The following is a 144,179-nucleotide window of genomic DNA, read 5'->3' as shown; positions in this document are numbered from 1 at the left end:
GATCAACGCGGAACCGTAGGACCGGGGACAGGTGGTGGCCCGCCGGTACTGAACCGGGGAGCTAAGTGAAGCCAGCACAAACTGGCAGGGCCTGCGGACCCCGACCAGGCTTGGAGTCGCTGTTAATAAGGTCAAATCCATCAGTGACCGGAACCCCAGGGATTTCCTAACAGCCAAGACCCGATTGAAGGCAACCGTCCAACCAACAAAAGGAAATACAGCTACCGCCACAGCTAGAGTTCCAAGGGCCAGAGCCTACGGGCAAAAGGGCTCCTCCGGCACATACACACGCTGGGGAGCGGGTTACCAGTGGGAAGCCATCGGGACCGAACATCCACAAAAGGTGCAGGGAAAGGCAGCCACCACCAACCGTCCGGGAGAAGCCACAGCAGCCGGCTGCGGGACCCGTCCATCCAGCTGTTTGGTTTACCAAAGACTTTGCGTACATTTGTGGCTGAGTGAGTACAACCGTGCCTTCCGACACCGCGCTGCGCAGTCCCCGTGACCCTGCACCTTGCCAGCCCTGCCTCCCCGTCACCTCACTGGGCCCCGGGACCACCAACCCCTACCCACGGAGGGGGGAAACATCTCAGCTGCTAACTACCATCGCTCCCCGGATCCCCGTCAATAGCAGCGGTGGTGCCCAACCTCACCACAACCCGTGGGTAGCGTCACGGACCAAATCCCCAAACCAAACTACCCCCTTTCACTCACGGGCGAAGAGCGCTGCTCGAGTCCCCGGATCCGGCCCACCGCTCGAGCCACCGAGCAGCAGCAGCAGTGCCGGACCCGAGCGTGGTGAGCGCAGTGCCCCGCCGCCCGCGACATATATATCTGCCAACCCCTACTGTGATGTATATATGCCCCCAACCGCTCCTGTGATGTATATATGCCCGAGTCCCCCCCTGTGATGTATATATCCCCAACCCCTCCTGTGATGTATATATGCCCCCACCCCTGTTGTGATGTATATATGCCCCAGCCCCTCCTGTGATGTAAATATGCCCCCAACCCCTCCTGTGATGAATATATGCCCCCAACCCCTCCTGTGATGTATACATGCCCCCAGCCCCTCTTGTGATTTATATATACCCCAGCCCCTCCTGTGATGTATATATTTCCCAAGACCCTCCTGTGATGTATATATGCCCCCAGCCCCTCCTGTGATGAATGTGCCTCCAGTGTCTCCTATGTGATGTATATGATTTACCAATCTGTTGACTGCACTCCAGACTGAGACAAACCTGGAAAAGCAGTTGTGAGAAGTAACATTATCAGTATCGCTGAACATCACAGCCGCACCAAAGAGAAGCAGCTCCAGCCACCACAATAGGGGTGTAGGGATGAGTTAATTCATTGTTTGACAAACTATATTAGGGTAATTTTCAAGCTAATAATTTGGTGCGGCCTCCGAAGGTTGGTAGAAATTTCCAAATGGCCCACGGCAGAAAAAAGGTTCCCCGCCCCTGTGCTAAGGTGAAGGGGGTTTGCTTGGTTAATCATTTCACCTGGAAATTAATACTACTTCCAATAGGTGTTAATACATTTCAAGCCCTCTTCCTTTCTGAAGAGGCAATTTGCATATTTAATTTCCCAGGAGAGCATTGCATGGCTCATAAGTCTTCTCACACTGCATGTTAGATATGTCACTCTCCACAAGTAAAAACATTACCCCTTAGATTTCTGCAAATACAAAATACTCGCCATTGTAATGAATATGTCGCAGCTCTCTCTATGATTCATAAAGGAGAGTTCCAGTGAAGGACCCTCTCGCTAATCATTTGGTCTAGTAGGGCAATGAGTTATCTTTATCACATTTGTTTTAACATACACTTGAGACATATAAATTATGCCTGTAATATGTGTTGATGTACAGTATTTCCAAATTTATAGAAGAAATTGTAAGCAATTGCTGTAAGTATATAGACCAGCTAAAAAAATCAGAATATATACTGTACCAATTGTAGTACTCGGCGCTGCCCGGGATAGTAACTGTCTGTGTCTTCCTCTCTGTCTCCCTGTCTGTCTCTCTGTTTCTCTCTCAGTCTCTCTCTCTTTCTCTGTCTCTGTCTGTCTCTCTATTTATCTGTCTCTGTCTGTCTCTCTATCTCTCTGTCTGCATGTCTGTCTGTCTCCCTCTGTGTGTGTCTCTGTCTGTCTCTATATGTTGCTCTTCCTCTGTATCTCTCTGTCTCTCTGTCTGTCTCTTTCTGTCTGTCTCTTTCTGTCTGTGTTTCTATCTCTGTCTCTTTCTCTCTCTCTCTGTTTTTTTCTCTCTCTCTCTGTCTGTATCTGTCTCCTTCTGTGTCTCTGTTTATCTTTCTCTCCACAGAAATCATATTACCTCACATATAAGCTTCTTATACTAAGAATGTCATTTGTTGCCTATAGCAACCAGAGCTTTTTGACCTATAACTCCCAGTTCCTTTGACTTTATTGTAAGCAGGTTTTTCGGCAAATAACTGTAAAGCGCGGGGTTAAATTCTCCCCTCAACACATAGTCTATGACATTTCCTGAGTCAAGTGAGGTGTCTGTGCAAAATTTTGTGATTGTAAATGCGATGGTGTGGATTCTTTTAGCGGACATAAATACATACACTGAGCTTTATATACAGTTAGGTCCAGAAATATTTGGACAGTGACACAATTTTCGCGAGTTGGGCTCTGCATGCCACCACATTGGATTTGAAATGAAACCTCTACAACAGAATTCAAGTGCAGATTGTAACGTTTAATTTGAAGGTTTGAACAAAAATATCTGATAGAAATTGTAGGAATTGTACACATTTCTTTACAAACACTCCACATTTTAGGAGGTCAAAAGTAATTGGACAAATAAACCAAACCCAAACAAAATATTTTTATTTTCAATATTTTGTTGCAAATCCTTTGGAGGCAATCACTGCCTTAAGTCTGGAACCCATGGACATCACCAAACGCTGGGTTTCCTCCTTCTTAATGCTTTGCCAGGCCTTTACAGCCGCAGCCTTCAGGTCTTGCTTGTTTGTGGGTCTTTCCGTCTTAAGTCTGGATTTGAGCAAGTGAAATGCATGCTCAATTGGGTTAAGATCTGGTGATTGACTTGGCCATTGCAGAATGTTCCACTTTTTTGCACTCATGAACTCCTGGGTAGCTTTAGCTGTATGTTTGGGGTCATTGTCCATCTGTACTATGAAGCGCCGTCCGATCAACTTTGCGGCGTTTGGCTGAATCTGGGCTGAAAGTATATCCTGGTACACTTCAGAATTCATCCGGCTACTCTTGTCTGCTGTTATGTCATCAATAAACACAAGTGACCCAGTGCCATTGAAAGCCATGCATGCCCATGCCATCACGTTGCCTCCACCATGTTTTACAGAGGATGTGGTGTGCCTTGGATCATGTGCCGTTCCCTTTCTTCTTCAAACTTTTTTCTTCCCATCATTCTGGTACAGGTTGATCTTGGTCTCATCTGTCCATAGAATACTTTTCCAGAACTGAGCTGGCTTCATGAGGTGTTTTTCAGCAAATTTAACTCTGGCCTGTCTATTTTTGGAATTGATGAATGGTTTGCATCTAGATGTGAACCCTTTGTATTTACTTTCATGGAGTCTTCTCTTTACTGTTGACTTAGAGACAGATACACCTACTTCACTGAGAGTGTTCTGGACTTCAGTTGATGTTGTGAACGGGTTCTTCTTCACCAAAGAAAGTATGCGGCGATCATCCACCACTGTTGTCATCCGTGGACGCCCAGGCCTTTTTGAGTTCCCAAGCTCACCAGTCAATTCCTTTTTTCTCAGAATGTACCCGACTGTTGATTTTGCTACTCCAAGCATGTCTGCTATCTCTCTAATGGATTTTTTCTTTTTTTTTAAGCCTCAGGATGTTCTGCTTCACCTCAATTGAGAGTTCCTTAGACCGCATGTTGTCTGGTCACAGCAACAGCTTCCAAATGCAAAACCACACACCTGTAATCAACCCCAGACCTTTTAACTACTTCATTGATTACAGGTTAACGAGGGAGACGCCTTCAGAGTTAATTGCAGCCCTTAGAGTCCCTTGTCCAATTACTTTTGGTCCCTTGAAAAAAAGGAGGCTATGCATTACAGAGCTATGATTCCTAAACCCTTTCTCCGATTTGGATGTGAAAACTCTCATATTGCAGCTGGGAGTGTGCACTTTCAGCCCATATTATATATATAATTGTATTTCTGAACATGTTTTTGTAAACAGCTAAAATAACAAAACTTGTGTCACTGTCCAAATATTTCTGGACCTAACTGTATTAGACTAGCTGTAGTACCCGGGCGTTACCTGGGGTAGTCTCTGTGAGTCTGTCTCTTTCCCCGTCTGTCTCTTTCCTCCATCTGTCTCTTTCCTCCGCCTGTCTCTTTCCCCGTCTGTCTCTTTCCCCATCTGTCATTGTCTCTTTCCTTGTCTCTGTCTCTTTCACTGTCTTTTTCCTCGTCTCTGTCTCTTTCCCTTGTTTTGTCTCTTTCCCTGTCTGTCTCTTTCCCTGTCTATCTCTTTCCTTTTCTCTGTCTCTTTCCCTGTCTCTTTCCCTGTCTGTCTCTTTCTCTGTCTGCCTCTCTGTCTGTCTCTTTCCCTGTCTGTCTGTCTCTGTCTGCCTCTGTCTCTTTGACTGTCTACTATACAGGTGCTAGAGGTGGGGAGACAGAAGGCGCAAATAGGGTCTTACCCGGTATGACTTGGGATGACAGAAATAAGAGTACACTCACCTGATCTGGTTGTGCCAGTCACAACTCCTGAAATCGCATGTGAGTGTCAGCTTGGTTTAAAAGCAGCGGCCCCGTGACTTGCAAAATGTCAAATATATGGGAATAGGAAAACGGGTTTTAGCCGCGCTGAAAAACCACTGGAGCAGGAATAATGAAGAAGTTTCTTTTTATTACAGCATTTCCTACGCGTTTCAGAGACAAGGACCGTCTCCTTCCTCAGGGAAAAAAGAAATCAACAATGATGATTTCTTTTTTCCCTGAGGAAGGAGACGGTCCTTGTCTCTGAAACGCGTAGGAAATGCTGTAATAAAAAGAAACTTCTTCATTATTCCTGCTCCAGTGGTTTTTCAGCGCGGCTAAAACCCGTTTTCCTATTCCCATATCTTTGACTGTCTGTCTCTCTCTGTATCTTTCCCTGTCTGTCTGTCTCTGTCTGTCTGTCTCTTTCCCTGTCTGCCTCTGTCTGTCTCTTTGACTGTCTGTCTGTCTCTGTCTGTCTATTTCCCTGTCTGTCTGTGTCTTTCTGCCTCTGTCTGTCCCTTTGATTGTCTTTCTCTGTCTCTTTCTGTCTGTCTCTGTCTGTCTCTTGTCCTGTCTGCCTCTTACTCTCAACACAACAAGGAAAAAAGAAGTGATCAAACATCCAATGCACTTAAAACGATATTTATTGATTATCAGGTGCAGGGTATGAAGGAAAAGCAGTGGGGGGTATCCAGTGTAAGCGGTGAGGCGGTCTGAGTAAGCAGCACATACTGAGCCACTGGCATGATGATTTCATCTGCTGCCCTGATCGCGGAGGGTCTCTGTGGATTCCTATCAGACAATGATATGGTAACTACACCTAATGGTGAGTGATATTACTCTAATGATTGCAAATACCGTCTGACTGGGGATCTATAAACACTCTCCACTACCATCACTGTTGCATTGGTGGATATCACCAGTTATATATATACCCCCCTTTTTTGTGTATGCTTTTCCTTCATACCCTGCAACTGATAATCAATAAATATCCTTTTAAGTGCATTGGATGTTTGATCGCTTCTTTTTCCTTGTTGTGTTGCATGTTGTTAGGGCCAGATGGACGGGTAGACCCTGGAGGTGGATCCACTGGGCCGAACTCCCGGATGAGGGAAAGGAGTCCGGTAGCCGGAGCACTGTAGGTAGCAGGACAGTCCGTGCACTGAGAGCAAATGGAGAAGTCCCTGGGACCACGAGGTCACGGATGGTGGTCCGGGTGACGGAGCTCAGGTTCGGAAGCCGTGATGGTGTCAGGCAGGGTCCGGAACCGTTGGAGCGAGATGACCGGTCACCGCAGGGATCCGAGATGGTACGGACTGTCAGGATGGCAGATGGGCAGCGTTCGGGGTTCGAGGTACCGCAGGACCGGATGGCGATGCAGGATCGGCTCTAGAAGACAGAGAGGTAAGTATCTCATAGAACACAAGGAGACCTGACTCCTAGCTTGGGAAAACACGAAGAACAGGCCCCGCTCCCTTGGACATTAACCCCCTATATACCCTGTACCTGAGTGCATGATTTCCTGTTAATTGACACTGGCCCTTTAAGAAAGGTTCAGTGACCGCGCGCGCGCCCTAATGCGCGTGCGCACAGCCCGGGTGCCAGAAGCCAGGGCAGGAAGCTGAAGGGAGGACGCAGGGGAGCCGGCCAGGAACTGGGAAGCCGTCGGGCGCCGGGAGCGGAGACCAGGGGGCCTGGGAAGTGCGGGCACCGGAGGCTGGAGAGCGGGGAGCGTGGCAGGTGAGCCGGGGAGCGGAGCTGAGGACCCGGGGATCGGAGCAGGGGACCCGGGGAGGGGATCCGAGGACCCGGGGAGCGTGACAGTACCCCCCCCCACGCCCCCCTCCCCGCAACCGGGACAGGAAGGCACGGATCAGAGGAGTGCCCACGTTCTCCCTGGGCTCCCAGGATCTATCCTCAGGACCATACCCTTCCCAGTCCACCAGGAAAAACTGTCGACCACGTACGGTCTTCATGGCCACGATATCTCTTACCGCATAGATGTCGTCCTCAGCAATAGGAGGAGGGGCCGGACTGGCGGCAGCGGAGAAGGGACCAAGGACAACCGGCTTGAGCAGAGAGACGTGAAAGGAGTTGGGTATTCTCATCGTGGCCGGGAGCTGCAGTTTGTAGGAGACCTCATTGATCTTGCCGAGGACTTTAAATGGTCCGATGTAGCGAGGTCCCAGCTTGTAGGATGGTATCTTCAGTCGGATGTATTTGGAAGCAAGCCAGACGAGATCTCCCGGAGAGAAACACGGAGGATCCAGACGTCTCTTGTCCGCATGTCCCTTCATCCGCAGGGAGGCACGTGCAAGGGAGGCCTTAACTGAGTCCCAAATGGATGTAAAGTCACGGAGTACTGCATCAGCAGCAGGGATGTCCGAGGAAGAGGATACAGGCAATGGGACAGACGGCTGAAGTCCGTAGACGACATGGAAGGGAGAACTGGAGGAGGACTCACTGACGTGGTGATTATGGGAGAATTCAGCCCAAGGAAGAAGCGTGGACCAATCGTCATGATGGGCGTTCACGTAGTGACGCAAGAAAGAGGTCAATATCTGATTGATCCTTTCCACTTGGCCATTCGACTGAGGATGGTAGGCTGAGGAGAAGTCCAGAGTCACTCCCAGATGTTTGCAGAGAGCCCTCCAGAAGCGGGAGGTGAACTGGGTTCCTCTGTCGGACACTATGTGTGATGGAAAGCCTTGCAAGCGGAAGATGTGCTGTATATAGGCGTCCGCGAGTTCCTGAGCAGAGGGCAGTCCAGCCATAGGAACGAAATGGGCCATTTTAGAGAACCGATCCACCACGACCCATATGACTGTGTGTCCGGAGGATAATGGCAAGTCCGTAATAAAGTCCATCGCTATGTGTTGCCAGGGAACTGAGGGTATGGGCAGAGGCAGAAGACGGCCGTATGGCAGGTGTTTGGGTGTCTTGTTCCTGGCACAGGAGGAGCAGGCAGAGACAAAAGAGGCGACGTCCGTGCGCAGGGATGGCCACCAGTAATGACGTGCAATAGCGCTCCATGTTTTCTTCTGACCTGCATGACCGGCTGTTTTCGAGGCATGGCCCCAGTGTAACACTTTTTGCCTGTCAGCCTCAGAGACATAAGTCTTCCCAGGTGGTATCTGGGCCAGGGTGACAGGAGCCACCGGAATAATCTTACTTGGACAGATGATGGGTTGAGATGTCTCTTCCTCCTGTTCCAGGGGCACGAAAGACCTAGACAAGGCATCAGCGCGTACATTCTTGTTCGCGGGTCGGAAATGAAGCTGGAAGTCGAACCGGGCAAAGAACAAGGACCACCTGGCTTGCCGTGGGTTCAGTCGCTGAGCAGTCCGCAGGTATTCCAGGTTTTTGTGGTCCGTGTAAACAATGACAGGGTACACTGCTCCTTCCAGAAGATAGCGCCATTCCTCCAGAGCCAGTTTGACCGCTAATAGCTCTCGGTCACCGATGGTGTAATTGCGTTCAGGCGCGGAGAAGCTCTTGGAGAAGAAACCGCACGTCACCATCTTCCCGGAGGAGGACTTCTGCATGAGCACTGCTCCGGCTCCCGAGGAGGAGGCATCCACCTCCAAGGTGAACTGGCGGTTTAACTCTGGACGGTGGAGTACAGGAGAGGAGGCAAAGGCTCGCTTTAGAGCGCCAAACGCGGCGTCGGCCGCAGGTGACCAGTCCTTTGGATTAGCCCCCTTCTTGGTCAAGGCGGAGAGAGGAGCAGTCAGAGCCGAGAAGTGAGGAATGAACTGGCGGTAATAGTTAGCGAATCCCAGAAAACGTTGGATTGCCTTCAGTCCAGAAGGAGGAGGCCAGTTGAGAATGGAGGAGACCTTCTTGGGATCCATCTGCAGTCCGGTATCGGTGATGAGGTACCCCAGGAAGGGGAGAGAAGACTGTTCGAAGACACACTTCTCGTACTTGGCGTACAGACGATTCTCTCTCAGTCGTTGTAGAACCAGTTGCACGTTCTCTCGGTGGGTCTGGAGGTCCGGAGAGAAGACAAGGATGTCATCCAGATATACCACCACACAGACGTAGAGAAGGTCCCGAAACACATCGTTCACTAATTCTTGGAAGACTGCTGATGCGTTGCACAGGCCGAAGGGCATCACGTAGTATTCATAGTGCCCATCGCGAGTGTTGAACGCGGTCTTCCATTCATCCCCTGAACGGATACGGACCAGGTTGTAGGCACCCCGAAGATCCAACTTGGTGAACACACGAGCTCCTCTGAGCCGATCAAACAATTCGGGGATGAGCGGCAGGGGGTACTTGTTTTTCACGGTGATTAGGTTCAATCCCCGGTAGTCTATACATGGGCGTAGGTCGCCCTCTTTCTTCTTTACGAAGAAGAAGCCTGCTCCAGCAGGAGAGGAGGATCTCCGGATGAATCCCTTAGCCAGGCTCTCTGTGATGTACGTAGACATAGCCCTTGTTTCGGCTGGAGATAGTGGATATATCCGTCCTCGAGGTGGTGTAGTTCCCGGGAGCAGGTCAATGGCACAATCGTAAGGACGATGTGGCGGGAGTACTTCGGACTCCTTCTTATCAAAGACGTCCACGAAGGACCAATAGGCTGAGGGCAGTCCCGGTAGGGACTCGGGAACCGGAGGTCGCCGGATGGGTTGTATGGTCTTCAGACATCTCTCATGGCAAGAAGACCCCCATCGAGTGATATCGCCAGTGCCCCAGCTGACTGAAGGCTCGTGTGTCCGCAACCAGGGAAGTCCTAGCAGGATTTGATGTGACATGTGTGGGAGGACGTAGAGAGCGATGTTCTCGGTGTGCAGAGCACCGATACGCAGTTCAAGCGGCTTGGTGATCCAGGAGATGGTGTCAGAGAGGGGTCTCCCATCCACAGAGGCAATCACTAGGGGCTTGTCGAGTGGAGTAACAGGCACCTGGTACTTGTCCACCGTGGCCTGCTGGATCAAATTGCCTGCTGCCCCAGAATCGAGGTACGCCTCAGCCGTAAACCGCGTCTCTCCCGTTGTCACTTGCACAGTCCATGTAACTGGGTCTGAGAGAGTTCCAGCACCTAGGGTGGCCTCTCCTACCAACCCTAGGCTTTGGAGTTTCCCGGCCTCTCTGGACAGGCGCGTAGCAGGTGTGTGCCCTCTCCGCAGTAAAAGCAGAGACCCTTGGCGAGCCGCTCTGCTCGACGTTGTTCCGACTGTCGCACACGGTCGATCTGCATGGGCTCATGGACGGAGACACCAGATGCCGTTGACTGGAGTACGGTGGGCTTCGGTGGAGGAGAGGAATGCCTTACCGGACGTCTCTCACGGGACAGTTCTTTGGACCGCTCCTGAAAGCGTATGTCCACTCGAGTCGCTAGGGTAATCAGGGCGTCCAGAGTGGACGGTACATCACGTCCAGCCAGCTCATCTTTGATTCGACCCGATAGTCCTTCCCAGAAGGCGGCGGTTAGGGCCTCGTTATTCCACCCGAGTTCTGAAGCCAAGGTGCGGAAACGGATGGCGTATTGACCCACCGTCAGTGTTCCCTGACGTAACCGGAGAAGTGAAGACGCAGACGCGGAGGCGCGTCCGGGTTCGTCAAAAGTGCTGCGAAAGGCCTGCAGGAACTCCTGGAGGTTCTTGGTCATAGGGTCCTCCTTCTCCCACAAGGGGTTCATCCACGCCAGTGCCTCGTCCTCTAGGTGAGACATGATGAAGGCGACCTTGGCTTGGTCGGAGGCAAACAGATGTGGCAGCTGCGTGAAATGGAGGGAGCATTGGTTTATAAACCCCCTGCAGGTCTTGGGATCTCCAGCGTACCGGGGTGGTGAGGCCAAACGCAGTCTGGAAGCATCCGAAGAGGCGGCCACGGGAGCGGGGGTCGTGGCTTGACTAGTGGAGGCTCGGGATGTCGAAGACGTGACTGCCGCTTGTAGCGTGGTCAGGCGGGTGTCCACGGAAGTCATAAAGTTCAGCATGCGGGTCTGGACTTCACGCTGGCGTTGGAGTTCCTCATGCAAGGCCGCTAGTGCTTCGGCGGGATCCATGGCCTGTTCTTACTGTTAGGGCCAGATGGACGGGTAGACCCTGGAGGTGGATCCACTGGGCCGAACTCCCGGATGAGGGAAAGGAGTCCGGTAGCCGGAGCACTGTAGGTAGCAGGACAGTCCGTGCACTGAGAGCAAATGGAGAAGTCCCTGGGACCACGAGGTCACGGATGGTGGTCCGGGTGACGGAGCTCAGGTTCGGAAGCCGTGATGGTGTCAGGCAGGGTCCGGAACCGTTGGAGCGAGATGACGGGTCACCGCAGGGATCCGAGATGGTACGGACTGTCAGGATGGCAGATGGGCAGCGTTCGGGGTTCGAGGTACCGCAGGACCGGATGGCGATGCAGGATCGGCTCTAGAAGACAGAGAGGTAAGTATCTCATAGAACACAAGGAGACCTGACTCCTAGCTTGGGAAAACACGAAGAACAGGCCCCGCTCCCTTGGACATTAACCCCCTATATACCCTGTACCTGAGTGCATGATTTCCTGTTAATTGACACTGGCCCTTTAAGAAAGGTTCAGTGACCGCGCGCGCGCCCTAATGCGCGTGCGCGCAGCCCGGGTGCCAGAAGCCAGGGCAGGAAGCTGAAGGGAGGACGCAGGGGAGCCGGCCAGGAACTGGGAAGCCGTCGGGCGCCGGGAGCGGAGACCAGGGGGCCTGGGAAGTGCGGGCACCGGAGGCTGGAGAGCGGGGAGCGTGGCAGGTGAGCCGGGGAGCGGAGCTGAGGACCCGGGGATCGGAGCAGGGGACCCGGGGAGGGGATCCGAGGACCCGGGGAGCGTGACACATGTATGTGCGATTTATCCATGGTCCTTATGTACCACACACCAGTTATATTATGAAATTGAGCTAAACAGGTTATTGTTACCATGGTGGAGTGGGTGTTAAAAAGTATATTCATTTCTGCCTCTTACTCTGTCTATGTCTGTATGTCTCTTTCTGTCTCTTTCTGTCTCTCTCTCTATCCGTCGCCCCACCGACATCTTATTACCTCACACATAAGCTTCTTATACTAACAATTTATTTTGTTCCTATAACAACCAATCACAGCTGCTATTAATAACCTGTGGCTCGCACTTCCATTGACTTTAATGGAGGCAGGTTTTTTGGAGAGTAATTGTAAAGCGTGGGGTAAAATTTTCCCATCAAAACATAGTCTATGACGTTCCCTGAGTCACATGAGGCGGCTGTGCAAAATTTCGTGATTGTAAATACGATGATGCGTATTCCTTTAGCGGACAAACACATACACACACACACACACACAAATACATACATATACATACAATCAGCTTTATATATTAGAATATAAATCAAATAGGCTTTATTGGTAGGACCAAAATAGAATTAGTGTTGCCAAAGCAAGAAAAAGAAGTGTGACAGGGGAGTGGGTTAGGGTTGTGGGAATGGTGTGTCGGGGGCACAATTTGGGGAATGATGGTCCATTTGGAGGGCTTTAGTTCCTCTCAGCTTATGACATGTGGTGACATATTGGGCGGTGATCTCCACAATTGATTCTTCTTCCCCCAGTAGGTTTCAGAGTTTCCGCTCCTCGTCCATGGATGGAAAGTCCGTGGTATGAGTGATACGTTTCTGGAAGTGGGAGGCCCTCACTGTTGAGTATTTGTTACAGTTCAGCAAGAAATGCGCCTCATCCTCCAAAGTCCCCTGTTGGCAGTGCTGGTACAGTCTGTTCTCCTGTGGCTTGTATGTCTGTCGGTGCCGCCCTGTTTCCACTTCTAGGCTGTGGGCACTCAGTCTGTACAGACACAGGGTCTGCCTGTCTTTTGGGTGGTGTAGCCTTTCCAGATATGGGTCCAGAAGTGTAGTCCCTCCGCAGTGATCAGTAGATCATGAGTTTCTGGGTGTTCTCCAATTCATTTTTCCAACTGTCTATGTATTGCATCTTGCAGCTCTCAGAGAAGTCTTTTATTTGGACTTTTGTCAGGGTGTGTGGCTGACTTTGGCTGTACTGGCTGCCGGGGTTCCTGGCTTGCTCTGGGCTCTGGCTCAGCAGGGATTTATAATGGTAGGAGCTGGGGTTGCTGTGCTGAATGTGCGCCTGGTGCGATAGCTCCCTCTTGTCTATACTGAGCCATAAGGGGAATCGGCTCAGTTCTGACCGACAATCTATGTTTGAGGTGCTTCGATGGACTTGGAGGAGATATTTGCAGAACTCCAGATGGAAGACTTTGGTTGGGCTGGAATCCAACTTTGTCTGGTCTGGATAGGTCACTGGGCCCTATACCTTGCTGCCATACAGCAGTATAGGTGTGATGACGCTGTCACATATCTTGAGCCAGACTCTGAGTGGTGGTTTGAGGTGGTACAGTTGTCTTCTGATGGCATAGAAGGTTCTGCATGCTTTCCTTTTCAGGGTCTCTGCTGCTTACTTAAGGCTCCTGGTTTGGCTTAGCTCCAGACCGAGGTAGGTATAGCTGCTGGTCTTCTCCAGCGTGGTGCCATTTAGTGTGAGGGAGGGAGTGGAGGTTTCATTATAATTCCTCTCCTGAAACACCATGACTTTAGTCTTCTTTTGGTTCATGGGGAACGCCCATGTGGTGCTCAATGTTTCTAGCACAGCCAGGCTATCTTGGAGGCCTCTCTCGGTTGGGGAAAGCAGCAGGAGGTCATCTGCATACAGGTGGATCTTCACCTCTCAGTCGTGCAGGCTAAGACCTGGGACAGGGGAGGATTCTAGGGCTGAGGCCAGTCCATTTATGTAGATATAGAATAGAGTTGGGCTCAGGCTGCAGCCCTGTCTTACACCGCGGCCCTGCTGGAAGAAGGGAATCCTCTTTCCGTTAACCTTCAAGCTACACCGGTTCTCAGTGTATGAGCTCTTGATTACGTTGTAGGTTCTGTCACCTATTCCACTCTCCGGGAGTTTAAGGAACAGGCCTGGGTGCCACACTGAGTCAAAGGCTTTCTTAAAGCCCACAAAACATGCAAATATTTTTCCCTGTTTTTTGCTGTGGACGTGGGTCTTGATGAGGCTTTGCAGGGTGTAAATGTGGTCCTTGGTGCGATGGTTTGGCATGAACCCAGCTTGGCTTCTGCTGAGAGTGTCACGCTGGGTGAGGAAGGTGATGATTATTTTATTGATAATGCTGTTAAACAGTTTTCCCAGAATGCTGTTAACACAGATCCCTCTGTAGTTTGCTGGATCTTATTGGTCTCCATTCTTGTAGATGGGTGTTATGGGAGCTTGATTCCAGCTTTTTGGGAAGTAACCGGCACTCAGGACGTGGGTGAATAGTGTAGCCAGTGCTGCATGTATATCTGGGGATCTGTATTTGATCATCTGTGGCAGGATGCCATCATATACTGTATAGTGTGAATATAGCATGGAGTCGGTGCCAGTGATGTAGTGGAAATAAAGAATAGTAGATTTATTTCTAGGGTAGACATAGCTTATTGCATTAATGGTTTGCGGGTTTGATTACATTTTTGATTCCTCCTTTGGTACATCACTATAATAACAGTCTAGTTAGAGTATTTTCTTTCATAGCAGGAGACCCTCTAACCACATGGTGCTTCTTATTACATTAGATTTTCTCTTTGAACCATACTACCTCAGCTGCAATGAGCTGTGTACATTTCACGTAGCAGCTCTACATACATCTCATGAATTCATGAATAAGCAGCAGGCAGCAAGTAAATCCTCTACCTTTGATCTATCTTGTGATGGCCTCTGAGAAATCCTTTATGTTAACCTAATACACACAATAAACACAGCTAGAAGTATATATGAAGTGTATACGATATAAATTTTATATATATATATATATATATATATATATACACACACACAGTATATATATATATATATATATGTTTGTGTATATGTATATATATATATACTGTACATTATGTATAGTAAAATATAATAACATTCTGTCTGCAGAGGTGAGAACAGAACTGAATGTGTAAAGCACTGAACTATGCAGATACACAATTTATGGTACAATAATTGCACTTTTATAGATGGCAGGAAGAGTCCCAGTGCAGAAGATGCATCAGCTCCGCTTGCCAAGTGTATTATATCGCTCATAAAACAGGACGGAGAGGAGCTCTGCTGGAACAATTATCACTTAACAATGTGTGTGATCTCAAGGCAGCCTTCATTATCAACCTGTAATTCTCAACCAGTAAGCGCCTACCTGCAAGGTACTTATGGAGGGAGAGAAAATAGGTCTGTGAAGACAGACGCCTGGGATCAGGTAGTTAACTTTTTTGATTTAAAAATATATTGCATAATTTTTGTAATGGAATTTATTTGTAGAGGGTTTATCTGTGTCTCATGATGCTTGGATAACAGAGTGAAAAAAATATATATATTTATATACAAATGTGGCGCCCTGGACAAACCAGGGGCCACAGAGAACAACACCCACACACCCCACACTCCCGGTCAGGCACACCGAAGTCAGACACAAAACCCTTGTTGCCTTCCTCCAGGGGCTGATGTCCACACCAGGGGGTGGGCCAGGCGGTTGGCCCCGCCCACCGAGGAGTTCACAGTCCTGGAGGCGGGAAAAGTAAACAGATTAGTTTTGGAGGTGAAAGTGGAAGGAGGTGAAGTGGTAGTGGAGCAACTAACTGACAGCGTCCGGGTGTGTGGCCCGGGCGGTACAGCAAGGTTGGCAGACGGTTGTGACCGTCTGCAGGAGTGACCGATCGGAGTTTACCGTAAGGACCGTGGACGGGCGGTGGCCTGGCGGTACCGGACCGGTACACAAGGTGAAGTCAGCACCATCTGGCAGGGGTTTACGGACGCTGACAAGGCTAGGAGTCGCCGTGAATTTGTCGAATCCGTCAGTGAAGGGAACCTCCTGGGTTCCCCAGCAGCCAAGTCCCGACAAAAGGCAACCGCCCAACCGTGAGAGGGAGACACCGCCACCGCCAAGGCAACCGTTTTCCAGGGTCAGAGCCTGCGGGCAAAAAGGGGCTCTTCCAGCCCATCTCCAAGCTGGGGAGTGGGTTACCGGTGGGAACCCATCGTAACCATCTACCGTACATAGGTGCAGGAAAAGGCAGTCACCATCAACCTGCCGGGAGCAGAAACCACCGCAGCCGTCTGTGGGACCCGTCCATCCAGCCGTGTGTTTTACCGAGAACTGTGTCCTCATCATTGGCTGAGTGAGTACCACCGTGCCATGCGGCACAGCGCTGCCCCTGTGACCCTGCACCTCACCAGGCCCCATAACCCGCCTGCCATCCATCCCTTTCCCCATCACCGGGCCCCGGGACAACCAACCCCCTACCCACGGAGGGGAGAACTAACAACAAAGCTGCTCCCTGTCACCGCTCCCGGGATCTCCGTCCAGAGCAGCGGAGGTGTCACCAATATCACCACAACCGTGGGTGGCGTCACGGACAATACTCAAACCCACCATCCAATCAATCCCTACCCCTTTTCACTCACGGGCGAGGAACGCCGCTCGAGTCCCCGGGATCCAGCCCACCGCTCGAGCCACCGCCGAGCAGCAGCAGCAGCAGCAGCCGGACCCGAGCAGTGGGAGAGCGCAGCGTCCCCTCCTCCGTCCGCGACACAAACAGTCATTATGGTGATCAGGGCCGGCGTCAGCACCCGGAAAATCCGGTCAAATGCCGGGGCCCTGAGCTGCTGGGGGGGCCCACTTGCAGTGGCAGGAGTGGCGCACAGCTACTCAGGGGAGCCCGGTGCCCGCGCTGTCACCGGCCCCCTCCCACCGCCGAGGATCGCGCTTTCAATTGTATCGGCATCGCATGTGCCGATACAATTGAGAGCAATGATGAGAGATGGAGCGGGGCGCTGCCTCTCTTATCATTCTCACTGCTGTGACTGTCGGCACTCTGACAGCTCTGCAGCGGTGCGTGGTGACGTCATCACTGCACGCCTGCAGTGAGGTCAGAGCGAGTGAAAGCAGTGGACGCGCCGAGGAGTCTGGAGCAGCGGGGGAACGAGGAGAAATGAGCATGTACAATCACTGTATACTACATGAGGGTGCCTACTGCTATCTGGCTCTGCACTGTGCTGTATACATTGCTGTGCTATATACAAGGTGTATAATACATGAGGGAGGGTGCATACTGCTATCTTGCTCTGCACTGTGCTGTATACATTGCTGTGCTATATACAAGCTGTATACTACATGAGGGAGGGTGCCTACTGCTATCTGGCTCTGCACTGTGCTGTATACATTGCTGTGCTATATACAAGGTGTATACTAGATAAAGGAGAGTGCCTACTGCTATCTGGCTCTGCACTGTGCTGTATACATTGCTGTGCTAAATACAAGCTGTATACTACATCAGGGAGGGTGCCTACTGCTTTCTGGCTCTGCACTGTGCTCTATACAGGCTGTGCTATATACATGCTATATACTATATGAGGGAGGGTGCCTACTGCTATCTGGCTGTGCACTCTGCTGTATACATTGCTGTGCTAAATACAATCTGTATACTACATGATGGAGGGTGCCTACTGCTATCTGGCTCTGCACTGTGCTGTATACATTGCTGTGCTATATACAAGCTGTATACTACATGAGGGAGGGTGCCTACTGCTATCTGGCTCTGCACTGTGCTGTATACAGGCTCTCCTATATACAGGCTATCTACTATATGAGGGTGCCTTCTGCTAGCTGGCTCTGCACTGTGCTATATACAGGCTGTGCTATATACAAGCTGTATACTACATGAGGGTGCCTACTGCTATCTAGCTCTGCACTGTGCTATATACACTGTGCTATATACAGGCTGTCCTATATACAGGCTGTATACTACATGACGGTGCCTAATGCTACCTGGGTGTGCATTGTGCTATATTTGGGCTGTATACTACTTGAAGGTGCCTAATGCTATATGTGTCTGCATTGTGCTATATAGGGGCTGTGTATTACATGAGGGTGCCTAATGCTATCTGGGTCTGCATTGTGCTAAATGAGGGCTGCTTAATGTTATTTGGGGGCTGCATAGTGCCATATGGGGGCTGCATAGTGCATATGGGGGCTACATAATACTATATGGAGGACTATGGGGGCTTCATAACACTATATGGAGGAATATGGGTGCTGCATACTACTTTACCCCCAGAGTTGTATGTCCCCTCCATCCAGGTGCTGTATACCCCCTCAGAGCTGTATATCCCCTCCCCACCCCAGAGCTGTATACCCCCAGAGCTGTATGTCCGCCCCACCCCAGAGCTGTATACCCCCAGAGCTGCATGTCACCCCCCCACCTCAGAGATGTTTATCCCCCCACCTCAGAGTCACTGCACTCCTCTAGAGCTGTATGCCCCCCATTGCTGTATACCCCTTTCCTCAGTAATATGTATTTCCGCCAGTAATGTGTTTGTCCCCAGCCTCTCTTGTGATATATATACAGCAGTGTTAGTGTGCTCTATGTGCGGCCATGTCTGTTAGACAAGCGGGAGGTGAATGAGGCTGTTGCCGGCTTCCCTATATTAGAAATATATATATACAGTATAAATATATAAAAATAATGTGTGTGTGTGTGTCGCCCTGGGCAAGCCAGGGGACACAGGTCACACACCACACACCTTACATCCCAGGTAGGAACACCAAAGCTAAACAAAAATCCTTGTTGCCTTCCTCCAGGGGCTAGTGTCCACACCAGGGGGTGGAGCCAGGCGGTTGGTGTCCACCCACCAAGGAGTTCATAGCCCTGGAGGCAGGAAGGAGCAGGCAGTTCAGCCAGGGAGGAGGAAGTGGAAGGAAGTGAAGTGTAGTGGAGCTGAAGAAGAAAGCTGAAGTGACAGAGAAGTGAAAGTAGAGAAAGTGCAAAGTGGCAGTTTAGTACAGCCTGAAGTGGTCTGAGGCTGTGTGCCTGGACAGAGACAGCAAGGTCAGCAGACGGCGGAGATTGTCTGGAGTGGGACTGTTTGGAGGTTCCTGGAAGGACCGCGGACGGGTGGTGGCCCGGCGGTCTGGAGCAGCGTGCAAAGGACAGTCAGTACCAGGGCAGGGGCCTCTCGGACCCCGGCAAGGCTAGGAGTCGCCATAATTTGCCGAATCCATCAGTGAAGGGGACGTAGATCCCCCAACAACCAAGTCCCGATTGAAGGCAACAGCTCAACCATTACAGGGGAGACACCGCCACCGCCAGGGCACCAGTTTCCCCAGGGCCAGCGCCTGCGGGCAAAGTGTGGAGCTCCTCCGGCCCAGATTGTAGTCGGGGAGCGGGTAACCGGTGGGAACCCATCGCTACCAATAGATGTAACATAGGTGCAGGGAAGAGTGACCATCACCGCCAACTGCAGGGAACCGCAGCACCGTGAACCGTCCGAGGGACCCGTCCAACCAGCCGCTTGTTTACCAAAAACTGTGTCAACGTCTCAGGCTGAGTGAGTACCACAGTGCCGCAAGGCACAGCGCTGCCCCCGCGTCCCTGCGCCCACCAGGCCCTGCATCTCCCATCACATCACCGGGCCCCGGGATCACCAACCCCTACCCACGGAGAGGCAACACAACAACTAGCTGCTCCCCCACCATCACTCCCGGGATCCCCACATCGAGCAGTGGTGGTGAAATCACCACAACCGTGGGTGGCGTCACGGACAATAAACAATCCCCACACCCAACAAACCCCCTTTCACTCACGGGCGAGGAGTGCCGCTCGAGAACCCCCGGGATCCGGCCTACAGCTCGAGCCACCACTGAGCAGCAACCGCCGGACCCGAGCAGAAGGGGTGAGCGTAGTGTGCTGACACCCTCCTCCCCGCCCGCGACAACTTGGCGCTGTGAACAGGATCTTACCGCTCTGCCGTTGGGTAGAGATGCGCCTTGTGACCGCCGGAGGTATCCGGCTGAAAAATTTCAGGAGCCGCCATCTTTGGCGCGAAAAGTTCCCGCTCGAGCGTCTTCTCGAGTAGCAGAGGCGCGAAGGCCAAAACCCCGCCCCGAAAGAGGAGTGGCCGGAAAGAGCTAAGGGGGACGCGATGGCGGCTAGCTGCATGTAGCTGCAGCTATAAAAGCAGGGACGCCAGGACTCTGCAGACATACTGAGTTCCTGGAAAACACGACTGCCGAGATGTCCGCCCCACCTAGTTCTGCAGAGACTACTGAGCGGGTGTCTGGAACAGCGGCATGGTTGAGGGCCCGGGCGGCGGGGATCTGCCGTCACTACCAGAGTCAGATCGGCGGGCTGATGGAGCAGTGGGCCGCGGAGGTGGAGGCCCTAGTTGCTGTGGCGCGAGTGTATGGAGTGGAGGCCGTGATGGAGGAGCTGGAGAATGACCCACGCCCCTGTGTGCCCGAGGGACCGGTCGCTGCGGCTGAGGGACCCGGTCTGCCCCTGGCTCCTGTGTTACCTCCGTCCTACTCGCTCGCGCGCTGCACCGCACCTGGCCCGTCAGATGTGCACCCCTCTGTGACTGCGGCAGGGGCAGAAGATAGCGACTCCGGTCCTGACACTGAGCCTGTGTCGGAGGAAGAGGAGGGGGTCGTTGCCCTGCCTGGCATGGAGGCCGCATATGTCCCCCGAACCGGGAACAACGGGTATCGGGCGGCCCTTCCACGCCGTGCTTGCTATGCACTGGAGGGGCTGGTGCCCGTGTCCTTCCACCCCGAGCCGGGTGAGGAGGACGAAAATGCCCAGTAGTGCCAGCGGATGCCCGCTGCAGCCGTCCCCGTTGGGACCGTCAGTAAGTCTGAGTTTGCAAGTTTGTGTTTGGAAGTTTGAAAAAAAAATGATAAGTGAAATGATACCGAGTACTTCACCAGATTATCTTTGTGATTGAACCGGCCGGAGCCGGCACCGTTGTCCCTGTGGGGACCGTTTAAAAAGTTTTGCATGGGAACTATCCATGGACAAGCCCGTGAACTTGCAGGGCAACCACAAACGTTAAGTGGCTTGTAAATATGTTGTTTGCCGTTACCGTTTCCGCAATGCCGCCTCCGGAGAGGCAGGTTGGAGGGAGGGCCCTCAGCAGAGCAGGCTGGAGCCCAGCCACCAAAGGAACCGGTGGCTACCCTCTGGAGGGGAAGGACAGATCCCGCTCGGGTACCATGTGCTGGACTGTGGGTCAAGGGGTGCTGCCTGGGCTTTAGGGGCAGCATCAGGGCCAGGTTGCTTGGGTGGGAGAGAGCGGAAACCGTAACCGTAAACCGTTTGCAATGTTAAAGTAAATGTGCCTCCCGTTAAGGGAAGAGTTATTAAAAATGTACATATGTTATTATTTTACCATGTTATCTTTTACAGAAAAATAAAACCGGTGTTGGACGGCAGCCCGCGGACGGTCTGCATTTTGCTAAGGGGGAATGTGTCGCCCTGGGCAAGCCAGGGGACACAGGTCACACACCACACACCTTACATCCCAGGTAGGAACACCAAAGCTAAACAAAAATCCTTGTTGCCTTCCTCCAGGGGCTAGTGTCCACACCAGGGGGTGGAGCCAGGCGGTTGGTGTCCACCCACCAAGGAGTTCATAGCCCTGGAGGCAGGAAGGAGCAGGCAGTTCAGCCAGGGAGGAGGAAGTGGAAGGAAGTGAAGTGTAGTGGAAATAGAGATAAGACCTAGCATCACCTTGGGCAGGTGCTCTGGAAAAATAAAATATAATACTCAAAAGAAGAGAGTTCCGGCACACTGTGTTGTTTCCCAAAAAAAGGAGAATACAATAATTCAAGTAATTTAATCTGTTTTTTCTTTATTGGAAAGTATTGTCGTGCTGTACATGAATAGAAAATCCGCCAGGACGTTTCGGCCCTAGGCCTTCATCAGGTCGGACAATCTGACCATGTCGAGCAAAGATCCGTGCTAAAGGGAAAATAGTGAGTCGCCAGTCGTCATAAATAAATATGATCCAGCATGGAATCTAGTCCTGTGGGGAGGTAGAGACTTTGGAAAGGTCCTGTGGAGTGATTCAGTGGACTGGGTGGACTAGAATGTCCTGCATGGATGTAATAAGGCTAAAGGACTATTGGTTATTCAGGCTCTGGGTCCGTGACTTCCGGAATGGATAATTAATAAATTAATAAATATACCACATACTACGTACTGCTATTGCCCGTGGCAATGGATATGTCAGTAAGCAGCTGCTGGTCCGCAAAGTGCTAGTTAGGATAGGGTGCTAATGCTGGTGGTTCACGGATTTGGATCCATAACTACAATTAGGCTCCTAGCCTCAATACATCCACAAAGTCATATTTGCAGATATACTACTGCCACCAGCATTAGCACCCTATCCTAACTAGCACTTTGCGTACCAGCAGCTGCTTACTGACATATCCATTGCCACGGGCAATAGCAGTACGTAGTATGTGGTATATTTATTAATTATCCATTCCGGAAGTCACGGACCCAGAGCCTGAATAACCAATAGTCCTTTAGCCTTATTACATCCATGCAGGACATTCTAGTCCACCCAGTCCACTGAATCACTCCACAGGACCTTTCCAAAGTCTCTACCTCCCCACAGGACTAGATTCCATGCTGGATCATATTTATTTATGACGACTGGCGACTCACTATTTTCCCTTTAGCACGGATCTTTGCTCGACATGGTCAGATTGTCCGACCTGATGAAGGCCTAGGGCCGAAAAGTCCTGGCGGATTTTCTATTCATGTACAGCACGACAATACTTTCCAATAAAGAAAAAACAGATTAAATTACTTGAATTATTGTATTCTCCTTTTTTTGGGAAACAACACAGTGTGCCGGAACTCTCTTCTTTTGAGTGAAGTGTAGTGGAGCTGAAGAAGAAAGCTGAAGTGACAGAGAAGTGAAAGTAGAGAAAGTGAAAGTAGAGAAAGTGCAAAGTGGCAGTTTAGTACAGCCTGAAGTGGTCTGAGGCTGTGTGCCTGGACAGAGACAGCAAGGTCAGCAGACGGCGGAGATTGTCTGGAGTGGGACTGTTTGGAGGTTCCTGGAAGGACCGCGGACGGGTGGTGACCCGGCGGTCTGGAGCAGCGTGCAAAGGACAGTCAGTACCAGGGCAGGGGCCTCTCGGACCCCGGCAAGGCTAGGAGTCGCCATAATTTGCCGAATCCGTCAGTGAAGGGGACGTAGATCCCCCAACAACCAAGTCCCGATTGAAGGCAACAGCTCAACCATTACAGGGGAGACACCGCCACCGCCAGGGCACCAGTTTCCCCAGGGCCAGCGCCTGCGGGCAAAGTGTGGAGCTCCTCCGGCCCAGATTGTAGTCGGGGAGCGGGTAACCGGTGGGAACCCATCGCTACCAATAGATGTAACATAGGTGCAGGGAAGAGTGACCATCACCGCCAACTGCAGGGAACCGCAGCACCGTGAACCGTCCGAGGGACCCGTCCAACCAGCCGCTTGTTTACCAAAAACTGTGTCAACGTCTCAGGCTGAGTGAGTACCACAGTGCCGCAAGGCACAGCGCTGCCCCCGCGTCCCTGCGCCCACCAGGCCCTGCATCTCCCATCACATCACCGGGCCCCGGGATCACCAACCCCTACCCACGGAGGGGCAACACAACAACTAGCTGCTCCCCCACCATCACTCCCGGGATCCCCACATCGAGCAGCGGTGGTGAAATCACCACAACCGTGGGTGGCGTCACGGACAATAAACAATCCCCACACCCAACAAACCCCCTTTCACTCACGGGCGAGGAGTGCCGCTCGAGAACCCCCGGGATCCGGCCTACAGCTCGAGCCACCACTGAGCAGCAACCGCCGGACCCGAGCAGAAGGGGTGAGCGTAGTGTGCTGACACCCTCCTCCCCGCCCGCGACATGTGCATGTATGATGTGTAACTATGTATGTCAGTGTATATGACTGTGTATAGATTTGTCTATTTATATGTGTTTTTGTGAATTTCTCTTTAAATAACTATGTGTACGTAATCCTGTATGTGTATGTATCTGTGCATGTCTAAGGGCTCATGCGCATGTTGCCGAATTTCATGCATTTACGCTGCGTATTGCACTGCAACGTAAATGCATGTGTCCTGTGTCCCCTGCATAATCCATGCACACGTTGCATTTGAGAGCGCAGGGATTTGGATGCCAAAGTTTTGTTCTAAATCGCTGCTTTGGATGCAGTTCCCGCTCTGTCTATGGGAGAGGCACCATCCAGAGCGCATGAAATCTGTTTTTTTTCTGCAGAAACACTGCATCCATTATGCAGTATTTCTGCAGCGATTTGAAGAGCACATGTGCTGTCAAATCCCTGCAGAAATTTCTGCAGGGACGCGACGTGACGTAACGTGCACACACAGCCTATGTGTGGATGGGACCCACTGAGACTCTTTCGCCCAGGACCCACAAAAACCTGGAGCCGGCCCTGATGGTGATCACGGAGTTATTATACCCAAATTACACAAGTTTCCCTATTACAGTGAATCTACCTATCAGGTTCAATATGCGCCCAGAAGCTCAAGCAGTTCTGTGTGCAGATTTCTAATACCTGCCTTACCGTCCTTTTCTAACAGCATATATAGAGATCTAAAGATCCTTTATGATATGCTAATGAGCGCTGGGACTAGTCGAAAGGGAGTTGGTTCCTGCACTCATTCCGCCCCTTAGCATGTTAGCACACCCACAGGGGGTGCTAATGTGCCGCCCCCATGCCAGCAGCCTGCCACTGCTCGGATCCAGACCTTCCGGTGGGTGGCTCGAGGGTCTCTGGACCCGGAGGGTCCTGCGGACACTCCGAATGAAAAGGGTGCGGGATGGTGGATGTAGGACGTATATGTACGGGCTGAGCTGTATTAAGTTGGTGATGCCACCCACGGTGTGTGGTGAAGTTGGACACCACCGCTGCAGTTACGGGGCACCCAGGAGGAGATGTTATGCAGCGAGTTGTTAAACCCTCCGTGGGCAGGGATGGTGGCCCCGGGACCCGTTGGGGTTTAGTGCAAGGAGATGGGCGACCGCAGGGTGCTGGTGTACTCACTATTAAGGAAACACACGAGTCTCTGATAAACCAAGGTGATGGTGGTCGGTGCCCACAGCCGGCTGTGTTCTGGTTGCCCCACAGGCTGGTGGTCTCTGTTTTTCTCCTGCACCTTTTTAGAATGGTGGACTGCCTGTGCTTGCAACTTCAGGAGTCCGCTCCCGGCTGGATGTGGCCTAAGGAGCCCTTGCCCACAGACGCTGGCCCGTGGGATCTCTGAGCCTTGGCGGTGGCCTTTTATCCCCCTCGGTGGGCTGTTGTCTTCTAATAGGGACTTTGGGTGGGACAGGACCTCTAGTCCTGGCCTCAATCGGTTAATTAACCAGTTCCAGTCGCTTCTGGCCCCGGCTTCAGGGTCCGAGTACCCCCCTGTGTGCTCCGGTTTCCGAGTCGGTTCCCCGGGTCAGTACCGTCAGGCTACAACCCTGTCCCGGTCCACCTCGGTTCCACCGAGCCGTCTTTCCGGCTCCTGCAGATGGAGACCGCCGTCTGCCTCCTCGCCAATGGCACCAGGGCTCCTACCCTGGGGCCGTTCAATTTGGGGGTATTCGCCTCTACTGGAGCTGAACACAGCTCCAGCCCACACTCCTCTCCAACTAGAACTCTCACACTAGACTAGACTAACTGTTTTCCCGCCCCGGGCTGTCTAGACTCCTCGGTGGGCATCTTCCAACTGCCTGGTTCCGCCCCCTGGTGTGTCCATCTAGCCCTGAGGGGGTGTGACTAGGGTTTTCTGGTTGGCTGCTGTTACCTGATGTGGGAAGGTGTTGTGCAGGGGTCTATTTGTGACTACCTGGCCCGGCCAGGGCGTCACACTCCCCCTTGGTTAAACACAGACCGTCCGCGGGCTGTCCGACCACCACTTGTTTATTTTGTAACTGCAAAAAGGGGATAAAAGGGGTAAAACATTACAAATATAATACCATATTTACATTTTACGCATATTTACTGTTCTTCCCTTAACGGGAGGCATTTTTACTTGAACGTTGCAGATAAACATTTTTATTAACCAGGATGGGACGGGACCATGTCCTTTTCACTTCACCCCACCCAAACAAACCTAGCCCTGGTGCCACTGCTAAGCAATGGTGCGCACCCCTTTTCCCCAGTCCAGGAAACGGATTCGGGTCCGGGTGGTGCCCACACGGGCCGGGTAATAAGTTCCTTACCCGGCAGTCTCTCTCAGAGGCCCCACGTCCAGGGGACCCCTGACCCGGAGGGTAGTCACCGGTTTCCATGGTGACGGGACCTCGGTCTACTCTGCCGCAGGCCCTTCCTCAAACCAGCCTCCCTGGAGACTGCGGCATGGTGAAAAGGGTGGTCAGTTTAAAACACTTAACTTCACTCACTACCGGTACAGCCTCCTCTGGCAACTGTCCCACAGACCACCACAGGGCAGCACGGGTCCCCAATGCCAACATTATTCACAGGTGACACTGTCCATAAAGACCTCGTCTTCCACTGCCTGCAGTGCATGTACGATTGCTCTTCCAAACCGGACTCTGTAAACGGGAACTGCCCTCACTCCAACTCAACTTCTTGTCATCGTCCACCAGGGGCTCCGACCCCTGATGGCACCCTCTGGGGCTCCAACCGCAGTGGCGTTCAACAAGTCGGACAAGATCCTCCTTTCCTTCCACCCGGTGTGCTGGATGGCATCTCCAGGGGAACTTGGAGACGTTCAACAAAGGTCAGGAAGTCAGTATAACAGGAGCGGGTCATTTGTTTAAAAACTTTCAACTATAAACTTTTAACTTGGGGTGAGCTCCATTATAACCGGCCATTCTCAGGGTATGCACCGGCAAAGTGCCCAGGCTGTCTGCAGTATCTACAGATCAGTATTATCATACCCCCAGCGGCAGTCAGGGATTCGTCCTCCGAGATGGACTCCGTATCACCCTCGGAGCCGCTGTCATCCATCTCTGAGCTGGGCGCCATTCCCGTTGCGGCCGGGCGGACTGCCGGAGCCGACATCCTTCCTGTGGCAGGCGGGTCACCGCTAGCTGCTACACGGGGAGTCACTACCGGAGTCCAGGGGTCCACCGCTTCTGCGACCGGAGCGAGAGCCGCCACATTCCCGTCGTCGTGGATGTGTATCTACAGTATCCTGTTTGTGACTCCCGGTTTCGGGGTGTGCCGCCCCCGTGCCAGCGGCCTGCCGCTGCTCGGATCTGGACCTTCCGGTGGGTGGCTCGAGGGTCTCCGGACCCGGGGGGGTCCCGCGGACACTCCGAATGAAAATGGTGGGGGATGGTGGATGTAGGATGTATATGTACGGGCTGAGCCGTATTAAGTTTGTGACGCCACCCACGGTGTGTGGTGAAGTTGGACACCACCGCTGCAGTTATGGGGTACCCAGGGGGAGATGTTATGCAACAAGTTGTTAACCCTCCGTGGGCAGGGATGGTGGCCCCGGGACCCATTGGGGTTTGGTGCAGGGAGATGTGTGACCGCAGGGTGCTGGTGTACTCACTATTAAGGAAACACACAAGTCTCTGATAAACTAAGGTGATGGTGGTCGGTGCCCGCAGCCGGCTGCATTCTGGTTCCCCCACCCGGCTGGTGATCTCTGTCATTCTCCTGCACCTTTTTAGAATGGTGGACTGCCTGTGCTTGCAACTTCAGGAGTCCGCTCCCAGCTGGATGTGGCCTAAGGAGCCCTTGCCCGCAGACGCTGGCCCGTGGGATCTCTGAGCCTTGGCGGTGGCCTTTTATCCCCCTCGGTGGGCTGTTGTCTTCTAATAGGGACTGTGGGTGGGACAGAACCTCTAGTCCTGGCCTCAATCGGTTAATTAACCAGTTCCAGTCGCTTCTGGTCCCGGAATCAGGGTCCGAATACCCCCCTGTGTGCTCCGGTTTCCGAGTCGGTTCCCCGGGTCAGTACCGTCAGGCTACAACCCTGTCCCGGTCCACCTCGGTTCCACCGAGCCGTCTTTCCGGCTCCTGCAGATGGAGACCGCCGTCTGCCTCCTCGCCAATGGCACCAGGGCTCCTACCCTGGGGCCGTTCAATTTGGGGGTATTCGCCTCTACTGGAGCTGAACACAGCTCCAGCCCACACTCCTCTCCAACTAGAACTCTCACACTAGACTAGACTAACTGTTTTCCCGCCCCGGGCTGTCTAGACTCCTCGGTGGGCATCTTCCAACTGCCTGGTTCCGCCCCCTGGTGTGTCCATCTAGCCCTGAGGGGGTGTGACTAGGGTTTTCTGGTTGGCTGCTGTTACCTGATGTGGGAAGGTGTTGTGCAGGGGTCTATTTGTGACTACCTGGCCCGGCCAGGGCGTCACACTCCCCCTTGGTTAAACACAGACCGTCCGCGGGCTGTCCGACCACCACTTGTTTATTTTGTAACTGCAAAAAGGGGATAAAAGGGGTAAAACATTACAAATATAATACCATATTTACATTTTACGCATATTTACTGTTCTTCCCTTAACGGGAGGCATTTTTACTTGAACGTTGCAGATAAACATTTTTATTAACCAGGATGGGACGGGACCATGTCCTTTTCACTTCACCCCACCCAAACAAACCTAGCCCTGGTGCCACTGCTAAGCAATGGTGCGCACCCCTTTTCCCCAGTCCAGGAAACGGATTCGGGTCCGGGTGGTGCCCACACGGGCCGGGTAATAAGTTCCTTACCCGGCAGTCTCTCTCAGAGGCCCCACGTCCAGGGGACCCCTGACCCGGAGGGTAGTCACCGGTTTCCATGGTGACGGGACCTCGGTCTACTCTGCCGCAGGCCCTTCCTCAAACCAGCCTCCCTGGAGACTGCGGCATGGTGAAAAGGGTGGTCAGTTTAAAACACTTAACTTCACTCACTACCGGTACAGCCTCCTCTGGCAACTGTCCCACAGACCACCACAGGGCAGCACGGGTCCCCAATGCCAACATTATTCACAGGTGACACTGTCCATAAAGACCTCGTCTTCCACTGCCTGCAGTGCATGTACGATTGCTCTTCCAAACCGGACTCTGTAAACGGGAACTGCCCTCACTCCAACTCAACTTCTTGTCATCGTCCACCAGGGGCTCCGACCCCTGATGGCACCCTCTGGGGCTCCAACCGCAGTGGCGTTCAACAAGTCGGACAAGATCCTCCTTTCCTTCCACCCGGTGTGCTGGATGGCATCTCCAGGGGAACTTGGAGACGTTCAACAAAGGTCAGGAAGTCAGTATAACAGGAGCGGGTCATTTGTTTAAAAACTTTCAACTATAAACTTTTAACTTGGGGTGAGCTCCATTATAACCGGCCATTCTCAGGGTATGCACCGGCAAAGTGCCCAGGCTGTCTGCAGTATCTACAGATCAGTATTATCATACCCCCAGCGGCAGTCAGGGATTCGTCCTCCGAGATGGACTCCGTATCACCCTCGGAGCCGCTGTCATCCATCTCTGAGCTGGGCGCCATTCCCGTTGCGGCCGGGCGGACTGCCGGAGCCGACATCCTTCCTGTGGCAGGCGGGTCACCGCTAGCTGCTACACGGGGAGTCACTACCGGAGTCCAGGGGTCCACCGCTTCTGCGACCGGAGCGAGAGCCGCCACATTCCCGTCGTCGTGGATGTGTATCTACAGTATCCTGTTTGTGACTCCCGGTTTCGGGGTGTGCCGCCCCCGTGCCAGCGGCCTGCCGCTGCTCGGATCTGGACCTTCCGGTGGGTGGCTCGAGGGTCTCCGGACCCGGGGGGGTCCCGCGGACACTCCGAATGAAAATGGTGGGGGATGGTGGATGTAGGATGTATATGTACGGGCTGAGCCGTATTAAGTTTGTGACGCCACCCACGGTGTGTGGTGAAGTTGGACACCACCGCTGCAGTTATGGGGTACCCAGGGGGAGATGTTATGCAACAAGTTGTTAACCCTCCGTGGGCAGGGATGGTGGCCCCGGGACCCATTGGGGTTTGGTGCAGGGAGATGTGTGACCGCAGGGTGCTGGTGTACTCACTATTAAGGAAACACACAAGTCTCTGATAAACTAAGGTGATGGTGGTCGGTGCCCGCAGCCGGCTGCATTCTGGTTCCCCCACCCGGCTGGTGATCTCTGTCATTCTCCTGCACCTTTTTAGAATGGTGGACTGCCTGTGCTTGCAACTTCAGGAGTCCGCTCCCAGCTGGATGTGGCCTAAGGAGCCCTTGCCCGCAGACGCTGGCCCGTGGGATCTCTGAGCCTTGGCGGTGGCCTTTTATCCCCCTCGGTGGGCTGTTGTCTTCTAATAGGGACTGTGGGTGGGACAGAACCTCTAGTCCTGGCCTCAATCGGTTAATTAACCAGTTCCAGTCGCTTCTGGTCCCGGAATCAGGGTCCGAATACCCCCCTGTGTGCTCCGGTTTCCGAGTCGGTTCCCCAGGTCAGTACCGCCAGGCTACAACCCTGTCTTGGTCCACCTCGGTTCCACCGAGCCGTCTTCCCGGCTCCTTCAGACGGAGACCGCCGTCTGCCTCCTAGCCAATGGCACCAGGTCTCCTACCCTGGCGCCGTTAAATTTGGGGGTATTCACCTCTGCTGGAGCTGCACACAGCTCCAGCCCACACTCCTCTCCAACTTGAACTCTCACACTAGAGTAGACTAACTGTTTTCCCGCCCCCGGCTGTCTAGACTCCTCGGTGAGCATCTTCCAACCACCTGGTTTCGCCCCCTGGTGTGTCCATCTAGCTCTGAGGGGGGGTGACTAGGGTTTTCTGGTTGGCTGCTGTTACCTGATGTGGGAAGGTGTTGTGCAGGGGCCTATTTGTGACTACCTGGCCGGCCAGGGCGCCACACTAACATGCTATTCAATGCTCATTGCCCAGCATTATCATCAGCAGTGATGCGCAAACCTGTGTCCATTTCTCCATCTCAGAATGCTGGACATAAGGTCAGTGCGCATGATCAGAAGTCCCTGGCACTTCCGGTCATGCGCAGTACACCAGTTTGAAGCCAGGATGCGTACACCCGGCTTCATGGTGCGCCTGACCAAAAGGCCGGGGATCGTGCGCACTATGCCGAAGTCCAGCGTTGGGCACGATAGCAGCAGAAGTGAGCACGACCATGCCTCTGACGCCGCATATTCATTAGCATGTTAGTATGCCCACAGGGGTGTGCTTATATGCTAAGGAGGCCAAGTAGCCAAAGGAAGTAATGCCCCTGTGACTAGTCACTGACCTCATTAGTATATGATAAAAGATCTTTAGAAATACTTTTTCTAAAGATCTCTTTATCCATGCTACTATAGCCTGGGACAGTTAGGCAGGGATTAGCAATATACACCAAGAACTGCTTGTAGTTCTCGGTGCATATTGCCCCTGACAAGTTCCCTTTAAACCTACACAGAGACTGACAAAGTGACAGAAACGGGCTAATTACTCTCCATTCAAGGATCTGAACAAATTCTCCACTAGAAGATGACCTGTTCAAGGTCCAGAAAAGACCAACCGCATCGTGTAATAGACTGGAGGCTGCAACAAGACCACAGCTTTGCCTGGATCAACTTACAGATTTTCTATGTGCCACCCTGAGGAAGAAGATAAGAGATCTTCACTATTCCAGAGCTCGGTAAGTGTCCGGAACATTACAGATCTGTTAGCCTGCTACAGTTTATTAAGAAGTAACTCATAAAGGAAAGGCCTATCTTCACCTAATGACAATTACCATCTCTCAGTGGGAAGCCGCAGGCTATGATAATTATCAATAGAGAATAATTTTGAACATGATTTATGTTGAGGTATGCTGATTTCAAAACTACATTAGCTTTCTTCTATCACGTCAGGTTTTTTCATTACAGCATATCTTAATGCAATTACTCTAAGCTGAATCGAGGGTAGCACTAGTGCTCTCCTATTGGCCAAGAACAAGAAACCCTCAACTGGGGAGGGGCTGAGGATGACTGGCGACCGGCAACAGGTTGTTTTTTGTGTAGGTTATTTAGCTACAAGTGAAACAGTGTCGCAAAAGGTTGTGTGTATATGTGCCGCCCCTGCAGCAGTCAAACTGCTCAGATCCGGGGTTGCTGTGGCTCGAGGGTCTCTGGATCCGGGGACTTGCGGCCACTTCAAATTGTAAAGGGGGTATTTACAGGGGATAAATGTTCGTGACGCCACCTTCAGGTTGCGGTAAAGGGGAGTACCGCCGCTGCCAATGGGAGTACCGGGGCAGATGGTATGGGGCAGCCAGATGTCAGTCTCACCGCAGGTAGGGAAGGTCCTGGATGGTGGGGATTTGGGGTGCGGGTAGCTTGCTTGGCCTTGGGAAGCAGGGTTCAGGGGATAGAATACTCACTGTGGTAGTCGTGGTGTTGGATCAGGTGGATTAAGCAGACACTCACACAGATGGTAAATGAGAGTCTCTGGGCACCGCAGTCTCTATGGGTGAAGTCCGTCCAGGTCCCGATCCCACCAGTGTCACTTGGTAAGTCCGGAGCCCTGCCTCCATGCACAAATTGTTTTACAGTTGTGGCCCCTTGGCTTGAAGCTTTTGGGGCCCCGCTACCCGTGTGTATGGCAGCTGTGCTCTTGGTGGCTGGCACTTGGGATTTTAGTGGGTTGTGTGTTTTGGAGAACCCTATCCCCCGCGTTGTGCTGATGCCTCCAATCTCTGAGCTCTTGGGGAAAGTTCATAAAGAGACTATCCTCCACAGGTTAATTATCAGGTTGCTTGAAGCTACTCCCCGATCTAGGGTCCTGTACCCTGCCATGCTCGGTACTGATAAGATTGCTGGGCTTTCCAGTGCCAACAGTCCTCCTAGACTGCGTCTGCTACACTTCTGTCCAGTGTTCCTAATACCAGTCCTAGACTCCTGTGGTCCCGGACCACCGTTTGCGACCCAACCTGTCGCCTCCCTGGGAGCTCCAACTCCCACACTCCTCTCTCTCTGAGGGCTACCACTGTTCTCTTTGTCTCCCCTCCCACCACTCTGCCTGACCCCTAGGTGGGCGGCCATTCTCCAACTTGACCAATCCACTGATGTGTCTGTCCAGCCCTGGTGTGAGGTGTGATTGGGATTTGTAATGCGGATGTCAGTGACACTGTTGATGGGAACCTGGAACCATGGGTGGTGGACCCTGCACCCTGGTGACAGGATACAGTTTCCTGCAGCACCCTGACCTAGTCAGGGGTGCTACATACACAAGGGGATAGTAGAATTTATTTTATTTACATACTTATTTCCTTTCTTTCAGATCATGTTTGTCTACTATTTCTTGTCAAAAGTGCCTAAGCAGTCTTGATTTATTTTATTACATCTGTGGACATTTCACCTTTCTCAGTCAAAGGACGACCATCAGAACATTTGTCAATCAAGCCCATTTTGCATGTTTTAAAGTAAATACATTTTGGGCCCCTCACTAGGTGTGTAAAGTGTGCATAGAGTTTATGGATGTGGACGAAGGGAACATGTGATAAGATGCCATGAGGTATACAGTGAAGGAAATAATTATTTCATCCCTTGCTGATTTTATAAGTTTGCCCACTGACAAAGACATGAACAGTCTATAATTTTAAGGATAGCTGTATATTGCTCAGGCCAAAACACTACTACTACTCCAGCAGGATACAGCTAAACCCCCACTAGGTGGAGGCAACACAGGTGCAGGTGAAGCCATTCACACTCACTTCAAAAATATGGAGGAGGTGATGGCTGGATGGTAAAACTGCACACTAGTGACTTGCATAGAGCACCCTTCACTGTTTTTGGCCTGAGCAATATACAGCTGCAATTTCATCTTGCTGTAAGTAATGATATTCTTTTTTGTTTTTTTATATTATATATAGTGTAGGGACCTACAAGCATGAGGTTCCTGTGATGAGGGTTGTAGGCTTACGTCTTATGGCCATAACGCTAACAAAAAACCTCATATATTTTTTTTTGTACAGGATACAGCCAGGCCCCTTTTTGTTAGGCCTTGCTATTAGAGTTTCTGTCCCTACGTAGCGCGCAGTGGGGGTATGGCTTGGCAGCCCGCCTGATCTAATAGTATGGGCGTCACCTAATAGGCTGCGGGTTTGTGACTGTGCGTCTGGTAGTGTGAACAGTGCTCTATGCAAGCCACTAGTGTGCAGTTTTACCATCCAGCCATCACCTCCTCCATATTTGGAAGTGAGTGTGAATGGCTCCACCTGCACCTGTGTTGCCTCCACCTAGTGGGGGTTTAGCTCAGGGCCGTATTTACCATTAGGCACCCGTGGTCCCATGCCTGGGGCGGCAGGATGCGGGTGGGCGGCACCTTCTAGCAGTAAAAAAAAAATATATATATTTTTTTTTTACATATCCATTAAATCCGCTGTATTTTCGGAGGGGGAGGGGGGAGAGGCACACCTCCATTTATTTGTATCCGCATCAATTAAGACGCAAATGCAGACAAACTGCGGTGGCCGGGCACAGAGAGCTGATTGACCCCGGAACTGCCGGTGCCTGCACTTCCGGGGTCACAGGCGTGCCAATCAGCTCCTTCCTCTGTGCTGCGTCCAATGCTGTGTGGATTTCACATGCAGAGCTCACAGCAGGACGCCGAGAGGACGCCGCGATGGAAGCCGGTGTCAGAAGAGGATACTCACAAGAGCCAGGAAGATAACAGCCGGCCCTGGAGCAGGTAAGTGCTCGCAGAGCTGAAGATTCATAAGGAGCGTGGGGGTGTCTCTAATGCAGACTGGAGATCTGCGCATGTGGTGGGGGGAGAGAGGCTTATATTGGGGGAGACTTGGGGGAAGAGAAGCTGATACTGGGGGAGGCTGGGAGGGGGAGGCTGATGCTGGGGGAGGCTAGGAGGGGGGAGGCTGATGCTGGGGGAGGCTGACGCTGGGGGAGGCTGGGAGGAGGGAGGCTGATGCTGGGGGAGGCTGGGAGGAGGGAGGCTGATGCTGGGGGAGGCTGGGAGGAGGGAGGCTGAGGCTGATGCTGGGGGAGGCTGGGAGGAGAGAGGCTGATACTGGGGGAGGCTGATGCTGGGGGAGGCTGGGAGGAGGGAGGCTGATGCTGGGGGAGGCTGGGAGGAGGGAGGCTGATGCTGGGGGAGGTTGATGCTGGGGGAGGCTGGGAGGGGGGAGGCTGATGCTGGGGGAGGCTGGGAGGAGGGAGGCTGATGCTGGGGGAGGCTGATGCTGGGGGAGGCTGGGAGGGGGGAGGCTGATGCTGGGGGAGGCTGGGAGGAGGGAGGCTGATGCTGAGGGAGGCTGATGCTGGGGGAGGCTGGGATGAGGGAGGCTGATGCTGGGGGAGGCTGGGAGGAGGGAGGCTGATGATGGGGCAGGCTGGGAGGAGAGAGGCTGATGCTGGGAGGAGAGAGGCTGATGCTGGGGGAGGCTGGGAGGAGAGAGGCTGATGCTGGGTGAGGCTGGGAGGAGAGAGGCTGGGAGGAGAGAGGCTGATGCTGGGGGAGGCTGGGAGGAGAGAGGCTGATGCTGGGGGAGGCTGGGAGGAAAGAGGCTGATGCTGGGGGAGGCTGGGAGGAGAGAGGCTGATGCTGGGGGAGGCTTTGAGGGGGGAGGCTGATGCTGGCGGAGGCTGATGCTGGGAGAGGCTGGGATGAGGGAGGCTGATGCTGGGGGAGGCTGGGAGGAGGGAGGCTGATGCTGGGGCAGGCTGGGAGGAGAGAGGCTGATGCTGGGGGAGGCTGGGAGGAGAGAGGCTGATGCTGGGAGGAGAGAGGCTGATGCTGGGGGAGGCTGGGAGGAGAGAGGCTGATGCTGGGGGAGGCTGGGAGGAGAGAGGCTCGGAGGAGAGAGGCTGATGCTGGGGGAGGCTGGGAGGAGAGAGGCTGATGCTGGGGGAGGCTGGGAGGAAAGAGGCTGATGCTGGGGGAGGCTGGGAGGAGAGAGGCTGATGCTGGGGGAGGCTGGGAGGGGGGAGGCTGATGATGGCGGAGGCTGATGCTGGGAGAGGCTAGGAGGAGAGAGGCTGATACTGGGGGAGGGTGGGAAGAGAGAGGCTGATACTAGGGGAGGCTGGGAGGAGAGAGGCTGATGCTAGGGGAGGCTGGGAGGAGAAAGGCTGATGCTGGGGGAGGCTGGGAGGAGAGAGGCTGATGCTGGGGAGGCTGGGAGGAGGGAGGCTGATGCTGAGGGAGGCTGGGAGGAGAGAGGCTGATGCTGGGGGAGGCTGGGATGAGGGAGGCTGATGCTGAGGGAGGCTGATGCTGGGGGAGGCTGGGAGGAGAGAGTCTGATGCTGGGGGAGGCTGGGAGGAGAGAGGCTGATGCTGGGGGAGGCTGGGAGGAAAGAGGCTGATGCTGGGGGAGGCTGGGAGGAGAGAGGCTGATGCTGGGGGAGGCTGGGAGGAGGGAGGCTGATGCTAAGGGAGGCTGATGCTGGGGGAGGCTGGGAGGAGAGAGGCTGATGCTGGGGGAGGCTGATGCTGGGAGAGGCTGGGAGGAGAGAGGCTGATACTGGGGGAGGCTGGGAGGAGAGAGGCTGATTCTGGGGGAGGCTGGGAGGAAAGAGGCTGATGCTGGGGGAGGCTGGGAGGAGAGAGGCTGATGCTGGGGGAGGCTGGGAAGAGGGAGGCTGATGCTGGGGGAGGCTGATGCTGGGGGAAGCTGGGAGGAAAGAGGCTGATGCTGGGAGAGGCTGGGAGGAGAGAGGCTGATGCTGGGAGAGGCTGGGAGAAGAGAGGCTGATGCTGGGGGAAGTTGGGGGAGAGAGGCTGATGCTGGGGAAAGCTGGGGGAGAGAGGCTGAAACTGGGGGAGGCTGGGGGGAGAGAGGCTGATGCTGGGGGGAGAGAGGTTGATGCTGGGGGGGCTGGGGAAGAGAGGCTGATGCTGGGGGAGAGGCTGCTGCTGAAGGCGGGGGAGAGAGGCTGCTGCTGGGGGAATGGGAGAGAGGGGCCAATGCTAGAGACAGAGGACAAGGGTTGAGGGATAGTGCAATGACAAAATCGATGGGGGGTGTAAGGACTCAGAATGAGAGGGGGGCAGCATTGGGAGCTCATTATGGAGAAGGGGCAGTATGTGTGGGCTCAGTATGGAGTGGAGCAATGTAGGGGAGTCAATATCAAGAGTGGGGTAGTGTGTGTGTGTGGGTGGGTGTCTCAGCATAAGCGTTAGTGTGGTGGTCTTAGTATGATGAATGGGGCAGCATGGAGGTGTCATTATGGAAAAGAGGAAGGCAGCATTAGGAGCTCATGGAGAGGGGCAGTATGCATGGGACACTGTGAGGAGGGGGCAGCATGCATGGGATATTGTGAGGAGGGGGCAGCATGCATGGGACATTGTGAGGAGGGGCAGCATGCATGGGACACTGTGAGGAGGGGGCAGCATGCATGGGATATTGTGAGGAGGGGGCAGCATGCATGGGACATTGTGAGGAGGGGCAGCATGCATGGGACATTGTGAGGAGGGGGCAGCATGCATGGGACATTGTGAGGAGGGGGCAGCATGCATGGGACACTGTGAGGAGGGGGCAGCATGCATGGGACATTGTGAGGGGAAGGCAGTATGCATGGGACATTGTGAGGAGGGGGCAGCATGCATGGGACACTGTGAGGAGGGGGCAGCATGCATGGGACATTGTGAGGAGGGGGCAGCATGCATGGGACATTGTGAGGAGGGGGCAGTATGCATGGGACATTGTGAGGAGGGGGCAGCATGCATGGGACATTGTGAGGAGGGAGCAGCATGCATGGGACATTGTGAGGAGGGAGCAGCATGCATGGGACATTGTGAGGAGGGGGCAGTATGCATGGAACATTGTGACGAGGGGGAAGCATACATGGGACACTGAGGATGGAGCAGCATGCATAGGACATTGTGAGGCAGGGGCAGCATGCATGGGACATTGTGAGGAGGGAGCAGCATGCATGGGACATTGTGAGGAGGGGGCAGCATACATGGGACATTGTGAGGAGGGAGCAGCATGCATGGGACATTGTGAGGAGGGGGCAGCATGCATGGGACATTGTGAGGAGGGAGCAGCATCCATGGGACACTGTGTGGAGGGGGCAGCATGCATGGGACATTGGAGGAGGGGGCAGCATGCATGGGACATTGTGAGGAGGGAGCAGCATGCATGGGACATTGTGAGGAGGGGGCAGCATGCATGGGACATTGTGAGGAGGGAGCAGCATGCATGGGACACTGTGAGGAGGGGGAAGCATGCATGGGACATTGTGAGGAGGGGGCAGCATGCATGGGACATTGTGAGGAGGGGGCAGCATGCATGGGACACTGTGAGGAGGGGGCAGCATGCATGGGACATTGTGAGGAGGGGGCAACATGATGTGAGGTCAATGTGCAGATCATATTTCATAATTGAGGAAGGTGTGGTGGGTATAATTTATAAGGGAGGGCAGTGTGTAGTTTATTAGGGGCAGTGTGACAGTCACAGTATATAAGTGGCGACGGTGTGGTGGGAATATTTTATACTCATGCTATGTTTTGATGTGCCTGTGGTGATCCCCATTGGGGGGGTTAGTGCCCTTCGTTTCTCATTGATACTTTTTCAAGTGTTTTACAGAGTAGATCTGCCTTAAACAGATGTCGTGTGCGAAAACTCATAGTGTTACATTGTCACTAAGGGGCGCGACCACTTAAAGTGCCTAGGGAAGCACGAAGGCAAAATTCAGCCCTGGTTTAACTGTATCCTGCTGGAGTAGTAGTAGTCTTTTGGCCTGAGCAATATACAGCTGCAATTTCATCTTGCTATAAGTAATGATATTCTTTTTTATAATTTTAAGGGTAGGTTAATTTTAATAGTGAGAGATAGAATATCAAAAATAAAATCCAGAAAATCACATTGTATAAATTATATAAATGTATTAAAATTTTGTAGAGAGAAATATACATTTTATCCCTCTGGCAAACAAGATTTAATACTTGGTGGTAAAACCCTTATTGGTAAGCACAGCGGTCAGATGTTTTTTGTAGTTGATGATGAGGTTTGCGCACATGGCAGGAGGAATTTTAGTCCACGTCTATTGTATCTCTCACTGTTAAAATTAACCTACCCTAAAAATTATAGACTGTTCCTGTCTTTGTCAGTGGGCAAACTTACAAAATCAGCAAGGGATCAAATACTTATTTCCTCCACTGTAGATATGGTTTGGGGATAGCCAAGACATTATTCCAGGGATTTTTATTCAAATTTAAAAGAATGCTTATCATTTAAACTTTATGTCAAGGACTTTCTTGGAAATACATAAGCAAATATTCTCACCAAAATTGTTCAGAAACTCTTCTAGAGCGACAAAATGCTTGGTTAAAACATGAGCATCAAGGGGCATTTGCAGAGTCATCTTGCTAAGTTACCTGAAAACCTTCGGGCAAAAATTGTTTGGATAGGGAAAAATTGGGGTTATTTTTGGATTAACAAAGCAAACATTAGTCAAAAACAAGTGTCAGCTCTAACAAAATTAAAATTCTGTTCCTCAGTATATATCTCATCAAATGTCTCATCAATTATGGTGCTCAACACATCGTCATCTTGGAGTCCAGAATTCCAATAGTCTAGACTAGAACAAACAGCTTCTAAAATTCAAGGAAAGTCACCCCACACTACTAAATACAGACATGCTTATGAATCTTTGCTCCTTTAGTCAAGGGTAGAGTTGAGCGAGGTTCGAGGTTCGCCAATTTCATGTTCGAGTGATTTTGGGGGTGCTCGAGATCGAACTTGAACTCGAGCCTTTTGTTAAAAGCTCGACAGTTCGAGTTACGTTAGAGAATGGTTCGATCAGCAAAAGCAGGGTTTTTTACAGCTACAGTGTGCAGGGAGCCATCGTTGACAGCCTGCGGTAAGCTGGTAACCAAGATAAATATCGGGTATCCAAGCAAAGCGCTTTGCTTGGTAACCCGATAATTACCCTAGTTACGTGTGCAGGGAGCCGACACTTCCCCGCTGGGCTCCGCCCCATCCTGCACTCGGCATGTACACACACACACACTCACACTCACCTGTTCCCAGCCATGCAGTCCCCGACACTGAAAGCCTCAGCGCCACATGGCCCCGCTAGGCTCCACCCACTTTGCACTCCGGCGCCCACACACATGGCCCTGCTAGGCTCCACCCACTTGCACTCCACCGCCTGCACACATAGCCCCGCTAGGCTCCACCCACCTCGTACTCTGCACACATTACCCCGCTTGGCTCCACCCACCTGGCACTCTGCACACATTACCCCGCTTGGCTCCACCCACCTGGCACTCTGCACACATTACCCTGCTTGGCTCCACCAACCTCGCACTCCGCACACATTAACCCGCTTAGCTCCACCCACCTCGCACTCCGTACACATTACCCTGCTTGGCTCCACCCACCTGGCACTCTGCACACATTTACCCGCTTATTTCCACCCATCTCGCACTCCGCACACATTACCCCGCTAGGCTCCACCCACCTCGCACTCCGCACACATTACCCCGCTTAACTCCACCCACCTCACACTCCACACACATTACCCCGCTTGGCTCCACTCACCTAGCACTCTGCACACATTACCACGCTTCGCTCCACCCATCTCGCACTTGGCACACATTACCCCGCTAGGCTCCACCCACCTCGTACTCCACACACATTACCCTGCTTGGCTCCACCCACCTCGCACTCCGCACACATTACCCTGCTTGGCTCCACCCATCTCGCACTCCGCACGCATTACCCCACTAGGCTCCACCCATATCGTACTCCGCACACATTACCCCGCTTGGCTCCACCCACCTCGCCCCGCTCGGCTTACCTGCAGTGATAAAGTCCCGCCCTCCCGACCTCAGCGCTGTAACTGTCCTCCATGGCCGCCGCTTCACATTTCCTCCCGCTGTCGACCCGAGACTGTGACTAGCGGTGACGTTACAGGCTCCCGCGATACTTGGCTGTGAAGGCGGTGGTCATTGAAGTCAGTGACAGCTCTGCTATCAGCAGTGCAGGAGATCATCACCACAGTTAATGTACCTCGCTCCTGACAGCAGCACTTGTCATGCCCTGCAGTGACCTGGGCTGATCTATTGATGTTAGCTCAGGTCACTGCATTGCTCTCCCAGCCAATGGGGAACATTCTGTTCATCATTGACTGGGACAGTGACTATGGTATGGATCGTCATGGGAACCCCTTGGATTACAGCAGACCTGGATTTGTTTTTCTTTCTAATAAATTGGTGAAAGAGGGAATGTGTTGGGGAGTGTTTTTTTCAAATAAAAATGTGTTTGTCGTCTATTTCTTTTTATTACTGACTGGGTTGGTGATGTCGGGTATCTTTGAGACGCCTGACCTCACGAACCCCAGGGCTTGATGCCTGGTGACATTACACATCTGGTATTAACCCCATATATTACCCCGTTTGCCACCGCACCAGGGCACGAGATGAACTTCTGGGGCGGCTGCGGCCTGCTATTTTTAGGCTGGGGAGAGTCCAATAACCATGGACTTCCCTAGTCTGAGAATATCAGATCCCAGCTGTCCGCTTTACATTGGCTGGTGATCCAATTTTGGGGGGACCCCCACGTGTTTTTTTTTTTTAAATATTTATTTAATTTAAAATAAAAGCGTGGGGTGCCCTCAGTTTTGGATTACCAGCCAAGATGAAGCTGCCAGCTGTGGTTTGCAGGCTGCAGCCGTCTGCTTTACCCTAGCTGGCTACAAAAATAGGCGGAACCCCACGTCATTTTTTTTTTTACATTTATTTTTTTTTTTTTGGTACATACAAGGCTAAGCACCCCTTAGTGCCACATGAAAGGCACTAAAGGGTGCAAAATTACAAAATGCAGCAGAGTGGGACATTATGTGTCTTTCTGCCATTATAATGACAAAAAAGACTGATATGAAGTGTACAAGCACAAGAAAATCACCAGAACGCTCTACGCTGTGAAAAGCAGTAGAAAATGGCACTGGAGTGAACATGTGACCGCCTCATGTAGGTTGAAGCTATGGATTTATCCTAATTCCAGCCTTAACCCATCTCTTCAACCTATCTTTAACAACTGGTACCTTCCCTTCCGCCTTTAAACATGCAACAGTCACACCCATCCTAAAGAAACCTTCCCTCGACCCAACCTCTGCTGCCAGCTATCGCCCCATATTACTACTCCCATTCGCCTCAAAACTCCTGGAACAGCACGTCCATGCTGAAATTTCCTCCCACCTCTCCTCTAACTCTCACATTGACAACATACACTCCGGCTTCCGTCCACATCATTCCACTGAAACTGCCCTGACTAAAATCACAAATGACTTACTGCCAAAGCTAACAACCACTTCTCTATACTTCTAGTTTTAGACCTATCCTCAGCTTTTGACACTGTTGACCACTCCCTCATACTACAGATCCTCTCTTCCCTTGGTGTCAGAGACCTCGCCCTCTCTTGGATTTCTTCATACCTCTCCACCCGCACTTTTAGTGTCTCCCACTCCCACACAACCTCTTCATCCCGTCCTCTCTCTGTTGGTGTCCCTCAAGGCTCTGTCCTGGGACCCTTACTTTTTTCTATCTATACATTTGGCCTGAGACAACTCATAAAGTCCTATGGCTTCCAGTACCACCTCTATGCCGATGACACTCAGATCTACCTCTCTGGTCCAGATGTTACTTCTCTGCTGTCCAGAATCCCAGAGTGCTTATCTGCTATATCTTCCTTCTTTTCCTCTCGCTTCCTAAAGCTCAATGTGGCCCAAACTGAACTGATCATCTTTCCTCCATATCCCCTACACTCTCTACCTGATCTATCTATTATAATAAATAACATCACGCTCTCCCCAGCACCAAAAGTTCGATGCCTCGGAGTGACCTTTGACTCTGCCTTGTCCTTCATACCACACATTCAATCCCTCACCACCTCCTGCCGTCTTCAACTCAAAAATATTTCCAGAATCCGTCCCTTCCTCAATTCTCAATCTACAAAAATGCTAGTGCATGCTCTCATAATCTCCCGCCTCGACTACTGCAACATCCTCCTCTGTGGTCTCCCTGCTAACACGCTCGCCCCTCTCCAGTCCATCCTTAATTCTGCTGCCCGACTGATCCACCTCTCGCCTCAATACCACCCTGCTTCTCCTCTCTAGAAGTCCCTTCACTGGCTACCAATCTTCAATCATATCCACTTCAAACTACTAACACTGACTTACAAAGCCATCCACAAATTGTCTCCTCCATATATCTCTGAACTAATCTCTCACAACACTCCAAAACGTAATCTCCGGTCCTCCCAAGATCTCTTTCTCTCCTCCTCTCTCATTCGCTCCTCATGCAACCGCCTCCAAGACTTCTCCCGAACATCCCCAGTCTTCTGGAACTCGCTGTCTCAACACGTCAGATTATCTACTACACTTGCAAGCTTCAAACGGAACCTGAAAACTCATCTGTTCAGAAATGCCTAAAATGACCAATAACCTTGCTGCCGCCCGACCATCGTGCGGAGCTGCCGCCCGACCACCGTGAGGAGCTGCCGCCCGACCACCGTGCGGAGCTGCCTCCCGACCACCGTACGGAGCTGCCGCCCGACCCCCACCCCACCTACTGTCTACTCCCCAAAATCCTTTAGAATGTAAGCCTGCAAGGGCAGGGCCCTCTTCCCTCTGTACTAGTCTGTCTATTGTAACTTGTATATGTGTTCTGTATGTAACCCCCTTCTCATGTACAGCACCATGGAATCAATGGTGCTCTATAAATAAATAATAATAATAATAATAATAATAATAATAATAATAATAATGAACAATACAGTTACAATAAATTGGTGAAAGAGGGAATGTTTTGGGGAGTGTTTTTCAAATTCATTTTTTTGGTCTATTTTTTTGTTAGTACTGACAGTTTGTGATGTCGGGTATCTGATAGACGCCATGACATCACAAACTGCTGGGCATGATGTCAGGTGACCTTACAGCTAGTAACAACCCCATTTATTACCTTGTTTGCCACTACACCAGGGCACAGGATGAGCTTGGCTGAAGCGCCAGGATTGGCGTATTTAGTGGATGCGCCACTTCTGGGGCACCTGCGGCCTGCTATTTTTAGGCTGTGAAGTGCCAATAACTATGGACCTTCCCACCCTGAGAATACCAGACCACAGCTGTCCGCTTTACCTTGGCTGGTGATCCAATTTGGGGGGGACCCTACTTTTTTTTGTAATTATTATTATTTATAAAATAATTATAAAAAAGAGCCTGGAGTGACCTCCACCTTGGATCCCCAACCACGGTAAAGCAGCCAGCTGTGGTTTTCAGACTACAGCCATCTGCTTTACCCTAGCTCGCTATCAAAAATGGGGGGTCCCCACATCATTTTTTTTTAACTATTTTTTTAAATAAAAAAAATTATTGGGCTTCCCTGTATTTTGATTGCCAGCCAAGGTAACGCCAGGCAGATGGGGGTGGCAACCCGTAGCTGTCTGCTTTAACTGCGCTGAGAAATAAAAATACCGCGGGGCGCTATGTCATTTTTTTTAATGATTTATTTTTACAGCACTGTCATGTCAGGCAATCAAAATACAGGGAAGCCCATTTTTTTTTAGTTATTTAAATAAATAATAAAAAAAAAATATATGGGCTCCCGCTGCATTTTTTGTATTAATAGATAAGGGTAATTCAAGCAGCTACTGGCTGCTAACCCCCACTACTTGGTGTTACCATCACTGTCAATGGAAAATATAGGGAAGCATTTTTTATTTTTTTTCCCCAAAAAACAAAAAAAAAAAAAATGACGTGAGCTTCGCCATATTTTTGTATTCTAGCCAGGTACAGCAGGCTGGTACGGGCTGCCCCCAACCCCCAGTTGCCTATTTGTACCCGGCTGGGAACTAAAAATATAGGGAAGCCCTTTTTTTAATTATTTCATGAAATGATTAAAAAAGAAAAAAAAAACACGTGAGCTTCGCCCCGTTTTTGTGTCCAGCCGGGTACAACTAGGCAGCTGGGGATTGGAATCCGCAGCACAGGTTAGCCCGAGGTTTCTGGGCCCCTCTGCTGCGAATTGCAGTCCGCAGCCACCCCAGAAAATGGCGCTCTCATAGAAGCGCCATCATCTGGCGCTGTATCCAACTCTTCCAGCTGCCCTGGTGACGGTGGCTTGCTGGGTAATAATGGGTTAATACTAGCTTTGTTTTACTAGCTAGTATTAAGCCAGAGATTCTTAATGTCAGGCAAGTTTGACCCAGCCATTAAGAATCTCCAATAAAGGGTTAAAAAAAGACACCACACAGAGAAAAAATACTTTAATAGAAATAAATACACAGACACACTTAGAGACTCCATGTTTATTACTTCTTCTTATCCCTCCACGATCCATGGTCTTCGGTCTTCTTTCGCCTTCAACACATGCAGCTCTGCTCCATCAGCAGCACTGCGTGGGAGAAAGACGCTGCTCCCCGTGCAGGCTTTTCACTCCGTGAGTGATCAGTGCTGCTGGCTGTTAGCGGTACCGTCACCGCTGACAGACGGGTTGCCGAAGCAACATTGCTCCGATCACGTGATTCCTGGTGCCGCTGCTAGCTGTGTCAGCCGGTCAATAATGGAACGGGGAAGCAGAACGGGGAGTCGACCATGTGCCAGATCATGTTGCTGGTACACGGCGATACACACATGTGCACCGTGTACCGGAGAGTGCAATGACAGGACCTAGCATGACGTCAAAGCCATGTGACCAGTCTGTAGCCAATGAGATAATAGACACGTGACTGGTCACATGGCTATTTTGACGTCACGATAGGTCCTGCATCACTGCTGGTTACCGGGAGGACGCAGCGATTACAGATGGAAAAGCGGCGGGAGACAGAGTGCAGGACGCATCGCGGGGACAGGTAAGTGTTATGGCAATGTTTATTAACTGTATGTGTACATTTATAATGTGTTTATATGTGTTTGTGATTGCCTCCCATTGTTTTCAATGGGGTTCGAGAGGTTCGTCGAACGTCTCGTCGAACGTCTCATCGAACCGGGCACCGTTCGATGAACCGAACCGAACTCGAACTCCAGGGGGGTGGCTTATCTCTAGTCAAGAGGCCTAAGTATCTTACATCACAGATCTTATTATATTTGCACTAAGGGAAGTCATATAATTTCAGATACTCTGCTATTGAAAAATTAAGAAATAGAGTGGACCACTTTGAAAACAAAATTTGTGAAGTTACCCAAATGCAGAATGAAGTGTTAGATACCCTCCTCTCATTAAAACTGGATTTTAATGTTCTTAAAATAAAGACATGTAGGATAGAAGTATAAGACATACTGTAACACCAAATTCCAATGTGCTTGAATTCCATGAAAATAGCCCTCTGTCACAACTCCATTCAAACATACAAAAACAAATTTTGGCATCTCTGCCAGACACATAGCCTGGTGACTTAAAGGAAATCTGTGACCCTGAAATGCAAATTAAACTAATTAGTTTTATATGTTTACAAAATCATGAAAGAGTCAGTAATATGAACATAGCATAGGGGCAGGTACCACTTTCCTCTTTTCCCTCTACCATTATCATCACTTACATCTTCATTGCATCACAGAATAGATGAGTGTATGTGATGCTCTCCTCCTTCTCCTCCTCTCTGAAGATGCTTATAAAAATGGGTATCTGCCCGTCCGGACGCCATTATCTCTTCTGCGTCTGGGTGTCAGTCCCCGCTGGCGTAGCTCCTGTCTCCGATACTGCTGTGTACGCTCTACACACAGCGCTATACAGAATAGGGATAGAAGTTTCTATTAGCCCTTGTAAGAGCTAATAACAGCAGGCTCAGAGCCATAGGGGACAATCAGGTCCGTGGAAACAGATTTTAACAGCTACAGATAACAGCGTCTGTGTAGCTAAGGTCAGGGACTTCCTTGCTGCATTTCCCCATTAGGAGGGATAAAAAGTGAGGCTTCCTTTCCTGTACACTGACCCACAACCCTGCCACTGTACCCTCCTGCCCTTTGCACACTCAAACTCATTGTTACTAAGCCATTATACTAGCAAACACTGAGTAAACTTAGTGGCATCCTAAAAGTGGCTGTTGGACTTCTATTAGTTTCCCACTAGTGCAAATCTATTTGCAGCACCTCTGCATTGCACACTCAAACTCATTGTTACTAAGCCATTATACTAGCAAACACTGAGTAAACTTAGTGGCATCCTAAAAGTGGCTGTTGGACTTCCATTAGTGTCCCACTACTGCAAAGCTATTTGCAGCACCTCTGCATTGCACACTCAAACTCATTGTTACTAAACCATTATACTAGCAAACTATGCTGCCAGTTTAAGGGCCGTAGTTGCTTTGTCAGGGATAGTTATTGTTGTTTATTCTGCTGTTAATAAAGATAGACCACCACTGCAATCTACACCACCTCTCAATTTTTACTACCACATTTTAAGTGCACAATCTTGTCGCAATCAAAATGAGTGGCAAAATGACAGATGCTGGTGGAAAGGATAAGAGGCGTGTTGGAAAAGGAAAAAAAGGGTTTGTTCGTGGGGAAGGTGGCAAAGCTCCATTATCATCTGCTGAAGATAGACCATCTTCCACCAAAAGTAAGATGTCTACTACTTACCATGGACAATACTATGTGCTCCCTTTTTTACGGACACGAACAACAGGAACAAAGGTAGATGATGGCCAAAAAAAGAAAATGCTTGAATGGATCTCAAGTTGTCCAAAAAGTGCCCTCTCTGCCACCTCAACTACCGCATCCAAAAAACACCAGTCCTCTGAGTTGTCATCCCAATCACACTTGCTTTCTCCCAGCTCTGAAGTCTCCTTCCGCCCTGCACAGTATGGTGGAACTGAGATGGCTGAGTCTGCAGAGCTGTTCAGTCACACTATAGCCTAGGAATAAGAGGTCTGCTCCCAAGCTACAGTGAGTACAGACCAGGAAATGGTCTGCAGTGATGCCCAGAACCTTTGTGACTCTGATTCAGGCCGTGAGGACCAAGTTTCTGAGCATAATATTGACCCTTATTCACAAACTGTAACACTTGTTGTTATAGACAATGAGGAACATACTCATGACGATGAGACGCAGATACTAGATTGGGATGACAATTTAAATATTGGTTCACGTCAGTAAGAGGCTCGGTCTGAGGGTGAGAGGAGTGCAAACACAACGCTTGATGAGGAAGTTCTAGATCCCACCTACTGTCAAACCACAGTCAGGCACTCGAGGAGGTCAACAGAGGCGGTGGAGGAGGATGCTACTGACGACGAAGTTACCTTGCGCCTTCCTGGACAGAGGAGTAGTACTGGTAGCACGTCTACAACTGCATCCTCAGCCACCACTCTGCCTCTGAGCACTAGTCGGGGGGGCTCAGCAGGTCGCATGCCCTCTAAGCCTTGCCTAGCCTGGTCCTTTTTTGACATAGAAAAAGCTCGCCCAAATCATGTGATATGTAAAATTTGTCGGGATTCTGTCAGTAGAGGGCAAAACCTCAGGAGTTTGACAACTTCTTCCATGAATCGTCACATGAATAAATATCATATGTCCCAGTGGGAAGCTCACCGTACTGCAATGCGGTCTAGCGGAGCGAACCATCCACCGCCTGCCCCTTCAAGTGCATCTGCGCGCTCTTCATCTTCTAGGACTGTGGGGACAGCTGTCACACCTGGTTTTCCACGCACAACTTCCACCACTGTAACCGCAACAGGCAGTTTGCTTGGTAGGTCATCAATTGGTTTGGAAGGGGAAACAAGTGTGTGTGTACAGCTCTCTCAGACATCGATAGCATCAACGTTGTATGAAGGCAACATCATGTCTACACCAGCACTTTCCTCACAAACCTGCATTTTTTCACGGACACCCTACTCACCACCGTCTACACACAGCAGCCAGATCTCTGTCCCTCAGATGTGGACAAATAAAAGGCCATTTCCTGCGACCCATGACAAAGCTAAGAGGTTGACTTTATCCCTCTGTAAGCTCTTGGCTACCGAAATGGTGCCTTTCCGCCTGGTGGACACACAGGATTTTAGAGACCTTATGTCTGTCGCTGTGCCCCAGTACCAGATGCCCAGTCACCACTACGTCTCTAAGAAAGGTGTGCCTGCGCTACACCAGCATGTCGCACACAACATCACCTCTTCCTTGAGAAACTCTGTGTGTGAAGGGGTGCATTTCACCACCGATACTTGGACCAGTAAGCATGGACAGGGACGTTACATGTCGCTGACTGGGCACTGGGTAACTATGGTGATAGATGGTGAAGGGTCTGCTGCACAAGTCTTGCTGTCCCCACGACTTGTGTGTCAATCCTCTCTCTGTCCAAGTTCCACCACTGCTTCTGCATCCTCCACCTCGTCTGGGTCCTCCACCTCCGCCCCAAGCCTGCCTGGTCAGGCAACCAGCGTTCGCACTGCGCAGAAGGAATCACGCACCCCTCATTACTATGCTGGCAGCAGAGCGCAACGGCATCAGGCGGTCTTTAGCTTGAAATGTCTTGGAAATAAGAGTCACACAGTGGCTGAGTTGTGGGCAGCTCTGGAGACTGAGTTTAATAAATGGTTGTCTCCACTCAACCTGCAGCCTGGTAAGGCCGTGTGCGACAATGCTGCAAACCTGGATGCGGCCCTTCGCCTGGGCAAGGAGACACACGTGCCTTGAATGGCTCACGTGTTGAACCTTGTTGTCCAGCAATTTTTAACACACTATCCCGGCCTAGATGGCCTTCTGAACAGGGCACGAAAACTGTCTGCTCACTTCCGCCGTTCAACCACTGCTGCTGAGCGACTTGCATTGCTCCAGAAGTCTTTCGGCCTGCCGGTTCATCGCCTGAAATGCGATGTACCGACACGTTGGAATTCGACTCTCCACATGTTACAGCGACTGTGGCAGCACCGTCGAGCCCTGGTGCAATACATCATGACGTATAGCCTGGGCCAACGAGATGCAGAGGTGGGGCAGATCACCCTGATGGAGTGGTCTCAGATCAAGGACCTATGCACCCTTCTGCACAGTTTCGACATGGCGACGAATATGTTTAGCGCTGACAATGCCATTATCAGCATGACAATTCTAGTCATTTACATGCTGGAGCACACGCTAAACACTATTCGGAGTCAGGGGGTGGGACAACAGGAAGGAGAGGAACTACAGGAGGATTCATATGCGCAAGACACAACAGCATCACCAAGGTCCAGACGTTCATCATCAAAAACGCGGCAGGAATGGGACCATGGGGGACAGGGATTAACAAGGGCGCATAGTAGCAGGCGAAATGTTGAGGAAGGTGCAGGAGACAAATTAGCGATATACCACTAACTGAACAAAATACGCCTAAAATATACCTTTTAATAAGAAATGTTTAAAAACATGATAGTGCATAGTAAAATCCAAACAACTAGCACATGCCACCGTATGGTAAGACGGGAGGATGGTACAAGGAAAAAATCCAAGGTTCTCCCTCACTCAATGTCCCATACACACAGCTGTTTTTTAGATATACCATCCGTGTGCAATGCACAACATCTCACTCCAGGGAAACTGATGAATCAGGATACATAAACACACCCCTAAATCACAGTTTTACCCTTTCTATGTATATCCACAGCCTACTAGTGATGAGCGAGTACTAAAAAGCTCGGGTGCTCGAAGCTCGGGCCGAGCCTCCCAAGATACTCGTGTACTCGGCCCGAGCACCGAGCCCAATGTTATCCTATGGGAGACCCGAGTATTTTTGTGAAATGACCCCCCGGCAGCATGGAGAAACCCTAAAAATGTCACAAAAGTCTCAGAAGAGTGCTCAAATGACATGGCATCAGCATGGGGAAGACCCCTTGAAGCATTTATCACTCAAAAGTCACAGATGTGAACAATTTTGTCCGAGTTTTACGCCATTTTTACGGACTCACCAGAAAACCTTCCAAAATGACACCAAAATGAATTTTCATGGCGGAAATGTTAAGGGCACATACCCAATAGTGAGATAGAGCTGGTGTATGTTACTTTTTGAGATTAATACATGAAAGATTTTACATGAAAACCTTGTGTGGCACTCCGATGTCCAAAACGCACGTTTTGTGCTTTTTACTAGCGATGTCGGTCATTTTTTTTTTTTTATTCTATCTCCCTCAGTCCGTCGGTCTGTCTCTCTCTGTCTTGTCTGTCCCCCTCTCACAGTCTGTCGGTCAGTTCCCCCCCCTCTCTCTTACTTACCGTTCCCCGATCACTGCCGCGGCGCTGCACAGCTGTTCAAACTCCGGTGGCTTTTCCTCTTTTGAAAAAGCCGGCCGCTCATTAATCAATCTCCTATTCCCTGCTGTCCTGCTTTTCGGCGCCTATGATTGGTTGCAGTGAGACACGCTCCCACACTGAGTGACAGCTGTCTCACTGCAACCAATCACAGCAGCCGGTGTGTGTATACTGTGCAGTGAAATAAATAATTAAATAATTAAAAAAAACGGCATGCGGTCCCCCCAATTTTAATACCAGCCAGATAAAGCCATACGGCTGAAGGCTGGTATTCTCAGGATGGGGAGCTCCACGTTATGGGGAGCCCCCCATCCTAACAATATCAGTCAGCAGCCGCCCAGAATTGCCGCATACATTAGATGCGACAGTTCTGGGGCTGTACCCGGCTCTTCCCGATTTACCCTGGTGCGTTGGCAAATCGGGGTAATAAGGAGTTAATGGCAGCCCATAGCTGCCACTAAATCCTAGATTAATCATGTCAGGCGTCTCCCCGAGATTCCTTCCATGATTAATCTGTAAATTACAGTTAAAAAACACACACACCCGAAAAATCCTTTATTAGAAATAAAAAACACTAACAAAGTCCCTCATTACCAATTTATTAACCCCGACAAACCCTCCATGTCCGGCGTACTCCACAGTCCTCCAGCGTCGCGTCCAGCTCTGCTGCATGGAAGTGACAGGAGCTGCAGAAGACACCGCCGCTCCGGTCACCTCCACGCAGCTAATGAGATGAGTAGCGCGATCAGCTGAGCTGTCACTGAGGTTACCTGGATCCAGCGGTGGATGCAGCGGTGGCCGCGGGTAACCTCAGTGACAGCTCAGCTGATCGCGCTACTCACCGCCGCTCCAGTCAGCTCCATGCACCAACTGAGGTGAGTAGAGCGATCAGCTGCTGTCACTGAGGTTAATCGCGGCACCGCTGGATCCAGCGGTGGCCGGGAGTTACCTGACTGACAGCAGCTGATCGCGCTATTCCCTTCATTAGCTGCGTGGAGGTGACCGGCGGCTTTTACTATTTTGAAAAAGCCGGCCGCTCATTAAACAATCTCCTATTCCCTGCTTTCCCCGCCCACCGGTGCCTATGATTGGTTGCAGTGAGACACGCCCCCACGCTGAGTGACAGGTGTCACACTGCACCCAATCACAGCAGCCGGTGGGCGTGTCTATACTGTGCAGTAAAATAAATTAATAAATAATTTAAAAAAAACGGCGTGCGGTCCCCCCCATTTTAATGCCAGCCAGATAAAGCCATACGGCTGAAGGCTGGTATTCTCAGGATGGGGAGCTCCACGTTATGGGGAGCCCCCCAGCCTAACAATATCAGTCAGCAGCCGCCCAGAATTGCCGCATACATTATATGCGACAGTTCTGGGGCTGTACCCGGCTCTTCCCGATTTGCCCTGGTGCTTTGGCAAATCGGGGTAATAAGGAGTTAATGGCAGCCCATAGCTGCCACTAAATCCTAGATTAATCATGTCAGGCGTCTATGAGACACCCTCCATGATTAATCTGTAAGTTACAGTAAATAAACACACACACCCGAAAAATCCTTTATTAGAAATAAAAAACACACACATATACCCTGGTTCACCACTTTAATCAGCCCCAAAAAGCCCTCCATGTCCGGCGTCATCCAGGATGTTCCAGCGTCGCATCCTGCGCTGCTGCATAGAGGTGACCGGAGCTGCAGAAGACACCGCCGCTCCGGTCACTTCCACGCAGCAAATGAGGTGAGTAGCGCGATCAGCTGAGCTGTCACTGAGGTTACCCGCCGTCACTGGATCCAGTGACAGCGGGTAACCTCAGTGACAGCTCAGCTGATCGCACGGCTGTCTTCATTAGCTGCGTGGAGGTGACCGGAGCGGCGGTGTCTTCTGCAGCTCCTGTCACTTCCATGCAGCAGAGCTGGACGCGACGCTGGAGGACTGTGGAGTACGCCGGACATGGAGGGTTTGTCGGGGTTAATAAATTGGTAATGAGGGACTTTGTTAGTGTTTTTTATTTCTAATAAAGGATTTTTCGGGTGTGTGTGTTTTTTAACTGTAATTTACAGATTAATCATGGAAGGAATCTCGGGGAGACGCCTGACATGATTAATCTAGGATTTAGTGGCAGCTATGGGCTGCCATTAACTCCTTATTACCCCGATTTGCCAACGCACCAGGGTAAATCGGGAAGAGCCGGGTACAGTCCCAGAACTGTCGCATATAATGTATGCGGCAATTCTGGGCAGCTGTTGGCTGATATTGTTAGGGTGGGGGGCTCCCCATAACGTGGAGCTCCCCATCCTGAGAATACCAGCCTTCAGCCGTATGGCTTTATCTGGCTGGTTTTAAAAATGGGGGGAACCGCACGCCGTTTTTTTTAATTATTTAATAAATAATTAAAATTAATAATTAAAATTAATAAATAATTAAAAAAAAACGGCGTGCGGTTCCCCCCATTTTTAAAACCAGCCAGATAAAGCCATACGGCTGAAGGCTGGTATTCTCAGGATGGGGAGCTCCACGTTATGGGGAGCCCCCCACCCTAACAATATCAGCCAACAGCCGCCCAGAATTGCCGCATACATTATATGCGACAGTTCTGGGACTGTACCCGGCTCTTCCCGATTTACCCTGGTGCGTTGGCAAATCGGGGTAATAAGGAGTTAATGGCAGCCCATAGCTGCCAATAAGTCCTAGATTAATCATGTCAGGCGTCTATGAGACACCCTCCATGATTAATCTGTAAGTTACAGTAAATAAACACACACACCAGAAAAAATCCTTTATTAGAAATAAAAACACACACATATACCCTGGTTCACCACTTTAATCAGCCCGAAAAAGCCCTCCATGTCCGGCGTAATCCAGGATGATCCAGCGTCGCATCCAGCGCTGCTGCATGGAGGTGACCGGAGCTGCAGCACACACAGCCGCTCCGGTCACCTCCACACAGCAAATGAACACAGCCGCGCGATCAGCTGCTGTCACTGAGGTTACCCGCGGCCACCGGTGGATGCAGCGGTGACAGCGGGTAACCTCAGTGACAGCAGCTGATCGCGCGGCTGTGTTCATTTGCTGCATGGAGGTGACCGGAGCGGCTGTGTCTGCTGCAGCTCCGGTCACCTCCATGCAGCAGCGCTGGATGCGACGCTGGATCATCCTGGATTACGCCGGACAAGGAGGGCTTTTTGGGGCTGATTAAAGTGGTGAACCAGGGAATGTGTGTGTTTTTTATTTCTAATAAAGGATTTTTTCTGGTGTGTGTGTTTATTTACTGTAACTTACAGATTAATCATGGAAGGTGTCTCATAGACGCATGACATGATTAATCTAGGACTTATTGGCAGCTATGGGCTTCCAATAACTCCTTATTACCCCGATTTGCCAACGCACTAGGGTAAATCGGGAAGAGCCGGGTACAGTCCCAGAACTGTCGCATATAATGTATGCGGCAATTCTGGCCAGCTGCTGACTGATATTGTTAGGGTGGGGGGCTCCCCATAACGTGGGGCTCCCCATCCTGAGAATACCAGCCTTCAGCTGTATGGCTTTATCTGGCTGGTATTAAAATTGGGGGGAACCGCACGCCGTTTTTTTAATTATTTATTTATTTATTTTACTGCACAGTATAGACACGCCCACCGGCTGCTGTGATTGGGTGCAGTGTGACACCTGTCACTCAGCGTGGGGGCGTGTCTCACTGCAACCAATCATAGGCGCCTGTGGGCGTGGAAAGCAGGGAATATGAGATGGCTGTGTACAGAGCACAGCGCGCCGGCCGGTATAAAGGCTCGGTCACGCTGTGCAGGCCGGCCAATCACTGCAATTCCACAACTAACAGGGCTGTGGCATTGCAGTGGTCTGCCAGCCAATCCCTGCATGAGGGCTGGCTCTCAAAAGAGCGCCAACATGCAGAAATGAAGACCACGAGTAAAGCACGAGTATTGCAAAATTACTCGGTACCCGCCGAGCAGCCCGAGTACAGTGATACTCGTGCGAGTACCGAGTAGTTACAAGCATGCTCGCTCATCACTACAGCCTACACAAAAAAAACAATGACTCATATAGTATACAGCAATGATCAATCACTGTCAACCACCCACCGTCAGGGACGCCCAGATATGAAAAAAGGAACAATCTCACCACGGTGTTGGTGTTGTTATCATGGAGTCAAAACATCCTCCTACTATGGTCACTGTTTGAACATCAGGTAAGTGGGTCATTCCTGGGTCCCCCGGTTTTGTCCAGGTACTTCATAGGATCCAGTTTTTAACCACCTCTGACTCATAAAGCGCTCCACTCTCAACGCGTTTCCCTTCTCATCAGGAGAGCGGCGTATATGGATACAGAAAGTGTCCTCACAACAATGGACACATGCTATCAAGAAAAAACGTCAATCAGTTTTTCAAACACTCTGTAAAATCAATGGGCTAGCGGTGTTCCCCTATAGCCTACTTACCGCGATTATGGCCTCTCCCGTGTACCGACCTACACAGCCATATCCAGTATGCTTAATAGCGGGTATTTAAAGCCGCCGCCGCCATGGCGTGTGACGTCACTTCCGTCTATCGGTCATGTGACCGGAAGTTGCGTACATCACCCGATGACGCGTGCGCGTCACCACACAGCATGGTGGAACGCATACCATTGCGCCTGCGCGGTCGCAATGAGAGCGTCCGCTCCTCGCACAAACCAAATTAATTTAACCCCATCCTTCCCAAATGGGTAAAAGGTGCCAGGACTCAGAGAAAGACTCCTTCGACTACCATGCAGTTATGGGAAACCCGCTGCAGCGTGATAACCATCACACAGCAAGCAGGTAGTCCAGAACAAATACAGCATATGCCTTTAGGGCAAGGAAAAGCTCAAATTCTATGGTAAAAAGGACAAAGTAAACCCCCCCCCGCCGGAAATTGATTGTACAAATAGGTGCAATACCCAACAAACTACTTCAGAGTACAAAAGCGACATTCTTTATAGTAAAAATAGGGACCAAAACTTCCCTCAAGACAATTTTGGCGGAGTAGTTTGTTGGGTATTGCACCTATTTGTACAATCAATTTCCGGCGGGGGGGGGTTTACTTTGTCCTTTTTACCATAGAATTTGAGCTTTTCCTTGCCCTAAAGGCATATGCTGTATTTGTTCTGGACTACCTGCTTGCTGTGTGATGGTTATCACGCTGCAGCGGGTTTCCCATAACTGCATGGTAGTCGAAGGAGTCTTTCTCTGAGTCCTGGCACCTTTTACCCATTTGGGAAGGATGGGGTTAAATTAATTTGGTTTGTGCGAGGAGCGGACGCTCTCATTGCGACCGCGCAGGCGCAATGGTATGCGTTCCACCATGCTGTGTGGTGACGCGCACGCGTCATCGGGTGATGTACGCAACTTCCGGTCACATGACCGATAGACGGAAGTGACGTCACACGCCATGGCGGCGGCGGCTTTAAATACCCGCTATTAAGCATACTGGATATGGCTGTGTAGGTCGGTACACGGGAGAGGCCATAATCGCGGTAAGTAGGCTATAGGGGAACACCGCTAGCCCATTGATTTTACAGAGTGTTTGAAAAACTGATTGACGTTTTTTCTTGATAGCATGTGTCCATTGTTGTGAGGACACTTTCTGTATCCATATACGCCGCTCTCCTGATGAGAAGGGAAACGCGTTGAGAGTGGAGCGCTTTATGAGTCAGAGGTGGTTAAAAACTGGATCCTATGAAGTACCTGGACAAAACCGTGGGACCCAGGAATGACCCACTTACCTGATGTTCAAACAGTGACCATAGTAGGAGGATGTTTTGACTCCATGATAACAACACCAACACCGTGGTGAGATTGTTCCTTTTTTCATATCTGGGCGTCCCTGACGGTGGGTGGTTGACAGTGATTGATCATTGCTGTATACTATATGAGTCATTGTTTTTTTTGTGTAGGCTGTGGATATACATAGAAAGGGTAAAACTGTGATTTAGGGGTGTGTTTATGTATCCTGATTCATCAGTTTCCCTGGAGTGAGATGTTGTGCATTGCACACGGATGGTATATCTAAAAAACAGCTGTGTGTATGGGACATTGAGTGAGGGAGAACCTTGGATTTTTTCCTTGTACCATCCTCCCGTCTTACCATACGGTGGCATGTGCTAGTTGTTTGGATTTTACTATGCACTATCATGTTTTTAAACATTTCTTATTAAAAGGTATATTTTAGGCGTATTTTGTTCAGTTAGTGGTATATCGCTAATTTGTCTAATATCTCTAATACCACGTCCAGCTTGCTATTCATTTTTGAAGGTGCAGGAGAACATGAAGAAATGGAGGACGAACTGTCCATGGACATGGAAGACTCAGCGGATGAGGGAGACCTTGGTCAAATTTCTGTTGAAAGAGGTTGGGGGGAGATGTCCGAGGAAGAAAGAACGGTTAGCACCTCTATGCCACAAACACAGCGTGGACTTGTTCCGCATGTCTGCGCAAGACACATGAGCGCCTTCTTGCTGCACTACCTCCAACATGACCCTCGTATTGTCAAAATTAGACGTGATGATGACTACTGGCTTGCCACACTATTAGATCCCCGGTACAAGTCCAAATTTTGTGACATAATTCCAGCCATAGAAAGGGACGCACGTATGCAGGAGTATCAGCAGAAGCTGTTACTCGATCTTAGCTCGGCTTTTCCATCAAACAACCATGGTGCACGGAGTGAATCTCCCAGTTGTAACTTGACAAACATGGGACGGTCTCGTCATCTTCAACAGTCTACCCGTACCAGTAGCACCGTATCTGGTGCTGGTAACAGCAATTTTATTGAATCTTTTCATAATTTTTTTTAGACCATCCTTTGCAAGGCCACCAGAGACAACAAGTCTGACACATAGTCAACGGCTGTAGAGGATGATACAGGAGTATCTCCAAATGAACATCGATGCCATGACTTTGCAAATGGAGCCTTGCTCATTTTGGGCTTCAAATCTTGAAAAATGGCCAGAGCTCTCCACTTACGCCTTGGAGATTTTGTCGTGTCCAGCTGCCAGCGTTGTCTCTGAACATATCTTCAGTGCTGCTGGGTGTGTGCTGACAGATAAGCGCACGCGTCTGTCCAGTGACAATGTGGTCAGACTAACATTCATCAAAATGAACAAGTCATGGATCCACATGAAATTTACTACCCCTGTGTCATCCTGGGGAGAGTAAATGCTTGTGGATTTTGAATGTGCTTGATGCAAATCTACCTGTGAAGTGTACAACTGGGGCACAAGTGCTGCCACTGAAGTGGGTGTGTGTGGTGCCCAATTTTTGGAAAAAAGGGAGACTCCGCTTGGAGTAACCCTTGATTACAATGCTTTTAAAAATGATCCAAGATGAACAGAGCTAGGATCAGGAAAGACTTAGCTACCTACCCCGGTGTCATCCTGGGGACGGTTAAGTATGGCGTATTTTTGAATGTGCTTGTTGCAAATCTAGCTGTGAAATGTACAACTGGGGCACAAGTGCTGGCACTGAAGGTGTGGGTGTGTGTGTGGCCTAATTTTTGGAAAAAAGGGAGACTCCGCTTGGAGTAACCCTTGCTTGCTGTGTTTTTTAAAAGGAGCCAAGATGAACAAGTCATGGTTCAGCAAAGACTTTGCTATCTACCCCGGTGTCATCCTGAGGACGGTTAAGGATGGCGTATTTTTGAATGTGCTTGATGCAAATCTAGCTGTGAAGTGTACAACTGGGGCACAAGTGCTGCCACTGAAGGGGTGGGTGTGTGTGGGGCCCAATTTTTGGAAAAAAGGGAGACTCCGCTTGGAGTAACCTTGCGGTGTTTCACATGATTTTAGAAGGGCATGCCATGCCTATATCTGTGTCTCCTCCTCTTTTTCCTTGTCCAGCTCTTTTGTTTTCGCATGAGTATATGTCCTTGTCACTTTCCCATGTGTTTGTGTTGTGAGTTGTTTGTCACCTTTTGGACACCTTTGAGGGTGTTTTCTAGGTGTTTTTATGTGTTTGTGATTGCCTCCCATTGTTTCTTATGCGGTTCGAGTTGTTCGCCGAACCGGTTTGCTGAACCGAACTCGAACGAGACATCCGTTCGGCGAATCGAACTCGAGCCGAACCGCGACCGGTTCGCTCATCTCTACTGACTACACCACTACAGTGGAACTGCTCCTTATGAAAGTTGTAGGGTGGCGTGAAGGTGCACCAAGCTCTTGACAGTGCCAAGGGTTCACCATTGCTTCTTATTTGTATATGGAATAAAATAACTGTTAAAAGTAATTGGAGCAATGAAAAATATACTGCTTATATGACTTTTATATAGAGGCTAAGTTATATGTATAGCTAATTAGTTGGCTTCATTTGCATTTTGGGGTTGACAAACTCTAATAATTGAGTCCATTGCTGTCACGTTCGTCTCCCTGCATTTTGAGACCAGTGACAGTATCCCAGCATTCTTTGCTGATGGTACAAAGTCATTTGTGTCCTGGATGCCAATGAGAAAGGTTTTACCAGTTTGGTTCCTGTGCTCAGGCAACATCCTTTTGTTGGTATCTTTTCCCGTTTGTCTTTGTTCCCCTGGTGTGATGTTAGTGCTGCAGTGAGGTCTAGTGAACCCCACCTGCCCCTCACTAGTCAGGGTTACTATAGGGCCTTTATTGGGTCCCTGGTTCCTGTTCAGTGACAGTTGCGGAGACTGTATAGGAACCTGTGAGAAGAGAATGGACAGTTGCAGGTGAGGTTAGTAGGTGCCCATCTACCCCTCTCACTAGTTTTAGGGTCTCATGTTATTTGTGTGTCCCCGATGCCCGCCCCCCTTTTCTGGTGTTTTTTGTTGTGCTTCAGTCGCACGTAGGTCTGAATGCATCTCACCATGCTTGTTACAACTGGCAAGTGTGACATTTGCCTGCCAAAAACGAAACATCTACCAAACAAGTGATGCAGACATCTTATTGCAAGACTGCATTTTTTTCCACAGAATATAATCGCTTATGCTCTTTGTTGGGAAGAACAAGAAACTACAATAACCCTATGAAAAAATCCAACTATTTGCAGACTTGACAATATCCAGCATACAAGCGAGGAAGAATTATTCAAAAACACCACAGTTCTTTGCTATTCCTGAATTCCCTAAAGATTAATTTGTACCCCAATTCTTAGAATCCATAAAGCTGACAAGACTCTCTTCACCTCTGATATGAATGAAGGCCTAAAGTTAGAACAATCAACTAACACCACAACCATCCCAACATGAAGACTTTCGTGGACCGAGAGCACGATAAATGGATCATAACATACCTAGCTATTGAACCCATTTTACACCCCGGTGTCAATGATTTAGCATTGGGGTGGGAATTTGTGGGTGAGGCCTTTTTTATCTTTTCCTTCCCTGGCTGCTTTCCTCCCCTTTATTTAAATTTTGTGCCATCATCCCTATAGCCAGCATGTGCGTAGTGCTGTGTCCACGTTGTAGTTGAATTCTTCGATAAAATGGCGTGTGTTAAACACTGTAAGAATTATTTGTACTGTAGTGGAAAGGATTTAGACAGGTGTTAATAAAATGCTACAAAGGAAGGTTTTCAATAATACAAATGTTAATAATTTATTTTTATTAATAAAAAAAATGCAAAAAAATTAAAAAATGAGAAATCTAAATCAAATAAATATTTGGAGTGGCCATACTTTGCCTTCAAAATAGCATCAATGCTTCTAAGTACACTTGCACACAGCTATTGTTGGAACAGATAGTTCCAAACAAAAACTTAGAGAACTAATCACAGATTGTCTGTGGTTGTAGATGTGCTCAAATCCTTCTGTCACTTCATGTAATCCCAGACCGATTCAATGATGTGTAAGCTATACCATCACTCCCAGGAATCCTTGTTCTTTCTTGTTCTTTACGCCGAAGATAGTTCTTAATGACAATGGCTGTATGTTTGTAGTTGTTATCCTGCTGCAAAAAAAATTTGAAGCTTTTCAAATGTATCTCTGTTGGTATTGCATGATGGATAGGGACATCTACCTGTATTTCTTAGCATTCAAGACAGCAATATTTTTAACTAAATCGCCAACTCCATTTGCTAAAATGCAACCCAAACTTACAAGGAATCTGGTGCATGGTTGACTGTTGCCTGCAGCCATTCATTTTTGTAATGCAACCCAGCCTTTCGGTGACCAAATTGCATTCTTTTACAGCCAAATATTTCACTAATTAGTGCAGTGCACCTCTTCCCATTTTTCAAGTTCCCATGTTTTTGGACATAGTTGAATCACTTGGTCTTCTTCAATGTCAAAAGTATGGGTTTTGACTACAATAAATACATGAAGACCACTTCTGGCCAGACCTCTCACAACAGTAGACAGGTGAAGCTGGATCTGTCATGATCCAGGTCTGTATTGGCCACTGTGGTTTGATTATTTCACCCAGCTCTGGCCTAATCATGTCAGAGGTTAACTCCTCCCTGCCTCACTCCGGTTTCCGGGGCACTATATCCTGGTGCTGCACCTCCGGTTCAGTGCCAGTGATAGTTTATACTCTGCAGCATGTGTTACTGACTCTGGTGAGTTACCTAATCTGTCCTGCCTCCCAGCTACCTTGTTTTGACCTGTACTCTCCTCGTTCATCCGTTTCTCCTGGTCCCTGATTACCTGCTCCTGTCTACTGTGTACCCTTCCCTGTCTGTCTTATCCCGGTCCTGACCTGTTTTTCCTCCTCCCTTGTTTATACTGGAACTTACCGGCATCTGACCTGTATCCTCGTTCCTAACATTGGTTCCGTCTCCCCTCTCTGTTACATACGTGACTTCCCAGCTTCCGACCCTCGGCTATCACCTGACCACAATTTGATTATCTCTGTGCTATTGACGAGATCTCCTGCTACTGACCTGCTTTACTGACTACTCTACTGCCCTCTGGTGGTTTGCCTGCTAACTGCACTCTGAAGCTACACTGTTTGTAGCTTCAGCGTCTCCCTTAGTACAGTGTGACAGATCCCATTGGTTGCTGCCATGTCTCAATTTTAGCACTGCTGTACATGTTCCAGTTTGAAAGGGAAGTTAGCATGACGTGTATTTCATCTGCTGCACAGTCTCCTTGGACAACCATTGTGTTTACAGTCCTTAGTGTTGCCCATTTCTTGGTGTCCTCAATGCTGAGAAATACATGGAAGTACTTGCCATGAGAAAGTATCTCATGAGCTCCAAATCTCTTCTTCAGCAGGATAACAACCCCAAACATACAGCCTATGTCATTAACATTAATAACTCTCATTGACGTAAATAAAATCAAGGAGTATTGAGAGTGATGATGTGAACCCCACAGGGTCGTGGTCTCAATATCATTAAATTTATCTGAGATAAATCAAGAGATATAATGATTTGCGCAAGCCTAAAGCCATTGAAAATCTGTTATTATTTCCCTAAGGTGCTTGGAACAACCTCCTATCTGAGTTCTTTCAAAAACTGTGCACAACTGAACTTACAAAAATTCATGCTGTGATGGCAAAGGGTAGTCAGTCAGAACAAATATCAATTTGGTTGAATTTTCTGTTTTGTGCATTCACTTTGCATTTTATTTGGTAAGAATCAACTACTACTAATACTCTTATTGTTGAAACCATTCATACTTTGCAGCACGTTTCTCCACACCAGTCTAAAACTCTTTCCCCATATAGTATTTTTTAAACTGTTATATAAGTATTTAAGTAGTAAACTTTAAATGGTACTTTACACGCTGCAATATCGGTACCGATATCGCTAGCGAGCGTATCCGCCCCCGTTGGTTGTGCGTCATGGGCAAATCGTTGCCCGTGGCGCACAACATCGCTAACACCCATCACACGGACTTACCTCCCTGCGATTTCGCTCTGGCCAGCGATCCGCCTCCTTTCTAAGGGGGCTGTTCGTGCGGCGTCACAGCGACGTCACACGTCAGCCATCCAATAGCGGAGGAGGGGCGAAGATGAGCGGCTGGAACATGCCGCCCACCTCCTTCCTTCCTAATTGCCGGTGGATGGAGGTAAGGAGATGTTCGTCGCTCCTGCGGTGTCACACATAGCGATGTGTGATGCCGCAGGAACGAGGAACAACATCGCTACTGACCAGACAACGATTTTTGGTAAATAAACAACCGCTCACAGACAAACGATTTTTGCCTCTTTTGCAATCGTTTAAGGTCGCTCCAGCCTGTCACACGCTGCGATGTTGCTAACGACGCCGGAGGTGCATCACAAGCACCGTGACCCCAACGATATATCATTAGCGATGTTGCAGCGTGTAAATGGCCCTTTAGCCAAGCTAAGAGCATCTTTATTTTAGGGATTGTTGGGGATTCCTGCAGACCCTATGAGTCTTAATTTTCGACACATCTGGGAAATGTTAAAACTTTTTTGCCTTAACAATACAGTTAGATTTACAATATTGTTGCCTATGCAAATAAGTTGTTGTGCTTGTGTAAACAATGAAAGGGCAAAGTCAACTGCAGCAGAAGCAGGGCCCTTCATTTTGTTGACCAAAATCAATCAAGCATATACAGTATAACCTATATACTAATGTATTTTGGCTTAACACTAGAAGTCCCAGATATTTCGAGCTCCCCCTGAAGTCCCGAAAGAGGGTCAAATGACCCTTAGTCCAAACTGAATAGAACTAACTAGAAACTAAATGGCTAAACTCAATTGAAAACAACAACCTCCTGTGGTGCGACAGTAATGGCCTTAATTACAGAACAAAAGACGGTGATTATAGGATGTTAGCTAAAATACTTCAGGTCATTCCACCCATCTCTGGGTTCCAAAGGTAGAAATGTTAAATGACCCCGCTCTGGGACTTCTAGTGTTAAAGGAATATTCTTATGTTAATAAATTGCTTTTTTTAGTTAGCATGAAAACGAACAAGTTTTTAGCTTACTCTTTGACTTGGTACTTCTATCAGCCATCATTTTCCTGCAATGAGAGTTTTTATCTTACAGAGTGTACAGCTGGCTTTCATAGATTGGCCAAGGCTAGTCCATGTTAACAGGCACTCTGTAATTAAGGCACTCTCCCATTAGAGGAGGTGCCTGCACAGTGCATTCAGTTAGTAAGTGTCCTTTCTGTCTAGCTAGTTGTCAATTCCTGTTACCCCTGTTTCAGTCACTTGTACCTGAGTCTGCCTTCCCATATGTCTCATTCCCTGCCGTGCCCATCATACCTGTCCATACCCACCTGTCCAGCCTGCCTTAGTCATCCTACCTGTACCTGAGTCTGTCATCTGTCCGAGGGGTCAGGCCTTGTTTCCAAGGAGAGAAGCCCAGATAGAGTAAACCAGCAGCCCAACGCGGGGGATAGGGTGTCTGCCAAGAACCCATTGAGATCCCATGGGACAGAGTTTGAGGGCAATGGCTCCCTCTGCATACAAAGCTTCAGGGGAGCGGATTTCTCCCGTTCCAAGTAGGTTTAATCAACAAACAGCAAGACACAAGTGCAGGAGGAAGGGTCCCTACCTTGCCAACCCGTGTGTGGGACCAGCACATGTGGCACCCCAGGGTTCAGTTGCCACAAATATACCTGTACCTGGGGCAGGAAAGGATCTCAACATCAGGTAATCCCACATACAACATTTCCACTCCAAGCCTGAAGGGGGAGCTCTACAAGCTGAGTTCAGGTGAGGTCCCCTTTGAAATACAGGTTTGGAGGCGGAGTTAAAAAGACAGGTGACAGTTGGAGAAAAGGAGACTGTGCGAGCAGAGAGTGAGGGAAGACATCAAAATGGAGAGGGCTGTGCTTAGCCCATACGAGTAACTGTGTGACCGCCTGAGGGATCAGGAGGGAGGCAAAAGAGGAGTAACCGGGGAGGTGGAGCCAGATCGGTTCATCCCCAAGGAACAGCGCTGATTACCGGACACCGGCATCCGAGTTTGTGAGAGATCTAGTCTACCCAGAAATAAAGACCGGAGGCCAGGGAGACTCCAGATCTCCTGGCCACAGCAGCACCTGAAGGCAAAGCCACTACACAGAGCTTAGGGACCGCAGTGAGTACAGCAGTGCCCCTAGAGAAGCTCCCGCCGCCTGCCATACAGGTGAAGACAGTTGAAAGGAGCCAGAGAGTGAGAGGGGTGTGAGGATTGTGAGGAGACCCCAAAAGGTGACTAGGAGGTAGTAGCCTGAGGATAGACAGAAGATCCAAGGTACTACGCACGACGGGGTACTGGACTCCAGAGTAGATGACAGCTCCAGGCGGTCTGCTGAGCCAGCCGTGTGTGGTGACTTCCAGGGTACCACACCACCCATAGGCTCAGGGACACAGCCTCCTATATAGGACCCGGGAGAGGGAACCGAGAAGTAGCCTACCCCACAAGGGACTGTGAGGCCTGTCATACTGGGCCCGGAAATACAAAGGAGCGGAACGCCGCAGATCACCAACAGCTTCAGGCAAGGGGACCCTCAGCTCTGCATGTGCACGGAGGGCTCAACTGGGACTCACGTCAGCACCGGGACAAAGGAAAGTCGGTTGACCAGCCGTGCCAAACTGCACTTGCAACATCAAGTGAGTAAATACCAGTTAATCTGCAAGAACTGTGTCGTGTTTATTACTGGCGAACCACAAGGCGCAGCACACCTACATGGGACTTAAGCCCCTACTGGCGGAGGGTGCGAACACTCTTGCTGCTATACCATCTGTCCCTAAAACCACAGCAGCGGTGGGACATCTTATTACCGCAACCCGCCAGTGGCATCACAAGTGACATACAAAATATCCCTGTTCCCGAGCGTCCCCAGGTAATGGAACCGGGCACGGCCACCTGTGATGGTGATCCCCATTATCCACCACCTGGAACCGAGTATCCCAAGGGTCTGGGGTGTGGCAGCGCTCTACACACACCCCTCTAGAGGCAACCGGCATCCGGCCTTGGTTTACAATACAGACTCTGTGCGAATCCTTCCTAATTTTGAGTACACTGGTGTCTTCCGGTCTGACCTGCCGACGGCGCCTCAGCACTGCCATACCTACAACCGGGCCCAGGGACTACACCTCCCCCTACCCGTGGAGGGCATACCACCTTGCTGCCCCCACACCATCGGTCCCGGACGCCGGCCCCGAGAGGCAGGGCGGTGCCACCATCCCATCACCACAACCAACGGGTGGTGTCACAGACAATCTCCCATGTAAATACCCCCTTTTTTCACAGTTGCGAAGACAGGCGGTTGCACGAGCCCCGGGTCTGGTCACCATTCGAGCTCCAGACACGATCCCGGATCCGAGCATCACTCGAGCAGCCCTGGTTGCCGCAGTAGAGGTGCAACCCGTCCACAACATAAGGTTTCCTTTAATATCTAGAGCCTCTCAGCAAGAGTCTGAGAAGCACTTCCATATTAGCGCACACTGGCTTTTTATAATTAGGTGCGTGTGCACCTTAAATGTGCTCCAAGGAGGTCTGTACAGTGTGCACAGGCCCTGAGAGCTAGCAGCAGGGACCGGGGATGGAGCAGACACTACTGAGCAGCTTGGAAGAGGAGCAGAATAGTGCAGGGACGCTGGTAATTGCATTACATGCAGTAGTAATATTCCCCTTTGTGGTTGCCATAAATTATTAAAGTCTCCCTATGTAGCCCCCTATATATTATGTCTCCTATGTAGTAAACATAAATCAATAATATCCCTCTATGTGGCTACCGTACACTAATAATGTCCCACTAAATGGTCACATACTTTAGAAATGTTCTCTTTGTCCTCTTCACAGTGCAATTAAAACAAAAACAAATCTATAACTTGACCTCAGTCCCATGTTAAATGCTTTGGTCGTCATCCATCTCCTACTATAAAAGTTGCAAAGCATGCCAGTGTAATGACATCAGGCAGAGCAATGACATCAATGCATTATGCTGCCCCCTATCTGCTGCTGTGGACGTCTGTTACTCTCTTGGCTATATACTCATTGATTGGAAGGGAGCCTGTTCGCAGTAGATTTCGGCTGGAGGTGCGTTGCGTCTGCAGATGCATCTGAAGTTCAACACAGTGTTAGGCTGTCATAGAGGGAACTAGGGAGATCATGCAGATATCTTACTTCTGCGACCAATTTGTCACAAACAACACTCTGCTGCCCCCAATCATCAGGACAATTAAAAAAATTATGATTAGTGGGCGAGGCCATTGTTGGGGAGCTCACAGTGAGGATATGCTATATACATATCTGATTCCAAAGCATGGAATATAAATTTATATACTGTGGTACTCTCACAGCTAATCCCACAATAACATATGGAATTAACATCTGCCACTAACAATTGTTTATATAGGCTGATTAGACACCCTTTACAGGTAGCGTATGATGCAATTTATAGAGCAAGAGGAACAAAACTATTACATTTTATATATTTAATCAGAAAAGTAGGCAGTGTTTCTAAAAATATACAATGGATGTTACAAAGGGAACAAAACAATAAACCATTTACAGTTACATAAAATAAAAGGGATAAACAAAAAAAAAAATACTAAACCTGGGTCACGGAAATGGCTATGCAGAGAAAAACTCTAATTACATGTGGAACAATCCTACACAGCAATGTATTATCTTGGCATTGAGCAAAGATTATAGTTTTGCCTTTGCTTTTATTAACTCAAGTTATACTCACATACTTCTCTTCTGGTGACCCATAACAGGGCTGGTCATGGGATGTAACACAGTCTCAAAAAAATGAGGAGATCCCCAACTTCCAAGATATATTCATCCCCTGAGGTCCCCAGTGGAAGATTTTACTGCCATATTTCCTATCATGATTTTATATGGCACTCATGAGCCAATGATTTCTCTCTATGTGGCTCCAATACCCTAATAATGTCCTCGTATGTGGCCCCATCCCATACTCCAGTAATGTTCCCTTTGTGCTCTTCACAGTACAATTAAAAGAAAAATAAACAAATCTCTCATTTGACTCCTTTCCCATGTTTTCTGTTTCGTTCTTCATCCTTCTCAAGGCCTATCAGTGGCCATCAGCTGCAAAACATGCCAGCGTAATGAAATCAGGCAGTGTAATTACATCACTGCGTAATGCTGCCTGCCATCTGCAGCTGTGGACCTTTGTAAGGCTCATGGCTGTACACTTATTGAGTGGCAGGCAGCCATTGGCTCTCTGCTCGTAAAAGACTTTGACTGGAAGTGCTTCATCGGACACCGTGCTAGTGTGGCGCCCCTGACCTGGTCAGGCACCACTGAGTACTGCACCCATGCTGGGGGCAGTACAACACAAGTAATCCAGAAGGCTGACCGAGGTGTGATTACTAGAGTTGAGCGCGGTTCGCGGTTCGAGGTTCTCCAGTTCGCGGCTCGAGTGATTTTGGGGGCTCTTCTAGATTGAACTAGAACTCGAGCTTTTTGCTAAAGCTCGATAGTTCTAGATACGTTCAAGAACGGTTCTAGCAGCAAAAAGCAGGGCTTTTTACAGCTACAGTGTGCAGGAGCCATCGCTGGCAGCCTGCCAGAAGCTGGTAACCAAGATAAACATCGGGTATCCAAGCAAAGCGCTTTGGTTAGTAACCCAATGTTTATCCTAGTTACGTGCAGGAAGCCCACACTTCCCCGCTCAGCTCACTCCGCCCCCTCCTGCACGCGGCATGTACACACACACTCACACACACACACACACACACACACGTCCCCAGCCATGCAGTCCACGACACTGACGTCCTAATGGCACTCTGCACACATGGTCCCGCTCGGCTTACCTGCAGTGATGAAGTCCCGACCTCAGCGCTGTCACTGTCCTCCATGGCCGCCGCTTGTCACATCACATTCTCTCGCTTCCGACCCGAGACTGACTAGCGGTGACGTCACGGGCCTCTCGCTATACTTGGCCGTGAAGGCGGCGGTCATTGAACTCAGTGAAAGGTGCTGTCAGCAGTGCAGGAGATCAGCGCAGGTAATGTACCTCGCTGACAGCAGCACTTGTCATCCCCCTGCAGTGACCTGGGCTGACCCATTGATGTTAGCTCAGGTCACTTCACTGCTCTCCCAGCCAATGGGGAACATCCTGCTCTTCATTGACTGGGACAGTGTGGATCGTCATGGCAACCCCTTGGATTACACCAGACATGGATTTGTTTTTCTTTCTAATAAATTGGTGAAAGAGGGAATGTGTTGGGGAGTGTTTTTTTCAAATAAAAATGTGTTTGTCGTCTATTTCTTTTTATTACTGACTGGGTTGGTGATGTCGGGTATCTGTGAGACGCCTGACCTCACGAACCCCAGAACTTGATGCCTGGTGACATTACACATCTGGTATTAACCCCATATATTACCCCGTTTGCCACCGCACTAGGGCACGGGATGAGCTGGGGCGAAGCACCAGGATTGGCGCATCTAATGGATGGGCCACTTCTGGGGCGGCTGCGGCCTGCTATTTTTAGGCTGGGGAAAGTCCAATAACATGGACCTCCCTAGTCTGAGAATATAAGACCCCAGCTGTCTGCTTTACCTTGGCTGGTGATCCAATTTTGGGGGACCCCTACCTGTTTTTTTTTTTAATTATTTATTTAATTTAAAACAACAGCGTGGGATGCCCTCAGTTTTGGATTACCAGCCAAGGTGAGCCTGCCAGCTGGGTACAAAAATAGGGGGAACCCTACGTCATTTTTTTTTTCATTTTTTTGGCTAAATACAAAGCTAAGCACCCCTTAGTGCCACATGAAAGGCACCAAAGGGTGCAAAATTACAAAATGCAGGAGAGTGGGACATTATGTGTCTTTCTGCCATTATAATGACAGAAAAGACTGATATGAAGTGTACAAGCACAGGAAAATCACCAGAGCGCTCTACGCTGTGAAAAGCAGTAGAAAATGGCACTGGAGTGAACATGTGGCCGCCTCATGTAGGTTGAAGCTAAGGATCATGGGTAAATTTATGTATTTTCCCTCCTTCAGTTTTTTTGCAGTACACAAAAAAACGGAAGGCACACGGATGACAAACAGATGACATGCGGACCGTCAATGGAACGGAAACGGATGCCACACGGATGCACCTGTGAAAAAAAATGGACTGTTTTTTGCAGACCACAAAAATGGATCGGTCGTGTGAAAGTAACCTTATTCTGATCTGCCGTTTATAAACAGCAGGCAGAAATAAGTGAATAACGCCCCCCAGCGTCAGAAAATCTCCGGGGTTTCAGGGCTAGCTGAGACCCTGGAGATCATGATTCAGGACGGTTTTTCCGGTCCCCGCTCACGTGATCACAGGTATACACCGTATACCGATGATCACGTTACAGTAAATGACAGCGCCGGTAAAAAATTATTTATCTCCCATCTGGCATGAACAAACATGATAAATCTCCTCCCTGGTCCCCTCCGGTCCCCCGGTGTCACCGGTGGCATTTCTGATGCCCTCCCAGAAATCCAAGATGGCCGCGCGCACAGCAGCGCACCAGCCGCATTCACCCTACTCCTCTGATTTCTGTCGCATGTGCCATGACACATGCGACAGAAAACTCCTCCCCAGGCCCTGCCAGGTCACCCCCTATAACCCCACCGGTGTTCCCCGGTGTCCCACGGTACCTGTGCAGCGTTGATCCTTCCACGGCCCTCTCCTTCACAATAGACGCTGCCGCATGCACAGAGCGGCTGTCAGCTCAGCTTACTGTGTTCAGACACAGTGAGTGGTGGTTATGCATCTGTAAGCTAAATGGGCGGCACGGTGGCTCAGTGGTTAGCACTGCAGTCTTGCAGCGCTGAGGTCCTGGGTTCAATTCTCACCAAGGGCACCATCTGCAAGGAGTTTGTATGTTCTCCCCGTGTTTGCGTGGGTTTCCTCCGGGTACTCCGGTTTCCTCCCACACTCCAAAGACATACAGCGCTATGTAAATGAATAAATTATTATTATTACTGCAATGCCCTGCTCATGAAGTAAGGAACATAATTGATCAGGAGAGCTATATACTACATTTCCAAATGGAGGGATTTGCTTTTATAGTTTCCCTGCTGAACGACTACCAAACATGAGAATCCGTTATACGCCACAAGAAAACACATCTAAATAGCGAGCTCTGTTGTTAAGTATTCATTCAGCTGGATAACTGGACTTAAAGGGGTATTCCATCTCCAAGATCCTATTCCCAATATATAGTAGGTGGAATAGCAATAATATCAGCAAATACCAATATTTGGAAATGTAGAATAGTTCTCCTGATTAGGCATGCCCTTACCTCATGAGCAGGGCATTGCTGCTTTGGTAGCAACCATTACGACATGGACTCTGCTGCTGTGGACCCGGGGAGAGTGAGTGCAGATTCATTGCACCCACACTCCTCACATGAAGGGTCTGCACTCCTAGAAAATGGGGGATACATTCCCTGAGTGTCTCCCCCCCATATTCTAGACGGTCTAGAGTCGTCGTGGGACCCCTTTATTTTTTTTCTTACAATAAATTGGTGAAAGAGGAAATGTTTTGGGGACTTTTTTTCAAATAAATTTCTTTTGTCGATTTTTTTTTTGTTAGTACTGACAGTTTATGATGTTGGGTATCTAATAGACGCCATGACATCACAAACTGCTGGGCTTGATCTCAGGTGACTTTACAACTAGTATCAACCCGATTTATTACCCCGTTTGCCACTGCACCAGGGCACGGGATGAACTGGGGTGAAGCGCCAGGATTGGCGCATCTAGTGGATGCGCCACGTCTGGGGTGCTAGCGGCCTGCTATTTTTAGGCTGTGAAGGCCCAATAACTATGGACCTTCCCACCCTAAGAATACCAGACCACAGCTGTCCGCTTTATCTTGGCTGGTGATCCAATTTGGGGGGGGGGACCCTACTTTTTTTGTGTAATTATTAATATTTATAAAATAATTATAAAAAAAGAGCCTAGGGGGACCTCCACATTGGATCTCCAACCACGGTAAAGTTGCCAGCTGTGGTTTTCAGGCTACAGCCATCTGCTTTACCCTAGCTGGCTATCAAAAATGGGGGGACCCAACGTCATTTTTTTTTAACTATTTTTTAAATAGAAAAAATTAATGGGCTTCCCTGTATTTTGATTGCCAACCAAGGTAACGGCAGGCAGATGGGGGTGGCAACCCATAGCTGTCTGCTTTATCTGCGCTGATAATCAAAAATACCGCGGAGCGCTACGTCATTTTTTTTAAAGATTTATTTTTACAGCACTGTGATGTCCAGCAATCAAAATACAGGGAAGCCCATTTTGTTTTTAGTTATTTAAATAAATAATTAAAAAAAATATATATGGGCTCCCGCTGCATTTTTTGTATTGCTAGCTAAGGGTAATCCAAGCAGCTACTGGCTGCTAACCCCCACTGCTTGGTGTTACCTTCACTGGCAATGGAAAATCCAGGGAAGCATTTTTTATTTTTTTTGCCAAAAAACTACAAAAAAAGGACGTGACCTTCACCATATTTTTGTATGCTAGCCAGGTATAGCAGGCAGGTGCTGGAAGAGTTGGATACAACGCCAGAAGATGGCGCTTCTATGAAGATGCCATTTTCTGAGGCGGCTGCAGACAGCAATTCGCAGCAGTGGGGCCCAGAAAGCTCAGGCCAACCTGTGCTGCGGATTCCAATCCCCAGTTGCCTAGTTGTACCTGGCTGGACACAAAAATGGGGCGAAGCCTACGTCATTTGTTTTCTAATTATTTCATGAAATTCATGAAATAATAAAAAAGGGCTTCCCTTTATTTTTGGTTCCCAGCCGGGTACAAATAGGCAACTGGGGGTTAGGGGCAGCCGTACCTGCCTGCTGTACCTGGCTAGCATACAAAAATATGGCGAAGCCCACATAATTTTTTCAGGGGGCAAATAACTTCTGCATACAGTCCTGGATGGAGTATGCTGAGCCTTGTAGTTCTGCAGCTGCTGTCTGTCTGTATGGAGAAGAACAGACAGCAGCTGCAGAACTACAAGGCTCAGCATACTCCATCCAGGACTGTATGCAGAAATTTTTTGCCCACCAAAAAAATGACGTGGGCTTCGCCATATTTTTGTATGCTAGCCAGGTACAGCAGGCAGCCACGGGCTGCCTCCAACCCCCAGTTGCCTATTTGTACCCGGCTCGGAACCAAAAATATGGGGAAGCCCGTTTTTTTTAATTATTTCACTTATTTCATGAAATAATTAAAAATCAAATGACGTGGGCTTCGCCCCATTTTTGTGTCCAGCCAGGTACAACTAGGCAGCTGGGGATTGGAATCCGCAGCACAGGTTAGCCCGAGGTTTCTGGGCGCCTCTGCTGCGAATTGCAGTCCGCAGCCGCCCCAGAAAATGGCGCTCTCATAGAAGCGCCATCATCTGGCGCTGTATCCAACTCTTCCAACAGCCCTGGAGCCGGGTGGCTTGTTTGGTAATCATGAGTTAATACTGGCTTTGTTTTACTAGCCAGTATTAAGCCAGAGATTCTTAATGTCAGGCATGTTTGACCCGGCCATTAAGAATCTCCAATAAAGGGTTAAAAAAAAGACACCACACAGAGAAAAAATACTTTAATAGAAATAAATACACAGACACATTAGAGACTCCATTTTTATTACCCCCTGTCAGCCCTCCACGATCCATGGTCTTCTGTCTTTCTCGTTCAACAAATGCAGCTCTGCTCCATCACTGCTGCATGAGGGAAGACGCTGCTTCCCGTGCAGCCTTCACTCTGTGAAGGCTGCACGGGAAGCAGCGTGCAGCCTTCACTCTGTGAGAGATCAGTGCTGCTGGCTGCTGGTGGTGACAGACGCGTTACCATAGCAACAGGGCTCCGATCATGTGATTCCCGGAGCCGCGTTTAGCGGTGACGACTCCGCTAACTGCGTTTCTATGGCAACGGTGATCTCCGTTAATGACCGGCTGTGTCAGCCAGTCCCTAACGGAACGGGGAGTCGACCATGTGCTAGAGCATGTCGCCGGTACACGGCGATACACAAATGTGCCCCGTGTACCGGAGAGTGCAATGACAGGTCCTACATGACGCGTCATAGTCATGTGACCAGTCTGTAGCCAATGAGATAATAGCCACGTGACTTGTCACATGGCTATTTTGACGTCACGATAGGTCCTGCATCACTGCTGGCAGTGCTGGTCACTGGGAGGATTCAGCGATCATCGGATGGAATAGCGGCAGGAGACAGAGTGCAGGAGGGATCGCGGGGACCGGTAAGTGTTATGGCAATGTTTATTAACTGTATGTGTACATTTATAATGCATTTTTATGTGTTTGTGATTGCCTCCCATTATATCCTATTGGTTCGAGTTCGGTTCGTCGAACGTTCGCCGAACTGAACTCGAACGAGACCTCCGTTCGACGAACTGAACTTGAGCCAAACCACGGCTGGTTCGCTCATTTCTAGTGATTACACAGGCGCATAGTAATCAGGTCTCCCACATCTACCTTTGATAGGGACCCCTGGGGAATCCAGGAGGGGGCGTGGCCTCCATGTCCACTCAAGGGGTGTGGTAGAGAGCCTGGTTGCTAGGTTGCGTAGGCAGGCACAGAGGGGAGGGAGTAGTGAGCCATTCTGAAGTGGAGTTCAGGAAGAGCAGACGCAAAGAGGAGACCTGAGGCTGCCACTAGTCAGACAAGATACGTGCGGTGACTATCGATGGGGGAGATCAGTCACCTGGTAGTGCCAACTGAAATCCACCCAAGGCAAGAGAGAGCAAAGGGGTGGCTGAGTACGGGGACTGCCAGGGAGGTACCAGGCCCGTAAGGGTTACAGGTCCCAGTACAGAGATTCATTCAGTTTTCCCTGCCAAACCTGCCTGAGGGGGCACTTCAGACCCCCAAGACAACACCACAGAGCCCGCAGCCACGTAGCAACGAGAGGGCCCATAGCTCACAAGAGGCAAGCAACCGGAGTGACCTGGTCCAGGCTACAAGCAAACGGGCCGAAAAGAGGGGAGAACAGGCAGCAGCAACTTCCCTGGGTGACCCCCGTAGGGACTTCAAGTCGGGGTCACCCCAAAAACACCAGGGCTAGAGAAGGCGAGTCGGTAGCCACCCTCAAAAGTCAGCCTGACGGAGTGCCTGGTTTCCTCTGGTTAATCCCAGCTATGCCCGGGTACTCACCCTGCCATCTTTTGTGAGTAAAAACCCTGAAAGACTGTCTGGACTGTGCCTGAGTCATTCTGCGACCTGTGGTTCCACACACCTACACAGGGCCCTGGGGCCTGCCTCACTCTCGGGAGGCTACTACATCTAGCTGCATCCAACATCAGCCCCAGGCATCCCCTAATCTGCAGTGACAGTCACCCTGAACGCAATACTGAGAGTGGCGTCACGAAACTCCTAAAGAAGCAACCTACCTGTGACCAGACTGTTCATCCATGTGGAGTCCATGAAGGTAATGCAATGACACAACACCTGTGGGGCTTCACATCTGGCGTCACGCACATAAGGACTAGACCTGTACAGACAGGTGACCATGTGCCTGGGCGGTCAGCTTAAAAAGTTTGAAGTGCCGCCATATTGCCACAATGAAAAGAGCGCCAAGAAACAACAGCAGCGCGCGAACGAAAACAGAAGTTACCGCCCACGAAGAGGTGTGGCTACTGAGAGAACCCCTAGAGAGTCCTGACCTTGTAAGTGATGAGAGCGAAGTTATCTGGAGATGGCGGGAAGGAGAGAAAGTCACAAGCCTGCTGCTGAGGGAAGAGCTGAAAGAGGATGCAGAAGAAATGGCGCTCGCATACAAAGATCAAGAGATGGGCTCCGCTGCCTGGTGGGACTGGGAGCTGGACCAGTGGTGTGAAAGGCTGGAGGCTCAAGTGATGCAGCAAATTGGAAAAGCCCGTGCAAAATTGCGAGAAATGGCTGAAGTCGCTTGGGCACATGAGAAGTGGACGGCGAGGTGGGCGACACGCGGAGCAGCGACAGTCCGGACACTGGTGATGCCGCCGAGGGGTAAGTAATCTGATGCCCCTGCCTGCGCGGGTGCCCCGATCCCCGCTGCCACGCCCGCGGTCCCCAGAGAGACGCCCGGTGCGGCAACGCTGACCCAGGCCGCAGCCACGACAGGTGTGGCCCGCCAAGTCCAGGCCACCGCCATGCCAGGACCGGCCCGCCAAGATCCCGCCGCGGCAGCGACGCCCATCCACATCGCAGCAGCAACGCCCATCCACGTCGCAGGAGCGACGCTGACCCAGGCCGCTGCCATGCCAGGCCCGGCCCGCCAAGTTCAGGCTGCCGCCATGCCAGGCCCGGCCCGCCAAGACCCCGCCACAGCAGCGACGCTCATCCACGCCACAGGAGCGACGCTGACCCAGGCCGCCGCCATGCTAGGCCCGGCCCGCCAAGACCAGGCCGCTGCCATGCTAGGCTCGGCCCGCCAAGACCAGGCCACCGCCATGCTAGGCTCGGCCCGCCAAGACCAGGCCGCCGCCACGCAGGGCGCGGCCCGCCAAGACCAGGCTGCAAGACCATCTACCCCGCCCTGCAAGGCCAGAGCAGACACTGCTCCCCAGTCCAAGAAACCGGGTCCCACGTCCCCACCAGAAGGAGAAGACCCTGTATACTTAAGGTTCAAGGCGGATCTGGAGGCCCATTTCCCAAAGGAGATGGTGGACCGGTATCTGCTCCCTCCGTATTCCCACAAGAAGGATCCAGTAACATCCACGATAAAAAGCTCACCGCCCTGGCCTGCTGATGAGGACCCATCCCAGGCGCTACAACGAGAGGAGTGCTCAAGAGCACTAAGGGGGGAGGAGAGGCCCAGAGCCAGAGATGCTGCCGTACTCCCGCTGGGATGAGGAGAGCCCGACACCCTCAGAAGATGAACCTCTGGCCATCCCGATACCAAGCATGTATGTAACCTGGGAGCCTGCAGTGCAGAGGAGCCCCACAACCACACAACCAGAGGCCAGCGCCGCGCCCGTGCAAAACTGGCCGCAACACAGCAGTCCCCAGACCGGTATGATGTTACAGCTAGAGATCTTGAAGATAAGCAACACCTAAGAAAGGCTCGCTACCAGGAAAGGGGATCCCTTTGCCGTGGGGTGGTAGAAGACTTCAGCTTAAAATCAGGGTATGGCTTTATCGTTGCACCTGGCATGAAGGAGGGCATTTTTGTCAGCAGACGAGATGTCAGAGCCCACTTGCCTAGAGGTCATCCTGGCAGAAATCTGTACATGGGAGACTTAGTAGAGTTCACAAAACATCGAGGAGAGCGTGGTTGGTATGCGCTAGACGTTACGCCATGTCCTAAGGAACCTGATTGTGTCCAGCTGCCTCTACACAAACCCTAAAGTCAAAGGAAACAATAGAACTAGACAGAGAAAAAGAAACAGAAGAAGAAGATAAAGAACTAGAAAGAGACACCAGTAAAGGCAAAGAACCAACAGAAGATACAACCACAGATGATGACGACAGGTGCCGCAGCCCTAGAGGCCCAAGCCCTGGTGAGGAGGAAGAAGAAGAGGAGGAGAAGTCCATGTAAAGTGAAGTAAGAAACACAGCAAAGTTACCAGTTTACAGTTTACAACGTTGAAAAGTTCAAGTATGTACCCACATGAACTTATGTGAGAAACCCTTTGCACTTTGAAAATACGGACCATAGGCTATGAACTGGCTATAGCCACAAACTCTCGCAGTGTACATAGTTACCTTGAATGGTACCACCAACAGAGCCAGCCTGTTTAGGGGCCTGGCTCGCCTGTGGCCAGGGAGCACGCCTTTTTATGGGGCCTGGCTCTCCACCACAAAGAGGGTACCTGGTCAGCACCAATTGTGGAGACCGCCTCTACATCCTGCCAGAAGAGGCTGAAGCCACGGCTCCACCAGGCCAGGTATACCCTGAAAACCACAAGACCAAGAAAGCCGCCTCTAGGCTCAATGGGAGAGGAAGATTGGAGGAAAGGTCTGGGGAAACAGATGTCCCAGACCTGGTTGCTAAAAGGACCGGTGACCTGCCTCCTGAGAGGGTTTTGGGTGGGTAACGGACTTGTGGGTGGAGGGTGTAGATGCATGGTACCTGGTGGTTTTAAAATGTTTTATAATGTTTTACTGTTTTATGCATTTTAAAATGTTTGTCTTGCAGCCCGAGGACGTGCTGGTGATAACTAAGGGGGAATGTGGCGTGTGCCGCCCTGGCAAAACCAGGGTGTCACAAAGGTCTGCATCCATGTTTTTGGTGCAGATCTCACACTCCCTTGGGAAGTTTCCCACACACTGAAACACAACATCCAATCAGGTCCCACTCACCCCCTCCCCAGGAAAAGGGAGGGGTGGGAGGAGCTTAGAAAGAGCAGAGCAGGGTTGAGTTTAGAGTCAGTCTGCAGCAGGAGAGAGTTCTGGAAGCAGCTCTGTTGGGAGCAGAGGAGAAGTGGCAGTAAGGGCCTCAGGAGCAGGCCAGCCACTTGTGGGGACCCGGAGTGGACTGGGCAAGGATAGTGCCCCCCCCCAGTGCCAGCTGTCGGGATTCAGTCCGGACCAGTGTGCAGAGCAGACACAGACCTCGGGCAGGAAAAGAGCACCTGAATCACCCGTCCTCACAGCAACCGGCCGTGGGCACCAGTTACCAGCAACTTGGTTCAATTCTGGACTTGTGTCAGTTATTGCTTATACTGTGAGTACTCCTGCACCACCCGGTCCAAGCCGTGGACTGCACCCATTATACCCCAAACCACCACTTCCAATTGGGCCCCGGGACTACAACTCCCCTACCCATGGAGGGGATCCCACCTTGCTCCCCCACACCATCAGTCCCGGGCACGGTCCCCAGAGGCAGCGGCGGTGCCACCACCTTATCACCGCAACCCATGGGTGGCATCACGGACAATTTCCCCTACTTAATCCCCCTTTTATTGTGGAGCCTGGGATCACAGACCGGGTCGCGCCACCGTGATACTTACTGAAGTGACCCTTGGCCCGGATCTGAGTATCCCTATCCCCCGGGCGACACAGATGCCCCTGACCTGGTCAGGCACAACTGAGTACTGCACCCATGCTGGGGGCACTACAATACAGGTAATCCAGATGGCTGACCAAGGTGTAATTACACAGGCACATAGTAATCAGATCTCCCACATCTACCTTTGATAGGGACCCCTGGGGAATCCAGGAGGGGGCGTGGCCTCCATGTCCACTCAAGGGGTGTGGTAGAGAGCCTGGTTGCTAGGTTGCGTAGGCAGGCACAGGGGGGAGGGAGTAGTGAGCCAGTATGAAGTGGAGCTCAGGGAGAGCAGACGCAAAGAGGAGACCTGAGGCTGTCACTAGTCAGACAACGTACGTGCAGTGACTATCGTCGGGGGAGATCGGTCACCTGGAAGTGCCACCTGAAATCCACCCAAGGCTAGAGAGAGCAAAGGGGTGACTGAGTACGGGGACTGCCAGGGAGGTACCAGGCCCGTAAGGGTTACAGGTCCCAGTACAGAGATTCATTCAGTTTTCCCTGCCAAACCTGCCTGAGGGGGCACTTCAGACCCCAAGACAACACCACAGAGTCCGCAGCCACGTAGGAACGAGAGGGCCCATAGCTCACAAGAGGCAAGGAGCCGGAGTGACCTGGTCCAGGCTACAAGCAAACAGGCCGTAAAGAGGGGAGAACAGGCAGCAGCAACTTCCCTGGGTGACCCCCGTAGGGACTTCAAGTCGGGGTCACCCCAAAAACACCAGGGTTAGAGAAGGCGAGTCGGTAGCCACCCTCAAAAGTCAGCCTGACGGAGTGCCTGGTTTCCTCTGGTTAATCCAAGCTACGCCCGGGCACTCACCCTGCCATCTTTTGTGAGTAAAAACCTTGAAAGACTGTCTGAACTGTGCCTGAATCATTCTGCGACCTGTGGTTCCACACACCTACACTTAGGCCACTACATCTAGCTGCATCCAACATCAGCCCCAGGCGTCCCCTAATCTGCAGTGGCGGTCACCCGACCGCAATACCGAGAGTGGCGTCACGAAACTCCTAAAGAAGCAACCTACCTGTGACCAGACTGTTCCTCCATGTGGAGTCCCTGAAGGTAATGCAACGACACAACACCTGTGGGGCTTCACACTAGGATTGACGAGCTCCCTTCGTCATGATTGCACCCTCTGTAACCACAAACATCATATACATATTTTCCAGTATGTTTATGACAGAGGCAAGATGCTGCAGTGTTACATACCTGCCTTCCGCCACTTTACCTCCTGATAGATAGTTGTTTATGTATATACACATATGTATGCATCTGTATTCATTATAAAACCATAGAATTGTAAAATAGTTCCACGTCTATCAGTGAACTTCTCGTAAGTGTTCTGTGTTACAGATGTCTTTGTAGAAGGGACATATTGAACTGAAAGTTGTTAGGAAACTGCAGAGAAGCTCCTTTCCCAGCTGTTCTTAAAATGGCAGTGACATTTCTGTGATACGCTCATCTGCTGAGCAGAAAATAGGATTAGCACCTCTTGTCCTTCAAAGATCTAGGAGGGATTGGACACATATTTGTCTCTTGAGTGCTGACCTGTTGCTAGGATCTTTAGAAATGTGAATTCAAAGCCTCTAATTCGAAACTTAAAATAGACGTGTAAGTATTTTGTTGTTTTGTGTCTAAAATGTTCAGGAATAAGTGACCTTTGCAAATCTGAGCTTTAAAGAAAAACATGGCATAGGATTGTGAAATGGGAATAAGGGGACGAAACTTGTAAAAAAAATCATAAGGTTTAGTTGAATAGTGACTGTTGCAACCATTTTAGAAATGTTTTGTTTACTGCTATTTATAGTTTATATAGTATACATTTTTTTGGGATCCTTTGCTTTCTGGCATTATTAAAGTTCATAATACCTCTAGCATGAATCAAAATATACAGCATAAAGGCAAGCAAAGGAAAAAAAATGCAGTCCATATGGTGGAACAGGCTCACCCATTCAGTTACACATCCGGCTAGCTCAGTTTTGGTCAGCAAAAAACTGATCCCTTCTTAACGGTCCTTTTTCCGCTCTACTTCCACAGACTGTTTGCTCCCCAGCTTACTCGTTCAGTCTTCATTCAGAGACTCTCTCCCAGCTGCCGTGGTCACCTTCTTCTCAGAGAGACTCCTTCTCTTTGAGTAGCCACCACTCAATTCAATACATGCCTGGTTCTATATAAAAGATTGCAGGTGCATCCTAATGAAGACCCGCAGAGCTAGGATGTAATCCTCACCACCCTGGCATCCTACATACCCCCAATCTGCCCAAAGACCGGGGCTGTGCACCATGTGCCAATGCACGGAGCCTACAGGGCTTTAAATTGACCTGAGCAGGAGGCCCATGCTTGATGACAAGAGAGTGACCTAGTAACTCCAAGAACCTGCCCTTGTCACATGGGAAGTGTTGACTTGTGTCTGCGCCAATTGAAATAGGATTATCAGCTTCTGGGGCAGCCTGCAATAAGTCCTTGATCACTCCCACTTTGTGGGACAAGTAACCACAGTCTGTGCACCTGTCAAACTGGGTCATAAGACAGTTCTTAGCATGGACATTGATACAACTTAACCCGGTCCTCTTCCCAGGGACTATAACATGTGGAAGTGTGGACTTTTCCAGGGTCACCAAACTCCCTGAATTCCATCACTTTGACATTGCTCACTGTCATTTGGCAAAGCTGTGGGCTAGTTCTCCTTCTATTAAGTTTCTCTTCAGAGATTCTTAACCACTTAGGTGCAACCCGGACTGGAACCATGGCTACTACCAGTGGCATAGGCATGAGAAGCATGTAACACACACGGGAATCATTACTGTGCAATTTTCCATGACACTTTGGATTTCATGCCCACATTTCAAAGCCAATTGTAGGAATCCTCTCTTTATGGCAATGGTGCACACAGGCAGAAAGTTCCTATGGCACACAGGAAGTTTTTGGAAAGTTCATAACATTTCTAGCATATCACAAAATATACAGCTTTTCTCCAAAATAAGGGTGTCGTGGGATGGCAGGGGATAACAGGAGACTGGGGCTCCTAAACTGGCCCTCAGATTAGGGGGCCCTAGCTGTACCTAATCTCAGCGATACGTCTGATGGTGACGATGTCTGGATTGCCTTCCTACCCCTGTCATGACCGGTCCTGATCTAGTATTACATCCCTCCCTACCCTAGGGTGGCCTGGATAGTAGCATATAAATACTAACAGTGTTAGACAAACAAGAAAAAACAAAACTCTATCACACAGCACTAGAGATGGGCGGATTCGCAGAAAACCAAGACCGGCAGGTCCCTGCTAATTTTTCTTAAAAAAATCCGGTTCTGTTCCGGAATCTGGTACCCATATAAGTCTAGGGGAACCAGAATTCGGTTATTAAAAATATTGGTGGAAGAAATAGGGGGATAGCAGTGTGCGTGATGTACTCACCGAAGCGCCGTGTCATGGCGGGCCGATGCTTCCAGGTCGCGCATTCACTTCCGGGGCTACGTGCATCTAGATCATGCACTAAAAATAAAGGTACATACTAGAATATACGGGCTCCTTCCAGGTATGATGTAATTTGTCACATGATGGGGGTATGTTCAAAATGCAGCCCGGTTTAGAATACATTTTTTTCTAAGTCCACATGGGTATGGAGATGTTTATAATAGAAGCGGGAGTCTGGGGTTAAGACCCCTGGATGGGGGGAGAGGGATAAGCAGATCTCTGCGCCCGCTCTGATGTGTCGGCATTTGCTCATCCTGAGCCACCTGCTATATGCAGCAGGAGGCTCTGGATGAGCTGTGCCCGTGATGATGTGTCTGACTCGCACACCCCAGGGTTCTGGGACACCCGGTGCCAGGCCGGATTAGTTCGGGGGTAGTCAGCGGTGGAAGGGCCCGGCTCCGTGACCCTGGCGGAGTTAACTAATATGACGACTGCTGGGGATGGTGATTATTATTAAGTTTGTGGAAGTATATTCATGATGCCACCTGTGGATTGCGGCTATGGAGCCGCCGCTGCTAGATTGGGCCTCCGGGGCTGATGTAATGGCAGCTGGGATGGTTCTGCTACCCACAGGTGGAGCGGTACCCCAGGGCAGCCGTTGGTGCTTATTAAAGTCTATGGTGCTTTGTAAATGGTGCAGGGCTAATCGGGACAGCAAAAAGAACTGACACAAACAACAGTCTCTTTACCTTCTTTTCTTTTACTTTGGAACAGTCCAGTCCTGGGAGACTGTCACAGGTGGTGAAGGGGATCCGGTCGGCCTGGAAGTAACTGGGGTGATCTCCTTGGCCAGTCGAGTATTGAGGCCTACTCCCTGTTCTTCCTTTGCTTCTACAGGACCCTGCACTCTGGGTTTAGCAATGTCCCTCTTGCTGCTGGGACCGGTGGTATGTCCCTTTCTCGTGGGATAGGCTGCGCAGGCCCTCTCTGATGCTTCCCTGCTGGGGTCCACACCGGGCCCTGGTGATGCAGCTGTACCTTCGGTTTGTTTTGGGGGCCAGGAGACCTACGTCCTCCTGCCCTTCGGATTCGGTTACTGGGGGATCTAACACCCTGGCAACCACAGACTCCGATGTCCAATTTTCATTGTGTTCCTCTGAGGCGAACAGGTTGTGACCAGTTCTCCCCTAGGATCTTCTCTTTGCCTCGCTACGGCTCCTGCTTTTCTTTGGGTTGAGCTAGCCTAGCTCCAAACACCAGCTCACAGGACCGTCTACTCAGCTCCTCTCTCCTTGAACTTCCCTAACAGACTACCTAACTCCTCCCTCAGGTCAGGGCTTAAGGAAGTGCTCCCTGGAACTCCAGGTTTAGAGCTCCCTCTGCTGGCCTGAGGGAGAACCGTGTTGAATGTTGGTACTTACTGGCCAATAGACTTCCCCAATTACCTCCAAGCTCAGCATTAACCCTTTGGAGGGGCAACACTGTTGTGGCAACCAGATCCTGGGGCGCCACATGTCCTTCTCTGCTCATCATGCATGTAGCAGGGGGCTCAGGATGAGCGTGATGTGTCCTCTGCTCATACTGAATGTGATGTGTCCTCTGCTCATCCTGAACCTCCTGCTGTATGTAGCAGGAGGTGCGGAATGAGCTGCACCCACGATGATGTGTTCTTATCTGCTCATCCTGCATGTAGCAGGAGGCTCAGGATGAGCGTGATGTGTCCTCCTCTGCTCATCCTGAATGTGTTGTGTCTTCCTCTGCTCATCCTCAGCCTCCTACTTCATAAATCATGATTCTGACCCTCAGACAGAACCCGTCATTGAATGCAGCTAGACACTGACACACAGGCTGGAGGCACGTGTGACTGCAACCAATCACAGACACTAATATGGCTGGAGGGGAGGGAAAGCAGGGAAAGCAGAGCATATGTATGAGCAATGATGAGCGACACAAGAAGGCCCTAGGAGAAGCGTACACCTGCGTTGGAGCCTCGGTAAATATGAAGCGATTGCTTAATTCTTATTTTCTTTATTTTTTCGTTATTTTTTTTAATTTCTAGAATGCTGGATCCGGATCAAACACCCGGAATTTCAGAACCAGGGCTCAGCACCCGGGCACCTTTGAAGCCATGCGGATCCGGACTTTTACAGTCCGTGTGTGCCCATCACTACACAGCACGCTCACACAGAGTAATCAGACAACTGATAAGGAGGAAAACTAAGGGTACCTTCACACTTAGCGATGCAGCAGCGATCCGACCAGCGATCTGACCTGGTCAGGATCGCTGCTGCATCGCTACATGGTCGCTGGTGAGCTGTCAAACAGGCAGATCTCACCAGCGACCAGTGAACAGCCCCCAGCCAGCAGCGACGTGCAAGCGACGCTGCGCTTGCACGGAGCCGCCGTCTGGAAGCTGCGGAGACTGGTAACTAAGGTAAACATCGGGTATGGTTACCCGATGTTTACATTAGTTACCAGTGTGAGCAGGGAGCAGGGAGCCGCGCACACTGAGCGCTGGCTCCTTGCTCTCCTAGCTACAGTACACATCGGGTTAATTAACCCGATGTGTAATGCAGCTACATGTGCAGAGAGCAGGGAGCCGCGCACACTGCTTAGCGCTGGCTCCTTGCTCTCCTAGCTGCTGTACACATCGGGTTAATTAACCCGATGTGTACAGCAGCTACATGTGCAGAGAGCCGGAGCCGGCAGCACAGGCAGCGTGAGAGCTGCAGAGGCTGGTAACTAAGGTAAATATCGGGTAACCACCTTGGTTACCCGATGTTTATCTTGGATACAGCTTACCTCAGCTGTCAGACGCCGGCTCCTGCTCCCTGCTCGCTTCATTTGTCGCTCTCTTGCTGTCACACACAGCGATCTGTGTGTCACAGCAGGAGAGCGGCTTTGAAGAAAACGAACCAGGGCTGTGTGTAACGAGCAGCGATCTCGCAGCAGGGGCCAGATCGCTGCTCAGTGTCACACACAGCGAGATCGCTAATGAGGTCACTGCTGCGTCACAAAAAGCGTGACTCAGCAGCGATCTCGGCAGCGAGCTCGCTGTGTGTGAAGCACCCCTAAAGCAGGGAAAAAATAAACAGAGGACAGGAGGTAATCCACAGTACACCAAGTAACATGCAGTAAATGACCAGACTGGAAAACAACTGCACACGGACCAGTTTAGTAGAAAGCTAGAGTTAGCACAGGAAAACAAATTCCTACATTTTAAAAAGGTGGGGACTACTTGTGATAGGTCTCCCGCAACATGTAACCAGCAGGCTAGCAGAAATTAACTCCTGCTAGTCCAATCACTAATAAGCACACACCTGGTCGATGCATGAGCCTGCCTGTAAAACTCAGAAGCACCAAAGAAAGGTTAGTGAGGAGTGTGAGAGTCTCTGACTCTGAACAGTGTCTGATGCCGTCATGACTATAAGCTGCGTCCACCACCACTGAACTCTTATATACAACATTCCAGAATGCTGTATGTATATAAGAGCCCAGGCCGTGCTGTAGAAAATAAAAAAAACTTTTCTTATACTCACCAAAGGGGCGGTCCAGTCCGAGGGTCGCTGATTTCCAGGCCGGAGCCTCCTCTCTATTGCAATCTCCGTCCTCCGTTTATCCAGCCCAGTGTGGATGACACGTCTACCTCATCCACAAAGGCCGACGTTGCGGTCCTGCGCAGGTGCACATTGATCTGCCCTCTCAAGGGCATATCAAAATACTGTAATGCCCAGGTGCGCACTACAATACTTTGATCTGCCGTGAGCAGGACAGATCAAAGTGCACCTGCGTCGCAGGAACTCAATGCTGGCTAGTGTGGGTGATATAGGACATGTCATGCACACGGGCCTCAGAAGAAAGAGGATGGCGATCCCCACCGAGAGGAGGCATCCGACTGGAGAGCAGCAACAGCCATCAGACCAGACCACCCCCTAGGTGAGTATTATATAAGTGTTTTTTTACGTTATACACAGTGGCCTGGGCTCTTATATACAGTGTTCTAGAATGCTGTATATAAGAGCTCTCTGGTGGTGGCCGCAGGTTATAGTCGTCAAATCTGGTGACAGCTTCCCTTTAACGTTAATGATGTATTTAGTTCAATGATGTGCTGAAGAGGAGCCAGGCAGAGGTGTAACAGATACAGTGAAGGCTGTGAAGAAGTGATTAAAGATTTTTTTTTTAACTTCTTTCTGACAGGTTTTATTTGCACTTAATTTATTTCATGCAAATTTAATCTCTTCTCCCCAAATTGAGCGAATTTACCCAAATACAATTTCAAAATATTTGTCAACTGTATTTAGATGTTCTACCAATTTTTAGAGAAAATCTACAATGATAGGTTTAAAGATTCCTTGTTTCCTCAGTATAGAATCTGCTTTAGCCTCTGCGGATAGATTTTGGAATATTTTCTAAAGTAGCATTACAATATATTTGTTTCAGTAATTGAACTGACTTTGAAAATAACTTTATGTTAAGGAATGGACCCATAAGCTATCCTCGAAATATTCTCACACAGTTATTACAATTCACGATTACGCTCACAAACAAAATATAGCACCGCCAAGTTCTAGCTCAGACACAACTCGATGGATATCCCCTCCTACAGTTCTCTCCCTCGGGAGGTTTTCTGACTCTTCCTTCTTACCACATTAATCCTTCCTTATGTTATAATGTAGTTTCCTTATAAATCTCTCGTCGTACTCTTAAACAAATTATCTTTTTAAAGCAAAGTAGCTATTTTCGTTCACTTAGTAAGAAATGTAGGAAAGATGAAAAGGACAGAAATCTGGTAAAATGACCATCCCAGAATGGAAACGCTGACATATTATATGTAGAAACAGGTTTATTCTTCATTGCCTGCAACATAACTGAACACGCAACACAGGGTTTCAAAGTGCCGCACGTATTCTGCATTTTAATCAAGTACCGAATGGAGCAATATGGCTGGAGCTGAAATTTGCATAAACAAAGAAAAAAATAATGACTCTCATATTTCTCATATTTATTAAAGCGCTATGGACGAGTAACTGAATTCTCCCTCCGAGGCCTAACTGCCTGTTCTTCATGCATGCAAATGAGATGCTAGTCTTGCACAGTAGCGAGCCTACATTGATGGGCAATTAGCATGTATATTTCATTCCATATAACAGATGTACATAGCCTGATATACGTCTTCTGCTGTGGAACTAAAAGTCAAAGCTTGTATGTCATGTTAAACATTAGGGATGAGCAAATGTATTCGCCACTATTCGGTATCCAACGGATAACAGGCTATTCGCACCATTCGGTATCTGACAGATAAAACAACATCCGCTCCGATACTTTCATTTTTTCATTTCTGACTTCCTGGAGCCTGTTTTCCAGCCAATGAACACATCTGATATTGGTTGCCCTCACAGTAACACCGGAGCCATCTTTGTTGTGGTGTTACTGTGATTGGCTTAGCCGCACACCGTCATAGGAGCTATACAAGGCAGTGGCCATTTTGTGAACACGCAGTGATAGGGAGCTGGCGGTGTAGATAGACTGTACTGTGTGCGGGAGAGCGTTCTTAGATCCAACTAATAAATAGTTCTTGTAAGGGCTGAACAGTGAACACAGTATCCAGTAGCTGCTAGCAGCTCCATAAATCGCTTTTTTGACAAACAGAACGCAGGTCTTTCGATCTCTCTCGCTGTCTGTCGGCCTCTCCCCCCTCTCTCATACTCACTGATCACTGACCGATCACTGTCACAGCGCTGCACGGCTGTCACACTGCTCTGGCGGTTTCTCCACCTTTTGAAAATGCCGGCCGCTCATTATTCCATCTTGTATTCCCTGCTTCCCCCGCCCACCGGCACCTATGATTGGTTGCATTCAGGCACGGATGCCCTGAAGTCATCCATTAGAACGGATCCGTTGGGAAACTGATTTTTGCTGGATCTACTTTTTAATATTGGAGTCTATGGACAATGGATCCGTTAATGGATTGCTATTTAGCCATCCGTCGTACTTGGATTTGTAAAGGATCCATTGATTATATAACGGATCCGTTACAAATGGATAATAAATAGCAATCCGTTAATGGATCCGTTGTCCATAGATTCGCATGTTTAAAATGGATCCGGCCGACATCCATTATTTAACAAAGGGCAAAAAAGTTGAGTTTGCACAATTTTTTTGCAAACGGATCTCTAATGGATCCTTGATAAGATATGAATACAGGACATGTGAACACAGCCTATTAATATTGTTAACTTTTAACAGGCAATAGTGCACATCACATATGGACTTATAAAGCATAAACATCCCCCAACTGAGTATCACAAATCATGTTTTTGTTTTCTTTTTTCGGATGTGTTAAGCAAAAAGGACAGATAAGAATTAACATATCAGTACATTGTAGGTGATATGCATACCTTGTGTATCAACTGTTTTATTTTATGAAATCCATTTTAAAAGATATATACAGTACAGTAAAATGTGGTTAATGTTTCAGTTGCTATTTATTTGGTGAATGTGAAACCAATAAGCAGCTACAGGTGATAATAAAATAGAAATAGTTTAGTTTTGTTGCTTTTCAATAGAGATGACTCGAACTTTTGAAATTCGAATTTACGACTTCGAAAAACTTTCCCCCAAAATTTGATTCATAGTAAATAAATTAACTTTAGTTTTTAAAGCTGGAATGCTTATAACTACAAGGAAAATGCACATGTGGAGAGGCAAGAGAGAGCCCAGCTGACCATAAAAGCTTATACTCCACAGGCAAGAAAAAGAGGATTCCGCAAACCATAAGAGCTTACAGTATACTGTACAGAAGAGTGAGACTTAGAGTACGATTCCATTTGTGAGAGACTCGCCTGTATCTCACATCACATGACCCGGGATGGCCTGCATCTCTCCCAACAAGAGTGGGTCAGCGGCATCTATTTCTATGCAGCTGAGACGCTCCCGTCGGGAAAGAGGTTGGTCGTCCCAGGTGATGTGATGCGAGATATGCTCGAGTCGCTCGCATGTGGAATCCTACCCTAGCTCAGTAACTCGGGAGATGGAAAATTATTCTGCTTTACAAACTATGTTCCACAGGGAACCAGTGACCTGTGATGCCCTAGGTACTGAGCCCCACTTTATAAGGTCTGATAATCAGCTAAATGTTATAACTGCAGGGCATTATGGTGAAGCCCATGAGAAAATGAAAAATTAAATTTGTCTGTTCTCTGATTCTTCAGAACTGATAAAAAAAATAATATTCAGCATATAAAAGCAATTTAGCTGCCTATCTGCCTTGAATTACAGCCAGTCATAGCTTTAGCTCAGTGGTGTCTGCGTGCCTGTGGTTTCTGTACTCGGTCTGATCTTTTGTTTGCCTGATCTTGGACTTTTCTTCTGCTGATTAGGCTGCCTACCCCTTCATATTCATTCACTACTTTCCTTGAATTTTGACCTCAGACTTTGAACTTGATGTGATGGTGGAATATTGTAGATTGTATACCATTTTGTGTGGGTTAATGTTTGGGCGTGGTTCACTGTCTTATTTGTACTGCTTCTGTGTACATTAGGAAAGGCAAAGGTCCAGCATCACAGAGAATTGAAGGTTAAAACTCAGATTTATTAGAGCAAAAAGGATAAAATCATACAGACTGTACGGAGTGCACAAATTCACAAGTGGAAAAATATGTGGGTTAATCATAGACTATCCACAGCTGAGCAACATGGACTTAAGTGAGATGGCCAGAAGTCTGTGTAGACCTCATGGCATACTCACTTATTCAGAAGGAGGGAGAGGTTGTGATGGTGGAATATTGTGGATTGTATACCATTTTGTGTGGGTTAATGTTTGGGTGTGGTTCACTGTCTTATTTGTACTGCTTCTGTGTACATTGTCCCATTTGCAGGTTTAATTCCTCCCCTGCCAGCCTTTTGTTCCTAAGTCGGGGGAGGGGGCGTGAGATCCACCTACTGTAAACTCTCTGCTTACCTGGGAGATTGAGTCAGTCTGTTGGAGAACTTCAAGAATGAAGCAGGAAGATTGATCCTCTGGTAGAAGCTGAGACTTCTCAGAGAGACATGGATATTTATCGGTTACCAGACTATATTTATGTTACTGGACTAATTTTACCCTCTGTTTTGTGGATTGTTATGGACCATTTGATTTGCTTGGAATAAATGCTCTTTGGATTGTACAGCCATCTCTCGCTCTGTTGATTATGTGATATGGGAGAAGGACTCCGTGACACTTGACTATTCCTTTGCCTCACCCCTTTGTTTACTACTAGCCCTCCTGGACCTCTTGACTACCAAGCCTCATGCTGGCCTGCAAGTTGAACGCCACAATTAGTACACAAAATGCCATTCATCCTGTAGGCAGCTATGCATTACAAATTGTTTAGAATAAGCTAATAAATCATGGGCAATTCTAGACTGGCACATACCTAATGATCTATTTCTTCCAGTATTGTGCATTTATTTTAATGGCCATTCAGTGTGAAAAGTCCAAGATTCCATTATTTCTTATAGTTGTTTTGTTGTCCTACTTTTCTTCTACCTCCTCCGTCACCTGTGACTCTGCATTTTGAGTTCAGCGAGAAACGTTCAGTTCTCCTTCGAACCTTCTCCTTAAGCCAATTACCTTTTTAATCGCTGTTATTCCAGCACTCCAATCAGAAGACTACCGAAAAGCTGACAACAGCAATCATTTTCACTGCCTGTCGGTACAGAGCTGGGACTTGTCGTAAGCAGGGCAAGCTATATAATACATTTGCTGATTTATAACTCTCCTTGGCAGGTGATGGACTTACATTATGTTTGGTTTTGGTGATTGTACAGAAATACAATATATAGGGGGACTGTTTGTCAGAGCCAAGAAAAGACTTACAAGTTCGCCCTCACCCCCTCCCATTGTGCCATGACTTTAAAGAGTTTGCAATGTAAACTGAATTTTAAGCATTAGTTTATCTTTTAGCGGTTTCTGCAGAATGATAAACATGTGGATGATATATCTTGCTTGGGAAGGAGTTCTGATCAGACTTTCCATGCACAGTTTAAGATCCCTTTCTGTCGTCTCTGCGGAAGTGTTTAACTGGAAATGTTCACATAAGTATTGAGCTTTTAGTAAAGCTGTTTTTTAAAGAGGAATCCCACCCAAATCTACTTTTTTTAATTTTACTCCCTTATTTATTAACATTAATTTCCAAAGCATTTTACCAATATCATTATTAGACATTAGCGAACAGGCCCAGGATCGGACCGGATTCACCAAGCTCACCTGTGTTTGCCAAACGGTTAAGCAAACAGTTCGATGAACCTAGCCAAACCCATTTAATTGAAGGCAAAAAAACCTTAGGGGGGGCCCAATAGCTACCAAAATAGCTCAATCTGTTTTACAGTTAAAGGCCTCGTCTCACTAAGCTACATCGCTAGCAACATCGCTGCTGAGGCACGACTTTTGTGACGTAGCAGCGATGTTGCTAGTGATGTTGCTGTGTGTGACATCCAGCAACAACCTGGCCCCTGCTGTGAGGTCGCTGGTTGTTGCTGAATGTCCTGTACCATTTTTTAGTTGTTGCTCTCCCGCTGTGAAGCACAGATCGCTGTGTGTGACAGCGACAGAGCAACAACTGAATGTGCAGGGAGCAGGGAGCCGGCTTATGCGGACGCTGGTAACCAATGTAAATATCGGGTAACCAAGAAGCCCTTTCCTTGGATACCCGATATTTACCTTCGTTACCAGCGTCTGCCGCTCTCACGCTGTCAGTGCCGGCTCCCTGCTCCCTGCACACATAGCCAGACAACTCATCTGGTAATTAGCCCAATGTGTACTCTGGCTAGGAGTGCAGGGAGCCAGTGCTAAGCGGTGTGCGGTGGTAACCAAGGTAAATATCAGGTTGGTTACCCGATATTTACGTTAGTTACCAAGTGCAGCATCGCTTCCACGCGTCGCTGCTGGCTGGGGGCTGGTCACTGTTTGCTGGTGAGATATGCCTGTTTGACAGCTCACCAGCAACCCATGTAGCGACGCTCCAGCGATCCCTGCCAGGTCAGGTTGCTGGTGGGATCACTGGAGCGTCGCTTAGTGTGACGGTACCTTAAGCCACACTGTTGTGGCACAGCCATTATCTTCCTAGAATATTAGCATAAGAAATATTGGATGAGTGAAAGGAGTGAGCCTGTTGCTCTGAGATCCCTGCCATTAAAGACAAGACAGAACTTGGAGACCCATTTTCGAGTCTCCACATTTCCAAAAATCATGGGCAGACAGCAGGATATGGCCTCCCAGGCTTGAGAGACAAACCTCTGTATCTACCACTTCCTCTGCTGCTTCTGCCACTTCCACCTCCTGTAGGACCTCCACCTGGACCTCAACCTCTCAATTAATATGACACGTATTCCAACAGTGCAGAGATAATTCCCTCACCCCTGTAAAGTACAACCAGGGCTCACAGCAATCAGGCAGTGTTTAAATTAGAATGCATTAGAGAACGTGGCTAAACAGTTGCAGAGATGTGGCGCCCTGGCCTAGCCAGGTCGTCACAAATAACACACAAACACCCCCCACCCCCACTAGACAGGGACATCAGCCAAACAAAAACCCTTCTGGCCTCCCTCCAGTGTCTGATGTCCACACCAGGTGGGGCGGAGACAAGCGGCTGTCCCCACCCACCGAGGAGTTCACAAGCCTGGAGACGGGAAAAGTGACAGATAGAGTTTGGAGTTTGAAGAGTGAGGAGTGAACACTTGGGTGTCTGGGTTTGTGGCCCAGGCACTAACAGCTAGGTTGGCAGACGGTGGTGGCCATCTACAGGAGTGGTGGAGCAACGCGGAACCGTAGGACCGGGGACGGGCGACGGCCCGCCGGTACCGACCGGGGAGCGAAGTGAAGCCAGCACACACAGGCAGGGCCATCGGACCCCGACCAGGCTTGGAGCCACCGACAACAGTCAGATCCGAATGTGACTGGAACCCCAGGGGTTTCACAACAGCAAAAGTCCCAATTGAAGGCAACAGCCCACACCGTGAGGGTATACAGCTACCGCCTAAGGCTAGAGACCCAAGGGCCAGCGTCTGCGGGCAAACGGGCTCCTCCGGTACCCATACACCGGGGAGCGGACTACCATTGGGAATCCATAGTAGTCAGAAAGAAGAACATCAAGGCGCAGGGAAAGACAGCCGCCATCACCTGTCCGGGGAGAAGCACTGCAGCCGGCTGTGGGACCCGTCCATCCAGCCGTTTGGTTTACCGAGGACTTTGTACCTTTCTTGCTGAGTGAGTACACCCGTGCCATCTGGCACCGCGCCGCGCTGTCCCTGCAACCCTGCACCTCACCAACCCTGCCTCCCCATCACAACAACATCACTGGGCCCGGGACCACCGACCCCTACCCACGGAGGGGGAAAACAACATCCCAGCTGCTCCCTACCATCGCTCCCATCACCAGAAGCGGTGGTGCCCATCTTCACCACGACCCGTGGGTGGCGTCACGGACTAAATCCCCCAAACCAACCACCCCTTTAACTCACGGGCGAGGAGCGCCGCTCGAGTCCCCGGATCCGAGCCACCGAGCAGCAGCAGCAGCAGCCGCAGCAGCGCCGGACCCAAGCGTTAGCGAGATCGCAGCATCGACGGCGTCCTCCCCGCCCGCGACAGAGATGTGGACAGTTATCCAGGCTGAGTTTCAGCAATGGCTGTCTCCACTCAACCTGGAGTCAGGGAAGGCCGTGTGCAATAATGGTGCAAACATGGTGGTGGCCCTAGGCAGGGGTAATCTCAAACATATGGCCTGCATGGCTCACGTCCTCAAACTTCGTGTACAGTAATTTCTAGTCACTATCCCAGCCTGGATGCGCTGCCACAAATGGCACGGTTGTTGTATGCTCACTTCTGTTGTTCACACCCCGCGGCTCATCAACTTGCAATGATACAGAGGTATTTTGGCCTATTGGGTAACCGGTTGATATGCAATATGCAGACATATTGAAATTCCACTCTGCTTGTGTTGTAGCGACTGTGGCAATAGCGATAAGCTTTGGTGTAGTATGTAATGATGCATAGCCTGGGACAATGCAGTCTGGGGGTGGGGAAAATCAGGCTTGCGGAGTGGGAACACATGAAGGATTAAGATGGTTAATGCTGATGATGCCATCATCAGCACAACTATTCCAGTCTTCTACATGCGGGAGAACAGTTTAACAAGTCTGCGGGAGGAGGCACTGGTCCCAGAGGAAGAGGAGGAAGCAGAGGAAGATGCGTAAGAAATACAAATATCTCTAAGGTTCGGACTGCCGTCACATAGGCGAGTATCATGGGAGACTGTAGTACAGTGATGGAAGGGGGCTCATGGTACCAGACAAACTGTTATTGAAGGTTCAGGAGACAAGGACCAAATGCAGGATGAGGAGGAAAAGGTGATGGGTGCGCAATAGTCAGGAGATGAAGAAGATATTGATCCTCTCTCTGTTATCAGGGAGGGAGTGGACAGTGGAAGCGAGCTTGAGTGTTGCCCCGCCACCAACTCAACCATGGACGAGTCATCATCACAGAAACATTAGCAGCAGCAGTTTCAATGGCAGAACTAATTTCTGTGAGTTGTAGCACACATTTTTAGACCATCCAGGGTACCAGCTCAAGCTCTCATCAGCGCACGCGCCAACTCCGGCCACCATTATTTGAAGCCCTCACCGCCGACCGCCGACATCTTCAGAATGAAGGAGCTGATGAGTAAATGCACTGGCCATCACACTAATTGTCTCTGTCAGTGACTGACAATGGCTTTAAAAACTTAAATTGAATATCTGGGACCTGCCTGTTGAGCCCGGCGCCATTCTTTTCCAGCACAGAGTGGTCATAGACTGCTCCTATCTGTGATTCAGCGGCTTCTGCTGATGTCACGTCAACAGAGCAGCAGCTTTTTTTCCCTCTGCTCTGTTAACAGTAAGGGACTGCCGATGTCATGCTGATTGACAGTCGGGTCCCCAGTTAGGCAGTGGAGGCAGCATGACATTGGCAGTCCCTCACTGTTAACAGAGCAGAGAGGAAAAGGAGCCGCCGCTCTATTGATGTGACATCAGCAGAAGACGCAGGAGCAGTCTGTGACTGATCTGTGCTGGAAAAGAATGGTGTCGGGCACAACAAGGAGGTTGTTAGTGACTATCTGACTGTTAGTGTTTAGGCACAATTTGTTTTCTTTCTTTTACCAAAGTCCCGGATGCCTGCTTTAAAACAGCCATAACTGAGGTAAGGTAGTATTGCTGCTGATATAGTGGATGTCAGCTATGTATAACAGGTATATGCTCGGTACAGAGCAAGCTCAGCTCTTGAGCTCACTACACACAAGTGCACCCTTATGTCCTCAATACATGTCCATATAAAAACACATACATGTGGCAGAGTTCGTTTTGACCATCCATTTTCATTTTTTATCACCCATGTTCACATTTTGAAAAACTTGTGTCATCTGTGTTTTTCTGGTATGTAGAAAATGAAATTCCAAAACTTCTCCTATATTTTCAATGTTAAGCATGTACAGCACACAGATGGCACCCGGACTGTACACTGATGTTATTCCCGTGGTCTACGTGTTTTTCACGGCCCCATAGACTTCTATTGGCCATTGTCATCTGTGCTGTTGGAAAAAAAAACAGACGTCTACATGTGGACACACAGTCTGTGTAAACACACGGACATGCGAGCAGCACCATAGGTTATAATGGGCACATGTGGTAACAGTGAAAAAAACACATACAACACATGCCAGATACACAGACATGTGAAGGAGGCGTTAAGGTGACATAGCTATGTCACAGTGCAGGAAGGAATTAATTTCACTTTTCTTTTCATAGAGATGGAAAGACAAACAAAATTCCCTAACACATATGTGAACAAGCCCTTAAGGCGTGTGCCCATGATCAGTGTCAGCAGCGTTTTGAATGCAGATTGTTTTCGCTGAGTCCAAAATGCTGCATTGTACAGCAGAAGCACAGTAGATGGGATGTATCGAAATCTCCTACCCACTGGGCTTCTTTTAGATGATCCATAAACTGACCTGTGGCACAGGTTTCCGAGCTGCAGCTTGGAAATTTAATCTAACGGAGATGCTAATGCTATGAGCGGGAAAACAGAGCAAAAATCCACTGTATCAGTGACCCTGATCGTGCGCACGAACAGCGTGTTCTCCCACTCAGGAGACTAGCGTCTTCAACAAAGACATTATTCTGCATCCAGAACATGAGGAAACCTGATCGTGGGTATGTACCCTTATAGATTTATTATTGTGCCCTAAAGATACAAAAGTCTTACATGTACACCACAATACATTATTACATACACACATATTACAAACATACAAACAGCTCTAGAAACGACATGTAAACATACAGAGCAGAGATGTGTATGACCTACCCCAGGGCTTTGGGGTACTCGGTCCCTGGCGGTGTATTGCTGGGATATGTCACTGGGTGGCCGTTGCCCAGTTCCGTGACCCTGGGGGTCGCTTAAAAGAGGTTTTGAACAGGGGAATAATAATAAAGGTTTTGTCGTGACTCCACTTGCAGGTTGCGGCTAGATAGATGGAGCCGCCGCTGCACAGTCTCTCACAGCTGGGGCTGATGTTAATGGCAGCCTGGATGTTGCGGATCCCAACAAGTAGGACTAGGCCCCAGGGGATAAATGGTGGTGTTTGATGGTTAAGTCCATTAACAGTACCAAGGCGTGGGAAGAAGGTAGACCACACAAGGGATTGCAGTGTAACTGGTTCTTTACTCACGCTGGTGATGCTGGCAACCCGATGGAGGCTGGTCGTCTCCACTGGTCCCCTTAGTTCCAGTTCCGGTATAGGGACCCGGTGGCTCTTTTCCCCTGCACCTATCTCTGGTTGGTGGGTCAACTAGGCAGCTGGGGATTGGAATCCACAGCACAGGTTGGCTTGAGCTTTCTGGGCCCCACTGCTGTGAATTGCAGTCCGTAGCCGCCCCAGAAAATAGCGCTTTCATAGAAGCGCCATCTTGTGGCACTGTATCCAACTCTTCCAGCTGCCCTGGTGACAGGTGGCTCGCTGGGTAATTATGGGGTTAGGGTTAGCTGTATATGTAGTTCTGCAGTTGTTATCTGCTCTTCTCCATATAGACAGACAGCAGCTGGGGATTGGAATCCGCAGCACAGGTTGGCCTGAGCTTTCTGGGCCCCACTGCTGTGAATTGCAGTCCGCAGCCGCACCAGAAAATGGCGCTTTCATAGAAGTGCCATCGTGTGGCACTGTATCCAACTCTTCCAGCTGCCCTGGTGACGGGTGGCTCGCTGGGTAATTATGGGGTTAGGGTTAGCTGTACATTATCAACTGGCCCTAAGCCCGAAATTCATGGTGGCACGCCAATATTAGACATGGCCACCATGAATTTCTAGTACCGATAAAAAGAACCACAACACACAGAAAAATATTTTTATTATAAATAAAACACAACACAATTAGTGACTCCATCTTTATTGAAATAAAGAACCCCCCTCCACAGTTATCCTGGATCAAGGGTCCCGCGCCGTCTAATCCGGATCCAATATCATCTGATCGGTTTGCTGGAAGGCAAAGCGATCAGATGATGTGTCAGGTTCAAGGGCCTGAATCACATGACACAGCAGCTGGTTGTATAAATGGCTTTTATACAATCAGCTGATGCATCAGTGCAAAAAAAAAAATAACTACACACTTCAGTACAGACTCCTGTCTGACAGCATCAACTGATAGTTTAGCCGGCCGGGCGGTAAAAAGCCGGCCTCACCGCTCGACTTATAGTGTTAGCTGATTCCGCCAGGTGACCGCATCAGCTGATAATCTCCAGGTCTGAGAAAGAGAGAGAGAAAAAGAAGAGAGAGAGAGAAAGAAGAGAGAGAAAGAGAGAAAGAAGAGAGAGAGAAAGAAGAGAGTGAAAGGAGAGAGAGAAAGGAGAGAGAGAAAGGAGAGCGAGAGAAAGGAGAGAGAGAAAAAAAGGAGAGAGAAAGGAGAGAGAGAAAGAAAGGAAACAGAGAAAAGAGAGAGAAAGGAGAGAGAGAAAGAAAGGAGAGAGAGAAAGGAGAGAGAGAGAGAAAGGAGAGAGAGAGAGAAAGGAGAGAGAGAGAAAGGAGAGAGAGAGAAAGGAGAGAGAGAGAAAGGAGAGAGAGAGAAATAAGAGAGAGGAGAGAAAGAAAGGAGAGAGAGAAAGGGGAGAAAGAAAGGAGAGACAGAAAGGAGAGAGACAGAGAGAGAGAAAGGAGAGAAAGAAAGGAGAGAGAAAGGAGAGAGAAAGAAAGGAGAGAGAAAGGAGTGAGAGAAAGAAAGGAGAGAGAGAAAGGTGAGAGAGAAAGGAGGGAGAGAGAAAAAGAACGGAGCGAGAGAAAGGAGAGAGAAAGAAAGGAGAGAGATAAAGAAAGGAGAGAGAGAAAGGAGAGAGAGAGAAAGAAGAGAGAGAGAAAAGAGAGAAAGAAGAGAGAGAGAGGAAGGAGAGAAAGAAAGGAGAGAGAGAAAGGAGAGAAAGAAAGGAGAGAGAGAAAGTAGAGAGAGAGAAAGGAGAGAAAGAAAGGAGAGAGAGAAAGGAGAGAGAGAGAGAAAGGAGAGAAAGAAAGGAGAGAGAAAAAGGAGAGAGAGAGAGAAAGGAGAGAAAGAAAGGAGAGAGAGAAATGAGAGAAAGAAAGGAGAGAGAGAAAGGAGAGAGAGAGAAAGGAGAGAAAGAAAGGAGAGATAGAAAGGAGAGAGAGAGAAAGGAGAGAGCTAGAGAGAAAGAGAGCTCACAGCTGATGTCCGGCTCTTCCCCTCAGTGCATGATTAAATTAATTAAATTATAATTATATATATATTATAAATATAATTTAAAATTAAAAATAAAAAAAATAAAAAATCTTTACCAGGTCTAGAACTCGTGACCTTATGCTTACTAGGTGAGCGCGCTATCCACTCAGCTATTGCCTCCAATGTGCAAGGTAGGCAGATTTACTCATCTTGAAGTCTGGATTGCTGAAGTCTCAGCTGACCACGTGATTCACTTGATTGCTACATGGAGCTCATACAGAGATGACAGTGTCGTGTGGATTACGTCGGACTTGGAGGGGCATTGGAGGATTTTAATAAAATGGTGAAACTGTGTTTTTTTGTCTTTTATTCCAAATAAAGGATTTTTCGCGGTGTGTGTTTATTTACTTTCACTTTATAAATAGATAATTATAATTTAAAATTATAAATAAAAAAAAAAATTAAATTCTTTACTGGGACTGGGACCAGAACTCCCAACATTATGCTTCTTAGGTGGGCGCTTTATCCACTAGTCTAGTGCCTCTTATGATATAGATGGGTAGATTTTGTAATCTTGAAGTCTGCAGTGAAGACAGAAGTCTCTGCTAACCGCGAGTCACTTCATTGCTACGGTATTGCTACGGTGCTGCTACATCTTGAGGTAGCATAGCTGACAGTATCATGCGGATTACTTCGGACCTGGAGGGGTATTTTTGGGATTAATAAAGGGTTGAACCAGGGTTGTTTTTTGTCTTTTATTCAAATAAAGGATTTTTCGCGGTGTGTGTTTCTTTACTTTAACTTTCAGTTTAATCATGAAAGGTGAAGGGAGACGCCTGGCATGATTAAACTCATTATTACCTCAATTGCCACCGCACTAGCGCAATTCGGGATGAGCTGGGTAGAGTCCCCCAGGACAGTCGCATCTAATGGATGTGGCTATTCCGGGCAGCTGCTGGGTGATATTGTTAGGGTAGTGGGCTGCCGATAAGGCCCCTTTCACACGTCAGTGATTCTGGTACGTTTGTGCTTTTTTTTATACGTACCAGAATCACTGACATACGCAGACCCATTATAATCATTGGGTCTGCTCAAACATCAGTGATTTTTCACTGAACTTGTCTCCGTGCAGCGTACACATGCTGATTCTGCACGGAGACAAGTCAGTTTTTTTCTGGCATCACTGATGACCCACGAACCACACTATGGTGTGCTCAGTGAAACACTTACCAGAAAATCACGGACATATTAAATATTAAATATTTTCAACTTACCTTGCCTGTGATTCGCTCTGCAACCTCTGCTCTCGGCAGCTCCTGCCTGGCTCATGAATATTCATGAGAGCAGGAACAGCCGACCAGGAAGTAGGTGCTGAGAGCGGTGGGCCGACGCTACAGAGCTGAAGACTTCAGCACCATCGACAGCAGGACTGCAGGCAGGTGAGTAATATCCATGTGCAATCACGGATCACGGATCTTGGATCACGGATTGCACATGGACAACCCACGTGTGCCGTGAATCACGGAACATGGAGGGACATGAGCGTGTTTTACACGTCAGTAAAATACGTCAGTGTTTTTCACTGATGTGTGAAACGGGCCTAACGTGGAGCTCTCCATCCTGACAATACCAGCCTCCCACTGTGCAGCTTTATCCTGGCTGGTATCAAATATGGGGGGAACCGCTTTTTTTTTTTTTAATTTATTTATTCATTTTACTGCATGATATAGACCCATCCACCGGCGGCTGTGATTGGTTGCAGTGAGACAGCTGTCACTCAGCTTGGGGACGTGTCTGACTGCAACCAATCATAAGCGCCGGTGGGCGGGGAAAGCACGGAATAACTAATTGACTAATGAAGCGGCAGCCATTTTCTAAAGAGGAAAAGACGCCGCAGATTTGTCACAGCCGTGAAGCGAGACGCACGTGAACGGTGAGTAGGAAAGAGAGAGGGATTGTGCTGGGGACGCAGGACACATGCAGATAGCAACATGTGCACATAGCCTTTCTGTGAAAAACCACGTTTTTGGTGATCGACCCATTCTCGAATGTAACTCGAGCTATCGAGCTTTTAGCAAAAAGCTCGAGTTCGATCTCGAGCACCCCCCAAAATCACTCGAACATGAAATTGGTGAACCTCGAACTTCGAACATCGCTCATCTCTACTCAGCGGTATCATAAATCACCAAGGCCTCCTTCACCTTTTCTGACAGTCACTGACAAAATTGCCTTCTAAGTGCTGGGTCATTCCAACTAGTGTTGGTGGCCCATTTGTGAAATTCTGAACAATAAGTCTCCGCTAACCAATCCCCTTGCGATGTAGCCTGGCCAAGGAGACTCAGTTAGGATCATCATAGATGAGACCTAAGGCCTCAAAAAATCCATCCACCAACCAGAGGAAACCAGAGCCATGTGGCAAAGAGAAAACTCACTATTGCGGATCCCCCTGCAACAGTAAGATCACAATACCCACCGGCTATTCCTCATCCCTGGAGGAGTAAGGCCGAAGCCTAAAGTACAATTTACAGGGCTCTTTGAACACCAAAAATGTGTCCTTTTCCAATGCACACCTGACTGAAAGAATAATCTTGGGCTCTGGGTGGGCCTGCCTACCCACAGAATCCCCAAAATTAGCAGTCTACAACTGCTGCTGAACAGCTAACCAAAGGTCTGCTACCTCCAGGAACAGACCCTGAAGCCACTCAGCCAGAGCAGTGATGGGATCTATGAAAAAAAAACCACACAGCTTCCATACAAAAAAACAACCCAATTGTTAGTTTGTGTTTTGTTTTTCTTTTTTTGTTATTGTGCGACGGGTGATACTTCCCTGTACCTAGCGTGACATTATCAAGCCAACAGTGAAAGGGATGGAAGGGAAAAACTGAGTCTAGGGAAGGAGAGAGGGTGACCCCTGACCAAACCTACTTCTGTCCCCTGGCTTCCCTCACCACCCTAGAGAGATTCCACACCTATGCCCTGAGCTAGATACCTGACCCTAAAATAGGCCGTAGGTAGGGAATGGATGGGATGAGCACTTTGTCAACCCCACTAAGCTGTAAAGAACACACAGGGAATAACACCAGGGGGAAGTAAACAAATAACTTATCTCCAGATGACTAAAGGGAGATGAACTGCAACAACAAAGTTTCTGCAGATGAATACAAGCCAACTGCTTGCACCGAAGACTTGTCAAGGGCTTTAGACCCACCACGAGAACAGAGTAAGGGGGAATGAGGGTATTTATGGACACAAAGCAAATTCCTGAAAATGAACAGCTGAAAAGGTGAAGAAATCCGCAGGGTCCTAAAGAGAAAGGGACAAACCCCAAGCAGGGAAAGTCAGAGAGCAGCTTGTGTAGCCAAATGCTGCAAAATTACATAATTGTCTTTCAAGGGTGACCCCCCCCGTGACACTATTAGGCACAAATTAAATCTTTACTAGTGATGAGCGAATAGTAACAATTCAGGTTCGAATTATTCGTAACGAATTGCAAATATTCTGGTATTTCTCACAAATAATTCACTCTACTAATCTTTAGATATGCCAAAAATGTAAAATACTTGTATGAATTCCCACTTATTGTAAACCTGATCTCACCGCATTATATGTGACACAAATAAAGTTATAAGAATTTCAGAAAAGCCGTTTCAGAGAATCCTATTATCTGATGCAAAAAGAAACTTTTTTTTTTACTTAACTTCACCATGCAGTATCTGTCACAACTATTATTCTCTAAGGGCTACTGAGATTTTCTGAGGAGACATGCTATTTTCTTGTGTAGGTAATAGGGTGATTACAGACTGTCATTAAATAATTGTTGTTCCTCTCTCAAGCGTTTTACTGGTTGCCACAGAGACCATAGCACCAAAAATGCATCGCTGATATTCTGCTTCAGAGGTAGCCGCACAAATTGCTCTCAAGTGAAGCATTGTTAAATTAAACAAGCTCCAGAAACAGGATAATTATTATTACTGCATTCCTGTATTACATGCCATCACATGAGCGGTTATTATAGAGAACGTTTCGCTGACTATTGATGGGGCAAGATGACAAACTTGTCTTAAATGAATGAAATTACATGAAAAACACATTGTCAGCCTCTCTGATGTGTAACTCTTTATTCTAAATCAACAATAGGAAGCGTGTATGCCTGCACGAAACACACAATTTATCCAAACTATGTATGCATGAAAATACATTATAATAAAAATATTATAAAATGTTACTTTTTATTTTACTTGTTCATGTAGCGCCATTAATTCCAAAGTACTTTACAAACATCCTCACTGTCCCCACTGGGGAATCTAAATTCAATATCGTGAGGGAGGAAAGTACCTCGAGAAAATCCATAAGAAATAGGGGAGGACTGTATAGGTAAGTGGAAGCATAGGGGGGACAGTATGGATAAGTGGAAGCATAGGGGATACAGTATGGATAAGTGGGAGCATAGGGGGCACATCATTGATAAGTGGAAGCATAGGGGATACAGTATGGATAAGTGGGAGCATAGGGGGCACATCATTGATAAGTGGAAGCATAGGGGATACAGTATGGATAAGTGGGAGCATAGAAGGGACAGTATAGCTATGTGGGAGCAAAGAAGAGACAGTATGGATACGTGGAAGATTAGGGGAACAGTATGGATTAGTGAGAGCATAGGGGGAACAGCATGGATAAGTGGAAGCATAGGAGGGACAGTATGGATAAGTGGAAGCGTAGGGGGGGGACATCATTGATAAGTTGAAACATAGGAGATACAATATGGATAAGTGGGAGCATAGAAGGGACAGTATGGCTATGTGGGAGAGTAGAAGAGACAGTATGGATTAGTGGAAGCATAGGGGGACAGTATGGACAAGTGGGAACGTAGGGGGAACAGTATGGCTAAGTGAGAGCATTGGGGGAACAGTATGGATAGCTTGAAGCATAGGGAAGACAGTATGGATAAATGGAAGAGTAGGGGAGACAGTATGGATAAGCGCATAAGGGGACAGTATAAGTGGGAGCATAGGGGGGACTGTATGGATAAGTGGAAGCATAAGGGGAACAGTATGGATAATTGGGGCATAGGGGGAACAGTATGGATAAGTGGGAACATAGGGGGAACAGTATGGATAAGTGGGAGCATAGATAGGACAGGATGGTTAAGTGAGTGCATAGAAGGACAGTGTGAATAAGTGGGGGCATAAGGGTTACAGTATTGATAATTGGGAGCATGTGGGACAGTATGGATAAGTGGGAGCATAGAGGGACAGTATATATAAGTGGAAGCATAGGGGGAACAGTATGCATAGGTGGACATTATGGACAACTGGGAGCACAGGGGGACAGTATTGATAAGTGGTAGCATACAGGGAACAATATGGATAAGTGTGAGCATAGGGGGACAATATGGATAAGTGGGAGCATAGGGGGACAATATGGATATGTGGGAACATAGGGACACAGTATGGATAAGTGGGAGCATAGGGGGATGGTATGGATAAGTGGGAATGTCGCGGGCGGGGAAGGACGCCGCTGCGCTCGCTAACGCTCGGGTCCGGCGCTGCTGCGATGGCTGCTCGGTGGCTCGAGCGGTGGGCCGGATCCGGGGACTCAAGCGGCGCTCCTCGCCCGTGAGTGAAAGGGGGTAGTTTGGTTTGGGGGTTTGGTCCGTGACGCCACCCACGGGTTGTGGTGAAGTTGGGCACCACCGCTGCTGGTGACGGGGATCCCGGGAGCGATGGTAGGGAGCAGCTGGGATGTTGTTTCCCCCCTCCGTGGGTAGGGGTTGATGGTCCCGGGGCCCGGTGAGGTGACGGGGAGGCAGGGTTGACAAGGTGCAGGGTCGCCTGGACTGCGCAGCGCGGTGCCGAATGGCACGGTTGTACTCACTCAGCCACAAAGGTACGTAAAGTCTCTGGTAAACCAAACGGCTGGATGGACGGGTCTCGCAGCCGGCTGCCGTGACTTGTCCCGGACGGTTGGTGGTGGCTGCCTTTCCCTGCACCTTTGTGTATGTTCGGTCCAGATGACTTCCCACCGGTAACCCGCTCCCCAGCGTGTATATGTGCCGGAGGAGCCCTTTTGCCCGCAGGCTCTGGCCCTTGGAACTCTAGCTGTGGCGGTAGCTGTATTTCCTTTTGCTGGTCGGACGGTTGCCTTCAATCGGGTCTTGGCTGTTAGGAAACCCCTGGGGTTCTGGTCACTGACGGATTTGACCTTTAATGGCGACTCCAAGCCTTGTCGGGGTCCGCAGGCCCTGCCTGTGTGTGCTGGCTTCACTTCGCTCCCCGGTTCGGTACCGGCGGGCCACCGCCCGTCCCCGGTCCTACGGTTCCGCGTTGATCTGCCTCTCCTGCAGACGGCCACCACCGCCTGCCAACCTTGCTCTTAGTGCCCGGGCCACACACCCGGACACGGTCAGTTACTCCTCACTTCTCCTTCACTCCTTACTCCTTCACTTCCCTAACTGATCTTCACTTCCTTTTCCCGCCTCCAGGACTGTGAACTCCTCAGTGGGTGGGGCCAACTGCCTGGCTCCACCCCACCTGGTGTGGACATCAGCTCCTGGAGGGAGGCAACAAGGATTTTGTGTCTGGCTGATGTGCCTGTCTCGGGGTGGGGGTGTATGTTGTAGTACCTTTGACGACCTGGCTAGTCCAGGGCACCACAGGAACAGTGTGGCTAAGTGGGAATATAGGAGGAACAGTGTGGTTAAGTGAGAGCATGTGTGGAACAGTATGGATAAGTTGAAGTGTGCCGCCCCCACGTCAGCAGTCGGGCTACTCGGATCCGCATCCGCAGTGGCTCGAGGGATTTCCGGACCCGGGGGTTGTGCAGACACTTCAAATAAAAAGGGGAATTGGTTGTATGTGGGATTTTCTATATAGTCTGTGACGCCACCCACGGCGTGTGGTAAGATGGGGTACCACCGCTGCTATTAGGGAGCACCCGGGGACGTTGGAATGGCAGCTAGTTGTCTTTAACCCTCCGTGGGTAGGGGTGGATGCCCCGAGGCCCAGTGTCACTGTGCTGAGGATGGTGGCTGCAGGGGCCGGCGTGCCCGGTCGGACCGGGGGATGTTAGTGTACTCACAGTCAAAGAAATCACACAAGTCCAGCGGTAAACCAAGGTGCTAGTGGCCGGCTGCCGCGGCCGGGTGTATTCTGGTCCCTCACCCGGGGTGATGGTCTGTGTCACTTTCCTCTGCACGGTTTTAGTTCTCTTTGGACTTCCCAGTGTGGAACACGGGAGTCCGCTCCTAGAACTACGGGTGGGAGCCTTGCCCGCAGACGCTGATGTGGCGCCCTGGACAAGCCAGGGGCCACAGGTAACAACACACACACACACCCACCCCCAGCAGTTCACAGCAGTCATCCCCAGTGAGACCTGATTTCTTCCCTCGGGTTCAGACAGACACACCAGGTGGGCGGAGTCAAGCAGATAGGCACACCCACCGAGGAGTCTAGCTGGCCTGAGGCAAAAACCAGCTTAGACAAGTCCAGGCAGAGGAAGAGAGAGGAGGTCTGCAGAGAGGCAGACACAGACAGGGGTCTAGGTTGGAGTCTAGGGCCCTCGTGTAGCCAGTCAGGCAGACGGTAGTGGCCATCTGCAGGAGCCGGGAAGACAGTCTTGGTGGAACCGTAGGTAGCCGGGACAGGGTAGTGGCCCATCTGGTACCGAACCGGGGAGCCAGCTGGAAACCAGAGCACAGGAGGAGCGTACACGAAGGTGAAGGAAAGGACTTACACTAACCTGGGGTCAGGGGAAAAACACCGCAGCCGTCTGTGGGACCCGTCCATCCAGCCGTTTGTTTTACCGGAGACTTTGTATTCATCATTGGCTAAGTGAGTACCACCGTGCCGTGCGGCACCGCGCTGCCCCCGCGACCCTGCACCTCACCAGGCCCCGTAGCCCGCCTGCCATCCCTCCCTCACCGGGCCCCCGGACAACCAACCCCCCTACCCACGGAGGGGAGAACCAACATCCAAGCTGCTCCCTGTCATCGATCCCAGGATCCACGTCCAGAGCAGCGGTGGTGTCACAACCTCACCACAACCGTGGGTGGCGTCACGGACAATATCCCTAAACCAAACCACCCCCCCTTTCACTCACGGGTGAGGAGCGCCGCTCGAGTCCCCGGGATCCGGCCCACCGCTCAAGCCACCGACCGAGCGAGCAGCAGCAGCAGCCGGACCCGAGCAGTGGGTGAGCGCAGCGTCCCCACCCCGCCCGCAACACTGACCCATGGGATCTAAAGGGGCCCTGGCGGATGCCCTATCCCCCGCGATGGGCTGCTGGTCTGCTCTTTTGAGACTTAGGGTGGGACAGGACCTATAATCCTGTCCTCAACTGGTAAATTAACAAAGCCAGTGGTTCCGGTCCTTGCTTCAGGGTCAGGTACCTCCTCTGTGCACGGTTTCCAGGTCAGTTCTCCGGTGTTGGTACTGGCGGGCTCCTACCTTGTCCCGGTCCACTTCGGATCTCCGGAGCCATCTTCCCGTCTCCTGACAGACACGGACCACTGTCTGCCACATAGCCAGCACGCCGGGGCTCCAACCCCGACGCCTTTCCTCTCTGGCTTCCACTTGAACTTCACTTCATTTTCTCCTCTCCTCTCTCATTCTGCACTGAACTGAACTCAACTGGACTGAACTGAACTCTTTTCCCGCCCTGGATTCTCTGGATTCCTAAGTGGGCGTTTTCCTTCCGCCTGGTCCCGCCCACTGGTGTGCCTTTCCTACCCTGGAGGGGGGTGACTAGGGTTTTGTCGGCTCGGTGTAACCCTATGAGGGAAGGTGTTGTGTGGGGTCTACTTTGTGGATGACCACCTGGCGGTGCCAGGGCATTACAAAAGCATAGAGGGACAGTATGGATAAATGGAAGAGTAGTGGGGACAGTATGGATAAGCGCATAAGGAGACAGTATAAGTGGGAGCATAGGGGGAACAGTATGGATAAGTGGGAGCATAGAAGGGACAGTATGGATAAGTGGGCACATAGAGAGACAGTATGAATAAGTGGGAGCATAAGGGTTACAGTATGGATAATTGGGAGCATGTGGGACAATATGGTTACGTAGGAGCATAGGGGGGCAGTATGGATAAGTGGAAGCATAGGGGGAACAGTATGCATAGGTGGACAGTATGGATAACTGGGAGCATAGGGGGACAGTATTGATAAGTGAGAACATAGGGGAAACAATATGGATAAGTGGGAGCAAAGGGGACAGTATGGATAAGAGGGAGAATAGGAGGAATAGTATGGATAAGTGGGAGAATATAAGGGACAGTATGGATAACTGGGAGCATAGAGTTGACAGTATGGATAAGTGGGAGCACAGGGGGAACAGTATGAATAAGTGGGAGCATAGAAGGAACAATATGGATAAGTGGGAGCATAAGGGAACAGTATGGATAAGTGGGAGCATAGAAGGAACAGTATGGATAAGTGGGAGCATAGGGGGACATTGTGGATTAGTGGGAGCATAAAGGGAACAGTATGGATAAGTGGGAGAATAAGGGGGACAGTATGGATAATTTGGATTATAGGGGGGCAGTATGCATAAGTGGGAGCTTAGGGGGACAGTGTGGCTAAGTGAGAGCATAGGGTCAACAGTATGCATAGGTGGGAGCATAGTGGGATAGTATGGATAATTGGGAGAATAGGGAGGACTCCTCTTCTCAGGGATATCACCGCACTCCAGACTCTCACAGAACACTCGAACAGAATGTTCCCTATAGGCTGGAACAGCAGCTACTGCTGGTTCTCACACACTGCTGTTGGAACCATAGCTGTGAATTGCAATGATTTCATCAGCTCACCCCAGGTCACAGCAGCGGGTCACCAAGTAGAGCAAGAGCTGCGGGCATTGATGTGCAGTGACGTCATGAGTTTGCCACACGTCAGTGCCCGCAGCAAACCTCACACAAAGTAGCTTGAGAGCCTTGGTCTGTGATGTGCGGCAAAGTCATGAATTCACGGCTGGTCAGTCCCGGTGGCTCTCTCACTAGTTTGTGGGATATTCGCCATGGGCACTGACCTGTGGTAAACCCATGACATAACCACACATCACAGCCTGTGGCTTTAGCACTACTTTCTGTGAAATTTGTCGCTGGCACTGACTTGCAGTCTACTTATGAGTCAATGACCACGACTCTCGCGCTACTGTGTGACCCACTGCTATGACCTGGAGTGACCTCATGAGGTTATTACAGTTCACTGCAGTGATTCTCACAGCAGTGTATGAGAGCTGGCAGTGGCTGATATTCCAGCCTATAGGGAACATTTTGTTCCCTATAGACTAGAATAGTGAGTGAATCTGCGGACATCGTGGGACAATTTTTAATGAATTACCGCGGACCTGGATTAGGGTTTCAAAGGGTAATAAATTGTTAAATGAGGGTGTGTCTAGTCTTTTTACTGTAATATATCTCTCTTTATGTCTTTCAGGTTCTCTTTGGAGAAACATCGTGGGACCTTGCTATGGATTATGGCGGATCTGAATTTTGTTTTCCTAACAACTTGGTGAATGAAGGCTGTTTTCTTTTTTTGTAATTTACAAATGCTGGATTAGTAATGTGGGTGTCTGATAGACACCCTTCCATTACTAATATCAGGGCTTGATGCCAGCAGGCAAGTCACAGCTGGCATCAACCCCATATATAACCTCGTTTGCCACTGTACTAGGGAAACGGGATGATCCGAGGCGATGCACCAGGATTGGCTCATCTAACGGATATGTCACTTCTGGGCAGCTATGACCTGATATTTAAGGCTGGGGAGGGTCCAATAACCATTGGCCTCCCCAGCCTGAGAATACTAGACCACAGCTGTTTGCTTTAGCTTGTCTGGTAATCCAATTTGGGAGGGAAGCCAAAAACCAAAATATATATATATATATATATATATATATATATATATATATATATTTAATTTTAAATAAATAATTTAAAGCAACAGCGTGGCATGACCTCTGTTTTGGATTACCAGCCAAGGTAAAGCTGCTAACTGTGCTCTGCAGGCAGCAGCTGTCAGCTTTACCTTATCTGGCTACTAAAACTAAGGAGAACCCCACTTTTTTTTTTTGTAAATTATTGAATTTGGGTCAAAAAACAAGGCTAAACACCCTTTAGTGTCACATAAAAGACGCTAAAGGGTGCAAGGGAGTCTATGGGCAACGGATCCGTTAAATGATAGGTGATGCATTAGTAACAGATTCGTTGCCTATAAACTTCCATTATGCTTTAACAGATCCGTTAGCGATCCGTATTTGGATCCGCACAAGAAAAGTTCTGCACTCAGGACTTTTTTTTGTCCAAGACAACGGATGGTTGACGGGTTGCAACTAACGGATCACAAGTTTTGACCGACCCGTTAACGGATCCGTCATCATTATAGACAATGGATCCGTTAACGGATCTGTTTTTCATTTTTCAAATGGATGCAAAAACGGAAATGATTACAGGACATGTGAATGTAGCCTAAAGAAGCATTTTAGGGTTATTTTCCATTTTTGCTAAAGAGGGAAAATAATTAACCCCTTCAGCCCCCGGGCACTTTCCGTTTTTGCGTTTTTGTTTTTTGCTCCTTTTCTTCCAAGAGCCGTAACTTTTTTATTATTCCGTCAATCTTGCCATATGAGGGCTTGTTTTTTGCGGGACGAGTTGTACTTTTAAATGAAATCATAAGTTTTACCATATAGTGTACTGGAAAACGGCAAAAAAATTCCAAGTGCGGAAAAATTGCAAAAAAAGTGGGATCGTACAATAGTTTTTGGGATATTTTATTCACGGTGTTCACTATATGGTAAAACTGATGTGTGGGTGTGATGCCTCAGGTCGGTGCGAGTTTGTAGACACCAAACATGTATAGGTTTACTTGTATCTAAGGGGTTAAAAAAAAATCACAAGTTTGTCCAATAAAAGTGGCGCACGTTTTGCGCCATTTTCCGAAACACGTAGAGTTCTTATTTTTTGGGATCTATGGCTCAGTGATGGCTTATTTTTTGCGTCTCGAGCTGACGTTTATAATGGTACCATTTTTGCGCAGATGCTACGTTTTGATCGCCTGTTATTGCATTTTGCGCAAAACTTGCGGCGACCAAAAAACGTAATTTTGGCGTTTGGAATTTTTTTGCCACTACGCCGTTTACCAATCAGAATAATTGATTTTATATTTTGATAGATCGGGCATTTCTGAACGCGGCGATACCAAATATGTGTATATTTATTTATTTTTTAACCCTTTAATTTTCAATGGGGGGAAAGGGGGGTGATTTGAACTTTTAGGTTTTTTGTTTTTTTTTTAATTTTTTAAAACTTTTTTTTTACTTTTTTTATTTTATTTTACTAGTCCCCCTAGGGGGCTATAGCAATCAGCAATCCGATTGCTGATCGCTATCTGCTGATCACAGCTATACCGCTGTAATCAGCAGATTCAGTCACTTTCTTTCTTCCTCTGCTCCGTGCCGAGGAAGAATGAAAGTGAAACTTCGTAGCACCAGGCGTCATCACATGACCCTGTGCTACGATGGCAACCACCGAACGTCACGTGATCACTCACGTGACGTCCGGAGGGGGCGGCGGTAAGTAAAAAAGATGGCCGCGCGCATGTAGATCTCGCTGCCAGACTTTGGCAGCGAGATCTAAGGGGTTAATGTTCCGGGTGGAATGCGATTCCACTCGGAACATGTAGGCACACATGTCAGCTGTTGAAAACAGCTGATATGTGTGCCGATCCACGCCGCCTGCCCGCGGCAGGGGGCGGGGCTTAACGGGACACGATCTATGACGGATAGATCCGTCCAAGGTCGTGAAGGGGTTAAAAAAGGAAATTAAATAAAATATTGCAAAAGAGTTTAAGTTTTTACATAACTCTTCTACCAGTTGAATTTAAAAAGTGTACATGGCACAACAATACTGTGTTTGTGTACCTTCCCAGCTACATCGTTTTTAAGGCTACATATTTTTGGTTAAAGGGGGAGAATTAAAAAATCTTTAAAATATAATCAAGAAAAAAAGATATTTTTTTGTATAACTGTTTTACTAATACAATGTAACAAACGTTACGCTTTTGTTTTTCCTCCCTTTTTTCCAAAAGCTATAATGCTTTTATTTTTCTGTTCAAATGTGGTCTTGTTTTTTGGTGGACAAGTTGTACTTTTGAATGACAACATTCATTATATCATGAGATGCACTGAAAACGGAAAAAAGATCCAAATGCATTAAAATTGCAAAAGAGTGCAATTTCACAATGTTTTTTGGATTTTTTTATTTATCATGTTCATTTTATGGTAAAACTAGCCAGGTAGAATGATTCTCAAGACCAGTATAAATATAAAGATACCAAATGTATAGTTTTTTCTTTTATTTAAGTGTTGAAAAAAAATTTGAATTTTGTAAAACAAAATAAAAAATGGTTGTGTAGCCATATTCCGAGACCCGTAACACTTTAAATTTCTGTTATATGGGCTTTTTCAGGGCTTAGTTTTTGCTAACTGACCTAACATTTTAACTGATACCATGTAGGTGTAGTTAAGATGTTTTCATTGTCCCATATTGCATTTTTTTTCAATGTTTTGGAAGCCAAAAAAACATAAATCTGGCATATTGATTTTTTCCTAGTTATGCTGTTTACTGATTGGATTAATTTATTTTATATTTTGTAGATCAGATTTTTATAAACACAACAATCTCAAAACTGTATTATTTTTTTTTATTGTTTTATTTTTAATGGGACTAGTTTGTGTTTTTTTTTCATATTTTTAAAAACATATTTTTAAAATGGCACTGTATTTAATAGTCCCCTTAGGGGATTTAAAGCTGTGATCATCTTATCGCTTGTACAATACATAGCAGTGCATAATAACTGTGGAACAATACACGGATGCCAACCATGAATCATTTGAGTTCTGTCAGTTATTATTGTTTAATGTGGAGGAGAAACCTGTTGTTTATTTTTTCATGTGAAAAAAATGAATGCCACATGATGATAAAAATTGACACATGGATCAAAAGTTGATGAAATTTAGATCTTGCACATTAATGAAGAACAAATCATTATTTTGGAATGCAAGAAAAAAAAAAAGATTGTCTGACTGAAACCTTTTAGACCTACGTCATGGTGGGTGACTGTTCTGACATTATGTTCTTTCCACTTCCGGTTAATGGTCCCAATAGTGCTCACAGTAGTTTAGCAATTGTTTTGTAACCAACGTCATCAGTATGTTTTGCAACAATAAGGTTTTGAGACAGCTCACTGGTTTTACCCATTATGAGATGTTTCTCGTGTGGCAAGTTTGTAATGAGACACCTTTTTATAGGCCATCCGTTGAACCAGCTGATAATATTTTACCCTGTGGCAGAATTGCTTTCTAGTTTCTAATATTTTTTAGCTGGTATCATGACTTTCCATTACTTTTTGCACCTCTCAGTTTTTGTGTGTGTTCAATACTTTTTCCCTGTTTCATTTCTCATTACATCATTATACATATGTTAATTTGTGGACATCTATGGTTTGATTTCTTTGCCTCTGTGGATTGGATGGGTTGTTACCAACATCTGGTGGGAAATCCATGTCAACAGCAACTTTAGAAATATATTTAGAAAATTGATCATGTGTTCAAAACTTATTTCACCCTCTGTATATGCGCATGCTGCTCTTTCATAGACAAGTCCATCCTTCTGTTACTGAGAAATCAGAGTTTGAATTGATATGCAAATGAGGCTAAAGAGTTACTAGTAGATCTTTAGCCTTTGTCACTCCAGCTCTATTCATCATAAAGTGCTACCTAATCCTGCTTGACTAACTTGACTACTGAAAGATTGCCTTTGAATGCATGCATTTGGGGTTCAATACATTTTTGTAAAAGCGTTTCATCACAAATTCTGCACCTCTTGGTTCTTCAGTTTCTTTGCTTCCCAACACATTCGACTTCGATGTTGTTCTTTGGCAATAAATCAGCTCAGCGAAGCTCAGAAATAGACAGACAAAAGAGTTACAAGACTGTTCGGTCAGACTTTGATAGCGGGCTGACTGATGGATTCTCCGTTAACTGATTCTGTAGCAAGCAATAGACACAACAACACACAGGCTATAGAAAGAAAACAGTGTAACATTTTTTTAATTCAATCAAATAGCAAAAATGATGTAGTAAAAAAGAAAAAAAAAAGGCCCCAAAGTTGAACATCACTTTTAATACCATGTTTGTTGGATTAAATCTCTGAAGGTAAGATAAATTTTACTATTTATTTTTACATCTACCATATCTACCATTGTCCCATTTCTTTTAAGAATAAATAATCATCAGGTGTAGACATTTTTGAGATGTCTTCATTTCCTAGCTACAATGGTAACTAGTGAACTGTGACTGCTAACAATAATGTTATGTTGCTTGGGAGAAGGCTGGATGGCTTAGGAATAGAAGACAAATATATTCAGGTTACGAGACATCGTATTACATTCACAACCTCTTCTGTGTCAGATATAATCATATCCGATTAGGCTACAAATTTCTCTGACAACTTAGTTGGCTTCATTGTAATATATACATATAGTGTATGGTTCTTTGCCATTTACAAATTATTTCTACCGTGTTTTTCCGAAAATATGACAGGGTTTTATATTATTGTTTGCTCCGAAAGATGGGTTAGGCCTTATTTTCACGGGATGTCTAATTTTTATTTCAATGAACAGCAATCCACATTTATTCTTGAACAAAAAAAAATCTATCTATCTATCATCTATCTATCTATCTATCTATCTATCCACACCCACACTGCACATACATACCAGCCTGCCTCCTCTTGAGCCTAAAGGCCCTGTCACACACAAAGATAAATCTGCAGCAGATCTGTGGTTGCAGTGAAATTGTGGACAATCAGTGCCAGGTTTGTGGCTGTGTACAAATGGAACAATATGTCCATGATTTCACTGCAACCACAGATCTGCCAAAGATTTATGTGTGTGTGAGGGGGCCTTTAGGGTCCCATCATACGTAGCGACGCACCAATGATCCCACCACCGATCCGACCTGTCAGGGATCGTTGGTGCTTCGCTACATGATCGCTGGTGAGCTGTCAATCAGGCAGATCTCACCAGCGACCAGCCACCAGCCACCAGTGACTCATGTAACGATGCTTCGCTTGGTAAGCAGGGTAAATATCGGGTAACTAAGTAAAGTGCTTTGCTTGGTTACCCGATATTTATCCTGGTTACCAGCATACACCGCTTACAGGCTGCCAGCGCTGGCTCCCTGTATACGTAGCTAGGGTACACATCGGTTACTAAGCAAAGCGCTTTGCTTAGTTACTCGATATTTACCCTGACTAAGATCTCGCTATGTGAGAAGTACCCCTTAGGCGGGCTTTGCACGTTGCAACATCGCAAGCCAATGCTGCGCCATCTTCACATGCACTCACCTGCCCTGCGACCGTCGCTCTGGCCGGCGACCCGCCTCCTTCCTAAGGGGGCGGGTCGTGCGGCGTCATAGAGAAGTCACACGGCAGGCGGCCAATAGCGGCGGAGGGGCAGAGATGAGAAGGATTTAAACATCCTGCCCACCTCCTTCCTTCCGTATAGCCGCCGGCGGCAGGTAAAGAGATGTTCCTTGCTCCTGCGGCTTTACATACAGCAATGTGTGCTGCCGCAGGAATGAGGAACAGCATCGTACCTGTCGCAGCAGCGTAATTATGAAAAAGTCGGAGCCTGCACCGATGATACGATAACGACGCTTTTGCGCTCATTAATCGTATCATCTGGGATTTACACACAACGATGTCGAAAGTGACGCCGGATGTGCGTCACTTTCGATTTGACCCCACCGACATCGCACGTGCGATGTTGCAACGTGCAAAGCCGCCCTTAGACTCTTCCAATTAAGAAACCTTTGTTACAACATAGTCACAGGACGTGATGTAATAAAGGTCCATAAACAGTCTTATCATCAAGATATAAACGCTGAAGCCTCTAGCAGAATGGGGGCCATGTGAAATTGCCCAGTTTGCTCTCCCGTCTCCCTAATACCGGTCCTGCTCTGTTCAGTTATTTTAGACTCCAGCAATTAAGAGATATTTGGTCACATGACTAAAGTCACCAAAGGTCCTTAACCCCTTAATGACCGCGGGCTGTAAAATTACGTCCTAGCGGTCATAACGTTACTGCCCGCGGTCTGCTGCCGGCAGCATGCCGCGATCGGCACACATCTCAGCTGATTTTCACAGCTGAGATGTGTGCCTGCTAGGCACGAGCAGAATCGTTATCTGCTCATGCCGTTTACCCCTGTAATGGCTCTGTCAATATGTGACAGCGCCATTATAAACGCGATTGCGGTAAAGTTTTACTTACCGCCCGATACCGGAAGTCACATGACATGATCACGTGACTTCCGATGGTTGTCATGGTAGCACAGGGTCATGTGATAACTCCTGTGCTAGACATGAACTACTTTCACTTTCGCTTTCCACGGAGGCCAGGGAAGCAGAAAGTGCACGTATCTGCTGTTTACAGCTGTGTAGCTGTGATCAGCAGATAGTGCAGAGCGATCGGATTGCTGATCGCAATAGCCCCCTAGAAGGACTAGTAAAATAAAAAAAAAGTAAAAAAAAAGTTTTAAAAAATTAAAAAAAAACAAAAAAACATAAAGTTCAAATCACCCCCCTTTCGCCCCATTGAAAATGAAAGGGTTAAAAAAATAAAAAATATACACACATTTGGTATCACCGCGTTCAGAAACACCCGATCTATCAAAATATAAAGTCAATTGATCTGATCAGTAAACGGCGTAGCAGCAAAAAAATTCCAAACGCCAAAATTACGTTTTTTTGTCGCCACAACTTTTGCGCAAAATGCAATAACAGGCGATCAAAACGTAGCATCTGCGCAAAAATGGTACCATTAAAAACATCAGCTCGAGTCGCAAAAAATAAGCCATCACTGAGCCATAGATCCCGAAAAATGAGAACGCTACGGGTCACGGAATATGGCGTAAAACGTGCACCACTTTTTTCAGACAAACTTCCGAATTTTATTTAACCCCTTATATAAAAGTAAACCTATACATGTTTGGTGTCTACGAACTTGCACTGACCTGAGGAATTACACCCACACATCAATTTTACCATACAGTGAACACAGTGAATAAAACATCTCAAAAACAATAGTGCTTTCGCACTTGTTTTGCACTTTTTCTGCATTTGGAATTTTTTTGCCATTTTCCATTACACTATATGGTAAAACCTATGGTTTCATTGAAAAGTAAAGCTCGTTCTGCAAAAAATGAGCCCTCACATGACCATATTGACTGAAAAATAAAAAAGTTACATCTCTTAGAAAAAGAATGGCGAAAAAAACCCCCAGAAAGCGAAAAATCGGCCGGTCGTGATGGGGTTAAACAATCTTAATCTCAGAATAGAGATATTAACCCCCTAAGAGAGTTTAGACCCTGAGAAATTGTGCAGTTTGACGCCCTCCAACATCAGCTTTGACTATAACAAGGGATTATTTATGGAGAAGGACTTATACTTCAAGCATATTCAAAAAACCTTGTAATATCATGCTAGGGCTTATTTTCAGAGTAGGCCTTATTATTATGAGTTTTTAATCAGCAGGAGACTGCAAGGAGGGGTTCTGCCTTTTTTGTTCTCAGTTCATATGCTGGGTGATTGTGGAAGGTGAGTTGTCCAGCTCCTTTCACAGGGTGTTAGTTCTGTGTCGCTGCCATTGTTGTGGTGCTTTTGTGTCAGTGCGGTGGTGGGGCCTGGAGTCATGGGGCTCAGTTATGCAGCATGGGTGCTGTGAGGCACCAGGTCGCCTACCCTGCTGTGAACTGTCGCTGTGGCACATGGCACTACACTTTTTAAGGCTTCATATAAGGCCCGTTTCACACGTCAGTGAAAAACAGTGACGTTTTTCACTGGCGTGTAAAACACGCACATGTCCCTGCGTGTGCCATGATTCACGGCACACGTGAGTTGTCTAAGTGCAATCCGGGCTCCGTTCTCCGTGGCCCGTGATTGCACTTAGAAAACAACTCACCTGCGCCCGCTCCCGCTGTCCATGGTGCTGATCGCTCCCGCGGTGCAGCATCCGGCCGGCGGTGACCCCCGCAGCAGCTGCTTCCGGGTCGGCTGTGCAATAATGAGCCGGCTCAGAAGCAGCAGGCTACACGGGCTGCAGAGGACATCGCTGGACGCCGGGTGAGTAAAAATGATTTTTATTTTAAAAGCACGTTTTTTTCTGGCACGTGTTTCACGGACCACACCACTGCGTGGTCCGTGGAACATCAGTGATGCCAGAAAAAAATGGACATGTCTCCGTGCGGCAATCACGCACACGCGGGTACGCTGCACGGAGACACGTGCAGTGAAAAATCACTGACGTGTGAGCAGACCCATTGATTAGAATGGGTCTGAGTATGTCAGTGATTCTGGTATGTTTAAAAAAAAGCACAAACGTACCAGAATCACTGACGTGTGAAAGGGGCCTTAGTTAGAGACCCACTCAAGAGGTTTGCGGTGATGTGGCAGTGGCTTCATACAGTCTGATCAGAATGTTAAACCAAGAACCTCATGATCAGGTATTTAAATTTTTGCCTAGCAGCATTGGATCAAATTATGATTTTTGGATGTGCGGTTCATGGCAAGTTCTCCAGTTGTTCTTATTTTCAGAGAAACTGGGTGGTTCTTTTGGTATATAGTCACTTCTGAATATTTAAAAGAGGAAAAAATGAGATTATCATACAATTCAGGATAATGACCAAGCTAAATTTAACAAAACTGACGTGTCACTTTATATGATATCTATGGAATACTTCTATAAACCCCAGTGACTCTGAGAATCCTCTCTCATAACATGGTGACTTTAGGTCAATAATTAAGGAATAATTAGCAATGTTTAAACTTTTACTTTTTATACCATTAAATCAGAGATCGCTATAGTACAAAAAAAATTAATAAATAACATCATTTTTGAAATATCCTTTTATTTTGGTAGGATGTTAGGATCAAAAGTTTAGCACCAATTTGATTTTTTTTCAAGGACATGTACATGTTTTTTCTTAGGTACCTATTTAGTTTTGAAGTGATTTTGAAAGCCTATATTGGAAACCCCCCAAAAGTTAAATCAGTACTCTATAAAGTATTAAAAATCACTGCTAGGACATTGGTTAATCCTCTAGGTGCTTCACAGGAATTAAAGCAATGTTGAATGAATATTTACATTAAAATATTGCTAACATCCTAGCAGGCCAACAAACTACTACTATGTTACAATACATGGTGTTTCTGTCGAGCCCAGGGATATGGGGTACTCGGTTCCGGGCAGTGTATGTCTTGGGAATATCACTGGGCTGGCCGTTGCCTGATTCCGTGCCCTGGGCCTTTTTTGTTATGGGGGTGTATTTACAGGGGATTAACTTAGTGTTCATACTTGCGGTGTTGCGGCTATATATATATCTATATATATATCTATATATATATATATATATATATATAATGTTGAGCTGCCGCTGCAAAATGTTACTACTGGGGCTGGTGTCAATTGCAGCCTGGATGGTAGGCCCTCCGCAAGCAGGGCCGGGCCCTAGAGGATGGGCGATGTGACGGGCGTCGTAAGAAGGTAGTCCACATAGAGGTATAGTGCAACTGGTTTTTACTCACTGCTGGTTGGTGGTAACAGGTTACCCGAGGTCGGCTTGTTTCACCTCCAGGTCGCCTTCGTCCCAGTTTAGTACTCTGGTACCTTCTTCCCCTGCACCTGTCTCTGGTAAATGGATCCCAGTGGCGTAGAGCAACTGGGGGTCCCAGTCCAGTGGTTTGTCCACTTTTGTCCGCCTGACGGTAGCGTGAAACCTGTGGGGTTGGAGTCTCTGGTCCTGTTTCCGGTTCTCCCTTTGCTACTGAGTTTTTGGATTTTAATGGTCAGCGAGGTCCTTGATGGTCCCCTCGCTGTGCAGGTGTCAACAGGTTGGCTTGAAGCTCTTTCCTGTCCTAGGGTCCTGCACCCCGTCGGTGCGTAGTTCCGGGAGTACTCCACCATACTCCACCGGCAACTACACTCCTGAGTACCAGGTTACCATTAGCCCGAGTCAGGACGTCGCTTTGCTTACACCTTCACTCTCCTCTTTACTCAAACCAACTGACTCTGACTAAAATGCTTGAGTGCTCATTATTTGAATCGAGCAGGGTGAACACTCGGACGGGCTCGAGTCAAGTAACAAGTAAAATGTAGGTCAATGGAGAACTCATAACATTTTCCCAGAAGACCCTCCCCCCAGTAGAATTGAGTGTGCTTTAAAATTGCTGAACTGGACGGAAACAGTGCTCAAATGGAATGGGAACATCATGGGGAAGACACATGGATGCATCTTTGACACCTATGTCATTGCTGAGAACTAAAATAAATAAATAATTTAAAAAAATGAAAAGGGGTCCCCTCATTTTTTGATAACTAGCCAAGTTAAAGCACGCAGCTGGGGGCTGATATTATCAGGCTTTGAAGGTCCAAGGATATAGACCCCTTCTGAAGCATAAAAATTGCAGTCACCACAGAATTGGCACATTGCCCAGCTGTTCCCACTTTTCCTGGTGCGGAAGCAACCAAGGCAATATTTTTGGGGTTGATGTCATCTCAGTAACGTCAGATGGTATCAAACCCAAGCGTTAGTAATGGAGAGACATTTATCATATATCCCCAATACTAACCCAGTAAGTGAAAAGGAAAAAAAGACACAGGAAAAAGAAATATTTTCTTTTAAAAACACTATCCAATTTAATTAAAAAAAAGCCAGGAAGATCCGAAGTAGTTCATTAATGGGAATCTGAAAGCCATAACAAAGAGCGTTAAAGAGATAAAAGCAACAGACAGCCCCAAGTTTAAAAATTTATATTAAAAAAACATCCCTGCAGCTCCATGGTGTTCCCATGATGTCCACCAATTCTATAGCACAACCTATGGGGTCTCATTTTGAGAATGACACTTCATTGGCCCCTCCCGATCTCGTTACATGACTCAAGCACCCGCGATACCTGATCGTGTAAAGAGCGTGCCCAAGCACCTCAATGCTTGATTGAGTATGGGGCAGTGCTGAGCTGCCTCACTCATCACTAGTAACCATGTTTAAAACTTGTTTTATTCCATATAAAATTGAAAGGGCTTTGATGCACCACTGGTGTGGCCAAGGGCTCAGTGCACCTTTACACCCCTTCAAACTGGCATACTGAGTAGTTCCCCTGACTCTCCTGATTGACATGTAGCAAAAAAAGAGTCCTCAGCACCCTGGTCAAAAATATTGAGCCGCTTGTGGGATTACCACACATGCAGCGGCGCAGGGACGCACATCCAAGTCAAGGGATTACTTGACTAATATACCATAAAAAAGAAGGTATGACAGTGTCTCATTGGGTGAAGTTCAATTCAATTAATCTTTATTCCATTGGTTGAGCACAGCAACGTTTTTAAAGCAAAAAGACCAAACCAGTCGAAACGTTGCTGTACTCAACCAATGGAATAAAGATGAATTGAATTGAACTTTACCCAATAAGATGCTGTCACCCCTTCTTTTTTATCTCCTGATTGTCAGTTCTTGCTTGGCTAGAGTGCACCATAAACCCTTACTGTGACGCTGCATGTGCACTCAGACTAGGTAAGTGGGAGCAGGTTCCCTTTCATCTCTGCCTCCTGCTGTAGTTTTGATAAAATAACTGTTTTATCAGCAGGAAATTATAACTAGGGGACAAGCATACCTGCTGCTAGGTAGTTCTCCATGTTCATGAACTCATAACCCCATCACCACTACTGACTTACACTGTGCAGAGGCAAAAACTACTCCTCCACTACTACTCTACTTGACGTCTAAACTTGACTGACTCTTTTCCCTCCCCGGGCTCTCCAGACCCCTAGGTGGGCGTTCTCCATCCACCTGGTCCCGCCCACTGGTGTGCCTGTCCTGCCCTGAGGGGGGGGGTGACTAGGTCGGCTGTATGTAACCCTGTGAGGGAAAGTGTAGTGCGGGGCCTCTACTGTGTGACCACCTGGCGGCACCAGGGCATCACAAAAGCTGTCAATCAGTGGTGTGGGCAGGGTTATGCAGAGCTCAGCATTCAGAGAAGTGGTAGATCTGCAGCAAATCAAGCAGTCATTTTATAAAAAAAAACTATCACAAGCAGCCTAGTAAGTGACGCATCCCTGGATTCACGGTATCTTCCTCTACAACATGCTGCTCTCAGTTTTGTCAGGAATAACCCAGTGACAGATTTCCCTTAAGGCTCCTTTATACAAGCTGATAATCTGGAACAAGCTATTTTTTATAAGTTAATTTGCCAATTAATGCTCATGTTAATTTATATGCCGGGTAATGAGTAAGATCTAATAATACTGTTATCCTGTTATATCATTAACATCTAATTAGCATAGTAAATACTGTAGATGATGGTTTATGTATGATCATTTCCAGGCGGATATTTCTGACTTTTCATGTGTCATTGAACTATGACTCCCAGTTTGATTAGTCGTGTAACTGCTGGAGAACCATGTGGAAAATCTGCTTCCATGACAGATGGGGAGCCGCAGACTTCCTTAGCTTGCCCTAGGCTACCGCAGGATGCTTCACCAGTGCGATATGAATATCCGCACATGTGACAGTCCATATAGATATAGTTTGCGATCATTTGACTGTACAGAGCCTCTCTGCTTCTTCCGACCCTTCACTCTCAGTGTAAATGCCATCTCACCCAGTCCTGCACTCCTGCCCTGAGATTCACCCACAGCCTCAGTGTCCCTAGGAGCATTGTGCCTTGTTTATCTGCCATTGTCTCCCAGCAGGCAGCCGATTGCCCTGGAACTGACCCTAGCGCAAAATAGCCAACTGGGAACACAAAGACAAAAGTCTTTTCTAGCAGGTTACCGGCTGCGCTATAATTCAGCTTCTCACTTGCTCTGATCTGTTTTGTACCTGTTATATTATCTTTATCGTCTTGTATGATACACAAAAGCACAAGGGGCAGGTAGGATTGACCTTGAGTGAAAACAGATCAGTTTTAGAGCCATTAATGCTATGACCATGTCTTTGGCGTTGAGTGCATTATGCTTTCATACACTTTAGATGTATATATGCCAGTAAGGCTACTTTCACACATCAGTTTTTTTCCATCAGGCACAATCCGGAAAAAAACGGATAAAACGTTTTATCCCCATTGATTTGTATTAGCACCGAATTATGCCTGATGGCCTTGTGTTGCATCCGGCTTTTGCCGGATCCGCCGTAATTGGCTAATGCGGCGGCCGGATGGAACGTCTCTTGTAGCGTTTTTCGTCTCTGACTAAAACCCGCATTGTGTAGGATCCGGCGTGATACGGCGTGATTTACAATGGAAGCCTATGGACGCCAGATCCGTTTTTTTAAACTGAGCATGCTCCAACTTATTGAAAAAATTAACGGATCCAGCAAAAAAAACGGACAAAACCGATGCAAAAATAGATGCGCCGGATCCGTTTTTTGATGGATCAGGTATACCGGATCCGCAAAAAAAAAGTTTTTGCATATTCTGCGCCGGATTCGTTGCATCAGGCACACGCCGGATTGTGCCTGATGCCAAAAAACTGATGTGTGAAAGTAGCCTAAGTCAGTGGGCTATACCAGAAGACTTATCAGTTTCATTATGTCCTACTCAATGGATGAAAATTGTGCAAAAGTTTGGATTATAGTTTTAACGTATTGAGTTATGGGCATATTATACAGTTCCAAAAATGTATACAGTTGCGATACCAATTTATTTCCCTAGTATGGATTTTTTATTATATATTATTCCTATTTTAGTGGTCATTTTTTATTTTTTTTAATAGTAAACTAGTGATAAAGTATATGTTCTGGCTGCACCACTGTACTGTATTGCATTCACTACTTTTGTTTTGCACATATCAGTTCTGCATGAACAATCTTAGGCTAGGTTCACACACTGCGTTTTTTTCACGCTGTGTTTTTGGTGCGTTTATTGCTGCATTTTGTTGCGTTTTTGCTCACTGCGTCTTTATGCGTTTTTTATCAGTGAACAAAAAAAAAGGTCTGATGTCATTTCCTTCTTCAATATGTTCTTCATTCTCCACTAGTGTATGTAGGAGAGCAGACAGCTGCAGAACTACAAGGTTCAGTATACTCCATCCAATAGTGTATGCAGGAGAGCAGACAGCAGCTGCAGAACTACAAGGCTCAGCATGCTCCATCCAGGACTGTATGCTGGAGGGAGAGTCAGGGGGAGCAGAACTACAAGGCTCAGCATCCTCCATCCAATAGTGTATGCAGGAGAGCAGACAGCAGCTGTCGACCTACAAGGCTCAGCATCCTCCATCCAATAGTGTATGCAGGAGAGCAGACAGCAGCTGTCGAACTACAAGGCTCAGCATCCTCCTTCCAGGACTGTATGCAGGATTTCTTTGCCCCCCAAACAAAAAAAATGATGTGGGCTTTGCCATATTTTTGTATGCTAGCCGGGTATAGCAGGCAGGTACGGGCTGCCCCCAAACCACAGCTGCCTATTTGTACCCAGCTGGGAACCAAAAATATAGAGCAGCCCTTTTTTTTTAATTATTTCATGAATTTCATGAAATAATTAAAAAAAAAAATGACGTGAGCTACGCCTAATTTTTGTGTCCAGCCGGGTACAACTAGGCAGCTGGGGATTGGAATCCACAGTGCAGGGTGCCCATGCTTTCTGGGCACCCCCGCTGCGAATTGCAGTCCGCAACCACCCCAGAAAATGGAGCTTTCATAGAAGCGCCATCTTCTGGCGCTGTATCCAACTCTTCCAGCTGCCCTGATGCCGGGTGGCTCACTGGGTAATAATGGGGTTAGGGATAGCTGTATATTATCAGCTGGCCCTAAGCCCGAAATTCATGGTGTCACGCCAATATTAAAGATGGCCACCATGAATTTCTAGTAAAGATAAAAAAAAACTCAACAACACACAGAAAAATATTTTTATTAGAAATAAAACACAACACAATTAGTGACTCCATCTTTATTGAAATAAAGAACCCCCCTCCGCAGTAATCCTGTATCAAGGGTCCCGCGCCGTCCAATCCGGATCCAATATCATCTGATCGGTTTGCTGGAAGGCAAAGCGATCAGATGATTTGTCATGTTCAAGTGCCTGAATCACATCACACAGTAGCTGATTGTATAAAAGCCGTTTATACAATCAGCAGATGCATCGGTGCAAAAAAAAAAATACTCACTTATGTGCTGATTACCGGCAGCTCCTGGAGTGGAGTCTCATCCCGTCCGATCGCTGCAGGAGCTGCCGGTAATCAGGGATGAAGTCTCCTGATGCATCCGCTGATAGGTTAAACCGCCAGGCCGCTGGCGTCACCCCGAGACTTATGATCAGCTGATGCGTCAGGTGACTGCATCAGGTGATCCATCGCCAGGTCCTGCATCCATCGGACGTACCCGGGGAGACTGCACACACCTGGAACGGCGGTACCGGGAGGAGGAGCTGGAAGCGGGCATGGCACCGGGAGTCTGCTGACAGGTGAGTATGACATTTTTTTTTCTACTGTTCACTTTTGATTTCGCAGCCGCTTCCACCTCCTGCCCGTACATGACGCCGCACGGCAGCATACATGCACAGGACTGGAGGTGGAAGCGGCGGTGACGGTACCGGGAGAATTCACGCTTCGGTGTTTACTGACAGAAGGAATCCTCTTCCTGTACATGTCCCTTTACTACCCACCTCCTGCATTTATAGCTGCATTTTTGGTCTTAGAAACGCACCAAAACGCACCACAACGCTCCTATTTGCGTTTCTCATTGCGTCTTTCAACATCCCATTGCACTCAATGGATGAAAAGCGCAGTGAAAAACGCTGAAATAATTGACATGCTGCGTTTTTGTGGCACCACAAAAACGCAGCTGAAAAAAAACGCTGTGTGCAGACAGCAAAAATGAAAACTCATAGACTTTGCTGGGGAAGCAAAGTCATGCAGTTTTCTGAGCAAAAACGCACCCGAAAACTGCGCAAAAACGACGCGAAAAATGCACTGTGTGAACTTAACCTTAGACACCAGATATGCCATAAATGTTTCCTACATGAAGGTCAAACTGTGGAAGTTTGTTTCACGGATTCAGCCGGACATCAGATAAAGTTCAATTTGAGACCCGGACTTGACCTGAACATTAATGGAAGTCACTAATTGGTGATTACTGCCCATATGCAGCCAGCCGTAATCAGATCACTTCCGAGGGCTGGTGCATGGGATTTTTCTTTTTTTTTTGGTTTTGTGCACACAAAATCCAATCATGCTGTTGTTTCCCCCCTGAATGAGCCATTAAAACACTGCAAGTGGCTCACACTGGGCTGGGGACCAAGCGTACCTGAGCACAGAGATGCTCTTGCGAATGGTTTTCATACACAAAGCACCTAAATTACGAACCTGAACTCTGTTTTTTTTTCCCATAATGTCTGTGTTCTGTGCGATTACTGAAGCTCAGGTTTCCTAATCTCTACTAGCAAGCATTAGAGCTTGCTCAAGGCTCTCACCACTGGTTAGATCAATGCTCTGCCTGCTGGACAGTTCCTGTATAGTATAAAGCTGTAAGGCTATGCGTACTTGTAGCACCCACGGGACAAGGGGTCAACGGTTTACTCGTCACCGGGCCTGGTGATGTCATGGTTGGCCTTGCCCGGCTTCATGACCCTGTGGCGTACAATAAAAGGGAGGATGATGATGGTGGTGGAGATGATGGGGATAGTTTGTCTCGTGATACCACGTGCGGTACGCAGGCAGGGATTAGCCGATGCTGCTGTCGCTGTCCTCTGGGATGGATGGTTGTAGCAGCTAAGATGTTTCTGCTCCCCATAGGGGAAGTGGGCCCAAGGGAGGATGATGAGGGGAGTAGTGGCCGTTGGTGCTGAAAAGCGGGGCGCCGGCAAGGACAGGCGGACACAGTCTCTGGTTTCAAGGTTTCTTTACTCACAGTTCTATCATGCCCAGGAGATAAACCCGTCTACTCTCTTCCTGTCCTGCTGGAGAACTCTCTAACTGTTGAGTTGGCTCCCAACTCCCCCTGGTGGCTGGTCCTCCCCAGCTTCCCTGTCACTAGTGGGTGGCAGCCACCCATGTTTGGTTACTACCTTAAGACCCAACCCTAACCTGGTCCCCATTGGGGACGGCAACCTATGGGTGTGTATGAGTTTGTGTGTTGTTGGACCGGTACTGACCTCCTCTGGATCCAGGATGAGTACCGCACCTTAAGTGAGGTGCATTATCCTGTGGTGACTGAAGCCTCAGGGGTGCCACATACACATTCTGGATTTGAAGCAGAAAATAATTATCAGAAGAGTTGTAATGCACTCAACCTCCATGGCCTGTATGCACGCTCACCACACAAGATGCACTTCCTAAATGAAAAGCAGGTTCAAGTGCATTTAAAGTTTGATCAACAACATTTAGACAAGCTGGTGAAATACTGGAAGAATACAGTCTGGTCAGATGAGACCAAAATGTAACTGTTTGGATGTCAAAATACATACCATGTTTGGAGGCAAAAATCATTGCATATCACCCCATAAAAAACATACCAACAGTGATGTTTGGAGATTGGAACATTGTGGTGTTGTTTTTCAGCATACAGCACTAGCAAACTTCATATAACTGAAGGAAGAATATATAGAGAAATGTACCGAGACATTCTTGATCTTGATCTGCTGCCATCTACTAGGATGATGAAGGTGAAAAGAGGGTGGCCGTCAAGTGCATGAGATGAAATCGCATGCCTATGTGTTCTATCTCCCTTCATTCCTCCTCAGTGTTTCGGCCTTCTATGGGCAGAGGTTTCACCATCCTTCTGCGCGGGTGCTGGCCCGTCACTGGTACTTACACTCACCGGAGAACACTGGAGGCAGAAGTAGCCTATGCCCTTAGACGGGAGGAATACCAAGTCACAACAAAGGGAGATAGAATGTGCATCTCATGCACCCAGTTTCACAGGGATGTAGGAATGATGAGTGGAAGAGGCACATGTGGTAAAAAAGTGAGGAGGAAGCATCTTCTGGACAATAGCTTGGAAGAGCTCAAAACCATAAAGTTATAAAAGATGATTTCTCTGCAAAAAGGAATAAGATGGGTGACAGACAGGTATCACTTTTTTTAGTCAAGCTATAACTTATATGCCCATAGTAATAGTTTCCCTAGCTTAAATGAGGTGACTGATAAGTGTATGATTGGTGTAGGTTTATGAAATATGCTGTTCTATATTAACTTGTGCATGGCTGTGTGCCCAGTAGCATGCCCATCCTTTTCAGTGCAGCTGGTAGATACGCAAAGTATATCTGTGTATAAATAGCAAAGCTGTTCACCACGTAATTCCAAATTCAAGCCTAAAACAACAAGACTACATTTATTTGCATCAGCAATACCAAGTGGTTTCCCAAATTTGACAGGCAGATGAGTAAGCAGGTGATATCGGTACCCTCTTCACTAACATATGGTGCTCATACATTCTAGCCATACACACACACACACACACACACAAAGATAGATAGATAGATAGATAGATAGATAGACAGACAGACAGACAGACAGACAGACAGACAGACAGATAGATAGATAGATATCAGAAACATATTAGTGGAGCGGGTTTGGATGCTTTGTAATAGTGAGATCACAGATGTCCATGCAAATACTCTGTGACGCACCTGACACAAGTCTGGAATAGTGGCTAGAAAAAAGATGAAGAAGCCGCGACTTTAATATCGTCATAAAAAGCGTCGGCATGAGTATACAAAAAAGTACAAACAGTGGACAGTAGAAGCTTGGAAACGGGTGATTTGGAGCGATGAGGCCCAAGTCAATAGGCTAGGCCCTGATAGGCGCAAATGGGCCTTGAAGAAACAAGGGGAAAAAGTGCAAACATACTGAGAAATTAAAGGAACTATCAAGTTCGCTGGAGGAAACCTGATGAATTGGGGTTGTTTCACAGCCAAAGGTGTTGGCTACTCTACCAGGATCAATGGTAGCCTGAATGCTGAGCTATATGTGTGTATCCTACAAGATGAATTACTTCATACACTCGAGTACTATGGGTATGAAATGGACAACATAGTGTTGTACCAGGACAAAGACCTGAAGCATACATCAAGATTGGGGAAGAATAGGTTCAATGACAATGAAGTAGAGATGATGGATTGCCACCACAGTCCCCAGGTGTCAACACAGTCAAACACTTGTGGGTAGACTGTGAGTCGCCCAGTATGCACCAACATTGGGAATGGGAAGAACAGAATTGGAATCAGATTTTGGTTGAGACATGATTTAATCTGATCCAGAGCTTGCCCAGAAGGATTCTGGCAGTGATGAAAGCCAAAAGTCAATTTACAAAATACTAAAAAAATAATAAAAATTAAAATTTAGAATTTTAAGAGCAAAACAGTAACAATGCAGTGACATGACAAGAATCTGCATAACTAATCATATGCTAAATAGTTGAACATTAAATGTATGCATTAGATAGCCAAGGTGATTGTCTATAAAATGAAGGTAGTCTCATGCTCAGAGCTGTAGTAGATGGTGAGATACAGTTAGGTCCAGAAATATTTGGACAGTGACACAAGTTTTGTTATTTTAGCTGTTTACAAAAACATGTTCAGAAATACAATTATATATATAATATGGGCTGAAAGTGCACACTCCCAGCTGCAATATGAGAGTTTTCACATCCAAATCGGAGAAAGGGTTTAGGAATCATAGCTCTGTAATGCATAGCCTCCTCTTTTTAAAGGGACCAAAAGTAATTGGACAAGGGACTCTAAGGGCTGCAATTAACTCTGAAGACGTCTCCCTCGTTAACCTGTAATCAATGAAGTAGTTAAAAGGTCTGGGGTTGATTACAGGTGTGTGGATTTGCATTTGGAAGCTGTTGCTGTGACCAGACAACATGCGGTCTAAGGAACTCTCAATTGAGGTGAAGCAGAACATCCTGAGGCTGAAAAAAAAAAGAAAAAATTCATCAGAGAGATAGCAGACATGCTTGGAGTAGCAAAATCAACAGTCGGGTACATTCTGAGAAAAAAGGAATTGACTGGTGAGCTTGGGAACTCAAAAAGGCCTGGGCGTCCACGGATGACAACAGTGGTGGATGATCGCCGCATACTTTCTTTGGTGAAGAAGAACCCGTTCACAACATCAACTGAAGTCCAGAACACTCTCAGTGAAGCAGGTGTATCTGTCTCTAAGTCAACAGTAAAGAGAAGACTCCATGAAAGTAAATACAAAGGGTTCACATCTAGATGCAAACCATTCATCAATTCCAAAAATAGACAGGCCAGAGTTAAATTTGCTGAAAAACACCTCATGAAGCCAGCTCAGTTCTGGAAAAGTATTCTATGGACAGATGAGACAAAGATCAACCTGTACCAGAATGATGGGAAGAAAAAAGTTTGGAGAAGAAAGGGAACGGCACATGATCCAAGGCACACCACATCCTCTGTAAAACATGGTGGAGGCAACGTGATGGCATGGGCATGCATGGCTTTCAATGGCACTGGGTCACTTGTGTTTATTGATGACATAACAGCAGACAAGAGTAGCCGGATGAATTCTGAAGTGTACCGGGATATACTTTCAGCCCAGATTCAGCCAAATGCCGCAAAGTTGATCGGACGGCGCTTCATAGTACAGATGGACAATGACCCCCAAGCACACAGCCAAAGCTACCCAGGAGTTCATGAGTGCAAAAAAGTGGAACATTCTGCAATGGCCAAGTCAATCACCAGATCTAAACCCAATTGAGCATGCATTTCACTTGCTCAAATCCAGACTTAAGACGAAAAGACCCACAAACAAGCAAGACCTGAAGGCTGCGGCTGTAAAGGCCTGGCAAAGCATTAAGAAGGAGGAAACCCAGCGTTTTGTGATGTCCATGGGTTCCAGACTTAAGGCAGTGATTGCCTCCAAAGGATTCGCAACAAAATATTGAAAATAAAAATATTTTGTTTGGGTTTGGTTTATTTGTCCAATTACTTTTGACCTCCTAAAATGTGGAGTGTTTGTAAAGAAATGTGTACAATTCCTACAATTTCTATCAGATATTTTTGATCAAACCTTCAAATTAAACGTTACAATCTGCACTTGAATTCTGTTGTAGAGGTTTCATTTCAAATCCAATGTGGTGGCATGCAGAGCCCAACTCGCGAAAATTGTGTCACTGTCCAAATATTACTGGACCTAACTGTATGGAGCCTGAAAGTCACAAATTCAAAACATTTATTACCCTTTTGCTTGCCAGTGTACAAAGACAGAAAATAGAGGACTTACCATCAGTCCATCTCCTCTTCAGTTCTTTAAACTCATGCAGAGTACAAGACATGTGCTGACATGACGGTCACATGACCAGCCACATGTTCAAGATATCTACAAAGGTCCTGAAGTCCTGCAGAGTACAAGACCTGTGATGACGTCACATTATAGTGATGTCACCAAAAGTATTGAAGCAGTCTTACCATTGGAAGCTACAGTGATAATGCTATTATCAGTGTAGCTAATGCTCTAAATGCAGGGGATACCCAAGTTGGGTGGGGGTCCTGGGCAATTGCCCAGCTTGGCCCCCATTCCCGCTAATGCCTGCCTTGCTAGGAGGAAAGAAGCAATTTCTGCTTCCTTGTCTGCGGTTACTCTGTCCAATTAGCAGTAGTTTGCGTCTCAATTTACAGTTAACCACTGAGGCTACCTGTTATTTCTCATCATGCTGCCTTATTTTATCCTATCATAATGTTTTTGATAGTTTCAAGATTTGGAACCAGTAGAAGTGTGGAGTGATTAAATATATAATAATAATAATAATAATAATAATAATTATAATAATATTTAAACAATCCACACTTTCTCTTGTAGTACTATATCTTCAAACTATGGAAAATATTACTTCTATATAACTACATAATAATCATAAGGCTGTGTGCGCACACTGTGTTTTCTGTCCAATTTTGCCTCATTTTTGGGTGCAGTTTGTTGCCCAAAACTGCATGTCTTTCCTTTTCCCAGCAAAGTCTATGAGATTTCAGAAATGCTGTGCGGACGTTGCTTCTTTTCCCCTTGCAGTTTTGGGTTGACAAAAAAAAACCAACATGTCAATCTTTTGTATGTTTTCGTCCTGTGTTCTTTAGCCCTTCCAGCTATTGATTTCACAAAATAAACCTCATGGGATAAAAAGTGAAATGAAAACCACAAAAAAGTGCAAAAAAGCATGTTTTTTTGTGCTGTTTTGCTATCACAAGGTGCAGTTTTTTTTAAACAAATTTTCTGTAGCGTGTGCATATAGCCTAATATTAACAATTATTATTATTATTAATATTATTATTAGTAGTAGTAGTATTGTTATATGTCCGCCACTCTTCATAGGGAAGCTGGGCAAAATAAACATGAGTTCTTTGGAAATTTGGAAGATTAAATCAGAGCACACTTAACCAGCATTTTTATACATGAGGTGATGTAACAGTTTCCAGCAAACACACAGCTATATAACACTGCTCCAGGCAACAGTAAATTGAAGGCTTTAATTATCTTTACACAGGGCTTCCACAATAACATATATGACAGTCTGTTCACAAAATATCTTCTTTACATAGAGTCTCTCTCCTTACACGTTTAATGTGCATAGAGCAGAACACTGTACCTTATCATTGCAGTGAGGTGATAGATGGGTGAGTCCTGTGGTCACTTTTGGACACTTTCATCCTATACTTCTGCTGCACAGAGTTTGCTTTTAAATTATCCTGAGCTGTTCTCCACTCCTAACAGTCTCTGTCCTTAACTGGCAGATCTCTGCAGTGTGACTCTTTTCTCTGGACACATACACTACATTTTCTGAGCACTGCTCCTTCTTTACAGAGAGAAAACAGACACTTATTTCTGTTTTGCAGAGGCAAATACACACTCACTGCTTCCCAGTATCTCCATGGTTACTGCTGGATACTTCCTGTCTTCTGCTAAAGTCTTAACTCCCCAGTTGCTGGATGATTTTAGATAATCTGTGCAGTTCCTACTTGTCACATTATTCATGATTTTACATCTTTCGTTTAAAAATGCTTCCAGGTTTTTTTTTAACACTGATATTAACACTGATACACTGCTAATATATTATTTATTAAAACTATCCTGAATTATGGATAATGGAGCACTAACAGAATGACTGTTATTTGTGCTAATTAAGGTTACATGGAACTATTCCCTATGTGATTGCGTTATAGTCATTTCTCTCCTATGCTTCTGCTACACAGAGATTGCTTTTGAACTATCCTGAGCTGTTATCAACTCTTGCCAGTCTCTGTCCTGAACTGGCAGATCTCTGTAGCTTCACTTTTCTCAGGATATGTGCACTAAACTTTTCAGAGCACTGCTCCTTCTTTGCAGAGGGACAAACAGACACTCCTTTCCCTTTTGCAGAAGCAAATACACACTCACTGCTTCCCAGCATCCCCATGGTCACTTCTGGATAATTCTTGTCTCCTGCTGAAGTCTTAACTTCCCAGTTGCTGGATGATTTTAGATCATCTGTGCAGCTCCTACTTGTCACATTATTATTAAAACTATTCTGAATTATGGATAATGGAGCAGTAACAGAATGACTGTTATTTGTGCTAATCAAGGTTACATGGAACTATTCCCTATATGGTTAACTTCTGTGGATTTTTTTTATACAAAATGCAGAATTAGATGAAGAAAGATCTACTGATGTGAAGGAAAATACTTATCATTACATTTTGGGATAAGCAAACTCAACTCTCTTAGGATAAACATGATTATACTGTGATTTTGCAAGGGACAGCTGGGATGAGCAGCATTATAATAAAGCCCCTATAATAGAAATGTGCTAAAACCTCAGTGGTCAAAATATGGCACAGACTGTAGGAAATTACCCAGATACTAAACAACCCCTGTTGCTATGTAATTTTCATCACCAGCAATAAGATAATTTCTAACCAACAACTGTTTTTCCCATTTCTTTGCGCGCACTTCTGTGTGCCAGCTGTGTTACCACTTTTCCACTATTAATCTCACCAGGGATTAATTCAGCCTACGAAGTCTAATATGCACATTATGCCCTACATAGGAATATGTTACCATTATTATTGCTTTAAATGACCCTTGCATTCCTTAAAACGACATTTAGCATGCAAAAGTAATTAGCTTTAATTACATCTCGAGCACACAGCAGGATGAACAGTAAATAGTTATGACATTACTGTTGAGATTTTTTTTCAAGAGCGTATTTTATGCATAGTGCCAAATATAAAGAATTATACAAATCGTTTTAACCCTATATGAAATTGTGGCATGATATCACAGATAAATCCACCCTCGCTAGACTTTTCTCATCCAAAAACCTCCGAAAACGTACTGAGATTAAATAGTTGTAATCTAATTTTTATCGTTATTATATACAGTCTTTTAGGACAAAATGTACTGGAGCACAAACTAATGCTCAATCTGTCAGCGGGTTTAGCTGTAGGGACTGATACCCTGATTCCAGCCATGTTTCACTTACTTTACTGGGGGGCAGCATTTGTGATAGACGCACAACTGTAGATTTAGCAGAGCTCAAAATGCTGAGTTGTGCATAACTCCGCCCACATCTCTGACAGACAGCTCTCTATGTACATTGTATATTGACAGAAAGCTGCTAATTAGTGCTGTGCGCAGTAACAACTTAAAGGAGCAGCAGCCAAAACTAACACACGAAGCAATGCTTAGTGCAGGGCTAAAGTATGCAGTTAGTTTGTGGAAGAAATTCTCTTTTAAACCCTCTTGAATTGAATTTCCTCTTGAAGTTATGTACTAAGTGTCATGATTCCTCTGTGCAGAGCATTTGGCGCATTAGGAGATGTTCTGCTGTGTTTTCCTGGGCTACTGAGCTGGCAGGTTGATTTATTGCTCAGGAGTTTCATCTTTCTGGTAATTGCTCTTTACTGAACATGCTCCCACTGAACCTTGCCAGTCGTATATTCTGTTTCTGTTGTTGTGATGTTGGCCTGTGTTTCTGCTAGTGTTCTGATCTTTGATTTTTGACCCCAGACTGTTGTTTGACTCATCTGTCCCCACTCCCTGTTCGTGTCACAACCTTCTGGCTTTAGACCTCGGACCGTTACCTGACCACGTCTCAGTTTACTCCCTAAATCTATTGCTTGTCTTCCTGGAACTCAGACCCCTGGATTGTGACCTGACTACACCTCTGTGTACTCTCTGTATCCAATAATGTCCTCCCGTTATCAGACCCCGGATTTCCTGACTACTCTTCTGTTTGTAAGTTGTGACTGCATTACACTAAGCATAATACAGAATATCATTTTTGCATAGGCTGTTCCTTTCCATGTTTAGAATTAAATTATAAATACCGTACTTATAATATTCTGGCTAGAACACTATCATTTTGCTTTGTGACCTGCCAGGAAAAAGCAAACTATCTTTCCAATCTATCCAAATAGATATTTATAAGACTTTTTACCTCTTTCTCACTTCCCATACCAGTGTTAGTCCATCCACTAGTTGCCCGTTAGTCAAAAATTCAACCCAACAGTCTTACGGTATGTGCGTACAGTTTCAAACATTTTCTGCACTCAAAATGCACCTTGTGGCAGAAAAGTGCACCACAAAATGCATGCTTTTTTGTTGCATTTTAGTTAATTTTTTATTACTTTTTGTACCGTCTGTTTTTATGTGTAAAATCAATGGGCAGAAGGGCTATAAAACATAAAGGAATAGCCCGGACTGCTGCCCCAAAGGGGCTCAAGGGAGGGCAGCATGACTAGGAGGGATGCCAGGCCATAGGGTCAGTAAAGGGTTAATGTGGAAAGTAGTTTGAGCGGGAAATCTGGGGGTGGAACTAAGGGGCAGTTAGGACTAGGGGTCAGTTTGATTGGTCAGGGGGAGGTGCTGTTGGGGGGGTCGTATATAGGTCAGGCCAAGGGGGGAGGGCATTCTTACTTGGACGGTGACTTGAATCGTTGGATCCTGAAGATGGAGAGCTTCTTAGCACATATGCAGGAGATGGCGGAGCAGCGTGGCCAGCGATGGATGACGGAGCAGCTGCAGTGGTGGTCCAGCGACGGAGACGGCGTGGAAGATGGGATCCCCTTGCCTCCGAAGCGGCAGCGAAGATCGCGGCCGCCGGAGCGCTTCAGCCCAGAGATGTCCCCGAGAAGCCGGCAGCGGAGACGGAGCCCCAGCGGAGGACCCACGACGGCGGCGGCGGTGGATCTGGAGGTCGGGACATCGCGGGGCTTGGGCCGGAAGTCGGGCCGCAGGCAGCAAGGCAGCGGGGCGGTGAGGGACGTGGCAGGCCCCCCTCCTGATTCCAGATCTCGGCGCGCTTCTGGGAGGCGCGCGTCGTGGCCGTGTGACCCGGCGCGGTCACCTGACCCGGCGCGGTCACCAGGCCCGGCGTGCTCACGTGGTCCGGCGCGATCATGTGACGCGGCGCGCTCACCGGACCCGGCGCTCCCTGCAGACCCATCCTGCTCCCTTGGCCCGTCCTGCTCCACTGACCCGGCGCGGTCACGTGGGACGGCGGCGCGGTCACGTGGGACGGCGGCCCTGTCACATGACCGCGACCCATCGGTAGGGGACCCTGCAGCGGAGCACGGAGCACGGAGAGGGGGAAGGGACTCTCCGGTGCACCAGGGGGCGGAGCCTATGCCGGAGCATAGGGCTCCAGTGGCAGCAAGGGGGCCAAGTCGACAGCCCGGATCGGGAAGGCGCAAAGACGACGGGATGGATGATGGCAGGCAGATGACGGCGGGATCAAGGATTTCACGCGGGGCTGTCGTCAGGCAGGCCTCCGGCAGGATTATCGAGGGAGGATCGGCTGACGGAGCGCAGCACAACACCGCATCGCAGGCAGAGGTTTCTCGGAGCGGAACGGGCTACAGGTCGAGCCTGCTGGACGGCGGGCTCCCTGGTCCAGGGTCCAGTGAGGAGGACGACATCGTGGAGGACGATGTCGCAGAGGATGACTTCACTGGTGACAACGGACCGGCCAGAGTGCGTCGCGGAGGACACGTGACGGCTGTTTCGGGGACCTCTCGGAGTCAGCCTGTTAAGACCATGGTTTTCCCTATTTCTAGCGTGACTGGTTTGGCAGTTGGTGGTGAGTCTGGTGGTATGAGTGGCGTGCAGGGTTTGAATGGCGGTGCCCTGGTGGGGGGCCGGGCGTGAATCTGGTGCCGGGTGACGGCAGTGTGGCATCAGAGTTGCTGCGTTTGGTCAGGGGTTTATTTGCACCCGCGGGGGGCCCTATCATGGTGTGGCAGGGAGCGGCTGGCGCGCCGGTTCAGGAGGCCGGGGCCACCGCGACCAGTGCGGCGACCACGGCGACCAGCGGAAATGTTGTTAGTGAGCCGGTGGTGGTGGCTCCCGCTGCCCCAGCCGCTGCTGCAGTAGATGTAGTGCGTTTAGATGACAAGGCGAGAGGGGAGGTGTATGTTTGCTTTGATGGGCCGTTGGCGGCTCATTTAAAGCAAGAGGTCAGGGAGAAAATATGGAAGGATGAATATGTTGAGATATTCTCGTTGCTTCCTCTGGAGAAGTTTAACCTCGATCGGGTTAAACCGGATGAGAGCAAAAAGGACGAGGAGGAACGGCGGCGTTATTGCCTTATTCCTCGCACGTTTCAGAACTGGTTACAGGCGTTTGTGATCCTGGCCAGTGTTGTGGGGGAGAAAGCCCCGGACAACTGCTCGGCACTTTTTTGCTATCTGGATTCGATATACGAAGCATACAGGACTTATGGGGGGACCGCTTGGCTGCGATATGACGAGCAGTTTCGCCAGAGGAAAGCGGTCAGACCTAGTTTACGGTGGGACCACAAGGAAATCAGCCTCTGGATGCGGCTGATGGCTGTGCCAAAGTCGGCATCGCAGTCCTTTCCAGGGGGCTCTGGCGGGGGATCATTTGGGGCCTCGCTGGGGCCCAAAAAGGGTGTTTGCTGGCAGTTCAATGAGAAGGACTGCCGTTTCGGGTCCTCCTGCAGATTTAAGCACGAATGTTCGGGCTGTGGCGGCGCCCACAGTTATCTCAAGTGCTTTAGGAAGGGAAAAGGGAAGGCCGCAGAGTCTTCGTCAAAAAGGGAGGACCCCAGTGAGGGTAGATCGGATGGCGCCGTTTCTAAGTAGATACCCGGACCGGGTGACGGCGGAATTGTTGAGCGAAGGGTTTAGTTTTGGTTTCAAGATACCGTCAGTTGTTAAGACGGGAGAGATTCGTTTAAAAAATTTACAGTCGGCTCGCCTACATGGTGAGATTGTTGCAGATAAGTTACAGAAGGAGGTGGAATTAGGACGAATGGCGGGGCCTTTTGATGCCCCTCCATTGCCCGACTTGGTGGTGTCCCCGTTGGGGTTGGTCCCAAAAAAGGAACCTAACAAGTTTCGGCTGATTCACCATTTGTCATATCCTGCTGGCAGGTCGGTGAACGCCGGTATTGATCCGGAACTGGTTTCGGTATCATATGTTCGTTTTGATAAGGCGGTGGAATGGCTGAGGAAGCTGGGTCGTGGCTCGCTTTTGGCAAAAACGGATGTGGAGGCCTCCTTCCGTCTGTTACCGGTGCATCCGGACAGTTTTCACCTGTTGGGGTGTTGGTGGGAGGACAAGTTTTATGTGGATTGTTGTTTGCCTATGGGCTGCTCAATTTCATGTTCCTATTTTGAAAAGTTTAGTTGTTTTTTGGAATGGGTGATTAAGGAGGAGGCGGGCCTGGATTCCATGTTGCACTATTTGGACGACTTTTTGTGCATGGGGCCTGCTGGATCTCCGCAGTGTTCCCTTTTGCTTCGGACAGTGGAGCAGGTTGCTCGCCGTTTTGGTGTTCCTTTGGCACCTGGGAAGACGGAGGGTCCGGTTACGGTTTTGAAATTTCTTGGTATTGAGTTAGATACCATTGCCATGGAGTGCCGCTTGCCGGAGGACAAGCTGATGGATTTGAGGTGTTGTGTACATAGGGCCCTGGAAGCCAAGAAAATTCGTTTGCGGGAATTGCAGTCCCTCTTAGGCAAGTTGAATTTTGCTTGTCGGATTTTGCCGATGGGAAGAGTTTTTTCCTGTCGTTTGGCTCAAGCCACCGCCGGTGTGTCGCACCCTTTGCATTTTGTACGTTTAAAGGTGGAACACAAGGCGGACTTGCGAGTGTGGTCCCGTTTTTTTACAATTGTATAATGGACGGTCATTGTGGCTTCGTGAGGTGGTGTCCAATGATGAGTTGGTCCTTTATACGGATGCGGCGGGGTCCAATGGCTTTGGGGCATATTTTGGGGGGAGATGGTGTGTTGGCAGGTGGCCCGAATCTTGGCGGGTTTCCGGTTTGACCAGGAATTTGGCCCTGTTGGAACTTTTTCCCATTGTCGTGGCCATAGAGGTTTGGGGGCAGGATCTGAGAGACAGAAAGGTGCGTTTTATGTGTGACAACCTGGGGGTCGTTCAGTGTGTGAACAAATTGACAGCTGATTCCCCTCCGGTGGTGGATCTCTTGCGGCATTTGGTGTTGAAGTGTCTGGAGCTTAATTTGTGGGTCTGTGCTGTGCATGTGCCGGGTGTTCAGAATTCCGTGGCTGATGCTTTATCTCGCTTCCAGTGGGACCGTTTTCGAATGCTGGCGCCGGACGCGGAGCAGCAGGAGACCGTGTGGCCCGTCTGGTTGTGGGACCTGGTTTGCAGCCGGCCTGGGATTTGATCAAACAATCGGTGGCACCCAGTACGTGGCGCAGCTATACTGCGGCGTGGGATCATTGGCTCAAGTTGGCGGCTGAGGTTGGAGGTGATGTACATGAAGATGACAGGGTTTATTTAGTGTTATTAATGATGGGTAGAGCGAAGGAAGAAGGCCTGTCATGGTCGGCGGTTGCTGGCAGGCTGGCTGGCTTGGCTTTCTATTTTTAGGTTAATAGGTTGGAAGGACGTCACTAAGGATTTCATGGTGCGCCAGGCATTGAAAGGTTATCGAAGGGCATGGGCGAGCCGTGACCTTAGGCGCCCGGTGTCTTTTGAATTGCTGGGCAATTTGTTGTCTGTTTTGCCCCGTGTGTGTTTTTCGGAGTATGAATGCTGTTTGTTTGGGACCGCTTTTGTTTTGGCCTTCTTTGGTACGTTCAGAATTAGTGAACTAGTGAGTAGGAACACCAGGAGTCACGGAGGTTTGTTTTTGGAGGATGTGGCTTGTGGTGTGGATGCGGTACGGTGTTGCTTGAGACGGTCAAAGACGGATCAGCTGGGTAGAGGTCGTGTGGTGGAACTGTGGGGTGTACCTGGCCTAGCGGAGTGTCCTGTTAAACAAGTGTCGGCCTTTTTGGAAGTGAGGGGAACCCGTTCGGGCTTCTTTTTGTTGCATCAAGACGGGTCAGCCTTGTCCAGTTACCAGTTTGTCTGCATCTTTCGGAGGTGCCTGCAGTGTTGCGGTCTCAACGAGGCTGAGCTCGCGTCTCATTCCTTTCGGATTGGGGCTGCGACTCAGGCGGCTCGTTGGGGCCTGGGCGCGCAGGCTGTCCGTAAGATTGGACGCTGGGAATCGGCTAGGTATGGATCCTACGTGCGGCCAACCTTGTTGTAATGTTGTGTGGGGGGGGTCGGCGCGGTATTTGCTGGGTCCTCATTACCCCCTTTTCTTCCCCATGTCACCCCCCCTGTGTTGTCACTTTTTGTCTCGTAGGATTACCTTTGTTGGTATGGGTGCTCGGTCACTCGTATGTGTACTGGGGTGCGTTTCGTGCGGGAGTAAGACCGAACGGCCGTCAGTTGGGGGTCCCCAGGGAAAAGGCAATAGTGCGATGGATCGGCGTCAGGGGTATGTTGCGGAGTGAAGTTTTGCCTACCTGGCGCCACCATGCAGAATTGGATAGACCTCCGGACGTGGTAGTGCTACACGCGGGTGGGAATGACTTGAGTCTTAGGGCGTCCAGGGACCTGATTCAGGACATAAAGTGTGACTGCCTGCGGCTCCTGTCATCCCACCCGGGCCTAGTAATCGTGTGGTCTGATATTGTAGCGCGGCGGGCATGGCGGCGCGCCAGGTTGGTGGAGGCTGTTAACAGAGCGCGTAGCAAAGTTAATCGTGAGATTGGGCGTTTTGTTTCTCGGGTCGAGGGTGTCTCGGTTCGGCACCCGGAGTTGGAATCGGCGTCCGCCAACTTGTTGCGGCAGGACGGGGTTCATTTAAATTCGGTGGGGAATGATATCTGGGCCGTAGGGCTTATGGAAGGGGTCGAGAAGGCATTGGTGTTGTGGGAGGACTCGCGCGCACAAGGGGTCATGCGCACTCGCGGTGGCGGAAAGGAGGGGGGTGTCTGAAGGTGGGGGTTTGCACAGAGGAGAGGACGGAACCCAGTGCCGGAGCGGGTTACCTCTAGCGGTGCAATTGTTTGGTGAAACGGGTCCTTGCTGGGTTGAGTCTCAGCGGGACATGGTGTGGGCAACATCCGGCCAGGGCTCTCGAGTCGGTGTGTTGCGGCTGAGGGTCAGGAGGTGGGCCGATGTTGCAAGGAACAGTTTGGTCAACCTTCAGTTACCCCCCCCCCCCCTCCTTTTTCGGTGGTTCTTCAATGAAGATGTGTAATGTTATATGGCTTATGTTTTTGTTATTAATAAATGGGGCTGCTGTGGCCTTTATATCCAATGTCACGCAGTGTTTGTGTTTATTTTAGACTAGAAGGTGGCCCGATTCTACGCATCGGGTATTCTAGAATTTACGTATTGTGTAGTTCATGTATGATTTTTGTTATATATATATATATATATATATATATATATAGATGTTGTTGTGTGTAGTTACCAAGTGTTTGTGTAGGGTGCTGTACATGTTCTGGATGTTGTCTGGGTGTGATGGGGGTGAGAGCGGTGTTGTTTGTGTGTTGCGTTGTTTGTGGAGCGCTGTGTGTCTGTAGCGTTGTGTGTGTGTTGCGCAGTTTGTGTGTGTGTGGTGTGTTTTGGGGGGAGGTATGTTTTGTGCAATGTGCGTGTTGTGCGGTATGTGCGTATATTTGTGTGTGCAGCGTTGTCTGTGTGTGTGGATGTCTGTGTAGGGCAGTTGTTTGTAATTCCCAGTGTGTGTGTGTGTGGTGTGGTGTGTTGTGCAGTGCGCGCGCGCGTATGTGTGTGTGTTGGGGGGAGGTGTGCACTTCCCATCGTGCTCCATCCCCCATGCAGCGCACTCCCCATCGTGCTCCATCCCGTATGCTGCGCACCCCCCCATCGTGCTCCATCTCCCATCCTGCGCACTCCCAAACGTGCTCCATCCGCCATGCTGCACACTCCCAAACGTGCTCCATCCGCCATGCAGCGCACTCCCCATCGCGCTCCATCCCCCATGCTGCGCACTCCCAAACGTGCTCCATCCGCCATGCTGCGCACTCCCCATCGTGCTCCATCTCCCATCCTGCGCACTCCCAAACGTGCTCCATTCGCCATGCTGCGCACTCCCAAACGTGCTCCATCCGCCATGCTGCGCACTCCCAAACGTGCTCCATCCGCCATGCTGCGCACTCCCCATCATGCTCCATCCCCCATGCTGCGCACTCCCAAACGTGCTCCATCCGCCATGCTGCGCACTCCCCATCGTGCTCCATCTCCCATGCTGCGCACTCCCAAACGTGCTCCATCCGCCATGCTGCGCACTCCCAAACGTGGTCCATCCGCCATGCTGCGCACTCCCAATTGTGCTCCATCCACCATACTCCGCACTCCCCATCGTGCTGCATCCTCCATGCTGCGCACTCCCAAACGTGCTCCATCCGCCATACTCCGCACTCCCCATCGTGCTGCATCCCCCATGCTGCGCACTCCCAAACGTGCTCCATCCGCCATGCTGCGCATTTCCAAACGTGCTCCATCCGCCATGCTGCGCACTCCCAAACGTGCTCCATCCGCCATGCTGCGCACTCCCAAACGTGCTCCATCCGCCATGCTGCGCACTCCCAAACCTGCTCCATCCGCCATGCTGCGCACTCCCAAACGTGCTCCATCCGCCATGCTGCGCACTCCCAAAGGTGCTCCATCCGCCATGCTGCGCCAGCATCAGCCTCTCTACCTGCAGCATCAGCCTCTCTCCTCCCAGCATCAGCCTCTCTGTCCCCAGCATCAACCTCTCTGTCTCCAGCATCAGCCTCTCTGTCTCCAGCATCAGCCTCTCTGTCTCCAGCATCAGCCTCTCTGTCCCCAGCATCAGCCTCTCTGTCGCTAGCATCAGCCTCTCTGTCCCCAGCATCAGCCTCTCTGTCCCCAGCATCAGCCTCTCTGTCCCTAGCATCAGCCTCTGTCCCCAGCATCAGCCTCTCTGTCCCCAGCATCAGCCTCTCTGTCCCCAGCATCAGCCTCTCTGTCCCCAGCATCAGCCTCTGTCCCCAGCATCAGCCTCTCTGTCCCCAGCATCAGCCTCTCTGTCCCCAGCATCAGCCTCTCTGTCTCCAGCATCAGCCTCTCTGTCCCCAGCATCAGCCTCTCTGTCCCCAGCATCAGCTTCTCTGTCCCCAGCATCAGCCTCTCTGTCTCCAGCATCAGCCTCTCTGTCCCCAGCATAAGCCTCCCGCAGCATCAGCCTCTCTGTCCCCAGCATCAGCTTCTCTGTCCCCAGCATCAGCCTCTCTGTCCTCAGCATCAGCTTCTCTGTCCCCAGCATCAGCCTCTCCATCCCAGCCTTCCCCAGGATCAGCCTCTGTCCTCTCAGCCTCCTCCAGTACGCCGTGCTCCTCTGCCGACACTCACAGATCCGATCGCATACACTCACACACCCCCACACACACCCACCCGATCGCATACACTCACACACACCCGATCGCATACACTCACACACACCCGATCGCATACACTCACACACACCCGATCGCATACACTCACACACACCAACACACGCCCACCCGATCGCATACACTCACACCCACCCGAACGCATACACTCACTCACAAAGACACACACACTGACGATATTGCACATACGCGCTGATACTCACAACATCCGGGGATATCACATGCTTCTGGCCATGTGATCCCCCGGCAGGTCCTGGAAGCTCACAACAGCACAGTATCGCCGCCGAGAAGCAAGCGATATCCCAGGATGTTGTGAGTATGTGGATGCGATGTGATGTGTGAGGTGTGTGTGAGTGTGATCTGATTTGTGTGTGTGTGTGTGTGTGTGTGTGTGTGCTGTTATGTGTGTGTATGTTCCGCAGCTGCAGGACCTTGATGTGTGGATGCGATGTGATGTGTGTGTGAGGTGTGTGTGAGAGTGAGTGTGAGCCGGTGTACACTGGTAACTATGATACACATAGGGTAACTAAGGGACCTTAGTTACCCGATGTTTATAATGGTTACCAGCTTTCACGGCCTCTGTCAAGATCCCAGCATCGCAAGGTTATATCTGGCGCTGCCGGGATCCTGACGGAGCCGGTGTAGAAGCAAGCGATATCCCAGCATGTTGTGATGTGTGAGGTGTGTGTGAGAGTGAGTGTGAGAGTGAGTGTGATCTGATGTGTGTGTGTACTCACCTGGGAATCGGAGCTCCGTGTCAGATGGGCCAGAGCGAGCGTGCATT

Source organism: Anomaloglossus baeobatrachus, chromosome 4 (assembly GCF_048569485.1).
Source record: "Anomaloglossus baeobatrachus isolate aAnoBae1 chromosome 4, aAnoBae1.hap1, whole genome shotgun sequence".
Classification (NCBI taxonomy): Eukaryota; Metazoa; Chordata; class Amphibia; order Anura; family Aromobatidae; genus Anomaloglossus; species Anomaloglossus baeobatrachus.
Note: the sequence above shows the minus strand (reverse complement) of the source record.